This window comes from Vipera berus (assembly GCF_964194415.1).
Source record: "Vipera berus genome assembly, chromosome: 3".
Classification (NCBI taxonomy): domain Eukaryota; kingdom Metazoa; phylum Chordata; class Lepidosauria; order Squamata; family Viperidae; genus Vipera; species Vipera berus.
The window spans coordinates 114546794-114690972 of NC_138204.1; the positions used below are offsets into that span (position 1 = coordinate 114546794).

The 144179-nt window shown below is 39.4% G+C and overlaps 5 protein-coding genes across 9 annotated transcripts in view; 3 read left to right on the forward strand and 2 right to left on the reverse strand.

Annotated features, from left to right (window-relative positions):
* Positions 1-6868: 6868 nt before the first annotated feature.
* On the forward strand, positions 6869-71195 carry RC3H1 (ring finger and CCCH-type domains 1). Of its 3 annotated transcripts, XR_014025839.1 has the most exons (21): positions 6869-7068; positions 37184-37545; positions 38122-38242; positions 38727-38966; positions 40322-40497; positions 40687-40887; positions 41998-42130; positions 42819-42937; positions 43590-43702; positions 44557-44838; positions 46036-46229; positions 46478-46872; positions 49079-49237; positions 51029-51181; positions 52065-52278; positions 56546-56636; positions 56748-56877; positions 62159-62329; positions 62843-62949; positions 64627-68226; positions 68289-71195. XR_014025839.1 is itself a non-coding variant. In XM_081322946.1 (20 exons), exons 2-20 carry the CDS (start codon positions 37315-37317, stop codon positions 64775-64777), a joined length of 3381 nt encoding a protein of 1126 aa, XP_081179072.1. In that variant the 5' UTR covers positions 6869-7068; positions 37184-37314; the 3' UTR covers positions 64778-71195. The 3 variants fall into 3 exon arrangements, 2 of the variants coding, with proteins under 2 accessions (XP_081179072.1, XP_081179073.1); XM_081322946.1 differs by having other exon boundaries at positions 64627-71195; XM_081322947.1 differs by lacking the exon at positions 62159-62329 and having other exon boundaries at positions 64627-71195.
* On the reverse strand, positions 46689-120128 carry ZBTB37 (zinc finger and BTB domain containing 37). The gene is made up of 8 exons (XM_081322957.1): positions 119184-120128; positions 116432-116531; positions 113892-114442; positions 56779-56915; positions 55744-55897; positions 50935-51043; positions 50112-50198; positions 46689-46786 (listed from the first exon to the last, which is right to left on the reverse strand). The coding sequence occupies exons 1-3, from the start codon at positions 120104-120106 to the stop codon at positions 113954-113956; spliced, it is 1512 nt and encodes a 503-aa protein (XP_081179083.1). The 5' UTR covers positions 120107-120128; the 3' UTR covers positions 46689-46786; positions 50112-50198; positions 50935-51043; positions 55744-55897; positions 56779-56915; positions 113892-113953.
* Positions 78638-95479, forward strand: SERPINC1 (serpin family C member 1). 2 transcript variants are annotated; one of them, XM_081322944.1, is made up of 7 exons: positions 78779-79124; positions 83125-83491; positions 85110-85325; positions 86828-86965; positions 88854-89247; positions 91193-91257; positions 95200-95479. In XM_081322944.1, the coding sequence occupies exons 2-7, from the start codon at positions 83129-83131 to the stop codon at positions 95371-95373; spliced, it is 1350 nt and encodes a 449-aa protein (XP_081179070.1). In that variant the 5' UTR covers positions 78779-79124; positions 83125-83128; the 3' UTR covers positions 95374-95479. The 2 variants fall into 2 exon arrangements, with proteins under 2 accessions (XP_081179071.1, XP_081179070.1); XM_081322945.1 differs by lacking the exons at positions 91193-91257; positions 95200-95479 and adding an exon at positions 91315-91474 and having other exon boundaries at positions 78638-79124.
* A 4409-nt stretch (positions 120129-124537) lies between the features above and the next one.
* On the forward strand, positions 124538-135686 carry LOC308666641 (uncharacterized protein; the record flags this gene model as incomplete). Its single annotated transcript, XM_081325535.1, has 12 exons — positions 124538-124552; positions 125361-125495; positions 128972-129004; positions 129232-129270; positions 129627-129715; positions 130563-130605; positions 131679-131727; positions 132638-132665; positions 133316-133348; positions 133854-133915; positions 135135-135166; positions 135348-135686. The coding sequence occupies 5 exons, from the start codon at positions 124538-124540 to the stop codon at positions 129705-129707; spliced, it is 303 nt and encodes a 100-aa protein (XP_081181661.1). The 3' UTR covers positions 129708-129715; positions 130563-130605; positions 131679-131727; positions 132638-132665; positions 133316-133348; positions 133854-133915; positions 135135-135166; positions 135348-135686.
* A 2933-nt stretch (positions 135687-138619) lies between these two features.
* DARS2 (aspartyl-tRNA synthetase 2, mitochondrial) overlaps positions 138620-144179 on the reverse strand; it is a 35325-nt gene continuing 29765 nt past the window's right edge. Inside the window, exons 14-17 of one of the 2 annotated variants that reach the window (XM_081324377.1) lie at positions 142086-142304; positions 141624-141734; positions 140572-140647; positions 138620-139409 (exon numbers count right to left, since the gene is read on the reverse strand). In XM_081324377.1, coding sequence (XP_081180503.1) covers positions 139222-139409; positions 140572-140647; positions 141624-141734; positions 142086-142304 — 594 coding nt within the window. In that variant the 3' untranslated portion in view covers positions 138620-139221. The remainder of the gene's footprint in view (positions 139410-140571; positions 140648-141623; positions 141735-142085; positions 142305-144179) is intronic. The other variant, XR_014026004.1, reaches the window with a different exon arrangement.

Below are 144179 nucleotides of genomic sequence, written 5' to 3' on the forward strand. Positions count from 1 at the left end.
CCAGAAGATGGTAGAGGACAGGAAGGCCTGGAGGAACGTTGTCCATAGGGTCGCGATGGGTCGGACACGACTTCGCAACTAACAACAGTCTAATGGAAAGAACCACTGGGGTGTTTCAATATTTGAGGGGCTGCTACAGAGAAGAAGGGATCAAACTATTTTCCAAAGCACCAAAAGGCAAGACAAGAAACAATGGTTGGAAACTAACCAAGGAGAGATGCAATCTAGAACTAAGAAGAAATTTCCTAATGGTGAGAGAGCAACTAACCAATGGAATAGTTTGCCTTCAGAAATTGTGAGTGCTCCATCACTGAAGGCTTTCAAAAAGAGACTGGACAACCATTTGTCTGAAATGATAAATGGTCTGCTCAAGTAGGAGGTTGGGCTAGAAGATCTCAAGAGGTCCCTTCCAACTCTTATTATTCTACATTTCCTACAGTTTGCAAGTCTAAAATTGCAAGTATTCCTAACCCAGGTGAGCAATACACATCAGCCTTGTTCTACATGCCTTGCAAAATCTTTCTGGGGTTATTCCAGTGTTTCTTTTGGGCAAATTAGCTAATCCAAAGGTAATGACAGAACTCCAGGATGCCTTTTTTTTCCCTTTTGGGGTGAAAGAAAACACCTTCCTTATCTAGAGCAAGATAGACACCAAAGATTTTTTTGTATTTTTGTGCTGCCATCTAGTGGTCATCTTTTTTTTTCTTTCCTCTTTTGCGGTTCAGGTAATAACAATCCTATTTACAAAAGGCCAATTAAGGCAATTAGTTGCCTTAATTGGCCTTTTGTAAATAGGATTGTTATTACCTGAACCGCAAAAGACCCCAGTCTTCACCAGTACAGCTGAAAGGGCTCAGTGCACTCCTTCGGGAACTATCCACAAGGGGATAGAATCTATAAAATTGCTGAATGCCAAAAAGAAAACCTGATTACTTTGCAAAGGAAGGTGGAAGCTTATACTTCTGAATTCTGAATATACCACAGAAAAGAAACTCAGTGCTTGGAGAACATTTTCATGTAGCAAGTTTTTGTGACATTCTTCTGAGTTCTGTCCTGTAACCTTGGACAGAACTCTTCAGCTCAGATCTATTTTATACCCTAAACAGGCTCTTCACAAACAAATGGTGTTTGCTGATAAATTTTGTTTTCTTACAGTACTGAAACTGCCTCACCTGTTTTCTCTACTTATTTGCAGGTGCAGCTGTTAGCCCTCTGCCCATTGCAGACCCATTGTCCATCATCTTGTGGTTTAGGGTTTGTTTTGTATTGTTTTGCTATAATGCAATGGTTTCATATGGTTTAGGGACTACTGTGGTTTTGCAAAGGTGTTGTAGATGCTTCTTGGTACTAGTTACCAGTGCTTTTTTTGTAAAACAAAAAGGTGCCGGAACTCACACATGTCATACAACCCGCCTTGCCTACCCTACAAGGTTCCATCCAAAAAAGGTGCCGGAACTCCGTTCTGAGCATTCTATGAGAAAAAAAGCCCTGCTAGTTACATAGATTTTTTAAATGGCAAATCTCAAGAGATTGTCAAATCTCACAAGATTTTGACATTCTCTTTCACAATTTTGCAATATTTTAAACTAAGCATCAAATCTCATGAATTTCAGATATTTTATTTAAAAATATTTAATTTTAGTGAAACTGTTTTAAGGAATTAGAAAGCTCCACGAATTGAATAAATAAATAAATGAATCTGGGGGCCCAGTGCAATACCTGTTTTGGAAATCTACAATATCCACACTGGAGGTAAATTTGTGCAAACTGAGGTATTAAAACTATATATTCAAAACTGAATGCTAACAAAACCTAAATAAAACCTAAGTATCAACAAAACCTAAACTAAAAATTAAAGATATATCTAAAAGAATAACTTTATTGTTAGTTTGAATGTACACTAATCAGCATATATTAAAATGAAATTTCGTTGCATGCAGCTCTCAAAGGGTCACCATCTCCGATATACACTACATAAATATGACAAATATATACAGAATTATGCATATACACACATATATGACACAGAGAAACAACAGTCTAGTTCGGGTTATGTATATATGTGCATGGCAAGGAAAACGAATTTGTGAGTTTACCGGACGGATGTCATAGGGAACAAAGCTATTACAGAATTGGGTAGTCCTGCTAGAAATACTTCAAAACCTCCTCCTAGAGGGGAGCAACAGAAAGAGACCTAAAGTGGATGTGTGGGGTCACTAACAATGCTTTGAGCTCTAAGCACGTAGCGCTTATAAGCAGCATCCTGAATACCAGGAAGCGAGTTTCCTATGATCTTCTCGGCTGTCCTTACCACTCTCTGTATGGACTTTCTATCTGAGGCACTGCTGCCACCAAACCAGACAGTGATGCACTTTGTTAAAATGCTTCCAATCGTGCCTCTGTAAAAAGTGGCCAGGACAGAAGGAGAGAGATGTGCTCTTCTCATCTGATGCAGGAAATGCAGAAGCTGGTTTGCACGCTCACTAAGGATGATGTGTGGAGAGACCAATTCAGACTGTTAGTTATCTGCACCCCCAGATACTTAATACTGTTGACCACCTCTACAGCTGCATCCTTGATACTGAGTGGAATATGACTATGCCGGCTCCTTCTATAATCTATAATGATCTCCTTTGTTTTATCAACATTTAGAATCAGGTTAGTTTTATTGTACTAGTCCACCAGAGCCTTCACCTCTTCCCTATAAGTATCTTTATTGTCATCCTAGATAAGACCCACCACTGCCATGTCATCTGCATACTTTATAATATGATTCATAGCAGATTTGGCACAGCAGTCATGGGTCACCAAGGTGAACAGTAGCGGACTCAGGACACAGCCCTGTGGAGAACCTGTACTCAGGGAGATGGAATTGGAAACTTTCTTTCCAACTTGCACAGCCTGGGGCCTATCAATAAGACCTGGAGCCTATCAATAAAAGAAACATTACATACAAATCAGAGATGCTATTTATCTGATTACCATTAATCCTTTATCTCCCAACAAAAATTGCAGTCCTTTTTGTTTATCCATACTTATGTGTATCTGTGCCTATGCATGTTTGGACTGCACATTACAAAATGCAGAACATGCAGGCATCCAGAATTTTCATGAATACATACAGTATAAGCCACATACGGATTTTCATAAAAGTCACTGGTTTTTATGTCATTCTAACAACAGAGGGCATAAGTATACTACACATAATTTTGTTGATTGGATTTCTTAATTCCTTCTGAAATTATGAACTATCAATTTGCCATGCTAATAACTGTTCTATTCCACCAAAATGATGTGGACAAAATGATAAAATATGTATCATTAGCAAATGGTTATTTGATGTGAGAATTTCTTTTATCCTACAATCTTTTATCACTAGCTTTTTTCCTAATATCACTTTAAAGCTAAAATAATAATAATATAGAAAAGTTTTGCTTAGCCACAATGACTCATACAGTATTATCACAGTCTATTGTCTGAATTACTATGATTTTTGCCAGGAAACTGAATCTATTACACAGTGCAGCAGGTTTGCTGGTAATGCATACATTCATATCCATCACACTATTTCTTTTTGCATAAGCAAGATCCTGCAAGTAGGAATAAAGCTTATAAGATTTTACTTTTATATTTAGACTGCTACAACCTAATGGGAATGTCTGAACATGGACTTACAATTTTATATATATATATAAAAAACCCAAATGACCAAAGAGATTCTATCACTTGATAGAATCAAGATCAAGTGAAGTACTAATACCACTTTACAATGCTTTTGTAAGGCCACACCTGGAATACTGCATCCAGTTTTGGTCACCATGATGTAAAAAAAGATGTCGAGACTCTAGAAAGGGTACAGAGAAGAGCAACAAAGATGATTAGGGGGCTGGAGGCTAAAACATATAGGGAACGGTTGCTGGAATTGGGTATGTGTAGTTTAATGAAGAGAAGGGTGAGGGGTGACATGATAGCAGTGTTCCAATATCTCAGGGGCTACCACAAAGAAGAGGGAGTCAAGCTATTCTCCAAAGCACCTGAAAGCAGGACAAGAAGCAACGGATGGAAACTAGTCAAGGAGAGAAGCAACCTAGAACTAAGGAGAAACTTCCTGACAGTTAGAACAATTAACCAGTGGAACAACCTGCCTCCAGAGGTGGTGAATGCTCCAACACTGGAGGTTTTTAAGAAGAGACTGGACAGCCATTTGCCTGAAATGGTATAAGCTTTCCTGCCTGAGCAGGGGGTTGGACTAGATGACCTCCAAGGTCCCTTCCAACTTTAATATATATATATATATATATATATATATATATATATATATATATATATATATATATATATATATATATATATATATATATATATATGTTTTCATATATATATGGGACGCGGTGGCTCAGTGGGTTAGGACGCTGAGCTTGTCGATCAGAAGGTCGGCAGTTTGGCGGGTCGAATCCCAAGTGCCGCGTAGCAGAGTGAGCGCCTGTTACTCGTCCCAGCTTCTGCCAACCTAGCAGTTCGAAAGCACGTAAAAAATGCAAGTAGAAAAATAGGGACCACTACGGTGGGAAGGTAACAGCGTTCCGTGCGCTTTTGGCGTCTAGTCATGCCGGCCACATGACCATGGAGACGTCCTCGGACAAGCGCTGGCTCTTCGGCTTTGAAACGGAGATGAGCACCGGCCCCTAGAGTCGGAAACGACTAGCATGCATGTGCGGGGGAACCTATCTATCTACCTATATATATATATATATATATATATATATATATATATATATATATATATATATATGCATATCTGTAATGCCGTATAACCTTGGATTAGCTTGCCAGTTGCCAAGCACTTGAATGTTGATCACATGACATGGGGATGCTGCAATGGTCATAAATGTAAAAAAACAGTCATGTCACTTTTTCCAGTGCTGTTGTAACTATGAATGGTCACTAAATGAATGTTTGTAAGCTGTGGACTACCTGTATATGTAAGCTGCATAGTATAGCGTTAATTTAGGAAAAGTCTATGACGAAGTGAATAGGCTTGAATTATAGAATACATGGAGTTGAAATTTAAAATGGCAAAATGGAAGGAGAAACATGGAAATGGTAGAAACGTGTATTAAACTATCCTTTCAAACCACTTCAGTATGTGGAAGAAAAAGTTGGATGTTGTGGGAAGTCAGCCCCCCCCAAGAAGAAAATATTAAAAGGGCAGACTATTATATTTTCTCAAAGGATCTTAAAAGGGCAAAAAAGTTAATTTAATAACCCCAAGTCTACTTTCCCCAAGCAGAAACCAGCTCTGTAAAAATGCAGATGTAATAATCCATTTAGAAAGGTTGGAGCAGTCCAGCTAGAAGCTTAGGAAGAGAAAGACACCTAAAATCTACATACACCACCCAAACTCTAAGACTGGGCACAATAGGATTAACCCACGGATGCCAAAGGGGCACACTCAGACTCAGGTCAAAGTACACGACACAGGAAATAACAAAGCCTCAAACAGGAACAGGAAACAACTCTGAACAAAAGCCCAAGAGGGTATAAAAACCCACTCCCTACTACATATCCTCACTCTTTTCTTCCAGAGCCATCTTTCTGTCTGGCTCTTCTCTTCAATAAACAACCTTCTTTCTAAACCAGTTGCCATGTTGTTTATTCCTGGCTTGGACTGGACCCTGATGAAGACTTTTCCTTCAACAATGTGTTAATGGGAATGGGCTGTGAAATGTACATGGTAAAACTAGAGGAAATACGATCAAGACTGAAAAGATGCTGAATAAGTATGGACTGAAAAATGCCAGAATGAAAGAAACAAGCTAAAGTAGTTTGGTCATTATAATCTATAAGAACCAAATTAAAAATAAACAAATACATGAACGAAGAAACAACAGGTCAAGAGAAAGGGGAAGAGTGAAAAAGTTATGGTTGGATGGAGTTGGTGAAATGGGGAAGAAGAATTGAAAAGTACTACAAACGTATATTGAACAGCAGTGGTATAAAGTTGGTTTTGCTTTCTTTTCGTTTCTCACTGCCTTGATATCTCTCACTATTATTCCTGTTGTGTACTTTGTATAGCACCCGATGATGTGCGTCTTAGCATTTTGCATCAACTATATTACATAAAACCAGCAGCAATAAGGCTAACATATCTGGATTGCAAAACGCCAGATAGCAACCAAGAATTAGGAAACACTTTAATGCTAACCATAGCGGTCGCCAGGATTTTTTTTGCAAACCAGAGGCATCATCTGATTATGATGGAGTTCGTTTCTGTTGTTCAGAAATTATTTTTTCTAAGCCCGCCTGGTGACAGAAAGTTGGAAAAACATCTGAAGGCATAATGGTTACGCCGATCACATTTGCCGTATCCCGTGGTTATGCAGAGATATGAGTTAACCGTTCGATGCAATTTCTGGCTCTTGAACGCCGCACCGAGAATACAGCGAACAAGCTCAACCATAAAATGACGACCGAATTCTGCGCGGGATTATTCAAGAAGTCCCCTTCTTCTGCGGGAGGAGAAGCACCTTATATATTCAACAGGGTTTACGCTCTCGTAGGTACGGCAGGGGACGATGCTCTTAAAACACTGCCGATTCCACGTCGTTTCAAAATGCGGAAAATGGCAGACGTTTTTTTTCTGTTCAGCCAGCTACCTCAGTTAGGGCATAAAGGACTGTGCCTTTCCAGATCTAATTTCCTCCCGCTTCCCCTTTTGGGAAGGAAGGAAGGAAGGAAGGAAGGAAGCGCCAAGAGCGAGCCGGGAGGATGAGTCTGGGACTGCTCCACCCCTCCAGGAGCAGGAAGGGGAGGCCGACTGACCCAGCGAGCAATGCATTAGCAGTGACGCCTGTTTAGGCGTGGAAGGCTTTGCTGCTGAAGCAAGCAAAGAGGCACCCAAGATGGCCTCTGCTGCAGGAGCAGCCGTGGCAGCAGCGGCAGCAGAGGGCCAAAGGCTGGGGCAGGAGGCCGCGGTCGGCCGGCTCTTGATGCTGGTGAAGGAGGAGGTAGGCGCGACGGCCGTGGCCGTAGTCCGCAGCTGAGAGGAGCTGCTGCCGCCGTCGTGAGGTGAGCCCTCCTCGGGTCGGGAGACAATAGGGCGGAGGCTGCGGCCTCCTCCTTTTTTCTCGAGGAAGGAAAGAAAAGAGAGAAACGGCGATGCCTGTTTTTCTGTGAAGGGAACTCGGCTTTCTAATGCGCCTGAGAGACGAGCTCTCATTTCTCCCTTCTGCATCTCCCCTCCTCCATTTTTTCTTTCCTTTATCTGGGTCTGTAGGCCTCAGGCTTCCGCCGTTCTCTATTTCTGTCATTCGCCGCTCCGGTGCCTTCGAAGCCGAGCAGGGGAAACTGTCCGGTGTTGGAACCCTTGGGAGGGGAATGTTTTTGCACGTTTCTTTGTATTCTGGGCCGGAGGATGATCGAAACAGGTTCTTTAGGACAGCAATATATATATATATATATGATTAAGTTGATAATCCTGACCAAGTTTGCTTGGGCGTTCACCTCATGGACCTAAGCGAGAACTGCTGCTGCCATAAATCAGTTCCTTTCCTCCCTCTTCAGAAATGCAACATTACCTACGATTAGTAGGATTTATTCCTAGGATATACGTACTAGGTTGAAGCCTAACTAAAATTTGAACATAGGATCTCACTGCGTGTGTCAAGTTCCGTGCTTGGAACTAGGAGTAGCCCCTGTTACAAGAGTCAGAATTATTTTAGTATAAAGGATCGGGATTTATACCTGTACAAATTGTCATTTTGTGTAATATATATGTGTGTGTGTGTGTGTATATATATTTATATTTATTTCATTGCTGTGGGTTGGTTCGTTCCTCCATCAATCCTATTTTCCAATTTTGTTTAGTTAGTACTACAAGGAAGAATGTGGATTTACCACTGTATATTTTAAAGTTCAAATAAAGATTAATTTTGATCCATTTTCTGCTTCTCCTAAGATCTGAAACTTAGTTTTGTTAATCAACTTGCAGTACACTAAATTCTGTTTTGTTCCCCACATATTTTGAAGACACTCTGGTAGATTGAGTTTGTGTAACCAGAAAAATAAATGATGAATAAAAGTGAAATGGAATTTTAAATCTGTGGGGAAGTGCTGCTTCTTTCTATTTACCAATATGTGCTGTGGTTAAGAAAACAGAGCAAAAATATATTTACTGGAAATGAGGAATGAGAAATGAGATTTAAATAGCCTACTACTTTTACAGCAAAAACAATGTTCTTTTTAGTGGGAGAGTAGCAGGAAATGACATCTTGAGAATAGGTAGTTCACTTAAAATACTGTGCATAATGTACAACATTAAATCTGTTTTCTCTTTTTTCACTATCTTCTGAGAATGGGTTTAAATGAACATATTAAAAATCAATTTATTCTTGTATGATTTTAAAAAAATCAAAGTCTTAAAAGCTTAAGAGAGCTATATCAGTTTTCCTTCCCTGTGAAAACTATAATTAAGTTTAAAAGTATATTTTTACTCTAAAACAGGTCTGTACAAATTTGGTTTGCTCTTAATTTTTCTCCATTTTTAAAATGTGACTTATTTTTTGTCAAACTTTATATGGTCACCTCACACGAAGTGACTCTTATTTTATGAACTTGGCTGTCAAATAAAATGTTATCTATCAGTATGTCATTGAAGCGGGACATGGGGCTTTCTAGCCTGGTGCCTTAAACCACTAATTATTATATACCGGTACATAATCTAAACATTAGGATGCTATAAGATCCTTTCTAACATCTTTGGTTGGAGGTATGCTAACTCTAATTGTATATACAATTTACAAACAAATATACTAGAATTTTAATTTGAAAGGCAGACTAACCTTGATGGAAAGAAGCATCTCCTATAGCCAGTAATGTTTAAACCAGCTACTAAACCAGGTACTACAAAGAATGGTCTCAAAAAGGGAAAGGAGGTCTTGACATGCATGTTCTCAAGCACGTTCTTGGGTTCTGGTCCAAAATACTGCTCAAAGCACTTTTCAGCATTTTAGCTTCCAATTATAAAGAAAACTCCACAAATCTAATGTGTGACAGTGTATCATCTTATACGGATCTGTACATAACATTAGTCTGCCATTGTACAGTACAAGTTAAATACTAACTTGACCTTAGGTAGTTATAATATGCAGGAGATTTTAGTTTAGGGAAAATAAGTTTTATAGAAGTCAATAAATCAAAAAGTGCTTTGAATAGTTTTATACACACACAAACACATGTTAAAAATCAGGAGTTCTGGTCCCACCTTAGCCACAAAGCCAGCTGGGTGACCTTGGGCCAATTATCTCTCTCAACCCTAGGAAGAAGGCAAATAGCATATCACTTCTGAATCATCTCAAGAAAACTCTAGAACCAGTGCAGGAACTTGCCAGAAATCAGCAGTGACCTGAAGGCACAAAATCATTTTAAAATGAGTTAAAGAGAGGTTTTCAACAAGATAACCACCTTGACACACATTTTATTTAAGAAATATTCAGTTGAAACTAGGTATTTCCTGAATCTTTTGACTCTGATTCTGCATAATCTTGAATTTTTCACTCCATTTGAAGACTATAGATGTAATTTTAAGGATTTCCATGTTATCTGTAGTTATATACAGTATTTACTGATTTAAGTGTACTGTTAGAGTTAGCAAAATCAAAACCAAACTTTGTCAGGATTTTTTTGGGGGGGCTATATAAGGCAACTTTTTAAGCTTTTGGTCTTCTTGCATTTAGCTTTGCTTCTCATTGTCTTTTCAGTGTCCCTCTCTCAACTTCCTATCCAATAAAAAGTGATATCACTGAGTTTATAATTATCGTGATGACTAGCTTTCTTCCACTTACCAATTTCTTAGGTTCATACACTGATCTTTTGAACTTCCTGTAAGCTTCTGAATTTCCTAGTAAAACATTCTATAAAGAAAAAAATTATCCATTTTACCACTAAGAATGAAACACAAGATGGCTGAACAGGTAATTTACAGTGAGGAAAATTTGTCTTCCATCAATTCTTTCCCTGTCAATTGTTTATTTAAATGATCTTACTTTTACTCATCTTTCTAACTTAAAAACAAATAGTTATATAATTTGGCTGAGGGAATCTGCTCCAGATATAAGTAGATATATGCTTGTATAACAGTTAGTGCCATAGGGGCAGGAAATATTTGAGAACTGAGCATAAGATTTCTTTGGCCATGATACAAATTTTTAAACAATGTCTCTTAATTGTGAGGGTCAGTGGATACCATATAAAAGTGTCATGGGGCTCTGTTGATTTTATTTCTATTAAGTTTGACATTAGGAAAAATAGTCACTGATCCACATGTTTTTTATTATTATTATTACTGTTTATGTCTCACAGCTACTTATATTTTACAACTAGAAGATCAATGCTCTAATTGCATAACTTTGCTTCTCAATTTACATAAAATGTTAATCTACCTGATAGAAAACATGGCTTAACTTCAAGTTTTCTAAAAAGGTATTTAACAATATGATTCTTAAGCTTTATATCAGTGTAACTGTAATGCAACTTGACATGATCACAAGAATCAAAATAACTAATAATTAGCAGTGTTACATTTTTCAAAAAAAAAAAATCCCTGGTGCGTTTCCTATGAAGCTCTGTTGTAATCTCCTCCTACCTTCTGGGGACGTTCGCAGTCGGTGTTGGCAGGGGGGCAGAGGTCGACCTTGAGGCCTCTCGTTTGTGGAGTTCCTCAGGGGTCGGTCCTCTCACCTCTCCTGTTCAACATCTATATGAAGCCTCTGGGTGAGATCATTCGTGGTTTTGGAGTTGGGTATCATCAGTATGCTGATGATACCCAGCTTTTCATTTCAACCCCAAACCACCCCAGTGATGCCCTCGACGTGATGTCCCGTTGCCTGGAGGCGGTCCGGGTCTGGATGGGGAGGAACAGGCTTCGGCTCAACCCTGACAAGACTGAGTGGCTGTGCGTACTGGCATCTCGGGAAATTCAGATTGTTCCACCTCTTGCTATGCGGGGTGAGTTATTGCCCCCTGTAGATAGGGCTCGCAACTTGGGTGTCTTCCTAGATTCACAGCTCTCCTTAGAAGATCATATAGGAGCTGTGACTAGGGGGGCCTTCGCCCAGGTTCGCCTGGTGCGCCAGTTGCGGCCCTATCTGGACCGGGATGCCTTGCGTACGGTCACTCATGCGCTCGTGACCTCTCGTTTAGACTACTGCAATGCTCTCTACATGGGGCTGCCCTTGAGGACCACTCAGAGGCTTCAGCTGGCGCGGAATGCAGCCGCACGAGTTGTGTTGGGGATCTCCCGATACTCCCATGTTACACCTCTGCTCCGTGAGCTGCATTGGCTTCCAGTTGTCTTCCGGGTGAGATTCAAGGTGCTGGTGATGACCTATAAAGCCCTACATGGCATGGGTCCGGATTACCTACGGGAGCACCTGCTGCCGGCGTCAACTTCCCTTCGTCCAGTGCGCTCCCACAGAGAGGGCCTCCTCAGGGTGCCACCGGTCACAGAATGTCGACTGGTGACCCCCAGGGGGAGGGCGTTCTCTGTGGGCGCGCCGGATTTATGGAACCATCTTGCGGTTGAGCTCTGGATGGCTCCCGACCTTCGCTCCTTCCGCTGTGATCTGAAAACTTATTTATTCGAACAAGCCGGCCTGGTCTGATGGGTTTGGGGTTTTAATATTGATTTTAATTATCTATTGCATTGGGCATAATTATTTAATTTTCTTTTAACTTTTGTACCTTGTATTTTTGATATTTATTGCCCTGTACACCGCCCTGAGTTCTTTGGGAGAAGGGCGGTATATAAATCAAATAAATATAAATATAAATATAATGATGGTTACATCCATGCGTAAACCAAATTGCTTAGATTATTCTACTTTGTACTAAAGCAGTATTCTGAGCCTATGGCTCTTTCTCTGTAAGTAGCTTTATTTTGTTTGAATATAACCATGATTTAATACAGGCCTCTGATTCATTCCTCCCCAATTTGCCAGGCCTTCTAAGTCACTAGCCAATATTCTGGTTTATTTGGGAGCATTTGTCAGTACACTGCATGTACCTCCTAACTGATAGACATGGTCAACTATTACTTTGTTTGCAAGGTTGTCTCTAGGGTTAGATTTCCTATCTTAATGTAGAACAGTATTAGCCTGATTCTAATAAAACGAGTTTGATTGCTCTTTTTACAAATTGGCCAACATGCCAAACTGACCCTTGCTTTTCTTATCTTTATCAGGGAAAACTACATGTTGCATGCATATGACTCTGGCTATGATTGTCCACTTTACTAAAAATGAGCATTAGATAAATTAAAAATCATTATTTCAAAAAATGGGGTATAATAATGATGGGAAACAGAGGCCTGTATCTATTGGCCGCTCTGGTGATTGCCTTGGCCCATGGAAGATCATTAATTGAAATGTGGGCTGAGAAAAGAGTGTGAATTAACAAAAGTCAAGAAAAAAATAGACATACTGGGTTTAGAGTTACTATGAATGAAAGGGCAAATGAAAGAACCAGCAATGAATTATGTAAAAATTATGCTTTGTTTCCCAGAAGAAAAAAATACTCTGTTAGGTGAATGGTATCAGATAAGAAAGGTAATTGGGCTGTTTGACCCAATATGAATAGGAATAGTGACTGATAAGTATCTGCTTATAAAAATATCTATTACTATTACTTTCAAATACATGGTTTAAATATAAATCTATTATCATGGAAAAAGAATTAAAAAGCATAATTGGTTTGATTATGATAAAAATTGAAAAAAATAATAAAGATACAAGAGAAATGAGTTTCTGAATGTAAGATAGACCCATTTGTGATTGTTGCAATAGTTACAATGAAAAATACCCATGGGGGAAAAACAGGAAAATGTGATAGAAATAAGATTGTAAAAACAAGAAAATAACACTCCTATAAGAAAGATTGTGAATCTGAAGATAAGAGTCATGTCAGACATAATGAGATGTTAATATAAAGAAAGAAAACATGGAAACTGCTTGGAACTGACTAAAAATAATTAAATTACAAAATGCTATTGTAACATTTGAATTACATAATAGGAAATAAAAACGAAGATGCTTCTTGTGTGATAAAGAGGTTGTAGGTGGAGAAAAGTATATATAACAAAATTCTGCAAGAAACGAAAACTATATTTAATAAGTTGCAGAGAATGTAATCAAAGAGCAATAAGAATTAAAAGGGGAAGAAAAAATGCTGAGTGATTTTAATAGAAATGGAATACAGGTAGTCCTTGACTTACCACATGACTATTCAAAGTTACAATACCACTGAAAAAAGTGACTTATGACCATTTTTCACACTTATGACTGTTGCAGCATCCTCATGATCACATGATCAAAATTCAGAAGCTTGGCAACTGACTCATGAGAGTTGCAGTGTCTCAGGGTCATGTGATCCTTGTCTGCAACCTTCTGACAAGTAAAGTCAATGGAGGGAAGCCAGATTCACTTAACAACCGTGTTACTAACTTAACTTTAGTGATTTGTTTAACAACTATGACAAGAAAGGACATAAAATGGGGCAAAATTCACTTAACAAATGTTTTGCTTAGTAACAGAAATTTTGGGCTCATGATTGTAAGTTGAGGACTACCTGTATTGTTTTGGAAGTGAAAAGGCCTAACCAAAAGCTTCCAATAGTTATTTGCATTATTGGGACATGCAATTACAGAAATTATGCTGATGCATTGAAAAATGAACTTGAAACAAATACTAAAATGTAGTGTCTAAGAAGAAAAGCAATAAAAAAATCATAAATCTCGAGATATTCAGAATATTCCATCTCTTCCTATGGGGGGTGAGTTATTACCCCCCGTAGATAGGGCTCGCAACTTGGGAGTCCTCCTAGATTCACAGCTTTCTTTAGAAGACCATATAGCAAATGTGACTAGGGGGGCCTTCGCCCAGGTTTACCCGGTGCGCCAGTTGCGGCCCTATCTAGACCGGGAGGCCTTGCGCACGGTCACTCATGCGCTCGTGACCTCTCGTTTCGACTACTGCAACACTCTCTACATGGGGCTGCCCTTGAGGACCACTCGGAGGCTCCAACTGGTGTAGAATGCAGCCGCGCGAGTTGTGTTGGGAGTCTCCCGATACTCCCATGTTACACCTTTGCTCCGCGAGCTGCATTGGCTGCCAGTTGCCCTCCGGGTGAGATTCAAGGTGCTGGTAATGACCTACAAAGCCCTACATGGCTTGGGTCCGGATTACCTATGGCAGCACCTGCAGCCGGCATCAACTTCCCTCCGTCCAGTGCGCTCCCACAGAGAGGGCCTCCTCAGGGTGCCTCCGATCAGAGAATGTCGACTGGTGGCCCCCAGGGGGAGGGCGTTCTCTGTGGGCGCGCCAGACCTGTGGAACCGCTTGCCGGTTGAGTTCCGGATGGCCCCCGACCTTTGCTCCTTCCGGCGGGATCTAAAAACTTATTTATTTGAGCAATCCGGCCTGGTCTGATGGGTTTGGGGTTGGGTTTTTAATATGGTTTTAACTATTGTATAGATCGGGCATAAATTATTTAATTGTTTTTTAACCTTTGTACTTTGCTTTTTAATATTTATTGCCCTGTACACCGCCCTGAGTCCTTCGGGAGAAGGGCGGTATAAAAATTTAATTAATTAATGCTCTAGGAAAGTTGAAAAACGCTTTGTGATCTGTATATAAGGAAATCATTTATTAAGTCTCCTTGGGAAGGCATTGGGCAGAGTTCTGATTCTTAATCTTTTCAGTAAACAAAACTTGTGAAGTGCTGTACAGTTGTATGCAGTTCATGAGGTGCACAGATTAAGTCATCTTTAGCAGATATTTGAGAAATCTGTGAGAATGAAAGTTTATTGTTCATTTATTGATGTAGAAAAATTGTATGATAATGTAAATAGGACTTGAATTAGTAAACATGGAGGTGAAGGTTGTTGCCAGAGGTGGTAAGAATGGTATATGATGAAAATAAATCATATGTAACAAATTTAGTGGTTTATTATAAAGCACAGAGTTCAGTATTGAGAAGAACATTTGATTTCCCTTTGTTTAATATATTTATTGTATGAATAAATTTATAAGGAATGCTTTTAATATTAGAAATGTATTAATCAGAAATTATAAAGTTTTGTGCAGGTGATACTTTTTTTTGGCTGAAAATCTGTATAACTTGCAGCAAACTAAGCTTCTATGGTGCAACAAAGAGCATTAGTCCTACCTACATGTTCTTTGTTGGATTTAACGTGAAAAATACAGTGAACAGTTCCAAAGTTTTACACAAAAGGCAAAATGTAGTGCAGGTATGTAGATAAATTTGTTTACTTTTATTTACTGTTTGCTAAAATGAAAAAATAGATGTTGAAATGTCAAAATTTGCAAATGTTCATAGAATAGGTAACATTTCAGAGAACGAAAGTTGAAAGAGCTACAAGGAAATAAAAGTTGGTATATTGGTATGTTAAAAGGTACGTGGAGATTAGAGTTGGTATGGTAAATATGTTAAGAAAAAAAAGTAAATTGCATGCTGTGAAGGCAGTGTCAACTCTTTAATAACAACCACAAAGATTTTTTCCCCCCAAGATGATCTGTTTTGAATCTGATCCTTCAAATATTTCAGTAATGTATCTCTAGCCACTGTAATTGAGTCCATATATCTTGCTGCTGGTTGTCCTTCCTCTCTTTCCTCCCACCTTTCTTAGCATTGTAAAATTCTCTACAGCATTAGTTCTTTTCATAATGTGCCTGAAGTATGATAATTTGAACCTGCTTATTTGTGCCTTGAGTGATTTGTTTGTTTACCATTGTATTTGTTGTGTTTGTTACTTACAGTATTCATGAATATTTACTGACCCAAAGATCAAAGGTATCAATATTCTTTCTAGCCTGTCTTCAGAGTCCAATTTTTGCTTCCATAAAGTATCACCAGAGAACCATTTTCTGATCTTCGTTGATATATATATACTTTCTGACATCTGAATACTCCTTCCAAAGATTTCATAGCTACTCTACCCAGAGTCATAGTCTATGGCCGTGGTGGTGCCACAGGTGGCATGCAGAGCCTTCTCTGTGGGCACGCCCCAGTCCTTGGCCTTCAGCAGGGTTTTATAAAACCTTTCCGTTTTAGGCCTCCACCGCCATATGCAAAACAAAAGGTTCAATCAATCAATCAATTTCAACTTCTCACAGGAAAAAAAAAGATCTTGCAAAGTTGGAATTGATTGAACTTTTTAGTCCTACCCAGTCTGCTGTTACCATATCAGCCACACCCACCCAATGGGCCACACCCATCCGGCACCCAACCATACATAAGTGGGTTTTAGGTTGCAGTTTGGGCACTCGGTCTCTAAAAGGTTTGCCATCACTGGGCTATGGTGTATTTCTTTGTTGCAGGATTCTTTCCTCCTGATAATTGATCCTAAACAGCTGAAGCTATTTACTGCTTCAGTATTTTCATTATCAGTGCTAAGGCTGGTTGCTGTACCTGGTTGTCATTGGTCTGGTCTCCTTCGGGCTAAAATTTTAGTCCCATTATTTCACTGTGCTCTTTGAATTTCATTACTGTAGCTCACAAATCTTGTGCATTTTTACCCACTCTTTATTTTAGATCTCAAAGTGGCATTTTAGACAGCTACAGTTCAGACTAGAAAACAGTGCATTTCAAGTATTTGCCAGTGCAAATCCATCTACTGCTATGTGCCTTAAAATCATATTCACCTGTTTAGTGAGAGGCTAAAAGTCTTCAAGAAAAGGCTGCAGTAGCACAAGATCTGAATCAAAAGAATATAGTTTCTTAAAGGGATTGTTGGCCTGATGATCTCTGTCACCACGTAAAGCTCAGTTTTTTGAAAAGTAGTCAGAAAAGATTAATCTACGAGCTGTCTTCAGTCTTGCACAACTTATATCTAGTTTCCTTTGTTCTAAATCATCAATCTCTAATCCACATTTCTAATATCTCATACTCTGCTCCAATCACTATCTTTTATTATTTACAGTTTACATTTCTCCTTTCCTTTATGCTGGTTCTGATCAAACAAGTATAAATTGAAGAATTGAATGAAGTAGAAATTCCTTAATGGTAATCCTTGACTTACAGCTGGTTATGTAATGATGGTTCAAAGTTAAGATGTTCTTGGAAAGGGCCAGTCATTTCCAGCCATCTTAAATGTCACACATGTCCCTATCACATGACTACCGTATTTTTCGGACCATAAGACGCACCTGACCATAAGACGCACCCAGGTTTTAGAGCAGGAAAACAAGAAAAAATATATTCTGAACCAAATAGTACCGGTATAGTAAAACAGGGCTTTTCAACCTTTTCATCCATTGTACCACTTTTAGGACAAGGCAATGTCCGAGTACCACCAGTCGCCCAGCAAGGTGTCAAAAACCTGACCCCCCCCAAAGGAAAAAAACATGATAAAGTACAGGTAGTCCTTGACTTACAATGATTCACTTAGTGACTCTTCAAAGTTATGAAGGCACTGAAAAAAGTGACTTATGACTATTTTTCACACTTATGACTGTTGCAGCATCCCCAGGGTCATGTGTTTTACATTTGGATGCTTGGCAATCGATTCATATTTATGATGGTCACATTGTTCCAGGGTCATGTGATCGCCTTTTGCAACCTTCTGAGAAGCAAAGTTAGTGGGGAAACCAGATTCACTTAACAATCATGTTACTAATTTAATTTCTCTCCCTCTCTCTCCCCCTCCCTCTTTCTTTCTTTCTCTCTCCCTTTCTCTCCCTCTTCCTCTTTCTCTCCCTATTTTTCTCTTTCCCTCTATTTCTCCCTCTTTCTCTCCATTTCCCTCCCTTTCTTTCTCCTTCTCTCTCTCTCCCTCTTTCTCTCCTTCTCTATTTTTCTCTCCCTCTATTTCTCCCTCTTTCTCTCTCTCCCTCTATTTCCCTCCCTCTTTCTTCTTGTCTCTTTCTCCCTCTCTCCCTTTCTTTCTCTCCCTCTCTTTCCCTCTCCGTTTTTTTCTCTCCCTTTCTTTCTCCTTTTCTCTCTGTCCCTCTTTCTCTCCCTCCCTATTTCTTTCTCCTTCTCGCTCCCTCTTTCCCTCTCTCTTCTTACTCTTTATTTCTCTCTCCCTCCCTCTCCCATTATTCCTTCCTTCTTTCCTTCCTTCCTTTCTTCCTTCCCTCCCTCTTTGTCCTTCTCTCTCCATGTTAGAGCAGTACCCACGGAGGCAGCCCTGCGGCCCGGCTTTCTCTTGCAGAAAGCAAGCTGAAACGGAGCGAGGGAGATTGCCAGGAGCGCGAGATCAGCGTTTCTCAGCACGTGCCGATTTGTGCTCCTGGCAATCTCCCTTGCTTTCCACTTGCGGAGGTTGGGGTTGGCCATACGGATCACCTTCAGACCATAAGACGCACCCTCGTTTTCCCCCTCACTTTTGGGGGCAAAAAAGTGCATCTTATGGTCCGAAAAATACGGTACATTTCAAGCAGTTGGCAACCTGTTTGCACTTACAATTAGCTGCCAAGTGTCCTGTGATCATGTGATTTCCATTTGCAGTCTTCCACTTGCAGGGAAAATAGCAAACTATTGCCCCCTGCTGAGAGAACTTGTCATTTCTGGGTGCTCAAAGAGCTCAGCTTTAGAGAGCTCAGCCACTCTACCGGGCAGCAGAAACAGGTCTCGAATCTCAAAGGTCTGAGTTCTTTTTCTGCACCTGGCTAAGACATTCTCTTCTGAACCCATAAGGGCTCGGCTCCTCCTGGGCTGCAGAAACAGGGCTCACATCCCAAAGATCCAAGCTTCATTTCTGCAACCCATCTGAGGCATTCTCTTCAGCATGCAGAAGAATTCTGGAAAACTAGTAAAAGCTATCATTATGAAGGTGCTCACTAGCTTTACTTGACTAGGAAGGCTAGCAAATGCCACCATTCTCGTAATCATTTTGAGGGCCAGTTCTCCAAATTGTGCAATTTGGAGAAGGGGGCTTCCAAGTGATTGTGAGAATGGGGCGCACTTGCAGGATAGAATGAAGCAGCCTCAGTAGACAGGCCAACGCTCGTATTGGCTGCATGCACTTGCACCTGTTAGAAAAAGGCAAAATTAAGTTGACCTGGGTCTGGTGGGGTACATTTTTATGATCAGTCCATACTTCAAAAAAGGCACCTTGCCCCCCTCAAGGAAATGATGCCAGGTTAGCAGGACCCACCTCACCGCAAAAGTTTCCTTCTCCCAAACAGCCCACCTTTGTTCAGTGTCTGCTAATTTTTTGGCGGTGTAGGCGTAGGGTTGCAAGTCCCTTTGCAAAAGGACTGCCCCTATAGCTACATTGTTAGTGTCGGCTTGGATGATGAATTGCTCCTCAGGGTTGGGGTGTTTGAGAACAGGCTCGGCCGCAAACAGTCTCTTTCTCAAAAGCAGTTTGGCATTCTACAGACCATGGCAGGGGCTGACAGGGTCGTGGCTTCTCCCCGTTTTCCCCAGACAGTAATTGGCAAAGCAATTTCAACAAAAGTGGGGATGAATTGCCAGTAGAAATTTGCGAATCCCAAAAAACTTTAGAGTTGTTTGCAGGTCTGTGGAGGTTGCCATTCTATTACAGCTTTAACCTTGGCTGGATCCATTTCAATGCCTTCACTGGAAATTCTGTATCCTAGGTAGTCCAGACGCGTTTGATGGAATTCACATTTGAGAGCTTTGGGTAAAGTTTAGCATTCAGCAGTTTTTTGAGTACTTCACGTACTAATTTAATACGCTCTGCCATGGTCTCTGAGTAAATGAGGATGTCATCAAGGTAGACTTAAACCCCCTTGTACAGGTGATCATGCAGCACTTGATTGATCAATTGAATGAATACAGCAGGGCCCACCTGCAGACCAAACGGCATAACTGAACTGAAAACTTACTAGAAGCTGTCTTCCACTCATCTCATTTTTTGACTCGCTCAATAGTATGCCTCTCTTAGGTCTAACTTGGTAAAAAAAAACTCCTTTTGCCAAATGGGCTAACATGTCTTTCATTAAAGGGAGGGGGTACATGTTCTCCACACTGACTGTGTTTAACCCTTTAAAATCAATGCAGAGCCTCAGTGACCCATCTTCTCTTTAAAAAGTGCAAGGGCGGCTACTCGGGATTTTGCTGTCTGAATGAACCCCCTGGCCAAGTTCTTATCAATGTACTCCCTCAGCTCTCTCAGTTTGCAGGGAGTCATTGAGTACATTTTTGGTATGGGCAGCTTGGCTCCCAGAAAAATCTCAATAGCAGTCATTCTGTGGGGAGGCAGGATATCACATTCCATCTCGCTGAATGCCTCAGCTAAGTCTCGATATTTGCTTGGGATGAGTGGCATCCCAGGTAGGGAGTTTGTGACGGATTTCAGGGTCTCAAGGGACTGTCCCTGGCTTTCACTTGTGCTGCTGGCAGGTAGGAGGTAAAGGTCCAGTTGCTAATCTTAAAGTCCTCACTCTGTTTTCCCACCAGATCATGGGTTTCCACTTACCAAGCCAGGCTAATCTCAAACTTTTTGGGACTACTACAAAAGGGATGAGTTTCCAAAGCTCCCCCACCTCTAGGCATACTGGTTCGGTCAAGTGAGTGGCCGGAGCCCCTCCTATAAGAGATTCATCTGCCTGCTTGAACCTCATGGGTATGGGCAACAATTTGGCACAAATGCTTAGCTTAAGTACCATGGGGAGGTTGAACAAGCATCAGGTGCAGCCTGAGTCAATTAAAATGTGTAAATCTATTTGGGCTCCTGTCTTAGGGACTAAGAGCTTTTGCAGAAAAGGCAAAAGGTGGGACAGGCTGACTCACTATTGGGTCGTCTCCTTCATTGTCATTGTCGCAAGGGGCAGGTGTAGGCAAGCGTTCAGCCGGAATCTCATGTTTCCCCTGGGGAGGAGAGGTAACTTGTGCAGCTTGCTCCTGGCTGGCTCAATTTGACTTCTCACGCGAGAGTCGGGCTCTTCTCTTAGGTTTTGTAGAAGCAGTGGATGCACTCTTAGTTGGAGGAAAAGGGACTGGGCAGTCAGCTGCTCGGTATCCAAGTTGACCACATCTAAAGCATTTGATCGGGTGTCTGGCAGGTACTCTAGGAAAGGGCTTTTCAACCGGTGGTACACTTACCACCAGTGGGTACTTCAGCACCTGGCTGGTGGTACGGGAGCCCTAGCCAGGTGTAGCAGGGAGGGAACCAGCTAAAGCAGCGCCGCACAGACCTGGAGATCAGCTGGAGCTGCAGAGCTTGGCAGAATCCCCATGATCGGCGCACATGGCGACATGGTAATTGGAGCTTCCAGTGCATCCAGAAGAGAAAAGGAAGAGGAGGGCGGAGAAGAGAGAAGATATAAAAGGGACAGTTTTTGGAGGGAGAGAAAGAGTGAGAAGAGAAGAGGCTTAGCAAAGCAGTGAGGAGAAACAGAGCAAGCCACATGTTTTTGGGCTGAGAGTGAGTGAGCGAGCCGCATGTTTTCGGGCCGAGGGTGAGTGAGCGACGATGGATGTGGCTTTTAGTGGTCTTTTGTGGGGGGAAGAGTGGAGGCCTTTAAAATGGGGAAATAGGCTGCTAATCTCCTGGGAATGCTAATGAAGGTGCTGGGAGTCATCTCTAATTATGGACTGGTCATTTTTGTCTTGAAAAATGGACTTGTAGAAACCCTGAAAAGTTATCTGGATTCTTCAGGACCCTGTTGCCTTTCCTGTTTTATTAACTATTGCTGAGTTATTGCTAAGGCTCAGAGTTTGCTTATTGATCCAGAATTTTTTTATTTTATTGTTTTTTATTGTTGCCTTAAGATGAATTGGGAATCTCTGTCCATTCATATTTGCTGGGATATATTTCCTCTCGATCTACCCAGTATGGTCCCACCTGTGGCTGTGGTATTGGACTTCAGCAACAAGAAATCACATTAATTTGAGAGAGTTACAGCTGGCCTGTCTGTGAAAATTGATCCTCAGAGACTTCTTTTCTCTGACCAAAGCAGGGAGGGTTATGGAACCCTGAATCATCTCTATGTAAATCAGGTGGTTTTGAAGAAAGATATCCATTGTTTTCTGAAAAGTATTTAAAAAGGTGCTCTCAACTTGAATAAAATATGTAAAATTCTTCAGTACAGTTTTGTGAGTGGGAGCAGATGCTCATATGTAGCTAGGCAGCCACATCAGTAAAAGGTCTGAAGCAGCATTGCTTTAATTGAAAAATGAGCTCTGACTGCTAGGCAGCTCACTGAACACCTTGTGTGTGGAAGTTTTATTTATTTATTTTTTATTTTAATTCCATTTATATCCCGCCCTTCTCCGAAGACTCAGGGCGGCTTACAAGCTTAGCAGTAGCCTTCATTCTATGTATATGCCTGCTTATTAGGGCTTTCACACACACCCTAAGCGGCATTATTACAAAGTCAGCTTAATTGCACAACAGCTAAATTATTAGACATGAATATTTCTGTGCTAAGGTAATCATTACTAGAACAGGGATTAAGTATAAATTACTGACAAAAGTAGTCATCATTTAGTGACTGCCTCATTTAGCAACTGTTCAGAGTTAACAAATGATGGAAAAAGTAACTGGGCAACCTATCCTTGCATTTAGAATCTTTGCAGGACTTTAAAGCTGAACAGAGTTCATAAGCACAGCAGTGGCATCTCTTAGCTACTGCCATATTTAGTGACCAAGTAAGTAGTTCCAAATGTGGATGGTAATTGAGGATATCTGTATTGTCAAAACCTAAAGTGCAGCTATTTTCAGAATGAGTGACCAGGTACAGTAAATCTATCTGAAAAACTTCTCAAATGTGTGGCATCTGTTTTCAGGCAGCGAGAGCCAAGGTGGGATATGATGGGAGTTGCTCTGAAGCAACCTCCAATTCATTTACCTATCTACTGTTCTGATTCATAAGACGTGCTAAGTCCGTGTTGTGTTTTTGGGTGAATGAGCAAGCGGCCTGTTTAGTGAGTGGCCAGTTTTCGTAGGAAGGGCGAGCGGCCTGTTTTGGAGGAAGGGTGAGAGAGGAAGAAGGGCCGACCAGCCACCTGACCATCAAGGTAGTGATGCATATTAATAAATATGGAGAAATTCCTCATTCTTCATCACTGCAAAAGGAAAGTGATTCAGCAAAGGAACCACCACTGAAGAAATTAAAATCGGCACCAAATCGAAAATACAGTGAAGATTATTTGAAGTTTGGATTTTATTTCCTGGAAGAAAACGATCAGAAGCTTCCTGTTTGTGTTATCTGCAATGAAGTCTTATCCAAGCATTCCATGAAGCCTTCTTTGCTCCAGAGACATTTTACAACAAAACATAAAGAGCACCCCAAAAAGCCAGTAGCATTTTTTGTGAAGAAGAGAGATGAATTTATAAAACACCGTGCTGCTTTCGTGAAGTCCACAAACATCTCGAAAAAGTTACTGGAAGCATCTTACCAATTGTCCTTGATAGCAGCTAAATGAAATAAGCCTCACACAATTGTTGAAGAAGTAGTGGTTCCCTCCGCCATTGCAATTGCTTCAATTCTCTTTGATGGAAAAATGGCTGATGCTATTCGTCATATTCTTTTTTTTTTAATTTTAATCCCATTTATATCCCGCCCTTCTCCGAAGACTCAGGGCGGCTTACAATTTAAGCACAAACCAATGTGCTTAGCATATAACACCATCCAAAGACAAATGCAAGATATGGCCACAGATGTTATTCAACAAGTGGTGGAAAAGATCACAGCAGCAGAAAAATTTGCATTTCAATTGGATGAAAGAACTGACATTGCTGTTGAAGTGAAATTAATTGCCTTTGTGCGTGTTCCTAATTCAGACAATATACTGGAACACGTATTATTTTGCCACCCACTACCTGGCAGAATGACTGGGGAAGAAATATTCACAATAATCAACAATTTTTTTCACTGAATATGGAATACTATGGACTTGGTGTGTAGGCATTTGTTCTGATGGTGCAGCAGCTCTTACAGGAAGAACTTCAGGGGTGATAGCACGAGCTAAGCCAAGAAACAGTTCCATTGTTTCAAATCATTGCATCTTGCATAGACATGCACTTGCTTCTAAACGGATGACCCCAGTGTTACATGAGACTTTGGAGGATGCTGCAAAAATAATAAATTTCATCAAAAGCTGGCCATTGAATGGATGTTTATTCCAGTAATTATGTAAGGATTTGGATTCTGAGCACAGCATTCTTCTCTTTCATACAGAAGTACGTTGGTTGTCAAGAGGCGAAACATTATCGAGATTATTCGAGCTATGAGATGAAATGTACCTGTTCCTGACAAATGTTTCATCAACCCTAGCAGAAAAGTTTGAAAATGTCTTCTGGGTAGCCTGCCTTGCCTACTTGGCTGACATATTTAAAAAGCTAAATGAACTTAATCAGTTGCTGCAGGGCCACGTGGGGTCATAACATGTTTGTTATGGAAGACAAAGTTTGTGCCTTCCACAAAAAAATCTCCCTGTGGATAGGACAAGTAAAAAAAAAAGGAAATATTTCATCATTTACCAATATGTCAGACTTTATAGAACTAAATTCTATTGTTGACATTGAAGATACTAAAACAGACATCAAAAATTGTTTGGAAAAATTGCACACCGACTTTGCGTTGTATTTTCCATTTGTGTCAAGAGAATGTGATGCTAGAATTTGTTGGGTTGCGTCACCCTTCATTATGGACAACGTTGTCAATTCTGACCTTTGTTCTCCAGAGCAAGAAGCACTTCTGGAATTGACATCAAACTGCAATTTGAAGGAACTTTTTAAGTTCTGGAGCCAAGTTGCAAAACTGTACCCGGAAGTGGGGGGGGGAGCTGTCACAGCCTTACTGCCATTTGCTTCCATGTACTTGTGCGAGAAGGCATTTTCTTCATCAACAAGCATAAAAACTAGGGAAGGGAATTGTATTCAGCTGGAATGTGACTTAATTCTGTCAGTAAGCACTCTCCAGCCACGAGTGCAAAGATTAATGGCAGAGAAGCAGGCACAAGATTCCCATTAAAAGTGTGGTAAGTGGGTGTACTTTTATCACTTTTTTCCTTTTTTTGTCGCTAAGTTTTTTACACCTTGCTAAGTCACTGGTGGTATTCGAATATTGTCATGTCCTAAAGGTGGTACAGTCTGTGAAAAGGTTGAAAAGCCCTGCTCTAGGGAACCCAATGGCCATGGCAGATGGGGGGCGCTGGGGCACCTGACGTTTCACTTGGTCTCGCCTTGGTCTGGATCCTGATGCTGTGGGTCTTTGGTAGTGGTTCAGTTCGATGTCTACGTTTACAGCTAGGCGGTACCATTCATGAAGCTGGTCAGGAATCCCTCTGTAGGTGCACGCTAGGGATAAATCATGGTCCAAACCAGCCTTGAAGTGGTGAATCAGTGATCGCTCAGGCCACTGCCTGATCCATCCAGCCACCCTTCAGAAAGCCCTTACATAGTCTTTAGCTGGCTGAACCCTCTGCTTCAAATTGTGGATGTCCTTCTCAGCTTGTAGGGCTTGGGATTCATCTTCAAATCTGGCTTTCAGCCTGTGTGTAAACAGATTGAAGTCCCATAGCTCTGGTGCCTGCTCGTCATGCAGGCCAGTTACCCACTTGGCTGCTTCTTTTTCTAAGTTCGCCGCCACTATGTCAACCATTCTGGCCCCGTCTGGGTAAGCATGGGCATAATGTTTCATGTAAATCCACACTTGATTCAGGAAAAAGGACAGCTTCTTGGGATCCCCGTCAAATGTGGGCTTGATTTGGCGTGGGTCTACAGGATGCTGCCCCCAGTAAGCTTGCTGTATGCCTGGCCTCTGGTGCTGGGGTCGTTGAAGGTCCCATCCTTGCAAAGCCCTTGGTTGGGGTCCTGGACTGGCAGGACGTCGATAATGATCAGGGCTGGCAGGGCGCTACTAACGGTTAGGGCTGGAGTGTCGATAATGATCAGGGCTCCGCCAAACCACTGGGCTTGATATTAAAGCTGATCTAGGTAGCGGGGAGGCAGCATGAGCCATCGCTATGGGACTGGGGCTTCGCCGTGGCGGTGGATGGTCTTGGGAACACCTGTCCCCTCACCCACTGGAGATCACCTGGCGGGTAATCAGCTCCACTTCCCCCATCTCAAGTTGATCAAACTTCTCTCTCAAGCATTTGATGGAATGACTGTAGATGGCAATCAGGTACCTCCATTTCCCTGATTCATCCTAAGCAGCTGGCCGCTTCCCCTTTCTCAGCATTGGCGAACGAAATCCATGGGACGAGTTCAATGGGAACTCAGCTTCCGCAGCCTTAACAGTGCTTCTCCGTGGCAGGGCAGCATCCGACTGCAGAGTCCCTCCAATGGTCAATGCTCCTTCCTGCTGCATCAACCTCTCCAGGGGGATCTCCCGGGCTTTTGGTCTTGCTCTGGCTTCAGGGGCTGTACTCTCCACCTGGACTGTAGCCTGCATTACATCCACCGCCGTCGCACCGAGGCTAGCGGCCAATTCCCCTTCTTTTTCATCTCAGTGTCTTCCCCGACTCTTTGTCCTTCTCCCAAAAGTTTAGGTAGGTGACCAGGGCTCAGGACCCTGCATTTTAAAATGAATTGGAGTCTTGGTTTAATGTTATGGTTGTGGCAGATGAGACCAGTTAAACAGAACTTCAAGGCAAGAGGTTTCCTTAAAGAACATGTTTATTGGCTACAAAGTATCGGCACGATCAAAAGTGAAACCAAGACAGAAGTTCCCTCTCAAAAGTTACAAAGTTGAACTTCCCACCCCAGTAACATGTCACTAATCACATTTGCCAATAAACTACTTTGGCGGGCTTTGTAACGGAAAGCGCAACCCACCAAAACCCCAGCATCAATAACTTTGGTTCCCACAGGACAATTTATTGTTTTGTTTAACCTTAAAAGCACACATCCCCCCTCCCAACTGGCAACCGAAAATGAAGTTGCAGCATTGACAGCAGCTGCTTACACACACACACACACACACACACACACAGAGAGAGAGAGTTCAGAATCACACTAAGGCTATCCCCTTCACCTACCTTCAGTAAGGCTCCCCAGCCTGGTTCTTGCTCTGTGGAATATATTGCACTGGTGGACTCATAGTAGGAGTCCTAAGGCTCACTGTGAAATTTAAGAAATATTAATAGCCTGGCTTGCACACTGGCTAACCTTAATTGGACATCACAAACCTGGGTGCACTAAACTAAGCTAAGGCAGGAAGTAACCCTTGAAAATGGGCAGCCAGTGGTTACATACTGAGGCAAAATGTGGCTATGAAGAATTTTGGGGGCATGTGCTCCAGAAAACCTGACTGGAAGCTCAAAGTTACATCAAACATCTGAAAAGAATTGGCACAGAATATTGGACACTATAAATTTGTTTTCCACCTAACAACTTTTGCCCCGGCTTTAGTCCTTCATGGTTGAAAGGTTCCCCTTTTGGGAGCCACTGCAGGGATCTTTTTCTGCTGCCTCTATTAGTGCCTTCCCCTCTTTGCATTAACAGTTTAAAAGCTTGTTTATCAAGTCTCCCTGACCAGATCAATTTTTAATCTTGTGCCAGTCAAAGTGTGTCACCCACACTTATATGGCACAAAAGAGGGATTATAGGAACACACACACACACACACACACACACACACACACACACACCAGAGAAAGAAATATTTTGGGGAATATTAAAAAGGCAGATTATATTTCCCCAAAGGAATAATGGAGAAGAACCTAAAAGGCAGAAACTTCTCCCTTTCCCCCAACCAGAAACTCAGCAGGGCAGGTCTGTAGAAATGAAGATTTGATAATCCTTTCAGAAAGACTGGAGCCAGGAAGCTTGGAGCTGATGGGTTTAGAAAGATAATGATTCCTAGAACCAGCAACCCTTCACCTATCCAACACAGGACATAGACACAGCCACAGGGAAGCAGTATATGACCTTTAGGACATAATAGGATTAAACCTGAAACTCAACATTAAGAAAACCAAGATCATGGATTCCGGCCCTCTCAATTCCTGGCAAATAGATGGGGAAGAAATGGAGGTAGTGACAGATTTTATATTTCTGGGCTCCAAGATCACCACAGATGGGGACTGCAGCCAAGAAATTAAAAGATGCTTGCTCCTGGGGAGGAAAGCCATGACAAATCTAGACAGCACACTAAAAAGCAGAGACATCACCCTGCGAACAAAAGTGTGTATAGTCAAGGCCATGATTTTCCCAGTTGCAATGTATGGCAGTGAAAGTTGGACCATAAGATAGGCTGAGCGCCAAAGAATTGAGGCCTTTGAACTATGGTGCTGGAGAAGACTCCTGCGAGTCCCCTGGACTGCAAGGCGTTCAGACCGGTCAGTCCTAGAGGAGATCAACCCTGACTGCTCTTTAGAAGGCCAGATCCTGAAGTTGAAACTCAAATACTTTGGCCACCTAATGAGAAGGAAGGACTCACTGGAGAAGAGCCTAATGCTGGGGAAGATTGAGGGCAATAGAAGAAGGGGACAACAGAGAATGAAGTGGCTGGATGGAGTCACTGAAACAGTAGGTGTGAGCTTAAATGGACGTTGTCCATGGGGTTGCAATGGGTCGGACACGACTTTGCAACTAACAACAACAACAGGATTAAACCACCACCATCAGAATACAAAAAGGGCACACTGAACCTCAGGTCAAAGTTCATGCCCCAGGAACAACTCCAAATACAAAAGCCCAAGAAGGTATAAAAACCCACCACTCCCAGCTCCATGTGGTCAGCCACCCCAGAAACATGTACTGTCACTGGAGTTTCTGGCAACTAATAATAACAATAATAAAGTTGGAAGGAACCTTGGAGGTCATCTAGTCCAACCCCCTGCTCAGGCAGGAAACCCTATACCATTTCAGACAAATGACTGTCCATTCTCTTCTTAAAAACTTCCAGTGTTGAGCATTCACAGCTTCTGGAGGCAGGTTGTTCCACTAATTAATTGTTCTAACTGTCAGGAAATTTCTCCTTAGTTCTAGTTTGCTTCTCTCTTTGGTTAGTTTCCATCCATTGCTTCTTGTCCTGCCTTCAGGTGCTTTGGACAATAGCCTGACTTCCTCTTCTTTGTGGCAAACCCTGAGATACTACACCCTCGTCCTTCTCTTCATTAAACTAGATATTAAATAAACAAGAACCTTTTTTCTAAAGCAGTCTCCATGTTGTTTATTCCCACCTTGGACTGGACCCTGATGAAGATTTTTCTTCAACAATGGCTTGTCTTATTTTTTAAATGTTTTTTTTCAAAATGCTTTAAATTCACCATTAAATAGCTTCTGTGTGCTCTACATACCTCAGTTTGAGAGGAAATAGTGAAGACATTAAAAATGCAAATAACTATACAGAAAAAGGTTTTAGGGAGAGGTTATTTTTATTATGTGTATGCATGATTTAAGAATAAGAATCAACTGGAATAATATAGAAGATAGTTTACCGTAACTGATAACGTGTCAATCCAACATATCTTGCAACACATTGTTAGTGTTACTGTTATGCACATTGCATACAGCAGTAGTGGATCATAGTTAATTCATTATGAGGTGGTTAAGTTGGCCTTTGTTCTTATTGGCCAATCACCTGACTTGTATGTGGTACTTATTTGAATAGCCAGTCCTATATAAGAATACATCAAGGGACAAGAGATTGGCATTTTGAGGCAGGCAGGGAGTTTTGGTGCTTAAAGCTTAAATTCAAGCAATGGCTGCTACTACCTGGAGAAGCAAGAAAAAGAGGCAGCTATACCGGAGGCAAAGAAAAAAGGCTCAGTATAGACAGAGAAAGCCTAGGGTGGAAAAGAGAAGTGCAAGGCATGCAAAACGTGTCTATGGAAAGAAAGTCTCCAGAAAGTCTCCCAGGAAAATGCAGAAGATGAAGCTTGACAGTGTCCGAATGACCAGTGAGGCACAAAATATCTTGCATTTTTGTGTGCATGACCTCTACAAGAAAGTGTCCTTGGCAGCTGAGCGATTGAGAAAGAAGAAGCGTCATGTCTCTATTACTGTCTCAGATGTAAGGAATGCCCTGAAAAAAATCATGCCAAAGAAGTATGACAGAAAGTCTGTATCCTCCGTGTCGTGCCGTTAGAAAATAATCTCTTCCCTCTCCTGCAATAGACTTAGAAATGAAGGAATAAAAAGGAAGGGGAGAATCACCAATCTGAGATAAAATCAAATGCTTTGCCTGCCTGAAAAAACAATACCTTCAAATTTCCAAGCAATCCTGTGACCTACCGTTTGTTACTAGATCAACATCATGACTATAAGGAACTCAAGAATAAACAGAGTCTGGCAAGATGATTATCATATTGCTGTTGTACTGAATTAGAGAGAGATACCTTACCTGTTGTTGGACGAAAATTACTTCCAAAAGTTGTGGAATACCAAGGACTCTGATAAGCCATGTGGACATGTGAGAAATATCCTGAAGGGAGATGTATTCCTTTTTTCAATAAAACAGGATTTGTGCAGGATAATACATCTTAAGATGTGTCTTTTATATTGGGGTAATAATAATGGCATGTTTGTCAGGCTATGTTTGCATGTCATTCAGTCTCTAGAGCTTATAACTTTGATCTCTGGCAATGTTCTGAATGCACTCACTAAGTTGAAATTGTCTATGACTGCTGTCTTTGTAGAATTTATAGACTGCAATATAAGTCATTTTGCTGTTAAATTGATCTGTTACTATAACTTTGTCTTTTTAAATGTGGTAGAAAAGATGCTTTTATGCCATTCTGTTTGAGAGATTTGTATGTGAGTACATGTTCAGATTGATATATTCAGCAAATATATTTTAAATAGCAATCGTAATAAATGTTATTTTTGAAGTATCTGTCCCTTCTCCAGTGTTCCCACTGTATCTTCCATTAGACAAAATTACTGCAGTCCTACAATTTTGAATTTGAAGTATTTACAATTTGAATGCTTCATACGTGCTAAGCAAAATGGTTTTTTAGGTGTCATGTGTGAAAATTTGATATTAATACTTTAAATATTTATAAATTATAGATTCAACAGTGTCTGACTTAATATCTAAAAAGTATTTCAGTTCATCTCAAAGTATGACTCCAAAACAGGTTATAAACAGACAGTGTTTCTGTCCCTGAAAGGTGTACTCTTCAGTATTTTATCCTTCTCTGCTGTATGTGCATCTTTTGTTTATTTCTCATCTTTCAAAGCACAAAATAAAAAAGAGTTTGTTTCTTCTTTGGGTGACGGTAGTGGGGAGAAAAAAGCAAATAGACCGGAGGAGCTGAGAAAGACTGGAGAGGTGAAATTATAAGGAAAAGGAATAACTGAAATTTGAAAGTAGAACTTCGAAATTGCCTGATAAGTCAATTACAAATTGAAACATTGTTTTAAAAATAACCAGTTGTTAGAATGAAGCAGATTGCTTGAGAAATATGTGGAACCATATATAGAAGTGGTGGAAAAATAGCTACTTCTGAGATTCAGAAAACAGTAGCAATGGAAGGTGATGGGAAGCAATAACGACATCATGCATATGGTGAAAAAATTGAAATAATGTTTGTGTTGTGATGGTGCTGAATGACTGGTACTTACGATCGATCCCCAAAGTTCCAGCTGTCGAATAAGTGCCCGTCCGCCCACATGATCATGAATTGTGCGCCTGGCAACCAGTTTGCGCTTAACGATTATGGCAGCATCCCAGAGTCACATAATCACCATTTGCAAACTTTCCTCCCAACTTTCCACAAGTAGTTAATGAGGAAGCCAGAAGGGAAGGTTGCAAGTCAGTCTTGTAAGTCCCCTTGGCCTTCCTCCACTCACATTGGTCCTTGGCCTTCCTGTGCTCATGCTGCGTCACATCAGCCAGCCTCCGCTCCCATGCAGCCTGTACCAGCCCCCGCCCTCCCAAGCCTTCCCCCAACTCATGCACAGCTTGCAAGATCCTTCCCAGAAGAGCCTCCCCTGGCATCTCCCACCCCTCCGCAGAATTCCCCTGCGTATTCCTTATCTGGGACTTATACCACTTCCAACTTAATGACCAATACATCTTAGTTTATGAGAGCAACTGGGACTGTTGGGATTGTTGTCATTAAGTGATACAGGGACATGACATTATGCTTTACAACCACATCATTTAGTGAATGGCAGTCCTGCTCCCAATTGCCATCATAACCTGAGGACTGCCTGTATTGTTACATTATTTGCATCCCTTATCTGCTGTGTCTTAACTAAATGATCCTACTCTTCTAAATACTAGTAATGTAAATTTAAAAACCACGTGTGTTATTTGGGATTTTTTATATATATACAATACATGCTAACTTACGACTAGTCACTTAACAACTATTTGAAGTTATGACAGCTTGGAAAGGATACTTTATGGTCTGTAAAACATTTCCAGCCAACATAAAACACTGTGCCACCCTTCCCTCCCCCATAGTCACATGATCATGATGTGAGTGCTTGGCAACTTGGTCACACATAGCTGGTTGTCAAGTGCCCTCCGATCATGTGATCACCATTTACAGTCTTCTCTGCCAGGTTCCCAAAAAAGTCAGTGGGGAAGCTGGCAGGGACTACTGCGGCCTACTGAAGAATTTCCCCTTCTCATGTGTGGGGCAGGTGAAAGTGGAAATGCTTCAGGCTGCAAAAAATGAAGCTTAAATTTTTGGGATCCCTGCTTTGTTACTGTGGCCCAGCACAGGAATTGCCTTGGAGAGGATGAGGAAATCCTACACTGGGCTGGAGAAACAAAGCAGAGATTGTAAAAAAAATGGAAAAGGTTCTTACAAGCCTTAAATGTTAAGGACTTGATGTATGTCCCAGAGATGTTGAATTTGTTCCTATTCTTTAACATATACACACAATTAATGGAGGAGGTGATTCATAACTTTCATTCATACCATTCATCTACTGCTGCAGGGGTGTCAAACTGCGGGTCAGATGCGTCATGCCGAAACCGCGCCCGCCCCATTGCCGGCAATGGAGGAAAAGTCGCAATACGTCACGACACATCACATGACGTTGCAAAGTTTGACACCCCTGATCTACTCTGAGGGAACTATTGATGATGTCATTCAATAATGAGTCTAGATGAGGAGCGATGAAATGAGACTTAAGTTCTCTTGATCAGAAATCGTATTTATTTAACATGTTATGCTGCCACAAAAATTACTCTTGGCAGCTCACATAAAAATATAAGACAAACTTGTATAAAAACTGTAAATACAACATTACCAAAATGGAATAAAAGATGGCAGCAACAGCTCAAATTGGCGGAAGGCTCTGAAAAAGCTCAAGCTTCAGAATCTTGTGAAACTTGAAGTAGAGATTTTGATATGGATCGGGTTACATTTTCCTGAAGAATTAGCTCATCGTTTATATGTATTCCTCGATAGAAATAGGTTGGTCATGAAACATTGATAAGCAGTCACTTTAACCCCTTAAAAAGCCAGAATGTAAGTGATTATATTCGCCATGCTGCATGATATGTTGTATATTTGGGAATAGTCTAGTGTATTTGCATACAATCTTAAGATATAAATATTATGATAAATAGATTGAATTACTTTTTCTATTTCATTTTTTATGACAAATTAACAAAGAAAATAATAGATACAGCAACTAAATTTGGAGTACTTTTACAATACATTTTCTTTAGTAATTCATAACATTTTCCTATTATTTTCTTCTTCTACTTGGTTTGTTCTGCTAATCAGCCTGAAATGAAAATTCTCTTTCCTTTTAATTGTATGCATTATGTGGAGAACTCTGCAAAAAAAGAAACATGTCATATTTTATTATCAAAGTTGGCAGTGAGACCTCCACATCTGCTACATTAGCTATAGTATGACTATGTAGTATTCATTAACTCCATTTAGTAGCTATATTAATATTTTTGAATGACCAAAATGATAATGAAAGAACCACATATGATTTTTGCTGGACAAACATTCTCTATGATTGTAATCCAGGGGGAAAATGTTAGCAACATGATGGCTATATACAGTATAAGTCTACAAAACAATTGGTTTATCTGAAGAATGAGAGTGATAACTAAGGATTTACTTAGGAAAAAGGTTTCAGTATTTTGAGATAAATGAATGGATTTATAGATGGTGTCCATTTGTATGTACACAGAGAAAAGGGTGTAGGATACAATGTGATGTCATATTCTGAATGTGGACAGGCATTTAGCAGTGTTGTGTAAATGGGGTGGTTTCTCCTACTTTTCACTAGTCATTGGAACAAGACACTCTTGCTGTTTAATATCTTGAGTGGAACCTTTGTTTTGTGTTATTAAATAACATAGAGAGATCTAAGAAGTACACAACTCACTTCAAGATTGGTTTTGTTTAATGTTATTCGTTTGTTTATTTCTAAACTTATTTCTAAACTTCACACTATTATCTCAGTGTTGATGCAAAAGATAGATGCCATTAGCAAAATAGTAGAATGCTCTAGTCTAGTCCAAATCAGAATTAATGCTATTTGGTGAAAATTGGGTTACCTATCCATTTAAGTAATAATAATTCTGTATTTGAATCATATCCATTAAATATTTAGGTATGGATATACCAAAAGATATTTCTCAATAACATACTGTAGTATAAATAAAAGAGAGAGGCTTCTTCAGATATTGATAAATGAGAGTCATTAAACCTTTGGGAAAAGGTGAACCCCTCAAAATTAATATTATTCGCAGATTAATTTACATTCCGAGTTAAATTCCGGTATATATATCTGGAAAATATTTTCAAAAAAATAAATTCTTTGTTTAGAAAATTTCCATGGAATTCTTTGATTCTAAGAATATCTTTACCAAAAATGCAACTACCAATTAATAAGGAAAGATTTGTTTTTCCAGATCTAGAACTACATCATCACTCTTACCTATTGTTAGTTATTAAGTACTATAAGCCAACAATTGGTGTTAATCTTCCAATTGGTACAACTTTTGAATATGCACATACATCACTTTTGGCTAGATGGATAGTATTAGGATCTATATATACTAAAACTTAATGGACGCGGTGGCTCAGTGGGTTAGGACGCTGAGCTTGTCGATCAGAATGTTGGCAGTTTGGCGGGTTGAATCCCGAGTGCTGCTTAACAGAGTGAGCGCCTGTTACTCGTCCCAGCTTCTGCCCACCTAGCAGTTCAAAAGCACGTAAAAATGCAAGTAGAAAAATAGGGACCACTACGGTGGGAAGGTAACAGCGTTCCGTGCGCCTTTGGCGTCTAGTCATGCCAGCCACATGACCATGGAGACGTCCTCGGACAAGTGCTGGCTCTTCGGCTTTGAAACAGAGATGAGCACCGGCCCCTAGAGTCGGAAACGACTAGCATGCATGTGCGGGGGAAACTTTACCTTTTTATACTGAAACTACTATCTCTGGAAACAATTACATTAGTTAGAAAGTTAAGGAATATGATGGCTAATAAAAAGCAATTTGACACTCCTAACCTAGGACTGCCTCTGTTTCCCACTTAAAACCCTTTGCATGTGGAGTTATGACAGTAACCGGGATTGCCGGAATTGCTGTTACTAAATAATGCAGTCACATGACATTGTGCTTTACGACTGCATCATTTACCCAGGAAATTCTGGTCCCAATATGAAAAAAAAAGAGTGCAGTGGGATAGGGTTTGTGTAGTAAAATAAGATATAGGACCAAGAATGAATATGGACTAAATGAACACAGATTGAATACAAAAGTGAGTGACCAACATGAAAGAAATATATTGACACGGTTTGATCATATTTTACACAAAATAAATATATGAAAACAGAGTAAATATATGTAGAAGGAGGTGAAGATCAAAAAATTGGAGGTTAATTGAGATAAGAATGAAAAATTTAAAGAACCCAAAGCATTGAATAAAGAATAAGGTAAAGGTTCCCCCGCACATGCATGCTAGTTGTTTCCGACTCTAGGGGCCGGTGCTCATCTCCGTTTCAAAGCCGAAGAGCCAGCGCTTGTCCGAGGACGTCTCCGTGGTCATGTGGCCGGCATGACTAGACACCAAAGGCGCACGGAACGCTGTTACAAGCTCAGCGTCCTAACCCACTGAGCCACCGCGTCCCTGAATAAAGAATACATGGATGTAATTTCCAAAGAGTGTTTTGGAAATATAAAAAGGGTGACAATGTGTCATTTATTAATTAATGACTAAGAAATTCCCTTTAAATTTTGTTTTGTTCCAGCATAATTGCTTTATTTATTAGAATGAAAGTATCACTTTGTGTGTATTGTCGATGTACTTTAAAAATGAAATTTTATTACTAAATTGTACACTGAAAAAAGTGAATTCTGCAACTTGCATAAATTATATTGCAAGTTGTTCTTGTTTGGAGCCAGCAACTCATTTGTTAAGCAAAGAAGTTGCTAGGTGGAACCACAGCTGTGCTTACGATCTCGCTTCAATTTTCCATTCCATTTACAGACCTGCAAAAGTTGTGAATGAGGGTTAAATTTTCATTACCGTCGTAACTGCAATTGCTCACTAAATGAGGCAGTCATTAAAGAAGGTTGCACTGCACTCTGCTGCCTGTCTCATCCACAGCTAACCTTTGCAGTCTTCTGCTACTGCTGACAAGGCACATAATCAGGCCTTGCCTTTTGAGAAGCAGTTACTAGCCACATCTGATATCGGGAAGAAGGCCATGCACGGCCAGCAGCACTGGGGGCAAGAAGTCAGCCAAAGCCAGTTGGAGTTGTAGAGTACAGGGAGACAGGGCAGAGATGGGCGGGGGAGGAGGGGAAATGAGAGGATGTGAGGAGTTGAAGGGCACCCCGCACGCTCGTAAATGCAAAATTTGATAATGTGACCAAAAGGGCACCGCAACAGATACAACTTCAAGCACTGACCATGAATATTTTAGTTCAGCGCTGTTGTATCTTAGAATTAGAAAATTTTAAATAAAATTTTATTAGAAAATAAACCATTATCTGACATAGCATGTAGTTTGCATGTACTTCATTGTGGCTTAATAAGACTCAGGGAGGCAACTTTATAACTTTTCCTAAAAAAAAAAAGAGGTAATGGGATAGTTTTCTATTAAAAAGATTGAGCAACATTAAGTGAGTTATCACAATACTTTGTTGAACACAGAAAGAGTTTTGATCAATCATGAGAAAGCAATGGAAGTCACTGTACCATGTGCACCAATTCTATCTTACGTATAGAATAGATGAATTATTTTTCAGTAATATTTCACTTAAAATCTACATCAGCTAATTTTATTTTTTTCTATTTACTTTTTAGGTTATATTTCACACTATGTGCTGACTGTCTGTACTTACAGAAACTATTTAAAAACAGGTTTTTTTTCAAAATAAATTTGATTCCAGTGGAATCTGCTTTAGATTTTGTCTTGTGAAGTAACTCCTGAAGCAATGCCTGTACAAGCTCCACAATGGACGGATTTTCTCTCCTGCCCTATTTGCACACAAACATTCGACGAAACGATCCGGAAACCCATCAGTCTAGGTTGTGGCCACACCGTCTGCAAGATGTGCCTGAACAAGCTCCATCGGAAAGCATGTCCTTTCGACCAGACCACTATCAATACAGACATAGAACATCTTCCTGTGAACTCAGCTTTGCTGCAGCTTGTGGGTGCTCAAGTAAGGGAATGTTTCCTTGGTCTCCTCCTTTGGATTTGTTTATTATAACTAGTTGGCATTTTTTTCATCAAATAAGCAAGTGGTTTTTTAAAAAAAATCACAGAAAAAGTGAATAATGAAATGAACAAATGTAACAAACCATCATAACATTTTCAAACATATAAATCATCACCAGGCTACAGAAAGAATTTCCTAAAGCCCCAAAGTTTCATTGTAGGGTGCCTAGACAAACAAGTAATAGCTTTACTATGTTAACTAAAGTGTGAAACCCATATGAAAAAAGCTTGTTTAAATTGTATACTATTAATCAATCTGCTGTTGAGGATCCAGCAAGCTTGTTTTGTAGTTTTGAAAGCAGTGTGTTCTGTCTTGAATGTATTTGTGTATAAAATAGTATGGAGTCACAAATTTTTTCTTATTGTAGAAATAACTGCTTTGTCTTCTTCAAGATAGGAATAGGCAGTTAATGAAAAGTGAGGAACTGCACACAGGTTTTGCAGGCGTAGGTGGGAGAAATAAAAACTTAAAAGCAATCATTTCTTAACATATTTGTATATATTCTTACGTTTTCTACAGATGCCAGAACAGCAACCAATAACTCTACGCAGTGGTGCTGAAGATACTAAACATTATGAGGAAGCCAGGAAATGTGTGGAAGAACTAGCCTTATACCTTAAACCGCTCAGCAGTGCAAGAGGTAAATCATGCTTGTCATCCTTTTGCCGTGTTTTAGTATAACAACATGTGTAAAGAATCTCCAATTAAGAAAACAAGTGCTGAAACAGGTAATCTTGAAAAAATGTAAAACAAAAAACCCCAAAAACCTACCATACTTTCTTCCCTTCCTACCTTCCTTCAGCTTTTATGGTATTATTATGTGGTATTTATGACATTTGGTGCCCTGAAAGGAACCAGCTCACTTCCAACTGGAGCAAATGGTGTTATTGTTTCACAGCAGTTAATTTGAACATGAACAAAATTTCAAGGCAGACGAAATTGTACCTTGAAGAAATTGTGAAGAATAATGTACAGATAAAATGTTTTTCTCAGCAGATCTAAATACCATAAAATTTTTAACCCTTGCATACTATTTGATACTATTAGCCCCAGATAGATTGTATGCAACTTTTGCATTGCCCTCAAGAAATTCAGAAATAACAACTTTTTTTCTCTTTATAAAGGTGTAGGATTGAACAGCACAACTCAGAGTGTGCTTAGTCGGCCCATGCAAAGGAAGCTTGTGACATTAGTCCATTGCCAGCTGGTGGAAGAAGAAGGACGGATCCGAGCTATGCGTGCAGCACGATCTCTGGGTGAAAGAACTGTTACTGAGCTTATTCTTCAGCATCAGAATCCTCAGCAATTATCTTCAAACCTTTGGGCTGCAGTGAGGGCTAGAGGCTGTCAGTTCCTTGGACCAGGTATGTATCAGGGAAAATGGTTTTCTGTCAGTGAGATCAGCTCTGATATGAGCAGAATGCTTTACATATTTCCTATATATGAAGAATTTAAAGCATTAAAAATCCAATTTCTTTTTAATGGTAGTGTAGTTTATTTCTACTTTACATTGCACAGTTTTGACAGGTGTTACGAAAGTCTTACTAAATGTTCAGCTATACAGTAGAATGGTGTTTTATTAAATTGTTTAAAGTTTCAGCATAGGCTTCAGCAGTACCAGATAAAGTAATGCAGGAAAAAGTCTCCCAAATATAAACTAACAAAGTTCAGACTTCAGGAAAAATATAAAGTAATATTTAATAATTTTCCACTGCTTTTAATTGTAAAAATTCAGCATGACAATTCAGCACCAACTTTTGGAATTAGTTGTTACCCAAAGCTCTCCTAGTAGCCTTCCCTAGCCTGGGTATCCTTCAGACATGTGAACTTCAGTTTCAGAATGCCCCTCCAGTAATTCTGCCTTAAGGGACACAAAGTACAGTAGCACTCAAGGCTTATTTCTTAGTTGCAAGGAGCAACACAATCAACTGCTTACACTGATTTATTCATTCATTACAGAGAGTCCTCAACTTACAACCACAGTTGATCCCAATACTCCACTGCTAAGCAAGGCAGTTTTTAAGTCATTTGTGCCACGTTTTATTACTTTTTTGCCATAGTTGTTAAGTGATCACTGTAATTGTTAAGTGAATCGTGCAGTTGTTAAGCGAATCTGGCTTCCCTCATTGATTTTGTTTGTCAGAAGCTCCCTAGGAAGGTTGCAAATGACAAAATCTCAAGATCCCAGGATGATGCAACCATCATAAATACATGCCAGTTGCCAAGCACCCAAAGTTTGATCACGTGACTGTGGGGATGCTGCAACTGTGAGAATTGGTCATAAGTCATTTTTTTCAGTGCCATTGTGACTGAACAGTCATAAAATGAATGGTTGTAAGTCGAGGACTACCTGTATTAAATATTGCAATATGTATTGGACTGAAATATTCAATGGCATAATTAATCCTGTGTTAAACTATTTGCAATAAAGAATATACTTGGGGTTTTTAGTGTTTACTTCTTTTGTAGGTTTGTCTGTGCACTTGATCATTCCTGTTTTTAAAACCATGTCATAAGCAAACTAGTAACCAGAATATTGTCTAGTTCCTACTAATGCAAGTAAATTATTCTCTAGGGGAAGGACATATTTTCTACCACAATCCTGATGTAACTTGGAGATTTCTATAACTCCTAATATAGTTGCTAATTTTGTAAAATTTGTAATAACTTTAAGAAAATCCTATATTAATCCTGTGATGGCCCTCTTTTGATTTTCCAGCGATGCAGGAGGAAGCTCTGAAGTTAGTTCTTTTAGCTTTAGAAGATGGATCTGCTTTATCTCGAAAAGTTTTGGTTCTCTTTGTGGTACAGAGGTTGGAGCCACGATTTCCTCAGGCTTCTAAAACCAGCATTGGGCATGTTGTCCAGCTTCTTTACAGAGCCTCCTGTTTCAAGGTACAAAAGAACTTAAGTGCTTGTGGATCTTCTTTATCTTGTGGTTATACCCATTTATAAATTGTGTGATATAATGGCATGATGTAAAAAGTTCCACAGAATTATCATTTGCAAGAGAGAACTTAATTAGGCACACTTACTCTTTGGGGTTATTACTTTATCTTACTTTAATAGTTTTGCCTCCACCAGGTGACTAAACGTGATGAGGATTCCTCCCTAATGCAACTGAAGGAGGAATTCAGAACATATGAAGCTCTGAGACGTGAACATGATTCCCAAATTGTACAAATTGCTATGGAGGCTGGTTTGCGGATAGCTCCAGATCAGTGGTCTTCATTGCTGTATGGAGACCAGTCTCACAAATCCCACATGCAGTCCATTATTGACAAGGTAGTATCTCTTTAAATCATTATCCTTTTGTTTCTCAATCAATTTTAAAAACTGTATAAAAATTGTAAAGAGAAATTCATATTTATATGTGAAATGCACCACATTCCAATCTTTTTCATTCCAACTTTGTATAGGTAGTCCTTGACTTACAACCATTCATTTAGTGACTGAAGTTAATGGCACTGAAAAAAGTGACTTCTCTTTTTCACACTTGACAACTATGGCAGCACGCCCATGGTCACATGATCAAAATTCCTGCATTTGACAACTGACGTGTTTATGACAGTTGCAGTGACCCAGGGTCATGTGATCACCTTTTGCAACTTTGTGTCAAGCTAAGTCATTGGGGATGCCAGATTCATTAAACAACCATGTTACTAACTTAACAACTGCAGTGATTCATTTAACAGCTTGGCAAGAAAAATGTAAAATGGGGCAAAACTCACTTAACTTCTTGCTTAGCAATGGAAATTTTGAAATCAATTGTGGTCGTAGGTTGCAGACTACCTGTAGTGGAAATGCCTACCGGACATGTGATCTGCAGGGCAGGGCAGGGCTGTCTGCCTCTCCAGCGGCAGATGCGGCTGATGCATGGTGGTGGTGGAGGCCTTTTGCCATCACTTGCCCCTGGATCTGAAACAGGGGAGGCGGGTTGGGTAAGGCAACCGAGCTTCCCCTGCCCATTGTCCATAGCATGGCAGTCTGGCTCAGGTGGGGAGTGAAAGGGAAGAAACGGGAGAGCAGCCAGGTCATTGAATGGGCGGGGCAGTTCGTCGAGCAGGAAGTGGCCTGGCTGCAGGGGCCTGAGGTAGGTGGGTGCAGGGCACATAGCCAGCTCCACCACCACCTGCCTCGCCTCACTTCATGGTGGCAGCACTGGTGCAACATGCACTCTCCTGCCCTGTTGTGACTGCGAGCAACCAGATGGTGGGACAGAGTGGGCAGGTGGCTGCAAACAGACATCCCCCCAAAATAAGCTCTAATAGTCTTTTGGTCAATATATATACAAATAATTAAGGTAATGCTAACATGTATTTTCCAATGGGGTTTAATTGGGGTATCCATGTGGACAGAAAGCATTTCTAATCATTAGTATGTGAATGTGTTAAGTTGCAGACCCCAGCCTCTTTTGCACAGAGTGTTCAGGAATTAACAATTGCTCTCCAGAGGACTGGTGATCCAGCTAATTTGACCCGGCTTCGACCCCATCTTGAACTTCTTGCAAATATTGATCCCAGTCCAGGTATATTTGGAAGGATGGATGGATGGATGGATGGATGGATGGATGGATGGATGGATGAGATAGATAGATAGATGGATGGATGGATGGATGGATGGACGGATGGACGGATGGATGGATGACAGAAGCTTCTGTGGACTAGAGCCAGTTTCATCAGTTTTATGAAACTATATTTTTTTGACCAGCAGTTCCAAATTGTTCCTGTATGTTTTGTAGATCTGTGTATAAATCAAAAGTTAGTGGTGACTGCACATTCTATTTTACATAAAATTTCCATTCCCTGAAGATGATACTCTATCCTCAAAAATCGCATAAACATAATTTTAGAAAAGTAAAAATCTCATGATATTTTCAAAGGTCATGTTATTTTATTATATATTTATTTTATTGTTTTATTTCTGTATTGTATTGTATTCTTGCCAGAAAAGTCCAGTGCAGTAATATAACAAAAACATTCTAAGATAAAACAGTACGTATTTTGAAGAAGAAAGAAGTAAATAAATGGCCAGAGGATCCTGCTCTTGTCATGAAATAAAATTAATTTGCTTTTCAAAATAAAATCTTAATTCTTATGTATTATTACTTCCTTGTAAATTATATTTTCCATTTGATAAAAAAAGCCTTTTCCATAAAATTTCCCATTGCTGGGAAAAATTCAGTTTTGTTTTTTTTCTTCTTCTAAACATTGTAGATGCCCCACCACCCACATGGGAACAGCTTGAGAATGGATTAGTTGCTGTACGGACTGTGGTACATGGATTGGTTGATTACATTCAGAATCACAGCAAAAAAGGAGCTGATCAGCAACAGGTATAGTATAGGGCAGGGGTCCCCAACCCCGGGTCTGCCATCTGGTACCGGGCTACAGCCTGTTCAGAACTGGGCTGTGGAAGTGGTGGACGAGTACAGTGTGTGTTCGCACAGAAAGCTGCATTTGTGAAAGCGGTATGCATATGCACGACACCATCCCCTTTCCACCACGACCACTGCCGGTCCACCACCAGGAAGGGTTCGAGACGAGTTCATTTCTGAACTAAAACAGTTTATTCTTTCCCATTGTGTGTAAGATAGCAAATTGGCACAAGGGATAATAGATTTTAGACATTCTTTAAAGCCAAGATCTTGTCAACTACTTAGTTTTCTGTGACGTTAGGCAACTATATTATTACATCCTTCTAAAATATTCACGCTATTAAGTGATATGATTAAGTTTTCTTTTTAAATTATCTGTTGTATCAGTACATAAAGGATGATCTTGTGCATGTTTATATGAACAGAACTGGTACTTTATTTATATAGTATGATTTTGATGACAATTTCAGTCATAAATCCTATTCACTCAGTCATTCGTGCCCTTTTTAACAAAGATATCTTTCTGTATTTTTTCTTGAGATTTTTTTCCCCCGTTTATTTTGGAGAATTATTTTCCAAATAATCTTTTGTGTTCTTTTATCTAATTTAGCCACCTCAGCACAGCAAGTACAAGACATATATGTGTCGAGATATGAAGCAGAGAAGAGAATGCCCCCGTGGGGCCAGCTGCACATTTGCACACTCACAGGAAGAACTAGAAAAGTAAGTTCCATGTCTTTGTTCTACTTCTACATTAAAATATATATGGGCTCAAAGTGGGAAGCATTCAGTTCAATTTGAGTCATCCTTAGGGGATCAGAATAGTAAAACCTTTGATCTTTCAAACAAAAACTGGGAAACAGCAGTTTATAAGTCACACAGTAGCTTTTTATTAATAATATATTCATCTGGATACATCACCCTTAGCGATTTTTAAAAATTCTAATTAGGAATTGCTGGTATTATAAGCAAAAAAAGTAACTTTTTAAAGTTGACCTTTAGATACAAGAATAGGTAAGTATTACTATGGCTGTACTCTTAGAAGAAATTATAAAAAATATTTAATTGAATTTCTATTTTAATTATTAAAATATTATTAAAGGTGAATTTATTTCACAAATGAAGGCAGATATACGTATTCCAAGATAATGTTGCAGGATCCAATCAGGGTCGGTCACCGAAGCCAGAGGTTTAGTCTTCCAAGTTTTCGTACTCGTGTTGGATCCCATCCTCATGGAACTTCTCTCTCACCAGAATGTATGCTTTGGGCCATTCTATGCATAGTATAGCTAACAACTGGTGAAATTCAATTAATCATGGGAACATGGAGTGCTGGGGTTGCTGTTGCTAAGTGATGCAGTCATGTGATGCCATGTTTTACAACCACATTGTATAGCAATAGAAATTCCAATCCCAATTACCATTGTAATTCGAGACTACCTGTATTATCTGGCTGTGTGAAATCTGCATGTATTTATAATATTTGTAAATATTAGGCCTGAGTTAAAATGTATCCTGTTGCAACTATAACAGTTCTGCTTTTTTTTGTTCATTGATTGCCATATTTTTTCTTGAAGATTTCGCAAGATGAACAAACGTCTAGTTCCTCGAAGACCTTTGAGTGCCTCCTTAGGTCAGCTAAATGAAGTGGGCCTGCCAGCAGCAGCTATTATCTCAGATGAAGCAACAGTGGACTTACCCAATAGAAAACCTTCTACCTTGCCAAATGGGATTGTTTCACCGGGCAGTGCAGTGACACAACTTATCTCTCGTGGGACCGACTCCAGTTATGACTCAGTCATGAAACCTGGGAAGATGGACCACCATAGTAGCAGTGCCCCTGGATCACCTCCTGATTTGTAGGCTTCTATATTGTTTATCTCTTAGAATTTGACAATATAAATTAGCTTGCAAAAGAGTAATCCACATGTGCTTCCACATGCCAAAATTGTATGTACTCAGAGTAGATACTTCTGTATTGATTTCTCATGGCAACTTGTATATAACTTGATATATACAGCGTTTTCCGTCTGTAAGTCATTTTTTTGAGAATCAAAGCCTAGGGCAGAGTTCCCCAAGCTTTCCAGATTTGCAGACCGGTGGGGGAGGAGCTCATTTCACACGAGCGGATGGCAAATGCACACATGCGCTGCACCATTTGTGCAAGCAGAGTGCTTGTGCAACTGCTGCTCATGCAAATGGATCATGCATGCATGCATTCGCCTGCCATTCCCGCAGCCCACAGCCTATATGTATTCAACATATAAAAACTTCTTAAACTTGAATTTGATTCCTGTTGTTGTTCATCTCCTGGCAATAATGTGAAAATAATTTGCATTTGTTTTCCTTCAAAATACTTTTTTAAACTTCCCAGTTTGACCAACAACCTTAATAGTGCCAGCATAATACTCACTAGCCCTGCCCTGTTCTTGCATAGCGCAGCACCTTGTTTTTGTGCGATGCGGAGGCGGCCGTTTTTGTGTCTTGCAGTGTAGCGGCCCATTTTCACACTCCGAGTCGCAGCAGCAGCAACCCATTTTCACGGCTGAGGCGCTGCGGTGGCAGCCTGTTTTTGTGGCTGAGGCACTGTGGCGGTGGCCCATTTTTACACCCCACAGCTGCAGTGCTAGCACAAGTGAGGGGGTGTGCGCACACATGCCCGGTGGCAGGAGGCCACAACCCACTACCGGGTTGTGGCCCACAGGTTGGGGACCCCTGGTCTAGATGGACATTGATTACACTTAATATTTTCTAGGTTCATATTGGTAAGTGTCGACTTCAGCTCTATGTAGTATAGTTGAAATGTTCTACCGTTTGTTTTGTTTCTGTGAATTGAATATTTGCCAACACTTTGAGTAGGAATCCTTACAGTATTTGAAATGCAGTCCATCTTCCTGGTCAGGTTTCTGCAGCACATTCTGTTTCAGTCTCCATTAGCAATATCTGGGAGAGAAATCCTTCTACGTTTCCCACAAATAAATGGGAGCACACAGCAACGACAAAATAATATCTATACTAAGTTGTAATTGCTGCAACATTGTTTTTGTTTCATCTAGGCTGGAACCTGTTTCCAAGAGCTCTCACCCAGTGCCCCCCCGAGGACCTACAGACCTGCCGCCCATTTCAGTAGGCAAGCAGCTCCAAATAGTTCCTCGAGGCTCCCAGTTGTATCCAGCTCAGCAAACGGATGTCTTCTATCCAGATCCTCGAGGAGCAGCTCCCCCATTTGAGCCTCCACCCTATCAAGCAGGTAAATTCCATCTAAATGAAGTTTGGTCTTGAAATAAAACATTATTTTGGTTTCTTTTTTGTGATTGAATAATAAATATCGATTAATTTCTATCAGAATATGATGTTTCCACAGATCTTTTATGACAGATGTAGTTTACAAAAATGAATGTATGTCTTCAGGGGGAAAAATATTTTGTTTCATACAAACCCGGAAGTAGCTAAAACAATTCACTAAAAATTGTTCTGAATCTTGTTTCATATATTTAGGTGTATATTATCCTCCAGCTCAATCACTACAGTGTATGTCTCGATTTGTCCGACCTCCATCATCTGTTCCTGAACCAGGTCCTCCTTTTGTAGAACAACATTATGCACCCTATCTCCAAGATCGCATCATGAACTCACAATACAGCGCACAGCCACAGCAATACCCTCCAATGAGTCAACCTGTATATCCTCCCCATTATGACAGCAGACGTGTATATCCTGCTGCTCAGCCATACCAGCGGGAAGATATTATCCGAGGAAGTCCTGTTCCGATTGAAATTTCTCCACCTGCTGTATCTCCATATGTACCTGAAACAAGAGACAGATATCAACAAGTGGAGGGCTACTATCCGGTTGGACCACATCTGAATCAGATTAGACCTTCATATCATAGAGTATGATATATTTTTTAATTTTATGATTATGGGAATAGTAATCTGTCATGTATAGTTTTAATTCTTGCAGTAATTGCATGTGTCAGGCCTGCCCCAGTCTACTCTCTCAGGAAAGTAAGACTCCATTTGGTTGAAGCAGAGGAAGTTTTACTGAACGAAACTGATTGCAGCAAATTCAGGCAGAATCTGGTGTTCCCCTGCAAAATAGAAAGCTATTCTTTTCATTTCCCACTCACTCCCCCCATGACCAGTCCCCTGACCAGCCAATGCGATGGCCATAATGTGTTTTGAGAAACTCTGAGGTGCCAAACTGGTAACATTCCATTCTCAGGGCAAACGGCCTTGAAGATCCTGGTACAAGCTGGTTTAGTGGAGATCTGATCTTCTTCTATTGTCACTCCCCCCTCCCTATTCCCCATGTTTGAAGTTACAGCGATAGCACCCAATAGACCCCTTCCCTCCCCCATTCTTAATGGCAGGACACCAGCAAGGCGCAAGCCAGTAATGGTGGACCTGACAGACTGCTGTCCCATTTTGCAGGTAGACGGCTTCATTAAGGCCCCTAAATTAGCCAAGCAAGCCTAACTCAGGGCAATGTATATTCTGAGTTTAGATTTTAAAATCTTATCAAAATACAAATATTGCAAGAAAAGCCAAGTTGTGCACGTTTCATAAATGCAAATTTAAATTTATCTTTGTTTTTTATAATTAATTTTGCTTCTGAAAGGAATGAGGGAGGTTCAAGGAATTGAAAACCTATGATTGTTGTAAAAGAAGAAATGGGACAGAATTGTATTTCTTCTCTCAAATTCCAAAACAGAATTCCAGTTTGCACTAATGGCAGAAATTATTCTGTAATGACCTACGGCAGCGTTCCCCAACCTTTCTGGGTTGGCGGCCTGGTGTGGGGGGAAAGGGGATGGTTTTGTATGAGGGGAAGGTACATGCATGCACATAGCTTCATTTGTGTGAGTGGCGAATGCACACTCGCCCGCTGGTACCTGCCACTCGCACAAGTGGAGCTGCAAGCACCAGTGCCCGCTGCTCACATGAGTAGGGCCACCCAAAGTTGGAGACCCCTGACCTAAGGAATAGCCTAAGGAAATACTTCTATTTTTTGTTCTTTTAGACCACGGGTGTCAAACTTGCCACGTCACGTGAGGTGTCGCGACATATCACAACTGTTATTGTATTGCCAGCAATGGGGTGGGCGTGGCTTCGGTATGATGAAACCGGCTCGCGGGCCAGTAGTTTGACACCCCTGTTTTAGAGGATTTTTTTACAAATCTTTGCTGAAGTCATCCACTTACAGATACACAAACCAGGCAGATAGATAGTATTTCTGATGTGTAGTAATGAATAAGGACAACTATAGAGTGGTTGGCATATGTTGTTTTGGTACATTCCGGAGTTTAGAGAGGCAAACTGACTGGATATCTGAGAGGCCAGTGTGGGTTTTAAATATCTGGATAGCCAGTAGATGGAGAGCTAAATTTAAGCCGAGGTTACTGTGTTCTAATGTCTGCAGACAATGAACTGCTAATTGCTGTTGTCTCCTACCTTCCTCAAAGCCACACTGAGCAGACTATAAATACCTATTTTAGATTGCTCATATTTATGCTTTCTGATTGTATAACAGTGTTAATGAAACAAGATAGCTTCTTATACCATATATGTGGCTTTGGTGACCTTTGGTTTGTTCAGTAAGTATAATCAGGTGAAGACTCTAGTCTGAGGTTCATGGAAAACCACTATCACTCATTAGAAGGCACATTAATACATTTAGCATAATAACTTTTAACAGATTATCAGATTCCAGGCCTGGAAATGTATCATTTGGATTGTAGTAGTTTTCCATTTCTTCAGTCACAAAAAGGTGGTTAATTTGCTATGTTTATATTTCAAAATGAATAACTTAGTTATAAAATGTGATGTTTAAATCTTAACATTAATTTTGTGGAAATGTAAGGTAGCATTCCTAATTTTCTTCAAAATGTTATTGAGCAGAATAGTTTTGTCCTTTTGCCTTACGAAATTGATAATTACTCAACAGACATTAATGAATCTAAGAAACTTGTATTGAAATAATTTTGCTGCTTTGCTAGAGTACCTTATAACTTTGGGGTTGTAGACTTTAAAAGTTCATTTGTAGAATACATGAATCTTTATGTCTGCGTTTTTTTTCTTTCTTTCATTTCTTTTCCAGGAACCTTATAGTCGGGCTCCCCCTCAGCCACACCCTAGTCTAGATGAATTGCATCGAAGGCGAAAGGAGATTATGGCTCAACTGGAAGAAAGGAAGGTCATCTCCCCGCCACCATTTGCATCATCACCAACCCTGCCTCATTCTTTACACACGGATGAGGTAAGCATATGCCTAAAACAATTTAGTACAGAATATGGCACGTGTACACTGTGGTTGGAAAAAAATATGAGAAATTTGTCCTAAAAAGGAAAATGTAAATGATCGGTTTGAAGAATATTCTTCCACGATCTAAGTCCCATCATGTCATGTAAAAGAAAAAGGGTGGTCTAGTCCTACAGTGAGAGAAAAATTATTTGATCCCCTGCTGGTTTTGTACATTTGCTCACTGACGATCAGTCTATAATTTTAATGGTAAGTTTATTTTAACAGTGAGAGACAGAATAACCACCACAACAAAATATCCAGAAAAACGCATTTCAAAAAAAGATATAAATTGATTTGCATTTTAATATCACAGTTAGCATTCTTAGAATACCCTTAATGATGAATTCATGCTTATTAAGCTTAAATATATATAGTGCCAAGAAAATTTGGTGAAGCTTTTAGAAGAATCCATAATCCTTTAGACATAATGAGTAGAATTCACTGTGTTTATTGGAAAATGTATGTGAAGTCTACGTTAACCAAGGTGTAACTTAAGGTATAAGGTGAATCGGGTGTTCCAGTCACTGAGATGATCATCAGATGCTGAGTTTGAGGGGCTCTTCCCGTTAAAATATTGTTAGCAGGCAGCATCAGTCTGCATTTCATGATCAATGGTTGTGGAAATGAATCGTGTCCCATTCAAAACAGATTTCTGTAGACCTCAGAAAAAGAATTATCAATGTTCACAAGGTGGGTAAGGGCTTCAAATCCAACTGCCAAAGACTTTGGACTCATCAGTTCACACTCAGAAAGATAGTGTAGAAATAAGGAGAGTACATTCTAACAAAAAGGCTTAATCTCAATCATGAAATATGGCAGTGCAGTTTACTTTTTGGAGAGAAGAGGGCTTCTTCAGGGCCAGGATAGCTCACCCAGTCATTGAGATAAGATGTATTCTGGATTGCGCTAGCAACTCCTACAAGACAATGTTTTGGCATTACCTAAAGCAAGCAGTTCATCTAGGCAGCCCCAAAATATCAACAAATTAAAGCAGTGTGCATAGAGAATAGATCAGAATACTAGCAAACTGATATGTGGGATGGATCAAGAGAAAAAACATTGGGCTGAAGTCGTTGCTACTAAAGAGCCACAAGTTACTAAATTTACAAAGATCTGTTGGCTCAGTATATTTAATAAAGCCAACCCACAGGTTTAACCCTAACCTCTTCTTCTTCAAATAGGACTCCAGGGTAATGTAGGGTGGTGTAGATCATTTTGAAGGTCACAGTACTCTAGAATTACAGATTGTAAGTAGTCCTTGGGTTACAACCCCTCATTCAAAGTTACAAAGGTGCTGAACAAGGGGGAATTACCAGCTGTCCAAGAAGTTGCAGCCATCACAACGTCCCATAATCACATAATTGCGATCTGGGCATTTTGATGCCTGACTCATGATTATGACATTGCAGTGAGCCACAGTCATATGATCGCCACTTATGACCTTCCCTGCCAGCTTCCCACAACCACAGTTAATGGGAAAGCTGGGAAGGAAGGTTGCAGGTTGTTCTGGTAAGTCTGTCCTGCTGCTTTCCTCCTCTGGGTGAAGAAAAATAGAGTACACGAGCCCAGGGATTAGAAACTAGTTTTAAAAGTTTGAGAAATTCCAAACCTCATAGGTTGTCTCAAATTACGTGTTTAATAAATGTTCTTACCTGCAGTTAGTCTAGACGAGGTAATTCCAAATGACCGCATCATTCTTGCTTGCTTGCTTTCACTGACATCAGTGGGCTTTGTTTTTATGTGCAGTACTTGGATGAAGACCTGAAGGTAGCAGGGAAATACAAAGGAAATGATTACAGCCAATACTCTCCCTGGTCGTGTGACACTATTGGCTCCTACATTGGAACCAAAGACGCAAAACCCAAAGACATTGTGGCAGTGGGTCTTGTGGAGATGGTGGTAAGCATGCTGAAAAAAAACCCAGCAAGGTACTCTTGGTAATTGGTAAGTTGCCAGATGACCAGATTATACAAAGGTTTCCAACAGACATTCTCCAGACATTTGTAGCTGATAATGGCAACAGCTGACAAGTTTAAGGACCCGTGCTAACACGGTACAGATAGTTCTCATTTAACAACGCTAATTGGGACTGGAAACTCAAGTCATTCAAGGACATGGTCATAAGTCCAAAGGCCACATGATTGCACCCTTTGGTGATTGTAGTTCTGGCAGTCCCAGTTGCCATTGTTAAACAAGAATTGTGTGGGTTGTTAAGCAAGGAGCTCAAATGACTGTGACTTTCAACTTCCTACTGGCTTCGCCACTGACTGCTTGTTCCAGACTTTCTCTCTCCTAATTGTCTGTCCGTACTGAGTTAGAATTTATCTCTTCCCCATCCCTGTTTATAATTTCATATATATAAAGTAAAATTGAGGAGAGAACTTTGAAAGCTTGAAGTATGGATAATTTTTTCTCCAGCTCTGTTCCACTCATATAAAGTTATACATTATAAATTTTCCTCAAAGTCCATAAAGGCCTGGTAATACAGTGTTTTTCGAGAGAAGGGAATAATGTCCCATGGATAAAGCAATTTTTTATTGTACTTAAACCTCCAAAGGCCTTTGCTTGATTTGCATATTACACTACTAAATATTTAGCCTGTAAAGAATAGTCTGAATGCTGTTAATATTATTTGCTTACAAATTTGAAACATTACTGTTGTGCAAGTCTCTCCAATCAGGCCCCTTCCCACCATACTTGTGAAATGGAAACATCTGAGAAATACGTTGGCTAAAAAGGAGAAGTTTGCTTGTAATTCTGATCATTTAATCTGTCACTCCAGAATGTGGACAGCAAGGGAATGCGAGATCAACGGTTGGATTTACAAAGGAGAGCAGCAGAGACTGGTGATGATGATCTTATTCCCTTTGGAGATAGGCCTACAGTGTCAAGGTTTGGTGCCATCTCACGTACCTCCAAAGCAATGTACCAGAATCCAGGTCCCATGCAAGCCATGACAGTTCAAGGGGCTTCTGCAAAACCAGTCAGTGTTTCAGGTATAAAGATTTATTTTCCTGTTGTTTTTTTGTTTTGTTTTGGTAGTAGCTTTGAATCAGTACTGTGGCTTGGTTAGGGAAATGGATCTAGACATAGGTTGGCAGATGACATTAAAATCGAAAGAAAGCTCAAATAATACTGCTCCTCATGAATAGGGGAGTACAAGTAGTCCTCAATTTATAACTGATTGTTTAATGACTATTCAAAGTTAAAGCACTTCTGGCCATCACAAAAAGTCTCTCTCTCTCCCCCCCCATCATGTGACCCCTCTTTTCAGTGGGGAAGCTGGTGGGAAATTTGCAAGCAGAGGAGAAATACCAGGAGAAAATATAGACAATGCTGCGACAGATCCAAATGATAATTGTTTCAAACTATGATGAGATTAGAAATACATTTGACAATATAAACGAACTTATTTCTTAAACCTACAACTAAACATTCAAAAAATGACAACAAAGAATGAACAGACAAATCAGACAACAGAACATAAATGAAAGTGACTTAAATAGAAAAGCTACAAATGAAGGTAACTACAATTTAATACCAAAAAAAACCCTGTAATACCTCACTATAATAAAGAAGACAAAAAGATGCTTTATCCTCCAGGACCTCAAAACAAATTTGAGGATAAAAAAGAACTAATAAAATTAGTTCTGTCAGAACTGTCAGAAAAATCATCAAAACGTAGGAGACAAAAAACTGATACTTTACTTAATTTGTCTTTTTTGTCCCCAACAACACTCACAAAAATACAACCTGGCATGCCAAACTTACTGATTTGGAAAGTGACCTGGCAAAAGAAGATTAGAGTTGGAGTCAAGAGTCGTGATTCAGCCTATCAGATGGAATATTATATTATATATATTTAAAACTAGAAACAAGGATCACCAAGACTAAAAATTTATTAAAACTGAGCTTTCGTCAGCGCCTGCTGACATCATCAGAGTGTAAGCCAGATTTGGGAAACAAGTTCTTATAGTCTCTGTGAAGCCAGCAGTTTAGCCAACGAGCGTGTTATGGGTCTGGCCACCACCCTCCCATAATCAATTGCATCGTTTTTATTTCCGTCGGACTCCCTGACGTCTGTTTGAGTTTTGGCGCTCTGCCTCCCTCCGCTCGCCCCGCCTGCCGGGAGTGTTTGTCCTGCCCTGTGCAGTCATCTCACTGCTCGTCTGACATTTCTGTATGCGCTGCTGCCATCTCAGCCGGTCGTTCCTCTCTGGTGCTGGCATCGCTATCCCCATTGGTCAAATGTACTCTCCTGGTGTCCATAGGCTTAGTCTGCCTTCTCATTAACTCTTCTGTACCAATGCATCCATTGATGACAGATTACAATCCTCTATTCCCTTGTGTGTGTGGGGGGGAGGTGGTCATTGGTTCATCCCTTCAGTCATCCTGCATGATGATTCATACCGGCGTAGCATCTGGTAAGCTGGAAATAGCTCAGTGTGCCAGTTCACGGAATAGTGGTTGGATAACCAAGCCTCTTTTAACAAGCGGCTGACCTTTGTTGAGTCATGAGCAATGACTCTGGCCTCTGTGAAGTTGAAAGTGTGGTGTGGTGTGAGCCCACACCTGGGATCCTTTTTCTTGACATTTGATGGCCAGTTCATGCTCATGGAGCCTTGTCCAGAGGCGCTTTGTGGTCTCCCCGACATAATTACATGGACAATCATTGCAGTTAATTTGGTAGACCACTGATGACATTTCGCCCGCAGATAGGGGCTCTTTGGGGCACATTATTTGTGTGCGAAGGATCTGATTAGTTCTGTGTGCCACTCTGATGTTATGAGCAATATTCGTGCCGCTGTTTCCAAAACGCCGTGGATATAGGGGAGTGAGGCCCAGGTGATGGTAGTTGTTCTGTTATCCACAGCCTGTGGTGCCCGTTGTGGGTGGCAATGTCAGATGAAATCAGTGGGATACCCATTTTGTATGCATACTTGATAAAGGTATGCATGCTCCTTAGATTTTTCCATTGCTATGCTGCAATGTGTGTTGATTCTGTATGCAGCTGATTTTGTGGGCGGTGGGGTGATTGCTGTCATTGTGGAGTATGCTATTGGTGTGTGTGGCTTTGCGATGAACGCTGGTGATAAGCGTGTCATTATGCTCACAACAAATCAGTATTACTGTAACGCTCTCTACATGGGGCTGCCCTTGAAGTACACCCGGAGGCTTCAGCTGGTGCAAAATGCGTCCGCTTGGGTACTTATGGGAGTTCCTCGATACTCCCATGTTATTCCACTCCTGCGCGAGCTTCATTGGCTTCTGGTTGTCCTCCGGGTGCAATTCAAGGTGCTAGTAATTACCTTTAAAGCCCTACATGGCTTAGGCCCGGGGTATTTGCGAGACCACTTGCTGCCATTGTCAACCTCCCATCGCCCGGTTTGCTCCCACAGAGTTGGCCTCCTCAGAGTTCCGTCGGTTAAGCAATGCCGCCTGGTGACCCCTAGGGGGAGAGCCTTCTCTGTGGGCGCGCCGACCCTCTGGAATGAGCTGCCTCCAGAGCTGCGGATGGCCCCCGACCTTCGGTCCTTTCGCCGTGACCTGAAGACATGGATGTTTCAACAATCGGGCCTGGACTGACTATGGTTTTAAATTTGGTTTTATGGGGTTAAATTACTATGTATTGAACATATCTACTGTTTAATTCTTTTTTAAATTTTGTATTTTCATGTTCTTTTTTAGTTTTTATTGTTTGTGAGCCGCCCTGAGTCCTTAGGGAGAAGGGCGGCATATAAATATAATCAATCAATCAGTATGTCTAGGAAGGGTAGGATATTGTTCACTTCTTCCTCTGCCACAAATTGGATATCAGGGTAGATGGAGTTGAGCTTTTCCATGGTGCTTGATGATGACAAACGTGTCGTCCACATACCTAGCCCTAAATTTGGGCTTGTAGTCGCTCATCGCCATAAGTTCTAAATGCTGCAAAACCATCTCGATAATTATTCCCGAGATGGGAGATCCCATTGGTGTGCCCTTAATCTGTTCGTATGCGGTGGCTCAGTGGGTTAGGATGCTGAGCTTGTCGATCAGAAGGTTGGCAGTTTGGCGGGTCGAATCCTGAGTGCCGCATAACAGAGTGAGCGCCTGTTACTCGTCCAAGCTTCTGCTAACCTAGCAGTTCAAACACGTAAAAATGCAAGTAGAAAAATAGGGACCACTACAGTGGGAAGGTAACAGCGTTCCGTGCGCCTTTAGCGTCTAGTCATGCCGGCCACATGACCATGGAGACGTCCTCGGACAAGCGCTGGCTCTTCGGCTTTGAAACGGAGATGAGCACCGGCCCCTAGAGTCGGAAACGACTAGCACGCATGTGCGGGGGAAACTACCTTTTTATACTAAAACTACTATCTCTGGAAACAATTACATTAGTTAGAAAGTTAAGGAATATGATGGCTAATAAAAAGCAATTTGACACTCCTAACCTAGGACTGCCTCTGTTTCCCACTTAAAACCCTTATGTAATCTTCTGAGTTCAGTGAACCGGAAACTGGTTCCTCATCCTGCAGCAATTCTCATGACCGATACGGCCAGATCTTGGGGAATGGATGTGAACAATGATATCACGTCGAACGACACGTCGAATGACCTCATCATCCTCTATCGAGGCTGTTTTCCATCATTTGGATTAGAGAACATGATTAGAGAACAAACGAAAGTATACGATATCATCAAGAGAGTAAAATAATTGGAAATGGAAATGGGCTGGTACCATAGCAAGTAGAACTGACCAAGGCAGCCATAGAATGGATCCCACTTGATAAAAAGCATCCATTAAAGAGACGTAAAACAAGATGGAATGACGATATATTAAAAAGAGAGAGAATTTATTTATTTATTTTATTTATTTAATTTATATACCGCCCTATTCCCGTAAGACTCAGGGCGGTTTACAAGGCAGTTAAAACCATAAAATACAAAAATTAAAATCAATTAAAACAATTAATTAATTGTTCATTAATATATATAATTAAATGTTAATTTTTATATATATATATATATATATATATATATATATATATATATATATATATATATATATATATATATATATATATATATATATATATATATATATATATATATATATATATATATATATATATATATATAAATAAATGGTGACACATAGTGATCTGTTGTAAATGCAGTCTTTACAGCATAGAAGGCTGATTTGGAAATTGAGTTAATTACTAGCATTCTGTTATGATAATTCTAATGAATAATTTTTATATAGGATTTTTCTGTTCTTTATAGATTACAGCCCATATGGAACACACAGTGCATGGGGAGGTTCACCATATTCACCTCATCAAACTGTACCTTCTCAGGGCCGGCTTGGTGACAGGTAGGGGATTTGAATTTGCATGTGCTATACAGATTTTAAGTTCAATTAAACTGAGAAGCAAGAACAACAACAAAACTTTTTCCCCTTCCAAACAATTATCTATCCCAAAAGGGAGAGATTATCTATGACAGATATTGCTAACCATGGAAAACCTTTGCCATCGTCTGAGAGAGAACAGCAGCTTCGTCTTGAACTGCAGCAGTTAAACCATCAGATAAGTCAGCAGACACGAGGACTTGAGGTATGTATTCTTAGCTCTGTAGTTTTTCTTAGAAAGAACTAGAGAAATGAAAAGGAGAGAGAGAGGCAGAGAGCTGTAAATAGATTTTTATATTGCATTCAAATGATTCAGAATGAAGAACTCACCACTGTTCAGTCATTTTGAATGTGATTTTAAAATGACAGTAGTAAGAACTTCTGTATTCATTTGCGTATAATATTTGTTCTTCTCCATACCCTTCCACACATGTTCACAAACTTGAGATCCATAAATCCTATGTAATGGAAATCAGTATTATTGCTCTCTTTTACTTACTTTATAGCGTTCTTTTTTTCCCTAGATAGCAAACCACATGATAGCTTTACATAATTTATTGAGAACTTACGTAAAAAGTTTACTTCTTGAGTTGAAAATTTAAATTTATGATAGCATAATGGACAGTAGTGTTGACTATAACCTATATACATACCAGAATATCTGTGTTTTCACAAAAGACAACATGAGCTAGATTATGGTGAATAACTTTACTAAAGAACACCTAGAATTGTACCTGGAAGCCAACTGGTAGCCTGTGGAGCAGTGGGTATCAATGCACATACCACAACATACCCATTATTGCCTAGGTTGCTGCATTCTGAACCAACTCTAGCTTATGGGTGGTCTTCAAGTGCAGCCCTGTGTAGAATGCAGTGCAGTCATTTATTTACAAAGTGTCTAGGTCATGAGTAACCATCTGGAGATTTTAAATTCTTGTGTTGTTGTTGAAGACAACACAAGTCGTGCTTAATTTGTGCATGCTGTGTTTGCTGGTGCTTAATGGAGGAGTATTGGTTGGCTTGAAAATACCCACCTTGATATTAGTCTTCTTTATTATCATTAATTTTTTCTTTTAAAAATATATTTCAATTCATCTTATAAAAAAGGAGGAAAGCGCAAAACACTAACAACTACATTATAGCTCTAATGCACTAATCAAAACCAGTCTTATATATCTATTCATCATATAGTTGTTAATTTTTAATCAAATTACTTGTTATAAGAGAATTATTTATTATATTTCCTATTCCTTAACCATCCATCTTCCTCAGTGAAACACATTGCCATCTCTAGGTCACTTCAATAGTTCTTTCTCTAAGAACTTGATGCTGTCATGCAAAGTCAAGGAAAGATGTGAGCCCACTGCTCAAGCAAATGAGGACGTGCGCCTGCCGTTTCCACAGCCCAATTGCAAACAGCTCAAGGCCCACTAGTGGGCCTTGGCTCGATGGTTGCAGACCCCTGTATTACAGAGAAGGGAAAAATATCTGATCCCCTGCTGATTTTCTACGTTTGCCCACTGACAAAGAAATGATCAGTCTATAATTGTAATGGTAGGTTTATTTTAACAGTGAGAGACAGAATAACAACAAAAAACCCAGAAAAACGCATTTCAAAAAAGTTATAAATTGATTTGCATTTTAATGAATGAAGTAAGTATTTGATCCCCTATCAATCTGCAAGATTTCTGGCTCCCAGGTGTCTTTTATACAGGTAACAAGCTGAGATTAGGAGCGCTCTCTTAAAGGGAGTGCTACTAATCTCAGCTTGTTAACTGTATAAAGACACCTGTCCACAGGAGCAATCAATCAATCAGATTCCAAATTCTCCACCATGGCCAAGACCAAAGATCTGTCCAAGGATGTCAGGGACAAGATTGTAGACCTACACAAGGCTGGAATGACAATCGCCAAGCAGCTTGATGAGAAGGTGACAACAGTTGGTGCAATTATTCGCAAATGGAAGAAACACAAAATAACTCTCAATCTCCCTCTGTCTGGGGCTCCATGCAAGATCTCACCTCATGGAATTTCAATGATCATGAGAATGGTGAGGAATCAGCCCAGAACTACACGGGAGGATCTTGTCAATGATCTCAAGGCAGCTGGGACCATAGTCACCAAGAAAATAATTGGTAACACATTGCGCCATGAAGGACTGAAATCCTGCAGCGCCTGCAAGGTCCCCCTGCTCAAGAAAGCACATGTACAGGCCTGTCTGAAGTTTGTCAATGAACATCTGAATAAATGGAGAAAGCAGAACTATTTAACTTGTTTTTTGCATCCGTCTTTACACAAAGGGAAAAAACAGCCCAACCTATAAAAAACAGTACTGTAAAAAACAGATTAGAAACATGTTAAGATAGACAAGAAAAAGATAAGTGAGCACCTGTCCACCCTAGATGAGTTCAAATCACTAGGACCAGATGGACTACACCTCAAGGTTCTGAAGGAACTGGCAGATGTGATCTCTGAACCACTGAACTATATCTTTCAAAGATCTTGGAGCACTGGGGAACTATTGGAGCATTGGAAAAGAGATGATGTAGTTCCCTTCTTCAAATAAGGAGAAAAAAAATGGATCCAGGAAATTACATACCTATCAGCCTGACCTCAATACCTGGGAAGATTCTGGAAAAGATAAACAATGAATCAGCAAACACCTAGAGGCAAAGTCATTACCAAAAGCCAACTGTCAAAAACAGATCATGCCAGACAAATCTTACCGCGTTCTTTGACCAAGTGACAAAATTAGTGGACCAGAGGAATGCCGTAGATATAATTTACTTGGACTTCAGTAAGGCATTTGATAAAGTAGATGACAACCTACTACTTGATAAGATAGAAAAATGTGGGTTAGACAGCATCACCACAGATGGATACGTAGATGGCTGACCAGCCGTACTCAATGTAGATGTACTCCGTGTAGATGTAGTTCCTCAATGGAACTGCATCTACATGGAGGGAACTGAGTAGTGGGGTGCCCCCGGACTCTGCTCTAGGCCCAGTGCTCTTCAACATCTTGAAGGGGTGATGTGAAAGCAGTGTTCCAATATCTCAGGCTGCCACAAAGAAGAGAGAGTCAAGCTATTCTCCAAAGCATCTGAAGGCAAGACAGGAAACAAGGAATGGAAACTAACCAAAGGAAAAAAACAACCTAGAACTAAGGAGAAATTTCCTGACAGAACAATTAATCATTGGAACAGCCTGCCTCCAGAAGCTCTGAATGTTCCAACACTGGAGGTTTTTAAGAAAAGACTGGACAGGCATTTGCCTGAAATGGTATAGGGTTTCTTGCCTGAGCAGGGAGTTGGACTAGATGAACTCCAAGGTCCCTTCCAACTTTGTTGTTGTTGTTGTTGTTAACTGGGTGAAAGTGTTGTGGTCAGATGAGACCAGAATCGAGCTCTTTGGCATCAACTCAACTCACTGTGTTTGGAGGAGGAGGAATGCTGTCTATGACCCCAAGAACACCATCCCCTCCATCAAACATGGAGGTGGAAACATTATGCTTTGGGGGTGTTTTTCTGCTAGGGGACAGGACAACCTCACCTCATCAAAAGGGACGATGGACGGGCCATGTACCGTCAAATCGTGGGTGAGAACTTCCTTCCCTCAGCCAGGACATTGAAAATGAGTCATGGATGGGTATTCCAGCATGGGAATGACCCAAAACACACAGCCAAGGCAACAAAGGAGTGGCTTAAGAAGAAGCACATTAAGGTCCTGAAGTGGCCTAGCCATTCTCCAGCCTTTAATCCCATGGAAAATCTGTGGAGGGAGCTGAAGGTTCGAGCTGCCAAACGTCAGCCTCAAAACCTTAATGACTTGAAGAGGATCTAGAAAGAGGAGTGGGACAAAATCCCTTGAGATGTGTGCAAACCTGGGGGCCAGCTACAAGAAACGCCTGACCTCTGTGATTGCCAAGAAGGGTTTTGCCACTAAGTATTAAGTCATGTTTTGCAAAGGGGTCAAATACTTATTTCATTCATTAAAATGAAAATCAATTTATAACTTTATTGAAATGTGTTTTTCTGGATTTTTTTGTTATTCTGTCTCTCATTGTTAAAATAAACCTACCATTAAAATTATAGAGTGATCATTTCTTTGTCAGGGGGCAAAGAAATCAGCAGGGGATCAAATAATTTTTCCCTCGCTGTATATTATAATTATTTAGGTAAAACCTTCCGTACTAACAGGATTTTGAAAATGAAATATTTAAACTATTTTTCACTTATACAGTGATAACTATACAGGTGGTCCTCATTTAACAACCACTCATTCCACAACCATTTGAACTTAAAATGGCATTGAACAAGTGGTAGTTATAACTATAACTCCTACTTACAGTTGTCGCAATGACCCTGCAGTCATCTGATTATGATCTGGGTGCTTCGGGCTGGTTCTGATTATCATGTTGCAGCGTCCCTCAGTCATGTGTTCACAATTTGTGACCTTGCCAGTTTCTGACAAGCAAAGTCAATGAGGAAGCTGGCAGGAAGTCACTAGTTGTGATCACATAGGTCCTTGCTTAATGATAGTTACTGGGACTGCACAAACTCCTATGGCTATGTGGACAAGATAAATCCTTACAGTACTCTATAATTCAATTCTGCAGATATCTTTATATCAGTGTTTTCACATTTTGGATTTAAGTAGAACTCTTTAGGGACACGGTGGCTCAGTGGGTTAAGACGCTGAGCTTGTCAATCAGAAGGTCGGCAGTTTGGCAGATCGAATCCCGAGTGCCACATAGCAGAGTGAGCGCCTGTTACTCGTCCCAACTTCTGCCAACCTAGCAGTTCAAAAGCACGTAAAAATGCAAATAGAAAAATAGGGACCACTACGGTGGGAAGGTAACAGCGTTCCGTGCGCCTTTGGCGTCTAGTCATGCCAGCTCTTCGGCTTAGAAACGGAGATGAGCACCGGCCCCTAGAGTTGGAAACGATTAGCACGCATGTGCGGGGGAACCTTTACCTTTTAGAACTCTTTATCAGATCAAGAAATACATCCTAGGATGCAGTCAGTTTGCAGTCAGCACTGGCCAAGTTATTGGTTTTTTCATTGGCCTGCTTAAAACTGAATATACTTAAGAAGATAAACTTTAATTCCACATTGTAAAGAAGAAAAAGAAGTTGTCTCTCATGGAAGCTGGATGATTGTAGTTTTATCACTGATGAATTCCTAAACTTCAAAAGAATTCCAAAATTCATTAGGAAATTCCTCTATAATAAAAAGTACATACTTTAGCCACTATATTTCTAACTAGTTTGTCTTCATCTATCTTACCTTATGCGTTACATTTTTTGACCATGTCTATAAAAGCAGCACAGAAAGCATAAATAAATCAGCCATTTTTTTAATGGCATTAAAAAATTAGGAGTATTAGGAGCCAAGCAATACTCCTGCATTTTGGCCTGATTCCCATGTCTGCATGGTATATTTTGTGTGCTCAGTTGTGTATGTGCTTGGCTTTGTGCATTTAGGCGGTTAGTAACAGGCTGCTGTTGCAGAGGGAAGCGACCCCTTTGGCAGGCCAACCACAGCCCCCACCGCCACCTCCTAAGTGGCCTGGAATGATCTCAAGTGAACAGCTGAGCTTGGAGCTACACCAGGTGGAGAGGGAAATCGGGAAGAGAACCCGGGAACTAAGCATGGTGAGTGTTTTGTAAGGTGGGCAGAGAAGCTGCTGCTGCTGCTGCTTGGTGAGTTGCAGCATTAACTGCTCTCACAGAGTCATTTATTTTGAATATTCGGTGCTGGTACCTTACAGGTTTTTGTTTTTCCACAAATTTAAATGTTGCAACCTACCACAGTGGAACGTTGGCAGACGCTCAAATTTACATCAAATAATCCATCCTCTTTAAGTATCTGATGCGCGCTGTATTATAATGTGCACGCAGTACTTTTTTAAATGGTATTTGAAAAGGGGACAAGTGGTTTTTCCAGCCCATGGAAAAGACTTCCCGGTCTCTGCTGCTTGCACATGTGTTGGAAAGCTTTCTAGCCTGGTAAAATAAAACAGCTTGGCCTAGGATTGTGTTCCTTTGTTTGTAGCTTTTGTGTGAGTATGGATGTAGAGCTTGGCTTGGTGCTTCACAATTGCTTCTCACTTTTAAAGCAAGCTTACAGTGCATTGTGAACCATGAATTTGTCTTTCCTTTCCCAAGGAGAGCCAGTCTTCACTGGATGTGAAAAGCAAAGCAAATGCTAGCAAACAGACTGAAAATGGACAGCAAGGCAAAGTACCACCTGAGGATCTTTCTCTAACATTCAGGTAATAGAATTATTTTTACTGGTAATTTAATTCAGACTTAAATATTACCTTGGGCACAGTTGTTTTCGTTTTATGTATTGACATTGGTTTACTTTATTTGCCAGTATTTAAAATTCAGTGTTTTCAGAATGGCAGTAAGTCAGGACATAACAACACACGTCTGACATTTTCAGGAGGCGTTACTTTCAGTGATAGGTAGCGCTTGTTCCTTCCAAAGACATTCTCCAAAACCGATGCTGTTTGTCAACCAGCACAGCAATCTTAGAATATTACTGTCTTTAGTACTTTTGACAGTGCAATCATCTAGAACTGGCTTAATTTTTACAGAGTTTCTAGATTGAGCCAAAAAAGCTTGATACACATCAGAACATGCTCATCGTGCCAATTTTGATAAACACTTTTTCTGCAGTGGTGGGAAGGAAATTAAAAAAAAAATTCCTGAGGTAACAATGTGTCAAAGGTAATATCAGTCAGTCTTTATTACAGCCACAGACCAGCAAATAAAAGCATTAAAACAATAATAATAGTAAAAAAATAAAAATAAATGACAAGCAGAATAATATATTGCGATTGGTGGTGGATTAACAATGAGCAATTAGTTTGTCCAGTTTTACATACAGCACAGCAGAATTTGGCCACATTCAGAGAAACTGCTTTATACTGATATGATAACAGTATTTGCCTGTAAAAAAAGATCAGTATTTCCTGGATATTTTATTAGGTAAGGTATTATAAATTGAGGCTGTGTGTCTTTATAGAAAATGCACTATAGCAGGATGTGAGTTATAGTTTCAGTGGCGCCTTGTCTCACCTCCTTTGGTATATTTTGTATCAGCCCTCCAAAACTTCTGTGGGAAGTGTGTTGCAGCATGCTAGGGTTAATGCCTTCAGTTTTTTGGAATAGTTATTTGATATAAATATCTCGCTGCTTTAAATGAGGCAGTTTGACAGCTCAGAAAACATTCTTGAAAAGAGCAGTCTGATCTTGTTGGATTTCCAGATCTTTAACATGTTGTTTAAGTGCGCTAAGTGCACACTTCATACCCCATCGGTCAAAGGTATATATTATATTTCCTTGGCCCAATTATTGCTTCTGTTCATGCTTACTAGGATAAGACAGAGTTCTAACAAACTATCCTATTTATACTTGTGGGATGCCCCAAATGGTGATGAGGATGTCCAAGTACTGTAGGTGCAACTTTTTGTGGTTAATGAAGAATGTGAATTTAAATAAGCAAACCCACAAACTACAAGCAGAACCCTTTGAGCATATATTCTCTATCTATATATCTTCTCAGTTTTGATGGCTTATTATTCTCCAGACACATAAACTTGTTTCATGGTCCAAACAGCCAGGCCTGGAGGAAAAATTAGAAATTATAGATTAGCAGTTTAGAATTGATCTGAAGATGGAGATAATAGACTGAGTGAATAAAGCATAGGCAGGTATTATGAACATTAGATTATTTCTAGCGGAGTGCAGAAATAAAGTGATTTCTTTTAAATATTAGTAACATTAGAGATGAATTTTTGCTTCATACTGAAGCTGCTATGTACCCATTCAGAGAGCCATCTGAAATAGCATAGTTATATTCAGTGTCTTTGCTCAATGTTAATCTTTTTTTTCTTCTACTCCTTCATTGTCTCTTTCCCTGTTTGACACTTATTACTCAATAGTGATCTTCCAAATGGATCTGCCCCAACCCAAGAACTTATAGGCCTTCTGTCAAACAAAACTACAGCTCTGAACTTGTCAGAGGACACCGACGCAGGAGCAGGTGACCAGGATACCCAGAGAACTGGAGCAACACCCACCTCTGCTCCTTGAAGGAACAAGACTATCCCTCCACTTCTGTCGGGGGTCACCTTTTCCCATCCTTGGATTGATGAAAGACGCTGAGCAAAGGTCTTCAACAATAGCAAGTCTGAGACAATGTGCACAACACCACTACTAGGAACAAACCCTGCACATAGTTCACATTAACACATTTTTTAATTAAAAAAAAATGAAAATTAGCAGTATCTGCAAACAACTCAAATTAAATTTGTTTTTGTTCTGTGAATGAACTTTATTTTAATAACTTTGGATGCCTTGAATGCCAGGGCTTTAAAAGAAACAGATATTATATATATATATATATGTATGTATATATATATATATATGTACACACACACACGCACGCACACACACACACACACAAACATTTTACACACAGAGACACACATATTTGTATTTGATTAATTGTATGATCTAATGAGATAGGCTTTCTGTTTTATTTTGGTATTATTACATACCCAGTGTATCTTAACCTTTCTAGATATTGTTCATTCTCCCGCCAGAACAAGCTCATTCACCATTTCTTTTTGTGAGTTTTAAAAGTAAGGAATTGAGATGGAGGAGAAAACTCTAAACTGTCGCAAATCTGTACCTCTCTTACAGACGCTGTCGTAACTTTTGTTAATTTAAGATTGTGAAGGATTTACCATTGCATTAGAAATCAAACTTTTTATTGGACACTGAAAAGTTCAAGGAGTAGTGAATAGAAATGTGCTGTCCTGCATTCATTATAAACTGGCTAAGAAGCCTTGATTATGGCATTTGTGACATAGAGCATAAGTGTTTCATTTGCATAAGTAAGCTTTAAAAAACCCCTCAGAACTGGATTAAAGCAGAATCTGGAAATTGGTACAAAATGACTTCAGATGGGATAAAGGTGCAAAGATTAGTATCGTAAATATGGGTCTTCCAGTTTCTTTCACATGTCTGAACTACAATTTCTGTATTATCCTATATCCTTGGGGGGCAGGCAGGTACATTAGATAATTCTCTGACGTAAGAGAATTTTGGAAATCTGCCTGAGGTGCAAGGTGATAAATTCTATTTTAAACATGATGGGGAAACATAAAATTGGTTGTAACAATATTCTCCTTTCTGTTTATTTTGCATCCAAAGTGAGTAATACCATGATTGGTCAGCATTGTCTTTCATGGCATAACTGAGTGTTTGAAACTCAAGAGTTTTGACTTTAACAAAAAAAAAATGGTTCCAAAGAAATTAAATCATGTTAATTTCAGCAAGTCCATTACAGAAGCAGCACCCTTTCAAGTGTGTATGAAATCAAAAGACTGCCTAGCTCTGCAAATGCAAATTCATTTATCACATTTCTTAAAATGCACAGATGTGGTCATATTCACACTGTGTGCAAATTTGACTTTTGTCCTCCTCTCTCCATTTTACTGGCATTGAGTAAGATGCATAAGTGGAAAATCTGAAAGAAAATTCTTGCATCCTTTCTCTGTAAATTAATTTTAAAATTTCAGAATGCACTGGATATGTAATAAGTTGAAGCATTGCTTTGGTTGGGTAAAAGCAAATGTTTATTAATCTTGTTTTAGATTACTTTTCAAAACATCTTTTTATGTCCATTTTATTCTTAAATAAAAACATTGTGAGCATACAGGCCCCCTGTTGCCTACCAGTAGGAAGAGTCAAAATAGAGACATTTACAAGTACTGATTATTTAATATAGTTACCAAGTCAAGGTGTTGCTTTTTTACATTATTTCACAACCTGGCTGGCTAAAAAACGAATGTCCGTATTTCCTTGGGATTTGAGCATTCATTTAAAGAAAAAACTAAATTATGTACATGTGTGTATGCTTAGATATAAGCACATGCATACACACATTCATATTTGTGTCTGTGTGTGTATGGTATTTAAGGATATTTTCTCATGATTACAGCTATTTTATAACATCCAGGACTTGGAAGCATTCTATGTGTGGTGTGTCTTTGTGTATGTATGTATGTACGTACACACACACACACACACACACATACACCCCTCTCCCTCTCTCTTTTAAAAGACATTTTAATTTTCTTTTCTTTGATTTATTTAATTCAGTATCAAAAATCACTCTTGGTATCATACCGAACTTTCTCTTCTCTTCATATTTTCACCCAGTCTTTCACTTAGAATAAAGTGGAAGAAAAACTCTGCTTTTCTTTAGGTTCTCACTTAATGTTCCTTATGTACTCTGTTATATATTTCCTGTCTTTCTTTCTGAAGTAAACTAATGTCATGGCATAATTAAAGAAAGTTTGCCTATATAAATTATTTTTCTTGCCATGTCTCCAATATAAAAAGTCTTTTTAGTGAATCAGGTACACTATTCCCAATATAAGGCCATTCTTAAATGTGTTTTCTTCCAAAGAAATCCAACTTGGAATAACAGAAAAATTGGCTTCCATCTAGATATGCCAAGCAGACTTGTTTCGTACAGGATATTTTCTGGCTAAAGAGATGGAAGACTGAACATTTTTCATACATTTAACTAATATATGTATGGAAGAGTTGGGCTTGTAATGACAAAAACATCCCCTCTTACATTGATGCACTCTTTAGACCATTAATAGCACATCTGTGCCTCTAGATATTGCATATGCATAGGCCCATATTTTGTACACATGCATATTCTTCATGTTGTACATATGATTATTTTACATATGTACATGTACATATGTTCATAAAGCAGTAGGCAAAAAAGTGTGTGGAAGATGCTGTTGTTAACAATGAGAAATCTCCGCTATAAAATTAAATGCTTTGAATCTGAGCTAACAAGACCTTCCATTATTTTCCTTCACTTGTACTTTGTGCACAGTGCCCTATCTAGGTTAATGCCCTTTATGCATAAGCAAATAGTTTCTGTTTAACCTTTGCAGAGCACTTTGATCTTGGCTTAGTTTCCTGTTTTCTTTTTCAGGGTTTAGAGGACAAGTTAAAGCGATGAGCACGTAAAGAACTGTCTGACTTTCATACAGAAGAATGTATAATACTGTATTCTCAGGTGTCTTTTTTTTTTTAAAAAAAAAAACCTAGCTTTTTCAAATCCATGTTAAAACACCGTAAAATTTCTATTTGGGAGCAGAATTCAGGTTGATGTGGAAACAATGACACATTGGGCTTCTAAAGCCATCCATATGAACTTTGGCATTAGCTTTACATTCTAGATTTTGACTTTTTGCAGGCATGAAAAATATTTGCCTTCTGTCCGCTAGAAAAGAGGAAACAAGCCAAATACGTATGCATGGCCGTGTTATGATCATAACTGAACTCTTAAATATTCTCCATCTTCATTTAGACTGCTTGTGGAGCTATAATACATTTTTTTCTGAGAATTGTTGAATGAGATTCATGGTTATGATCAATTATCTTCTTTCAATAAAATATCAGTATCACTCTCATCCAGCTATGCTGTACATAATAAAGAGCAGTATGTTATTTTTAAAACATATTTTATTTTAAACTTGACTGGAATACACTGAGTTGTATGAAATAGGTTGTTTTTTATACTAGGATGCTTTGGCATCATAAGCAAAACTTACATTGTGTACTTAAATAAAAAGAAGTATTTGAGAGATACTAAAATATTTAACCCCAAGCAAGTTTTATGAAGGATTTAGGTCATTTTTTTTAAAAAATAAAGCAAAAGCCCAGGTTTCAGAATATCAATATTCAGTAATACTTAATTCAGTGCATGCAACTCAGACATCTAGATTAAATGTGTTTGGCTAATTAGGTCCTGCTTTCTTAATTTCTGCTTCTTGTCTTTACATCTCTCCTTTGTATGTTCCCATCATCCTCCCTTTTTCATGCACCAGGTAACAGCATGTTGCCTCAAAATAGAGCATTCAGATGAATTTGAGTACCCAATAACTTCTATGAAGTTGCATTTCCTTATGGCGTTATTACTCAGTGATGCATAAATGTGGTATTGCCCCTACTTGTAGGCAAATGAGGGGTCTGTATAAATATGGAAAATACCCTTTTCACTTAAGGAGAGCCAAAGACTTGTGCTTTACTCTTGGTTTGGTTGTTGTTGTTGTTGTTGTTGTTGTTTTGTTTTGTTTTTTCTATTCTATTCATTTTACTACAATAGCCAGTTTGGACTGAAAATCTTTTTATGTTTTCAAACCTAACCAGTGGTAAATAGATATAAAAATTCATGACTGACAAGTCTTACAAAATGCATTCTATGATGATGACTTATTTCAGAAGTGCTCTGTTAAGGATGGTTACATTTACAGCCATTTACCTTAATTACTTTACCTTTTAAAAAGATGTGTGAATGTTATCCCAACACACTTAGATTTATAATGTACAAAAAGTGTTTTTAAAAGAAACATTGTTTATTTTCACTGTTTCTGCTTGAAATTTTCTATTGAACTGTAAAGTATAAGGAAACTTGAAAGAAACTGGAGAGAGATTCTGAAATAGCATCATCAATCTAAATATGTTTGCGTAGTAAAGTTATGTAAGCTGTTTACATTTGGCTTGGGAAATGCGTTGCGCTGTTGCTTGGAAACACAACAGATAGTAGCCTATTGCCTGCTTTTCCAAACCTATACAGAAATTTCTCTGTATAGGAATCACAAAATACATCCACCATCTCAACAACATAATGTAATAGAAAAGCATTCTTTTTTCCTAATTCTGTCCACTTGGTAAGCAAATACTCCCGTAGAGAGCCTTCTCCATTTATACTTCCTGCTTCCAATGTTACATTAATTATGATCAAGTCTTGAATTATATTTGCCAGGATGTCATTTGACATTTTAGCTCTAGCCTCAGAGCTCTCATCTGCTTTCAGATCTTGCTGTTATTTTGAACAAGACATCTGCTTTACTGTACAGCAATGGGGGGAGTGGGGAGACAAGCAGTTGAAGAACTGAGTTGGAAGTCATGCAGCTGCCTACTACTAATCCATTTCAAAATACTAAAAAGGATGGACAAAAATTTCTCCAGGTTATAAAGACAATCCTATCCATTTACTTTGTGTGTTTTGCTATCACACCTTATGACATCATTTACTAGTATGAGTGAGAATTTTAATAGAATTTTCTTTAAAAATTCTCACTAATACTGTTGTCAATAACATGGATTCATACTACTTACGGTATCCAGTCTCTGGACTGATTTGGGCGGAAAAAGAGACTTGATATAAACAGGGGAGCACTTGAAGGTGTTGTCATCAGTATTTGACAAAAAACAACAACAACCCACTAAGCTGTAATTTGCTCTGATTAGAATGAGCCACTGTGAACACTGAGCATTTATGTTTCCCCTAGAATAGCTAAGAGTTCACAATCTTTTGTTTCTGCTTTAGATTTAGTACAAATTACCATGTCATCTAAACCTAGATAATTTTTTTTTGTATTAAGTTCAAAATAATCCATATAGTTGATTTGTTTCATTGATAAGATAAAGTTTAAACCACTTACCCATCTAATCAAACAATATGGGGAATCAAATGTAGAAGTAATCTTATTTCATGTCCGGAAGAGAAATGAAATGTATTTAATGAAAACATAGTTGAAGTTCATTCTCATAGCACTAAATCATGGTTTCACATTAAATATAGTCATTCAAATGATAATACTGGAGTTCCCTTGTCCAGACAAGTGTGGTACATACCACAAGTAAATAACACACAGTTGTTTCCTAATAATACACACAATAAAAAACGGCAGTTATAAAGTTGCAGATTGCCTTAGCTTAAACCTATTCCTATGTCATCAAATAGTTATGATGCAATTATGGGACATGAATAAGAATTACTTATATCTTTTTGTGAAATGATTTTTTTTTGCTACAGAACAGATATCCCCCCAAAATTATAGCAGTCTGAAGTAACAGTTTGAAGATTACTTTACACAAATTCTCAACCATGAGAAAAAATAGCTCCATATTTTCTCAGATATTAGACAGTGTCCTTTTTCATCAAAACAGCCCAAAGATTGGTATCTGTATCACAAGAGTAAATTAATAAGGCTATGTAGGTAGGCTCAATATAACACCAAGAAGTGCCATTCTCCTTTTATAAAAATTGCAGTGAGATTTCTATATTGTGTTGGATACAGTAGTGAATGCCCAGAATGAAATGTTATGGCCGGGACAATTGCATTTTGACACCTGTATGAAATTTAAAATTTGGAACACTAAACTTTCAATTGTGTTGATAGTATCTTGAATAACTATAGTTACCATTCAGTGGCTGCAGAGCTTCCATTCTGGTATCTGGTAGCTTCCATTCTGGTATATTACTTGCCTGCATGTTACATATGGCTGCCTGATGCTTTTTTCACATATAAAAAAGTATCTTGTCTGAAGATATAACATACTGAAGGGCGGAGTCTAAAAGAACACACGAAAGTGCAGCCTTCTCTCTGAAAATTAAAAGTACTAGGTATGCTAATGTTAAATGTAATGTATGTTAAATGTATACATTATATATATATATATATATATATATATATATATATATATATATATATATATATATATATATATATATATATATATATATATATATATATATATATATATATATATATATATATATATATATATATATATATATATATATGTATGCACAAAATCCTGTGGCATATTTGATGTTTGCTGTAAACAAAATTTGTTTGCTTTTGTGTATGTTAAAAGTGACTTCAGGCACAATTGTAGTGGGAATGTCTTCCACACAAATCCTTCCAAATGTGTGGGATGTGTGCAAGAAGACCACCTCTGTGCTCTCTTGTTGTTAATGTTAGTTTGTTGTAGCAGACAATACTCACAAGTCTTTGGCATCCAAAACCAGATTGTGTAACTGGATCAGAATCCCACAGCTGGATTTGCATAAGGCACTCTTTCCAAGTTAGCCATTCAAAGGGAGGGACAGAGGCGGAGAGCAGGATAGGCAGACCTAATGAAAATTGTCTGTTTGGCCAGCTGTTTTGGCAGCCCTTAGTTCTAATCCTGCACCCTAAAGGGTTTCTCTTCTGTCTGTTGTGATTTACAATTGCCTTGCAGTCTCTGCTTGCTATGTAAGCAGCCTTGTTGCTAACCATGAACCCTTTTCCTTGAAGGCAACTTTACTTTTTTTTAAATTAGTTTTCAAGGATTGGCTGTCAGCAATCTGGATTTTGCTCCTTGTTTTTATTGACATACATTATTCTCCCTCCTCCAAAATCTCCTGGTCATTTCCAGTTGTGGGATTTCTCTCTCTGTATGTGCATTCTTTATGGTTGGGAGGGGGGGGAGGTTAAGCCAAGTTTCCTTTGGTCTTTTTAGGATTGTACCAGTCTCCCCGAGACATTCTTAAGTCATTATCACCTTTTTGGGTGGAGTTCATTTTTTTTAATAACTTTTTTGACATTTTGGTGCATTTATGCTTGGGATAGAGCTCATGTAATTTACCAATCGTATTGATTGTATGTGATTGTGCCCTGCGGAGGTATATTTAACAAAAAAAAAGAAAAGAAAAAAAGAATTAGTCTAGGGTGATGCTGATGATAATAAAGATTCCAAGATACTAAGTAAAAAGTGTGAGTAATTTTGTGTGAATTTGCTTAGATTTTTCTGTTGATTGGTATTATAAAATGTTTATTCCTTTTCTCTGGCCTTTGCCTTCCTTCTGCTTCGTATTTTTTTTAATCCCATTTATATCCCGCCCTTCTCCGAAGACTCAGGGCGGCTTACAATCTAAGCACAAATCAAATGTGCTTAGCAATATTTAATGTTGCTCTCAGTATATATGTGCAATGGCTGCTCCAGGTGTGGAAGGGTGCGCTAGTGTGGTATGAGCATGGCTGGGCAAATGTGCTCTACAGAGTGCAGGCAGGGAGGTGCTGGGCTGGGCACACGATGGAGACTACAGGATCCCCGAGATCTCTTACTTCGTAGCTGGACTTCTCAAGAGAAAAAGCGGCAGAAGCCACTGAGAGAGAGAAGCAACTTGGAACTTTCCTTGCCAGCTTCCCTACTGACTTTGCTTATGGGAAACTGGCAGAAAAGTTTGCAAATGATGATCATGTGACCACAGGACACTGCAGCCATTGTAAGGACAAGCCAGTTGCCAAGAACCAAATTGCAATCGCACGACCATGGGGGTATTGAGACAATCAGAACTTAAAGGACCGTACCACTTGTTCCGCACCAGAAAATTTTGAAGGGTTGAATGAGTGATCATTAACTGACTTCTACTTACACTCCTTTCCTAAAAAAAAAAAGGAAAAAAAGAGGTTTTTCACCGGAACAGGTAAAGATCATAGATTTTCTAGCTTTTTACTTGTTTTACACTTAGTGTACCCAGTACTATCAGGCTGAGAGCCACTAATATGAGTTTTAAAGCAGGAAAGGTAATAGGGCTAGGACAACTAAGGGAAAAGGGAGAGCAAAATTTGACTTTAAAACAATTACTGTGATAGATTATAAAATGTTTTCTTGCTCCTGCTTCCTTTTTGGAACCGCTTCAGCCTCTTAGCTCCTATATCTAGTTTCAAGTAGGTATCCAAAAGAAAAAGAGTTCTAATAATCCTTTCACTTTTTGATACTGACTGGATTGACTGTTAGATAACTAATGGATAGAAGTTGAATAGAGTTAGACTTTGGGCAATGTACAACGGTAAAAACAAACCAAAACGCTAATAATAGTTTAAAACATAAAAACGGAAACAGATGCTTGGAAGAGCCCAACGTGCCAATCAGCTGGAACCAAAAGCTCATAGAAACAAATGTTTATAGAGTCTTTTTGCATACAAGAATAGGATGTTTTCTGAGCCTTTGGATAACATACTCCATAATATAGGTAACTGTAGAAAAGATTGAGAGGAGCTTTGTCCAAATCCTATGAGCTTGTGCAAGAAGAGATTCTGCCCAGAGTTTACTGCGGCAAAGTACTACCTATTCATGGTAATAGGAAGTCTGTATGATAAACATAGTGATGGGCCAGACAGTCTGGCACTCACATTCTGGATTAATTGAAGTTTCCAATTCTTCTCCAAAGGCTGCCCCTCATAGAGCGCCCTGCAGTAGTTAAACCACGTGCTAAGCAGATGGGTTGCTGTCGTTGGGGCTTCCTGATCAAGGTAGGGCAACATTGGCATGCCATTTAATGCTGGACAAAAAGTTTTCTGACTATGGCTTCCACCTGTTTAAGTTGCAGATGACAATTGGTGGTAGCACGGCTCTTATTTCAGGAGAGCCTTGATGTTTATTGACTTTTTAAAAAAAAACTTGATCTTGGAAGTATTTCATGAGTCTATTTTTATCCATCCAGATCCCAATGGCCTCTACACACTTTCAGGCAGTCCTTAGCTTCTCCAGCTCAGCCTGGGTGTTGATGCAATTTTGGGCGTGATTACTGTACTTCAGGTCCTTTGCCCCAGATCAACGGATGATCTCGCCCAGCAGCTTCATATAGATGTTAAATAACAGGAGAGTACTAAGACGTGCAGCACCGCATGTTGGAATCGCTACAAACAAACACTTTCGTATGATTACTAAGCAGACCTGCGCAGTGGTTTGAAGTGGAACTACATAGAATCATAGCATTGGAATGGACCTTAGAGGCCCTCTGTTTAATGAAGGATCCACAGCATCTTTGACAAATTATCATCCAGCCTTTGAAGACTCTTTAACAATACATGATGTGATAGCTGGCCTACAATGACACAATCAAGTTCTTCCTCAAGTCAAACCTAAACTTATTTCCTTGGAATTTTAACCAGCTGATCCTGTTCCTGTTAAAATACTCTTGAACCTTAAATAAAAGCCCACTCTCTCTCTGGTGTGACAACCCTTCAGATATTTGAAGATTGCTATTCTATTTCCTATTACCTCTCTTGTAGGATAAACAAGTCCACATGCTCTCTTTCTCAAAAAGCCTCATTATTTTTATTTATTTATTTATTTTTATTTATTTTTATTACATTTATATCCCGCCCTTCTCCGAAGACTCAGGGCGGCTTACAAGCTTAGCAGTAGCCTTCATTCTATGTATATGCCTGCTTGTTAGGGCTTTCACACACACCCCAAGCGGCATTATTACAAAGTCAGCTTAATTGCCCCCAACAATCTGGGTCCTCATTTTACCTACCTCGGAAGGATGGAAGGCTGAGTCAACCTTGAGCCTGGTGGGATGCGAACCTGCACTAATTGCAGGCAGCTGGTGTTACTTAAGGAGGCATTGGCCCTCTGCTCCACCAAACAGACCAAGTCACTAGTATATAAATATGGACCAAACGCCACTCTCTCCCACCACTGATGACGCTACACAGTAGGGCACTGAAACGTCCAGACGAAAACAACCAAGCTCAGAGAGCACCAAGGACCCCAAAGTGTACAGTACTTCTTAGCAACAACTTACACAGACTCCGCATATGTACACCTGTGTGCATTGTGGCCAAGATTGTTTGCAACAAGCCCATGTTTGCCTCTTCATATTACATAGGGATTACATAATCCAAAAGCAGAAGCCTCAGAAATTCCACAGCATTGGCCCTGTGATGATATCCAAGAGCTTGTGAACAGCCTACAGGAGGGGAGCAACATTCCAAAATGCCATGGAAGGGCTCATATACCATTTCCTGAAATGTCCCTTAACCTTGACTGGTTTGAAGCTTCACAGTAGTGGCTTTCCTCATGCAGAATTTAGCCTCGTGTTCTTGCCAATGCAAGGGCTTGTGAAAACCACTTTCAGATGTTCCTCGTCCCATTTTCCTCTTGGTAAGGTAACTCTGGGAAAGGGGAGGGAACGATATGCAGTAATAGGGGTTCTCCTGTATCTCTTTCTCCTTTTAATAGTTGCCTGCATCATGCTGAAGCTTCCCGGAACATCAATGTAGCCTTCACTGAGTAGTATTATGTGATAGTTATGCCAAGAGATAGAGAAGAGGGATGTATAAAGGCATCAAAGATGGCTATAAAAGGGACACTGTCACAGTTGGCTAAGAGCCCTGGCAACCCCAAAGAGTGTCCTGTGATGCCGCGTGCTTTGGGCAAAGCAGTGGGATTCTAGGAGCTAGAAATCAGGATCTGCCAGTAACTTAAGGGACTCTGGGCAGAGGGAATAGCATAAATGAGCCTTTCTTGAGGGCCTAAAACTACCATCTAATTCAAACATTCTCCAGAGATGCACTCTTGTATTAAATGCAGCATATACAAAAATTACATTGGTTTGTAGTCATACAAGGAAAGATGCACTTGTGGAATACACAGCTGGTGGCAGATTCTAACTCAGCCCCCCTTCGAGTCATAAATTTTAGAGGAAATGCCTGATAATAAAAATCACAAGTAGGTCAAATAGAATAGAATAACAGAGTTGGAAGGGACCTTGGAGGTCTTCTAGTCCAACCCCCTGCAGTTACATACTAAACTGCTCCTTTTGCAATTGACCATAGTAATGAATGGAGGAGTGGAGTGGAAAGGAACAGAACAGAACAGAACATAATAGAATAGAATAATCAGAATTGGAAGGGACCTTGGAGGTCTTCTAGTCCAACCCCCCTGCTCAGGCAGGAAACCCTATACCATTTTAGACAAATGATTGTTCAATCTCTTCCTAAAAACCTCCAGTGTTGGAGCATTCACAACTTCTGGAGGCAAGCTGTTCCATTGGTTAACTGTTGTAATTGTCAGGAAATTTTTCCTTAGTTTTAGATTGCTTCTCTCCTTGATTAGTTTCCATTCATTGCCTCTTGTCCTGCCCTCAGATGCTTTGGAAAATAGCTTGACTCTTCTTTGTGGCAACCCCTGAGCTATTGGAACATTGCTATCATGTCACCCCTAGTCCTTCTTTTCATTAAATTAAACATAGCCAATTCCAGCAACCGTTCTTTACATGTTTTAGCCTCCAGTCCCCCAATCATTGTTGCTCTTCTCTGCACTGTTTCTAGAGTCTCAACATCTTTTTTACATCGTGGTGACCAAAACTGGGTGCAGTATTGCAAGTGTGGCCTTACCAAGGCACTGTAAAGTGGTACTAACACTTCACATGATCTTGATTCTATCCCTCTGTTAATGCATCCTAGCACTGTGTTGGCTTTTTTGGTAGCTGCAGCACACTGCTGGCTCATATTTTAAGTGATTGTCCACTAGGACTCCCAAGATCCCTCTCATAGTTACTACTACTGAGCAAGGTACCACCTTTACCATACCTGTGCATTTGGTTTTTCTTGCCTAAATGTAGAACCTTACTTTGTTCATCACTTAAATTTTTTTTTTAAATTCCATTTATATCCCGCCCTTCTCCGAAGACTCAGGGCGGCTTACAAGCTTAGCAGTAGCCTTCATTCTATGTATATGCCTGCTTATTAGGGCTTTCACACACCCCCAAGCGGCATTATTACAAAGTCAGCTTAATTGCCCCCAACAATCTGGGTCCTCATTTTACCTACCTCGGAAGGATGGAAGGCTGAGTCAACCTTGAGCCTGGTGGGACTCGAACCTGCACTAATTGCAGGCAGCTGGTGTTACTTAAGGAGGCATTAGCCCACTGCTCCACCAAGGCTCTGTTTGGGCACTATCTAACAAAATTTCATTTTGTTAGATAGTGCCCAATGTTCAATCTGTCCAGATCCTCTTGTATCTTAAGTCTATCTTCTGGAGTGTTGGCTAATCCTGCCAGCTTGGTGTCATCTGGAAATTTGATGAGTTCCCCATCTATCCCCTCATCCAGTTCATTGATGATGTTGAAGAGTACTGGGCCTAAAACAAAGCTTTGGAGTACCCCACTGCATACTTTGCTTCAGGTATTGTAGACCCTCAGGTCTTCTTCAGTAAAACTACCTTTCCTCTTGTCCCAAAGGTGCTTTTTTCACGAGGCAACTGGACTTTCTTGTTTTTCTCTGAAGACATTTCGCTTCTCATCTAAGAAGCTTCTTCAGAGCCGAAGAAGAGCTGAAGAAGCTTCTTGGATGAGAAGCGAAACATTTCTTTGGGATAAGTATCTTCCACCACCACCACCACCCAAAAAAACCCACCTGAATTTAATTTAATTTAAAGTTTTGAGTTTTTGCTTGCTTGCTTTATCAAGGGAAAAAATCATGCAGTATCTAGCTATACATAGAAGAAAAAAGAAGCTAAAGGGGAGTGGGGTGGGCTGTATTTTCTGCTCAGCTGTGAATCATTTAGCAACCAGGCATTTTGTTTATGCTTGACTGTAACCATGGCTGTTTGTGGCTGGAAAAGCAGAGTGAGAGAAGCAATCGGAGGCTTTTCTCATCTTGCGGAGTCTGGTAACTCTTCTGGGTGCAGTCACCAAGCAGAGTTGGGTGAAATTGACCAGAGTCTGGCTGGGGGCTTTTTTTTTCTTTCCAGAGTCATATAGAGGAGCCAGAAAGCTGCTTGGTAGGTATTGGCTGGTTTTTCTTACCAAAGAGTCTTAAAATGGACGTTCCCCAAAGATACACTCCAAACGGTAGAGGATATGGAGAGATAATCGTGGCTGCCCTTCTTCAGGAGACGGTGGAAAGCTGGTGGGAAACTGGGCTTAGTAGCTCAATATTTTGCAAAAGGAAGTTTTAGCTGTGCTTGGGACTACCAGATCTGGGCTGCAACAACCATGACAACCAATAAATGGTAGCAACGTGCTGCAGATCTAGTAGCAATAAGCATCTTGGAGGTTTCAGTACACTGGGGTGGGGGGTGGGGGGAACAAACAGGAGCACATTTCAAACTTCTGTCAATCTAGCACGCTATCCTTCTGTGGAACTACCCATGGTTAAAATCCTTGAAAGATACAATGGGATCCTGCACTAAAGTCTCCCTTCCCCTCCTATCCAGTCATACTTCCCCATTGTTCTTGGCACTGCTTGTTATCTGCAGGCTCTGACCTCACCATGGTGTACTTTAGTCACTGTTTCTGGCAAAGGGCTGCAGTTCTATCTCCAGCACTCCTCAAAAGGAGCCCTTTGGAAAGCTCCATTGTTTGTCTCTGGTCTAACAGGAGCAAGTCTTAAAATCTCTCTCGGTTGTCCAATGAAGATTATGCGCAGCAAGGAAGGTAACTCTTTTCTCATTGGGTTGGGTCTCTGCCATATGTGTGGCATGTGTCCTCATGTTGAACATTAAAGCTGCTCTCAGAATAAACATTGCTTTGCTCCACTGTTTGTTTAACTTGCATTTTGAGATCGGTGGCCTTTGACCTTCATGGCTTTCCCACCCCCTTTCCTCTTCTCTCCTTCTCTTCTTTTGGAGCTGGTTGAGAAGAGTACGACCAGGCAAGGCAATAAACGTCCTTCAGGAATATTCTTACCGACTTGAAATGGTTTTTTGCCTAAATTAACAATTCAGCCCTTTGATCATCCTACTCTACTGGAGAGAATAACCCAAGAAAGAGGTAAGAGATTTCAGATATTTATTATGCAAAGAAAACATAGAACACAATGGTAGAAATATATGATTTACTTTCACTAGACAAGTAGGGATGTGGTTAACAGAATTTGAAAAAAGAATGTAATTGTCCATATTCTTGCCACAAAGTTTATTGTGTTTCATCCAGCAATAAAGATTTTCAATGAGAAATCTCAGTGTCCTCCTATGTGGGACCAATCCCGACTGAGGTTGCCTTGGGGAACATGGTCATGAGTGGTCAGTTATCTAGCTCAGTATTACATTTTTCTCCAGAATCATTTAAATGTCCAGCCTTTGGGGATTTTTTTCAAAAAAGAAGGGATGAATTAGAGTGGCTAAAATAAAAAAAATAAAAATTATACATAATCATTAAAATTTAAGTAAGATACAGCAGAATTGATGGGAGGTAAAGGTACAGCGTTCCGTGCACCTCTGGCGTCTAGTCATGCCATCCACATGACCACGGAGACGTCCTCGGACAAGCGCTGGCTCTTCGGCTTTGAAATGGAGATGAGCACCGGCCCCTAGAGTTGGAAACGACTAGCACGCATGTGCGGGGGAACCTTTACCTTTACCTTTACCTTTAAAGGTACTAGTCTAGAAACCAAGAGATGGTGAGTTCTAGTGCCACCTTAGGCATGAAAGTCACTCTCAGCCCAAACCACCTCACAGGGTTGTTATTGTAGGAAGAATAGGAGGAGGAAGGAGTATTAGGTATGTTCGTCACCTTCAGTTACTTATAAATTAATAAAGGCAGGATAAAAAAGTTTAAATCTTAACATTTTCTTTTGATAGTTCTAGAACTCAAGACAGTTTAATGGAATTTGATAAGGTAAATAACGGTAGTCAAATGTCTTTCTTCATAGGCATCAACTTTAATGGTTTTTCAAGTAAGATAGATAAATATATACAAATTAGGCTCTAAATCTTGATAGTCACAATGAGATAGACTACAAGTTGCTGAGGAAACAATGGCAGAAGATGGTTGTTGTTTGGTTGTATATAGCTAACCAAATATGTAACAAATGCATCTCACCCCAAAATATCCTCTTATAAGAGTTGAACATCCAATAAAAATCAAAGATCCCATTTTATGTGAAAATCCCATTCTTGGACTTCCACTTTGCCATCACGGCTGCTGTGGATGCTGGAAGGCGAGCTCCGTCTTCCGCATTCGATTTCGCACCGCTGGGAGACCCTGGAAAGGGTCAAAAGTCACCCTGTAGGGGCAACCAGCAAGGAGGGGATCCCCGCTTGATCTCGGGAGAGTGATAGCCCTTCCACTTGATCCAGGGCAGCCCTCCAAACCGGCAGACGAAAGACTGGCCATAGAAATATGGCTCATCACTAGGCTACAGACAGCCAAAGTCAAACTTACCACCAGGCACTCCAAAGCAGCACGGATGATTCTGGATGAGATCTCTCTTTAATCCCAAGTATTTTTTTTTCTCCTGCAAAAGCTGCCCAAAATATCTTCCCCCCTGTGAGGAGAGAAGGAAGGGAACTTTTATCCCACCCTCTAAAAATAGCGGCAACTGACTATCCAGGGGAGTTAAAAGACTAAAAGAATAACCTGACTGGATTTATATGCTTATAGAATTTGGGGGCCAAAAGATTTCTTATCCTTATTGAAGACCTTGATTTTTATTTAAAAAAAAAAGAAAATTGGAAAAAGGATTATAAAAATTTTGGACTTAAAAAACCTTAAATGTCATTGGTGACATCTTGTGGCTAAATTTGATATTACAACTTGTTATTGTCTGAAGGAAACTTGACTGGAAGCCCAGACTACAGATAAGACTTCTTCAGCCTTGACAATTATCAGCTGTGAGAAGCTCAGCTGTGTTCTATACTCAGTTATAAAATTTTCATTCTCTGACTTTAAAGCTGTTAATTTAACACACTACTAAGAGAATATGAATGAAGACCAGAAACAGATTCTCCTTATGTTAAAAGCAATATATCAAACCATTCTTTCAGCTTATGATGAAATAAGATGCTACAGAAAAGAACAAGTTGTCAGCCTAGATATACGCAGGGCTTTTTTTCTCATAGAACGCCCAGAACGGAGTTCCGGCACCTTTTTTTGGATGGAACCTTGTAGGATAGGAAAGGTGGGTTGTATGACATGTGTAAGTTCCGGCACCTTTTTCTGTTACAAAAAAAGCGCTGGATATACGAACTCAAATTTTGACAACAACTAAAGAATCAACTACCCAAAACATAATAGAAGTAGTGGAACAATTAAATACTATGGCAAAGGATTCAACTGACCAACAAATACAGTCAATGGAAAGTCCAGAAAAGGGATTGACAACATTGAAAATGGAAAAGACTTTCTATATAAACCAGCAGAAACTTGAAGATCAAGAAGAAGAACAGACTGAAGGGAAGATTAACATACCAGGACAATATGAAGATCTGGAATAATAGAGAGACGATTTGTTAGCCCTTCCAAAAAAAATGGCAACTGGATGGTCTCTTTTATTTCAAATAATATATATAATAACAGAGGGAGATCTATTTGATGACCTAAAAGCACTGACCTGGAGGGCGAGATGGCAAAGGAAAAAAGCTAGAATAAGGCTGAAGAAAATTGGGGTTTTGATTTAGCGAGGATTTTATATTACTAATTAAAATAGAATATACTTAAATAGACAAGATGTGTACTTTGAATACCAGATTTTGTTATGAATTGAGATAAAGAAAACTTTGGTCATTTAAAACTTGGAAGTATAAATACTAAGAGTTGAATTTGAATATTGATGTGAAATTAAAAATTGGGGGAAACAAATAGGATATTGATTGTTTATAAAGATTGAATGTAAAAGTAATTAAGATATGTAATAAGCTAAAAATTTATTGATAAATGTAATAAATATGTTTTTATTTAATTGAGATAATTAGAACCATATTAGCTTAAATATGAGATAGTAGATATCAAGAGAAAAAGAGAGGAAATATTTGATGTTGAAATAGGGGAAATTTTGGTCATTAAATTTAAGACATTTGGAAACTAGTTGAAAATAAATGTCATATTGTATTATTAATTAATGATGTAAGATGGTGGGAAATAGAATTACTCAAATAGATAAGATTTGTATTTTGAATATTAGCCTTTGTTAAGAAGTGATAAAGGAAACTTTGGTTACCAAAAATTTGGAAATTATAAATATCAAATATTATTGACGGGAAAATAAAAATTGGGAAAAACTAACTACAGGACATTGACTGTTTATAAAGATTGAATGTTAAAGTAACTAGGATATGTATAAGCTAAAAATTTATTGATAAATGTAACAATGCTATCTTTACTTAATGGATACAATAAGAATTGCATTAGTTTAAATATGAGACAGTAGATATTAAGTGAAAAGGAAAGGCAATATTTGATGTGGTTGTTTGAGATTTGTACTAAAAAGTTTTGTATGTTATTGAATAACCCAGCCGCCACATTGCTTTTTAAATACTTAAATGTAAAATGAGAAAATCAATAAAATATTACAAGAAAAAGAAAAGAAAATCCCATCCTTAAGTTCCAGGTTAAAATCACATGTAGATATATGCTAATTTTCCTTTTAGATCTGCTAGCCGAGGTAGTTTTTGAGTTTTCTTTTTCTGTTTCAAAGTAGACAAGCAAAAGTCCATTTATATGAAGAGATTGACATACTTTGGTCAAGACTGTGGGCTATGGTTCCACATACCCAACTCAAAGTAAAAAGGAAATGTCTGAATCTGTTGTAACCAACCCATCATCTCTTCCTATTTCTCAAAACAATCCCTAGGAAAACCAAATGTCAGTCAGGAATCTATGAGTATGTCTCTTGACTTTGGGTGCTTCCATGAAGAGTGGCCTTAGTTTTGTGTCAACCATTCAAACCACTTCTCCAAATGGTTCACACCGCTCTTGGATGTAAAATGATATTGATTTGAAAAAAAAAGTGTTGTAATATACAGTCCAAAATGTTACTTTCTCTTGATTACAGGAAGATGCAGTTCCTGATACTCTTTCTCTTCTGTTTGTGGTCTACTGGCATCACAAAATCCCACTCAGTACAAGATATATGTACTGCCAAGCCAAAGGATATCCCTGTAAATCCAATCTGCATTTATCGTAACCCCGAGAAAAAGTTGCAAGAGGAGGCAGATCAAGAGAGAATCCCAACTTCTACCAACCCTCGTGTCTGGGAGTTGTCCAATGCCAATTCCCGTTTTGCTGTCCTCTTATACAAAAACATAACCAATGACAGGAATGAAAATGAGAACTTTTTTATGTCACCAATCAGTATTTCCACCGCTTTTGCCATGACCAAGTTGGGTGCCTGTGGCAGAACTCTTCAGCAGCTAATGACGGTAAATGTCAGGATAGGACTGTGGTCAGGTTCCTTGGTTATTGGGCTGGATTTAGTTACTCCTGCTATCAACAGACCATTCACCTCTCATTTTATATCCACAGCCTTAACAGATTTTTTTTAAAGAAAAATAGATGTCATTATCAGGGAAGCATATTACAGAGCAGTGTATTAAATATACTTTCTTGCAATCTATCATCTCCTTAAAATCCATGCATACTAAAATAGTTATGCGCTAACTGGGTCAACCAGACTATTCCATCTCTAACGATGGGGGGTGAGGTGTTACCCCCCGTTGATAGGGCTCGCAACTTGGGCATCCTCCTGGATTCACGGCTCAATTTTGAAGATCATATAGGAGCCGTGACCAGGGGGGCTTTTGCCCAGGTTCGCCTGGTGCGCCAGTTGCGACCCTACCTGGACCGAGATGCCCTACACACAGTCACTCATGCGCTCGTGACCTCCCGTTTAGACTACTGCAACGCTCTCTACATGGGGCTGCCCTTGAGGACCACCCGGAGGCTTCAGCTGCTGCAGAATGTGGCCGCACGAGTCATGATGGAGGTCCCCCGATACTCCCATGTAACACCTCTACTCCGCGAGCTGCATTGGCTTCCGGTTGCCCTTTGGGTGAGATTCAAGGTGCTGGTGATGACCTATAAAGCCCTAAATGGCGAGGGTCCGGGATATCTGAGGGAACACCTGCTGCCAGCATCAAGCTCCCTTCATCCAACGCGCTCCGACAGAGAGGGTCTTAGGGTGCCGCTGGTTAAAGATTGCCGGCGGGTAACACCCAGGGATAGGGCCTTCTCAGTGGGCGCGCCTGCCCTTTGGAACCAGCTTCCCGCGGAGCTTAGGACTGCCCCCGGCCTCCGTTCATTCCGCCGGGACCTGAAGACCTGGCTCTTCGAGCTCTCTGGCCCAGGCTGAGAATTTTTAATTTTAACTGGGGTTTTTATTTTCTCTCAGGGTTTCATTTAATCTTTTTAAATTGTTTTAACTTTTGTTTGGATTTTCTTTTAAATACCCTGTAAACCGCCCTGAGTCCTTCGGGAAAGGGCGGTATATAAATCTAAATAAATAAATAAAAAATAAATGTGTATGTACCCATTCAGATTCTAAAAATCTGAATTAAAGACTCTTAATTAACCAGAATGAAGGCAGTTTCTTCCTTCAATGCTGTAGATCAGCCTAGCATACTAAATTTTGAAGCCTGATAAGAGCCATGTTTTCTATGTACTTCGCACTGAAAACATCTGTGAATGAGGGTGCCTGCCATACATTCAGGTATTTTGAGGGACTGATATTTCAAAGTCAAATGAAAAATGGTTATTTAGCGTAAATGTGATCACAATTAATTTTCTAGGCTTTTAAAATAATGTGCCAACAGCTTCTGAGGCTTGGTAAATTTTCCTATATACCTATATATACCTATATAAATTTCCTCTGTCCCTCAAATATGCCTCAAACGTGCCATGTTAATCTGGCATCACACTCTTTTTCAATTCCAATGTCCCAACTGAAATTGGGCAGGCTGCCAAGTGGCATTTCTAGGCAAAGCTTTTCTTCTACTAGCTGAACTGTTTTCGAATTCTTTTCTCCTTGGTCTCTTTTTAAAGGTTTTTCAGTTTGACACAATTTCAGAAAAAACATCTGATCAAATCCACTTCTTCTTTGCCAAACTGAACTGTCGACTGTACAAGAAAGTCAACAAATCCTCCGAGTTGGTATCAGCCAATCGCCTTTTTGGGGAAAAGTCTCTCAAATTCAATGAAACTTATCAGAACGTTAGCGAGGTGGTTTATGGAGCTAAACTTTGGCCTTTGAACTTCAAGGTGAGCTGTGCATACGGTATAAAGGGGTAACGCTGCTCTATTTGCAAGTAACTGAATATCATCTGTAAGTCTCAGGATCCCGTATGTTCCTGAAAACCTTGGTGTGGCTCTATGATTTTTTTGAAAATTGGATATTCCTATCCAAAGCACCCTTGATGGCTGACTGAATGCTGCTGTGGGTGAATACAAAGTAACATTTTCTGTTGTGCTTTGGCTTTTGGCCTGGTGATGCCCCAGCCTTTGAATCCTATTGATTTCCCTGTCTTTGTCTTACCCCACACTTTGCTTGGGTTCTCCTTGGTTTACCACCCAGACAGAAAAAAGGTTCCAAATAATTCAAACCTTCATACACTCTGTTGCGATGTTTTTGTTGTCCCAACAAAATGTTGCCTTTGTATGTGCAAATTTTTGTATAGTCAGCATGGCTAATTTTATTACTTTTCTCCCAATCCATATACTGTATGTTTCTTGGATACACATTTCTTCAAATGCTAACTCAAATAATATATTAAAGTTATAACCAGTGTGGCATACATGACATTACCTCCTCTGGTTTTTTCACAAGAAGAACCCCTTGACTTGCCAAAAATTGCCCAGTAATATTTGAATTAGAATCTTTCCAGTGATGGTCCAACAGTGTAAATGCTATACCATCCTGTCTTGCAGATGGACTAGCACTCCAATAATTCTGTGTTTATCTGCTTTAAGAGGAGAACAAAATTTGGGGTGGGACAAATCTGTTCCAGGTTGCCAGGGGGATGAATAATTGCAGTTCCTGGACTAGTTGAGAAAAAGTAAGAAAGAAAATAAAAAACTAGTTTGGCCAGTTTTGATGCTGCCCTATTCCATTCAAGGAGGCAATTGTTCTTGCTGTGATCCCACTGATCTTGGCATCCAAGTATAGCCTTGTTGCTTAGTTTACTGCACTATAAACTTCTGCTTTTTAATTTGCAAGGTCAGCCATGAGGTATTATTGAGATAGCTTTGATTTCAATTATCTGTAAGTTTAAAATAGTTTAATTCATTCTTTACTGCCATGTAAGGCAGTATTTCCCATCCTTGGAAACTTTAAGATGTGTAAACCTCAACCCTTAGAATTCCCCACCTGGCATTCTGGCTAGAGAATTCTGGGATCCAGGTTCACATATCTTAAAAGTTCCCAAGGTTGAGGAATGAGCTAATAATAACATGGAGAAGTCAATTCAGAGGAGAGATTCTCCAAACGGTCACAGTATTTTATATTAATAACATTCAATAGCTTTCATTGTATCTTGTATTCATTGTATTCCTTGTGGATCCAATCACACTTGGCCAATATTCTATTCTATTCTGTCCTGTTCTGTTCTGTTCTGTTTCTATTATTTTTATTTTTATAAATATTTCATGGATGTTTTAGTTTTATATATAATAATTTGCCTAGAGTCATTGGAGTAGAGTGCATCCAAATGGATGTACAATATACAAAACAAAAAAGCTACCTTTCTCCATGTTATCCCTTTCAGGAGAAGCCAGAATTATCCAGAGCAACCATCAATGATTGGGTGGCAAATAAAACTGAGAAACGTATAACAAATGTGATCCCAGAAGGAGCCATCAATGAATTCACTGTTATGATACTAGTCAACACAATTTACTTCAAGGTATGGAAAATAATGCACCAGCAGGAAAAATGGAAAATGAATGAAATCTATATAAATAATCATTCGGGGGGGGGAAATGGAGGTGTCATTATATAAATTCTAAAATTGAAACTTAGAGATTTTTCTGAAAAACTCCACTTAAAGTAATTTGGCTAACTATGACTTCAGTGCAAGTCACATTTTTTTCAAGTTAAGACAGGCAAGAAGAATGAAGACTACTTGATTTCATCTAAGCACAATCTTCAGACCACTTTACAAATTTCTAACAGACCTTGCTCCTTCAATAATAGGCCTTGCTGTTAATGAAAAAAGGAGGAAGCTTGACTGAAGTCTTCAGCTTATGGAAATGCCTTTGTTTCAGCTCCTTATTCCTGGGTTGTATTTACAACCAAATCTTACAGGAGTTGACACACGTTTATAGCGACTGTGTACAGATGATTGTTGGCGCAATACTTTTTTTGTAGAATATAGCAAATTCTTTCATTACTTACTTTTGAATTCTAAATTTATCAGAATTACATTTTACATCAGATTCTTCTTTTATCATCCTCCCTTCAGAATGTGATAAGGTGGAAGTGCTGCGGGTCAGTCTGCCATCATCAGGTCCAGGACCCCTGATGACCACAGTCCTAAGGCCTCTTGCGCAATTACAGTAATGCTTCTTATATAGGGCTTTTTCTGAATCTGGAGGAATTTGAGGAATCGCAGTCTTAAGACAGCATGTAACGGAAGGAAGCACAATCACGTCTGCTTCTCAGTGTGCAGCAGGGGTGTCAAACTGCCGGCCCTGAAGCTGCACCCACCCCATTGCCGGCAATGCAAAAAGAGTCGCCATACATCACGACACATCACGTGATGTGGCGAGTTTGACACCCGTGGTCTACAGGTTTTAGAACATCCTCAAACTCAGTTCTTCAGGGATGCCTTGCCAACAGCTACTGACTAGGATATTAGAACATACTAATAGGATTTCCTATTGGTTCCAGCAAATGTTGCCAGATTTTGTATTGTGGAGGGAAACAAGCTGGCACCAGTATTCTCAAGCCTAGCTTCAAATTTAAAGTTAACCTTTCCCCCTTTCCATATCAAAATATTTGCAACCTACTAAACTTCTAAAAGGGATGCGGTGGCTCAGTGGGTTAGGGTGCTGAGCTTGTCGATCAGAAGGTCGGCAGTTTGGCGGGTCAAATCCCGAGTGCCGCATAGCAGAGTGAGCGTCTGTTACTCGTCCCAGCTTCTGCCAACCTAGCAGTTCGAAAGCATGTAAAAATGCAAGTAGAAAAATAGGGACCACTACGGTGGGAAGGTAACAGTGTTCTGTGTGCCTTTGGCGTCTAGTCATGCTGGCCACATGACCACGGAGACGTCTTCGGACAAGCGCTGGCTCTTCGGCTTTGAAACAGAGATGAGCACCGGCCCCTAGAGTCGTAAACGACTAGCACGCATGTGCGGGGGAACCTTTACCTTTTACTTAAACTTATATCTCTCAAACACCAATCAAGTGTGCCGACTTAGGCCTTGCTTCTAAGCTTCTCCTTGGGGCTTTCCTCCTTCCCTATTTTACTGTATGTCAAGGAAGGAGCTTGGCTCCAGGTCGTGAAATGACGTGGAGCTGTTTCTGCTTCTCCTCTTCTCCAATGTCCAAGTTTACAGATGAATTTGTGGGTTTAAATCGTTTACCTTGTGAACATTTTTCTAGAGATGTGTGCTCAATGTGTCCAACATGGATTAGGCTGTGTAATTCCCTTTCCTATCCTCATACTGGAATGGGTTTTCCTTATAAATTTGCAATTGATTTTGTGGAGATCTGGATCCATTGTAAGAAAACAAATGCAGAGTTTCAATTTCTGGCTGATGGCTTCTGTTTTCTGTCACTGTGTCGATCTAGGGTCACTGGAAATCCAAGTTCCCGCTTGAAAACACAAAGGTGGAGCCCTTTTTTAGAGCCACTGCTGAGCCTTGCCAGGTGCCCACAATGTATCAGGAAATGACATTCCGTTATGCTTCCATCGCAAACTCCAAAGTCCAGGTGTTGGAGCTTCCTTACCAAGGCGACGATATTACAATGGTCTTTATCCTACCCTATCTGAACACACCTTTGGCCCAAGTGGAGCAGCAGCTAACCGCAGAGAAGCTGGAAAGCTGGTTCCGTGCTTTGAAAGAGGTCTCTCTCTCAGTGCATTTGCCCCGTTTCAAGATTGAAAGCAGCTTCAGTCTGAAGGAGAAACTCCAAGAAATGGGATTAAGGGATCTTTTCAGCCCCGAACGGGCCAGTTTGCCAGGTCAGTTGGGATGTGCTTCAGTGGGGAGCAATGATTATTTTGATGAATTTAGTGTGCATATATATATACATATATATATATATACATATATATATATATGTATATATATATATGTATATATATATATACACATATATATATATACATATATATATATATATATATATACATATATATATATATAAATATACAAACAAAACATAAATATACATATACATATACATATACATATACATATACATATACATATACATATACATATACATATACATATACATATACATATACATATACATATACATATACATATATATATATATATATATATATATATATATATATATTTGTTTTCTGAGGTTTTCGCGGGTGTTTGTATCTTTGGTCATTCAGGTTTTTTTCCCGATGGGATTCTGTCGAAACGTTGCTCCTACACCTTCAATTCTACGCGGGAAAAACCCCGAATGACCAAAGATCCATATGCACACACACATACATATAATGCAGTCCCTCTCATCTATGGACCAGAATTATCTCCTCCAGATACTATCACGTGCATTGTGGAAAAAAGGCTTTCCATTTTAGTTCAAATAACCTTTCTGAAATAGCACTATAGCCAGGTATAGTGGTGCCTGGTAGGAGTCTGGTAACGTGATTTCTGATTAACCTGTTTTATCTAAAAAAATTCATGAACAGTAGCTGACTTCATCAGATGTCTAGGAAATGAAACCATATGCCTTTTTAGGTGTTAGTCAGAAAATGTGCTACAGATTCCTAATTTAATACTCCAGATAGTTCAGAATTTTTATGCTATTTTCTTTAGCATCTTGAAGAAGACTCAGGATGAAAAAAAAATGTTTTGGACGGTTGTAGTAAGGATATCACCAATTCCTGGGCCAGAGACCCATGGTTAGTTCCTCTTCCCTGCATATGCATAACAAACCGAACTGGTGGTTATTTTTAAGAATATCACAGAAATGTACACAAATTTGTCCGTCAGACTTTAACTATCATTTTAGCACATACCTATTTTAGGACGCTGAGCTTGTCGATCAGAAGGTCGGCAGTTTGGTGGGTCGAATCCCGAGTGCGACATAACAGAGTGAGCGCCTGTTACTCGTCCCAGCTTGTGCCAACCTAGCAGTTGGAAAGCACGTAAAAATGCAAGTAGAAAAATAGGGACCACTACGGTGGGAAGGTAACAGCGTTCCGTGCGCCTTTGGCGTCTAGTCATGCCGGCCACATGACCACGGAGACGTCCTCAGACAAGTGCTGGCTCTTCGGCTTTGAAACAGAGATGAGCACCGGCCCCTAGAGTCGGAAATGACTAGCACGCATGTGTGGGGGAACCTTTACCTTTACCTTATTTTCTGATTTTAGGTAAAGGGTAAGAAATGTTGACTTCTAGATATTGCTGAATTATAACCCCCAGTGTTCCTCACTCTAGTCCAAGCTGGTTGGTGCTGTTGAGAATTGTAATTCAGCAATTCCTAAAAACAAAAAACCAAAGATCTCCCCGCTAGCTATCCACTTGCAGTACGAACTGCAAACCCCTTCTCTTGTAAAATGATTTTCCTGATTACCTTCCACAAACTCTTCACAGCCAGAAAAAACAGTGCAGCAAATATAGAAAAAGCCATTTACGGTAATCACGAAACCTCATGGCACTTAGAGCTGTGCTCTCTCCCCCAAGAGCCAAGCAAAGAGAAGGTGCATTCACTATGCAGCACTCCAGAAAGGTTTAACTCTGGGTTCCTGGCATTGGGTGAGGCAGAGTACCTAAAAAACATTTGCAGAGTCTTTGGTTCCAAATAAGATGACCGATTTCTGCAGAGCATCAGCGTTAGAACCCCCCCCCCCCAGATCATGATTAACTTCTGTGCCTTTTTGGTTTCTCCCACAAGAACATTCACTTTTTCCCCCTTTTCCCCCCTATTGTCTTCCTCAGGCATAGTTGAAGATCCTCAAGCGGGCCTCTATGTTTCTGAAGCATTTCACAAAGCCTTCCTTGAGGTGAGTCAGCTTTCCTTCGTTGTTTACACTCTACTGTATTCTCTTTCCTAAATTAAGTTTCAGCTATTGAACAGAATCTACGTTAGCTGAACCGAAAAGGCAAGGCACTCTGGATCACCATCGCACCACAGAAGAAATTGGTACAAGGCAGGACCTTTTTGAAGGAAATGAAATATTTCAAAGGAGATTATTTTATAAATGTTACCCTTTTAAAGAGCTTGCGTTGTTTTTCTTCATACAACACTGTGAGGAATGTCGGGCGGAGAGAACGATTTTGGGTGGGTTTCATGATTGAATCGCATTTAAATCTGGATCTCCTTTCAGATGAAAGATCTCCAAGTCTGCTCCTTTTAGGCGTACCAAGAGCCAGTTTGATTTAGTGGTTAAGGCACCAGGCTAATGGAAACCGTGAGTTCTAGTCCTGCTTTAGCCGTGAAAGTCAGCTGGATGTTCTTGGGCCAGACCCTCTCCCTCAGCCAAACTCACCTCACAGGGTTGTTGTTGTGGGGAAAATAGGAGGAAGGTGTGTTGGGTATGTTTGCTGCCTTGAGTTATTTGTAAAAATAACAAAGGCAGGAAACAAATAAAGCCTGCTCATCTAACTGTTGCCACTTGTTTAGATGGATGGGAAACCTTGATGGAAAAAACAATCTTGTTAGTGTCCAGCTACAGCCTATTTGGTTCCATCCACACTCGGAGATTGTGCCTCAAAATATTGGCTCCCCTCACTTAGCAGCTTCATATAGATATTAAAGATGAGGTGAGAGAGGATGGATCCCTGGGGGGGGGGGCTCCACAAAGCATCACAACACCACTGTGCTGATCTCTTCTCCATCATTCCCATTTGACTGAAAGCTCTGAAGCCTTACAGGACTTAAAAAGAACAAGATAAAAGGATGAATATCATGCTCTGCTGGATGAAAGGAAAGAACAGCTCTCTCACTGATCTTTCAGTAGAAACACTTTGAAATGGGATTGATTAATATCTACTCATGTGAATTAAATGATTAAAATAGGGATGTGTTGGGAACGGGGAAGGAAGTGGCAGTACTGTTTGCATTATAACATGCAATCCAATTCCACTGCTTTCATATTTGCATTGGACATTGTGACACAAAGATAAAAGGGTGCAGCTTGGGTTGTGATGTTGTGATGCATAATTTGTCATTTTAATATCATTGTAGAGACTAAACTGATAATTGGAGGAAATTTTTAAAAAGATCAAATGACTCTGATGCATTTGTAGTCTTCTGGAGCAATTATTTTTGATCTTAGGTGTTTGGCAAACCTTTAGCTCTTCTGCTTGTTTTAGAACAGGATAGCAAAAGAACCTTAGAAGACGCAATGACAAAATTGAATTAGAATAACAGAGTTGGAAGGGACCTTGGGGGTCATCTAGTCCAACCCTCCCCCAAGCAGGAGACCCTACACCATTTCTGACAGATGGCAGTCCAATCTCTTCCTGAAAGCTTCCAGTGATGAAGCTCCCACAACATCTGAAGGTTGATTGTTCTCACTGTCAGAAAATTTCTCCTTAGTTCTAGGTTGAATCTCTCCTTGATCAGTTTCCATCTGTTATTGCTTGTCTGGCCTTCAGGTGCTTTGGAAAATAGTTCAATCCCCTCCTCTCTGTGACAGGCCCACTGCTATTCTGTCTCCCCTGGTCCTTCTCATCACTAGACTAGCCATGCGCAGTTCCTGTAACCGTTCTTCATATGTTTTAGCCTCCAGTCCCCCAGTCATCTTTGTTGTTCTTCTCTGCACTTTTTCTAGAGTCTCAATATCTTTTTTATAGTGTGGAGACCAAAACTGGTTGCATATTCTAGATGTGATCTTACTAAAACTTTATAGAGTGGTATTAGTACCTCATGTGTCTTGATTGAATCCCTCTGTTAATGCAATTTAGGATTGCATTGGCTTTTTTGGCTGCTGCCGCACACTGTTGGCTCATACTTAATTGATTGTCCAAGAAGATTCCAAGATCCCTCTTACAGTTACTGCTATTAAGTCTGGTTTCACCCAATCTATATGTATACTTTGGGTTTTTCTTGCCTAAGTGTAAGACTACTTTTCTCTACATCAGACATGTCAAACACAAGGCCCGGGGGGCCGGATACGTCCCGCGAAGTGGTTTCATGTGGCCCGTGAAGCCATCCTGGAAACAGTGAGGGAACGGCCCCCACTGCCCTGGCCCTGAGACCCTCCTCCTGCCAGAGACCCTCAGATCTGTCCCACTCCTGCCCAGGCCCCCATAGGCACCCTTGATGCGAACGATGTAGAGCTGGCCACGCCCACCCAGTAGGCCATATGCACTCTAGCCACGCCCACCCAGTAGGCCACGCCCACCCTGGCTATACCCACCCGGCCCCCTGAGGGCAACTGCAATGCTGATGCCGCCCTCAATGAAATTGAGTTTGACACCCCTGCTCTACATTGAATTTCATTTTGTTAAATAGTGTTCAAGTCTGTCAAGATCCATCTGGATCTTGAGCCTGTCTTCTGGAGTGTTGGCTATTCCTGCCAGCTTAGTATCATCTGCAAATTTGATAAGTTCCCCTTCTATTCCTAAGTATTAGTAAAGCTTTATAAAACCCTAGTAAGACCATACCTGGAATACTGCAGCCAATTTTTTTCACCATATCACAAAACAGATGTTGAGAGTTTGGAAAAAATTCAGAGAAGAGCAACTAAGATGATCAAAGGCCTGGAGACTAAAACATACGAAGAACGGCTGCAGGACTTGGGTTTGGCTAGTGTCTAAAGAAAAGAAGAAATAGGGGAGACATGATAGCAGTGTTCCAGTATTTGAGGGACTGCCACAAAGAAGAGGGGGTCACGTTATTCTCCAAAGCACCAGAGGGCAAGACAAAAAACAATGGTTGGAAACTAACCAAAGAGAGAAGCAATCTGGAATTAAGGAGAAACTTCCTAACAGTGAGGACAGTTAACCAGTGGAAGAGCTGCCTCCAGAAATCGTGGGTGTTCCATCACTGGAGGTTTTTAAGAAGAGACTGGACAGTCACTTGTCTGAAGTGGTATAGGTTATCCTGCTTGAGCAGGGGGCTGAACTAGAAGACCTCCAAGGTCCCTTCCAGTTTCTATTCTATTCTATTCTATTCTACTCTACTCTACTCTACTCTACTCTACTCTACTCTACTCTACTCTATTCCCTCATCTAAGTCATTTATGAAGATATTGAAGAGTACTGGGCCTAAGACAGAACCTTGTGGTACCCCACTGCTTACTTCCCTCCATGTAGACATAGTACCATTAAGGACTTTTAGCTTTTATTTCTGAAGTCTTTGATAACAAATAACTATCCCAGGCATAGTCTCAAACACCAATTGAGAAGATCAGTGCTGTGTTAAGATAGGTGAAGAGCACTGCTTCATATAGTAAATCAGAAAACATAATATACACAAATTGTATCCCATTTTCCACATCTTTGTCTGGTTAATCTTAATTTGGCAGTAAATTCCTCTTCCCTTTCTAAGGCTGTATGGTTCAAATGAAAAAGAGGAAAAATACAGGGCTGACTCTGAAATATATATATATAAACCGATCAGATGATTTTGTTGTATGACTGATTTCTTTAGTTCAATCAGTCAAGCTTGCTTAAACTAGCATAAGGTTAAAAGATACCTTTTGAAATAAAATACATATTTTTAGACCTTGCATGCATATATTGCAGCAGCATTTGAGGGAAGAAGCCTTCCTATCCTATGGGTGAAAAGGAAATATCTACAGCTTTGATGTATGTATGTCTGTGGCACAGTAAAGTAGGGATACCTATAGTCATTCATCTTAACTATGAAGTATTGCAGCCCTAATGAAGTTCTTAGAGAGAAAAATATTGTCAAAGGGGAAAAAATTCCCCACAACTGTTTCTGTTTGGTCTCTGAGGAATGTTCCTAATTCAGCATGCACATTTTATTTCATCAGGTAAATGAAAAAGGCAGTGAGGCAGCCGCTTCCACCACAGTTGTAATTTCCGGTCGCTCATTCCCTTTGAACAAAATTGTCTTCAATGCCAACAGACCTTTTATAGTACTCATTAGGGAAGTGGCTATAAATGCCCTCCTTTTCTTAGGCAAAGTGGCTGATCCCTGTTCCTAAAACCTCTGGTTTGTGATGCTCCTCTTCTTCAACCAACATCCACTTCTGTGTTTCTGTTGCATTGTAACAAGCTCAGTGCATGCAGCCAAATAAATGTAACCTTTCAAAGAGAGCCCCCCGGTTTGTGATTTACTTGAACAGCCTGTCCTACAGTGCAGCCTTGCTCCAATAGGGCCCTGGGAAGTGGTTGATTCAGCAAAATCCAGCTTTCACTTGCAAACAAGGTCACTATCTACATAGTTTACTGTGACTCTCTTCTTTGTGTTGTTTCCCTTTCTACCCAGTATTTGTTTTCTTCGTTAATCCAACTTGGAATCAGAGTTAGTTAATTCAGTACATGCATGTCAGAAATATATCTACTTACAAGAAGCAGAGAGACTCCAGAGCATTTTCTCAATAAATCACACTGTCTCAAGAGTTCTTATCTGAGATGGTAGATATTTAGAACAGTGTAGCATTAGAAATTATACAAATATATGGTTGACCCTCTAAATCAGACATGTCAAACAGAAGGCCCGGGGGCCAGATCCGGCCCGCGAAGTGGTTTCATGTGGCCCGCGAAGCCATCCTGGAAACAGTGAGGGAACGGCCCCCACTGCCTTGGCCCTGGCCCAGAGACCCTCCTTCTGCCAGAGACCCTCAGATCTGTCCCACTCCTGCCCAGGCCCCCATAGGCACCCTTGATGCGAACAATGTAGAGCTGGCCACGCCCACCCAGTAGGCCATACACACTTTAGCCACGCCCACCCAGTAGGCCATGCCCACCCAGGCCACACCCACCCGGCTCCCTGAGGGCAACCGCAATGCTGATGCAGCCCTCAATGAAATTGAGTTTGACACCCCTGCTCTAAATGAAGTCTTTGACTTAGTGACCATTTGAAGTTACAACAGCACTTAAAAAGTGACTTATGACTGGTTTTCACACATAAGACTGTTGCAGCATCCCCAGGGTCATGTGATCAAAATTAGGGTGCTTGGCAACTGGCATGTATTTATGACAGTTGCAAGGTCCCAGGGTCATGTGATCACCAGATTTAATCTTCCCAGCCGGCTTCCAGCAAGCAAAGTCAAGGAGGGAAGCCAGATTTGTTTAACGACTGCATGATTCACTTAACAACACACAATGATTTGCTTAAGAACTGTGGCAAAAAAGACTTAAGATGGGGCAAAACTCAACTGCCTTGCTTAGCAACAAAAATTGGGGGCTGAATTGTGGTTGTGAGTTGAGGCTACTTGTACAATTAATATTTCCTACCCCATTCTGAGGGCTGAATCACGAAAGATATACAGGTAGTTCTCAACTTACAACAGTTCATTTAATGACCGTTTGAAGTTACAATGGCACTGAAAAAGTGACTTATGACCATTTTGTACACTTATGACCATTGCAGCATCCCCAGGATCATGTGATTAAAACTTTGGACACTTGGCAACTGACTGATACAGTATCTATGATGGTTGTGGTGTCCCTGGGGACGTGTGATCTCATGCAGCCTTCTGACAAGCAAAGTCATTTGGGAAACCAGATTCATTTAACAACTATTTAACTTCACAACTGTAGTGATTCACTTAACTGTGACAAGAAATGTCGTAAAATGGAGCAAAGCTCACTTAACCACAGAAACTTTGGGCTCAGTTGTGGTCGTAAGTCAAGGACTACCTGTATATGCTACTTATAATCTTGTTGTAAAATGTTTTGTAATTAATATGCCCACTTATTTTCAGTGTAGAGCTGTAGTCTTAAAGAGAAGAAACTAATTCTTATGATTCCAAAGAATGGTTGTGTTGTACAAATTCTGGTTTGTTCCATGGCTGGGTAAATGAGCACAGGACACCTGCTTGAAGTGAGGTAGAGATTCTTCGACAACAAATCAAAACATGTACAATTCAGCAGAAGAAGGTAGCCTGCAAAGTTAGAACGTTGAGAGTGATAGTACTTATGGTAATAATAGACTTTGATGTGAAGTCTGTTAGATATGTCAATTGAAGTGTTCCTGCCTTGAGGACTTCTAAAGGAGGGTAATTTCTTGCCCCATGGAATGTGTTGATCTTAAGATATGTAAATCTCCCAATTTTATGTGAGGCCCAGCATCAAAAATTTCCCTTATCTTGAAGGGTTTCCATTTCCTAGAGAGACATGCTTAATCAATTGCAGCCCAAGTGTCCAATGCGGGGGTAAAAAGATTAAGCAGTTTCTTTGTATCTTTATTTTGAGGTTACCAATAGATTAGAAGAGGTTGGGGTTGATGTATGACCTCCCCTGGGGTTGGGGGGGTGGTGGTTTTGTCCTAGGGGCTTTTGTCTTCCAACAGAATGGAAGAACCTCATACATGGATAGGCAACCCAGAAATCTGGGTTGCTAACTGCATGGACTGTGATAAATGTAGTGATAACTTCCTGAGCACTCTCCCAGTCAGCTGATTAGAGAACTGCCAGAAGTGCGCTAATATGCTAGAAGACTTCCCAGGAGACAGTATTTACTATCCCCACTACAGAGGGAAACAGGATGAAGCTGTTTGCAACACAGATTTCTATGGATATGCAGTGCTCTTCTCGCACCCTTTTGGGGTTGGGGGTGGGGTTGAGGAGATCACATAAATAAATGTGAAGTGAACGGCAAAAAAATTCCCATTTTGTTCAATGCCTTTTGCTTCTTTCTAAGTGATACAGCTTTGGAGTAGTACTATAACTATAGAAAGCTATGGCACTGCCAAGGAAAAGGATGGAAGCTGCTACCACAGGGGTCCTTTATCATTCATCATATTCCATAAGAAACCGAACAGCTTCTCTGACAATCAAGACATCTACAACTTCTGACAAAGGCAGACATCACTCTGCAGTTATTTGGGGTTAATCTTCCTATTCTGATAGTCAACCATCAGAAAAAAAGATTATTCTAAGTGACATACGATTGCATTTTATTTATTTTTTATTTAATCCCATTTATATCCCGTCCTTCTCCGAAGACTCAGGGCGGCTTACAATCTAAGCACAAATCAATGTGCTTAGCAATAGCCTTCATTCTATGTATATGCCTGCTTATTAGGCCTTTCACCTCCCCCAAGCGGCATTTTTACAAAGTCAGCTTATTGCCCCCAACAATCTGGGTCCTCATTTTACCTACCTCGGAAGGATGGAAGGCTGAGTCAACCTTGAGCCTGGTGGGATGCGAACCTGCACTAATTGCAGACAGCTGGTGTTACTTAAGTAGGCATTAGCCCACTGCTCCACCAAGGCTCTTACTCGTACCTCATACTCGTAAGGATGAGCATGTAGCTCATCCTTACGAGTATGAGGCATTACCATCTTCTGACTATAAAACGAGGATAGAAACAGGCCAGAAGGTTTACTGCCTGGGAAAAAGAACAGTAGGGAACTTCTATGAATGAAAAATAAATCTTTGGCAGAATGTTCAAGGTGTATTTTCTGTGTTAAATGCAGCATGTAAAACTGCAGGCAAATAAAAATACTCCACTTTTGAGTATTAAATCATTTATTTCTCAAACCACTCACATGCATAACATTTCTTTTATACAGTGTTAAAAGAGGAAAAATGCATTTGTTTTAAAATACAAACAGAAGTTCAAGTATACACTTATAGACTTTTTCAGAATTCTAGCCAAGTTACTAACTTCTCATTCACATTTTAAAGCTGTATGATAAGAGCTTTTTTGTTGCTAAACTGCTTTAAAAGAAGTTTTATGCAAGCCTTTATCTTCGCTATTATATTTCATCTTCTTCTACCTACATCAAAAGGAACACCTACAAAATCATTAACCTCTAGCTTCCCTTTTATTCTCCCTCTATGTGCTTAAGGATCAGCGGGACAATAAAAGGGTGCACGGGCCTGGAAAATGAGGATTAAAAATAAATTGGGCAGTTCTGCTACCAATCATTTGCAAACAGCTGGATCACTTTTCAGCCTGCTGCAAAATAATACATTGTTCTCGGTAATTCAAAGCAATGAAAAGCAACCCAAAAGAATATACAAAAAGTCTCAATATTTCAACAGAAAAGGAAATATTATCCATCTATTTCAGGTTCACAGAATGTATTCTTAAATTCTTACAAATCTCATTAAAACCAGGAAAATTACCTAGTACTGTAGCTGTGCAATCAGACCATTCCACTTTTGTTTTCCATTTGATGCGGCCAAAAGATAGAATATCTCTACAACGCAGGTGGTCAGGTTAGCAGGGCAACTGAACTTATACTACCCAATACAGGCCCAGCTTTCCATCTGCCACCACGACAGCCCCATTCTCCCACCCCAAAACAGTACAAGGTGAACTTATTTGAGGCAGAGATATTTACAAGAAAATTTAAAACTGACATTGTTTCAATACAATTTGATCTCATGAAATTTCAGCCCACTTTATTGCTGCAGTTCTGTATATCTGACAAACCTTAGTAGCGTCAGTTGCATCTTCTTGTGGCTCTGTAGCTTTCTAAAAACTTGATTTGATGCAGAAACACAGCCCATTTCAATAGGCAAAAGCTATCCTATTTCACAAGCAACCTTGCATGCCAACTTTCCAAATATTATATATCTGAATTAAAACGTGGGATGCAAACATAGCATTTTGTTTTCATAGTCTTGAGGAGTGCAGAAGTGCCAGTAAAGAAAAGTGAGCATATATAATACTCTCACCTCCTGGGATGCAGAAAGTACTAGAGCCATCCAAAGTGTTAAAAAATGTTTCTTCAACATGCACACTTATGCAAATTAAACACCTCTCTTGAAAGCTGTTCCCACTTGTCTGCCTATGCAAAAATATGCACAAGCAACACTTGGTTGGGACTCCCAGTGAAGTGGTTCTGCATGCTCACAAACACAGAGAGCTTGGACAGCTTTACAAGAGATGCAGCTGCTCAAACATCCAAGGAGAAGCGTCTTCGTCTCGTTTGTGCTAGTCTGGGCTGCCAAAAACTTCCTCTAATCACTCTGCACCATGGTAATCAGTACTATCTATTTTCTACCTAAGACAACTCTCCTGTATATAATAGCTAACAATATCCATAGAATTTAAAGTGCTTGTGGGGAAAAGAAGGGAAAAGAAGAAGTTAAAATAACATACTTAAAGTGCCATACTACATATAAAAGCTGGCTTGCAGGAAATAATAGCAAAAAAAAGTGTAATAATTAAATGGATTCTTGAAATAATGCAGACAATGCCTTATGTCACACAAGTCAAGTGTACAATGCTTTCTTTCCCTTTGTATATGCACGAGCTAATCTGCCAGCAGGCTCCCCAAAGACCTTGGGAGTCAGTTTCACAGTGAGAGCAGCGATTGCAAGTTTCACCCACATAGCATCTGGCCTTGCTCGCTGAGCACGTTTCTTATGCCTCGCCGCAGTGATTTTTCCTCAAAATGTTCAGATTAATTACTTAGTTTACAGTCTGAAGCCTCATAAGATCACCCTCATCCTGGAAACCCTGGCCCAAATACCCTCGGGCATGGGAAGAAGAATTGGTATTTGTCAAGAGCCACAAGAGAGGGGGAGGCAAAAAAAATTCATTCTCAAATGTTGCAAAACATGCCTTCTCCACAAAGCACTGACAATCTCTCCATGGTGCATTTTATACTGTATATAAAACTCATAAAATGCCAAGATATTTGTAGATACTTAATTCAACATATAGAGATTTTCAATCAAGCTATTAAAAAAAGCATTGTTCTTGGAAATCTATATTAGGTATGCACGGTCAAGAGCTATAAACAATAATGTAGTTATATATAAACCAAGTGGTAAAATAAATAGCACCAGAGAAAGAGGCACAGAAATCTATGCTGAAATTGCACAGCATTCTCTTCCTGAGCAGACTACAGTTCCAATACCCAGTGGCTGCAAGAGGAACAACACTAATTTCAACGTTCTTTCAAGTTACGTTTCCTGAGGGTAGTAGATGTTATTCAAAATAGGCCACTGACACACAATCCAGTACTGCCACTGCTCCCCAGTTATTCATAGTTAAAGAGATCAATTTCATCTTCCTCTATAACAGTCTCTCCCATGTGTCATTGCTATTAAAAGGTGACTCCATGTATATTTCATTATTATGGATTATGGGACAAAAATAACTACAAGTCACTGATCTGATGGGAACAGAATGAGTTATAAATCATTCGTACACACACACACGCATACACACACACACACAAAATGTATCAGTTTTCAACATAAAGAAAATAACTTTTTCATGATCCCCATATAGTATAAGTAGTCATAAGTAGTCCTTATTTATCTATTTCTTTGGGGCTTCTATAGGAGAACTTTCCACGCAGCTACCCTGTGCTTCTCTATTTACTTTGAAGACCTTCCCATTGTTTTATCTCGATTGTCATTTGTGATTATTATTGATTTAGCAAACAGAATGCCATCTCTAAAATTTAGTTCTATTAACATAAAAAATGATTCTTTGTTTCTATTATCTCTCAGAAAACACCATCACTACGTGCTGTAGTTTGTTCTAGTACATGTAGGTTTGAATCATCATTCTTGAGATACATAACTGATATTTTTCTAATAACAAAGTAAAAACACACGGTGGCCTTTGAGTCTATTTCCCGACAAGCATATCTCTATAATTCCCTTGGCATCATTATAGAAGTAGTTATAATTCCCTTGGCATCATTATAGAAGTAGTTTGTCACTACCTTCTTCCCAGTCTGTTCCACAGCTTTAGGAATCTCCCATCCAAGCACTAACTGGATTTCTTTCAAAACTGATTCTGCTTGGCTTTTTCAATATCTGCTAAGTGACTAAGTTCTGCCACAGGCTGAGAGGAGGCTGATAATAAAAAGAATTGCATTTGATGTTTTTCAATAAAGAAATAACATTGTTGCCAGTAAATCCATTCACAAGCTCAGTCAGAGAAAAGGAATGCAATTTCTGCCATGTTTAATTTGATGGGAGGAAGCCAGCAGGAGCAAAATAATCCTCAGCCTAATTTCCTAGCACAATAAGGTAACATATACTCTCTCTTTCCTATTTAAACAGATCTGCCATATTATTTTGACTACAATCACACAATTCCATTCAAGTACAGCATGAGAAAAGGAACTCTGTAGAGCTTGCTCATCAATTAAAGCAGGGGTGTCAAAACTGCCGGCCCACGGGCCAGTTGCATCGCACAGAGGCCGCGCCCACCCCAGCTCTGGCAATGCAAAAAAAGTCACGATACGTCGTGACACGTCACTTGATGTGGTGAGTTTTGACACCCGTGAATTAAAGCATCTGTTTTCCTAGCCTCAATTTCAGGTACTTCATTAATCTAAAAGGCTGGGGGCTTCCAACAAACATGATGATTCACATTACGTTTCCCCACTTTTCTCTACTAGAATGTTAATGGAATGAATAAGGGCAAGGCAGCTATTTTACATTATAGCTAATGTGGATCATTCAACTGATGCACAAGTACAAGAAGCATAACTTCGTATTTTAAAGACGCTTAAAACGATGGTTTTCAATTTTTCCCCCCCTCAAGGATCCCTTTTGAAGCCAACTTGCTTGCCACAGATATTGGAGTTTTCCTCATGAAAATTACAGAACAGAAATCCAGATTGGGAGCACAACAGGAGAAACGTTCCTTCCCACAACCTGGATTCAGACTATACTTCTCCATAGCCTCCACAATCTTTTGCCTTTATAGAATTTGGCAACTAATGAAAACATGATTAATGTCTGTTTGAGAGAAAATCTGTAAGTGCATACAAAAAATGTATGAAAGAATATGCATTGCCAACTGTATTTCAATACGAGAAAAGCCTCCCTCCATCGATGACACAGCAAAGGGAACAAAAGCTACACCTGTATTCAGCATGCCTTTGTCGTCTTGACAAGTTTGCTTTTGCTTTCGATGAATGCGAATATAAGAATGCATGGAGATCAGGTAAAGGTAAAGGTTCCCCCGCACATGCATGCTAGTCGTTTCCAACTCTAGGGGCCGGTGCTCATCTCTGTTTCAAAGCCAAAGAGCAAGCACTTGTCCAAGGATGTCTCCGTGGTCATGTGGCCGGCATGACTAGACGCCAAAGGCGCATGGAACGCTGTTACCTTCCCACCGTAGTGGTTCCTATTTTTCTACTTGCATTTTTACGTGCTTTCAAACTGCTAGGTTGGCAGAAGCTGGGACGAGTAACAGGCGCTCACTCTGTTACGCGACACTCGGGATTCGACCCGCCAAACTGCCGATCTTCTGATCGACAAGCTCAGCGTCCTAACCACTGAGCCACCACATCCCTTTTGGAGATCAGGTACTGATGTTCAAATGCCCAGAGTAACTGGGAACATAAAAACCAATCCTATGCTAAGTCAGTTGGTCCACCTTGTCTAGTAAAGCAACTCTCCATGCTCTTCAGTACAGGTCATTTAGTAAGTTTTTCTACTGGAGACTGACTGCAAGCAAAGCATTTATGAAATATGAACTTGACCTCTCAAGATACAAGACTCTTACAGGAAAAGTAGGCATAACTGTGACAAAATGAACCAGTTCCCTTCTGCATTAAAAAAAAGTTGCAGCATCTACGGAAGGGAAAGAATTTTCAGTGTGCTTTTAATATTCCTGAAGCAATTGTATGTTTATTTTTAAAAATAAAATTGAATAGTTTTTCAACAAGAAAAGTATCCACGTTTCAGCTCAAAAGATCTTATTTCATATATCTGTTTTCTGCAAAAGAGAAAATCACTTTATTGTCAGAAATTTATTTTTCACAGTGAAAAAAATGGAGTATTGCAAATTCACCAATACACATGCTGTTGTATCAGACCCAGTGTTCAGTTTCCAAATTATACAGCATCTTCTACCTTAAACTATTAAACTGTGGAATCAAGGGCAGATTACGTAAGGAAGCAAAAACTGAAGAAGAATGTTTTATAAAAAGTAACACTGCAATTTTAAATGCCCATCATTCAAATTTCTCAGCTTTTCATCAACAGTTAGAAAACAGTAAATTTCTGCCCCAGCAATCATTTGGCAGCATTAATTACATTAATTCTGGGGAACAGACAAGGTCACTAAAGGCTCTGTAATCAGCACCAATTCTCTCACTTAAAACAACCATTCACAGCAATAATTTATTAGCAGTCAGACCAAAAACTCTTAGATTACATCTGCCTCTGTTTTCTGCAAAAAGCTTATACCTACCAAACAAATGGTGTTAGCACTTCAGTTATTGAATTAAAGCTTCTTTATGCGGTAAGTGAAGGATTACAGCTTCTGTTTCCTTTAAATGGAAACATTTAGCATGGTCCGATCAGCATAAATGCAGGAACGATGGATCTAAAAATTCACTGCAGCTTTCTAAACAGCACAGTTAGATGTATGCCTACATGAATATATTGGTGCAAAAAGTTCAAACAAGAATGGATGCCTCTCGCCGGGGTATGCAGCAAACATAGCTTATATCACTGAAATAGAAGATTCAGTTAAAATGAGAAATAGATGGAGAAAACCCAAGTAGATTAAATATGCATTAAGCAACTCATTTTATCCAAGGAACAGGTTTTTTTTCATATGCAGCTGGAACATTTCTGCTAATGTTGAAACAGTTCGATGAGTGCTGCATTCAGTATTTTTTGTGCCAATTTCAGTAAGGATCTATTTGCAGCGGTAGAAGCAAAAAGAAGCAATTTCTTTTAATTCTGCTATTGTTCAGAACAGAACTGAGTGACTCTCACTGAAAGAACCCATAACTATTTACCGGTACTTTCTCAGCCTCTTTACAAAGGAGGGCTGGGGAGATTAAGGTATATAGAAGACCTCTATTACACTGCTCTTAGAAACAGGGCTTAACTAAACATAATATGGTAAGTTAAATAAATAAATATAAATAAATAAACAAAAGAAGGTGTTACTTGCTAAATGGAATCTCAGTTCTATCTTGTTGGTATAATACAAAAAGGATATATATATATACAGAATCAGGATTTGGGAAGCTGTGCAAGAATTGGCTATGAAGAAGTCCTTTTTGTAGAGACAGCTGACCCAGTCTTGAAGAAGAAAACTCATTAATGTTTAAGAAAAAAATTAAACACAATTTTTGCAACTGGAGGCAGTATTTGTGAGAAAAAAACCCCTAATCTTAGACATCAATGGCAACATTTTAAAACCGTATACAAAACCTTTAATACAAATTATATAGAAGTAGTATTAAAACATCTGAGCCTGTTTTTAAATAGCAGTACTGATATGACTTGTCAATTTCTGGACATTTGTCAATAAATACGTTACCAGACTTATTTGACAGAGAACAGAGGAAGATCAAGGTCTGATTCCGGAATCACTCTGACTGGCTTTAGATTTTATGGCATTTGATGAGCAGTGGTGTCAAAAGGGGAACATATAAATAAAAAAAAGCTGTATATTGAGAATAATTCCATAGGCTTTTGGGTCACATTCACTTGCAAATCTGAGTTTGCTTTTTTTTTCAGCAGAACCCCAAATTTATTCCAGTCTACCGTGTTTCCCCAAAAGTAAGGCCTACCCTGAAAAAAAGCCCTAGCTTGATTTGGGGGGATAGGCCTAATATAAACCCTACCCCAAAAATAAGCTCGAGTTTTGGAGCGAGGTAGACACCTAAAAATCAAGCGAGGGGGGTGGAGCTGCCCCACGCACCCGCTTACCTTGCAGCCAAGCTTCTCCTCGCAGGCCCACTTCTTCTGCAGTGTCTTCTGCAGCCAGGCCTGCATTTCTCAGTCACAGGTCTGAGAGAACCAAGCTGCAGAGGCCTTCCAGAAAGGCCTGACTGCCAAAAGCAGGCCGGAATGCGGCTGCTCTTTTGGCCGCAGAAGAAGTAGACCGGCTGGGGGGGGGGCTGTCAGTGCCAGAAGTGAGTAAGACATCCCTTGAAAATAAGACCTGGCGCCTCTTTTGGAGGCCAAAAAAAAAAAAAGGCCTGGTCTTATTTTCAGGGAAACACGGTAGTTCGTACAGTAAGGCAAAAGGTATTTTCAAACTCTGCTAGTGGTTTAAGCCATAGAAAAGTAATCTAGGCCACAAAAGCTGGAGGTCTAGTAGTAGTTTTCATTCTCAGAACAAAACATCCAAACAAATGGAAAAAAAAAGTCATGAACAATTAAGGAAATCAATGCCACGTGAGGCAAGAATGGGGAACATGTCAGATCAAGACATATAGCAAGCCCTGTATTCCTGGAGCAAAAAGACATCAGATATTATGGGCCTCTACAGATTTTATAAAGAAAAGCACCTGCAGAAGAGATAAAAATATAAACCCTGTGCTGAAGAAATGGCTTCACAGGAGAGAAGGAGAAAGTGGAAGGCACTGGTTAAAAGTTTTAATCTGAGATTTACAAATGGGGAATTTGTAAAGGACCAACAAATGTTCAGAAATAAATCTGTAAATGCAGTATACCAGGATGGCCTATTTTTTTTAAAAAAACAACACTGATCAAACCTGGCAGGCAAAATAGGGCAGGCTTTGCTTTCTCCTTTATCTTGCTCCAGGACAAGCAGGGGCAAGTTCTGACAGCACACCCAAGTTCCCTGCACATGTAATGTCCACCTCCTCTAGCTCTTCGCTACCAAAATGAATCACTGGTTTGATCATGAGAATCGTCTTAGTGCTTTATGCTGGAATGTATCTTGCTTGACAAAATTAAATGAAAATTTGAACTTTAAGCAAAGTAAAGTTTTAATTAAACTGTCACTTAATTCAGGGATTTATTTATTTATTTATTTTGGTATTACTTCTCACAGCCCCAGATGCTTTCTAACAGGTTTTGTAAAGATGACAGAGGTAGTCCTTGATTTACGACAGCAATTGGGATCGGAATTTCTGTCACTAAGCCACAAGGTCATAAAATACAACCACATCCATTAGTGACAATAATCGCTTGCACTTCTAGTTGCCATTGTAAATCAAATCTCACAGTCCTTAGGGAAGGAAACTTCCTGCTGGCTTCCTAAGATCAAGTCCGTGGTGAAACTGACAGGACATGGCTCTCCAGCAAGTCAGCAGATAAATGAGTGGCTGCTGCCGGATGGGGGAGGGCGTGAGGGCAGTGAGGCTTGGTGACAGAGTGCAAGGGTGCACGGGGGATGTGAAATGTGGTGAGGTTCAGTGAAGGTATGAAAGAATTGGGGACAGTGTGCATGTGACTAGCGTGGCGCAAGCACAGAGGGGCTGTGGAAGGGTGCATGGTTGGGCAGTGATTGGCGATCATCCCTGCCAGCTTTCCCGTTGACTTTCTGGGGAAACCAGCAGGGAAGGTAGCAAACGGTGATCATGTGATCGTGGAGCACCGCAACCAGTCATAAGTGCGAACCAGCTGCCAAGTGTCCAGATCAGGATCATGTGACCGGGGAGGGTATTGGAATGGCAGGAAATCTGAGGACTGGTCATAACCATCATTCAATCAATGACATTTTAACTTTGAATGGTCATTTCATTAAATGTATGAGACTACCTGTATATGGAAAACATGACTTAAATGGCAACTAATGGCGTAAGTAAATAGATTTTCCATAAGGATATGCCTACAGAATATAAAATGACACATAATCTTAGAATATTGAGCCTATTTTTGTTCCCTGGTTGTGACATTCTCCAATCTGTTTTATGTAGTAACTTTTCCTATAATTGAGATACAGAATTCCATATCACAATATGCAGAGACAAACATGAACAGACTTATTTAAAAGGATTAAGCAAATTAAATGGAATGTATCTGCCAATACAGAACCGATTTGCCAACACATCTCAATGAAACATGACCTTGCACATACAGAGGCAGCCCCACCTACAAATCAGAAGTGCTAAAAAGGACATCCCCAAAACATCAGTCTGCTATTGCAAGAAACAACATGCTGAATTCTCAAAATCTTTTGCCTGATCCAACAAGTGTCAAAGTTATATACTTGATCTTCAATACTCAATTTGCAATTCCAAAATTGGCTTCCAGAAACATATATTACACCTGTCCACCTCCAACTAAGCATCTTTAGCCATCTTTGGTGAACTTGCCCATTGGAAAGGAAACAGAAGCATCAGATTTTACTCATTCAAAATATTTATATCAGATAAAATATACCCTTCAAAATTCTGGAGCACAGAACTCACAATCAGAATGGTAGAGATAATTTATTATCTACTAAGAAATTTTTAAAAATGCTATATTTAATTTTAACTCCTCCTCTCAAAGACCAATGTTTTGCAAACAACTGACAAATAATCTAACTTTTAAAAGAGCTAATAATGTTACAAACATTCTTAGAAAATAGATTTACCTAATCTGCCTATAACCTATCGGCAAAACTATGCAAGATCTCATCCTTTCAACCAAAACAGAATCCTTTAGGTCTAATCCTGGGTCTCTTCCAACAGACAATAACTATAGTTCAATATATAGCATCTGATCGTTTAATAGTCCAGGACTATAAAACTCCCAAAAACAATTTATGAGATTCATTCAAAAAATGTGGCATAAGCAGCAATTTCCAATAAGATTAGAATTTAATTCATTTGCATTTGGATATTTTTGCTAGTATGTAAAATTCTGGTATATTTACAGATCTTATACAGTATTAATAAGTAGATGAATCTTTTACTAAAAAGAGTTTACTTATAATAATAAAAAAACTGATACCTTTATATCATGAAATAATGGAGCCATATTTAAATTCTGAGCAGCTGATTGGTTCTCTTGTTGATTGGTCGTTTGAATGGTCTGGTTTCTTACATATTCATATGCTTCATCAATATAATCAGCTGCTCAGAATTTAAATATAGCTCCAAACAAACAACCAATCATACGACCAACTGACCACACTGGCACACAAAACATTTATAAGCTAAGGAGACTGGAATAAGAAAATCCTGCTAATGATGTTACCTAGTTTGGTAACGAAACGTTCAGAAACTATATTGAAACAAGCTTGGAGAGCACACAATTGCCAAAATCTTTATGTTTTTTCCAATTATAATCATATTTCCAAAGTCCACTTTTCAGGCTCATTGTATTATATTTTTTAAAAACTGTGCCATTAAACAGCAAAAGAGGATTTTCTACAGCAATTCTGTGTCAAATCAAGGGGAAGGGTTTTTTTTAAACAAAATGAAAGAACAAGTAAAGCTTATCAAATATACAACTCAGTTCAATTTAGAAGAACCAGACATTAGAAATTGAATACATCAGAAGTAAAACTCATAAAATCTTAAGATTCTTAGCAAGAAATGTTTTCAAATTCAGAGATTAGGCTCTCTTCTGACAAAAAAACTGTATTTTTTTAAAAAAATACAGCTTACTGATCACCAACCTTTTCAGACACCGAAGACATGACAAAGTTGCATCCTGAGTTCATGTGGATCTCTAAATATAAGTTGGAGTCTCACAAATATTTGGAAAAAGCATCTCTCATTCTCAAGCAAAAAAGCAATACAATTGTTTAGATCCTTTTTCCTTTTTTTGTTCTACGTTTGTTTATACTAGCTATTTTAAAGCAAATCAGGCAATTCAGACATGCAGTGCAATGATGTGTGTAAGAATTATATTAATTTTACTCTATTGCTTTTGGTAAGATTAATGCATAGCAGCAGACGCAGGAAGATAATGGCAAATTTCACATTGAGGATTCATTTTGCAAGTGCAGGGCAATGAAATTATCCTTTCCTCCTAATGCTCTGTCATTCTTTGAAAGAAAAGAGGTAAATCTAAGTCCAACCTACCAAGTCTCATTAAAAATGAGATAAATTACTCACTACAATTTTTTTGAAGTTAGACATTAGGTAATGAGGTATAATATTAAAGAGTTTTTACTTCCCTTTTGAGTCACATTATGAATCAATTTAGCACATGTGAAAATGTCCAGATGCACTGAATAAAAAAAATAGGTTACCAACACATCTACGCTATAGAATCTAGAGAATAATGGATGGCAATATAACCAATGCCTAATGTCTCCAACAATAACTTCAAGAACCTCATTACCAGACTTGCCTTTAAGGTTAAAGCACTGAATACAAAAATTCCAGCACAAGTAAATGTTTTACTGCAGAACAAAAAAAGGAAGCATCACCACAGGTTTGCTTCAGTTCTGTCTAATACAAACACTTTTATCTGCCACTTTCGTTCAAACACTACTAGCATTTATTAAAATGAATACTTTCCATTTTGCTACACAAAGCATAATAGCCTGAAACAAGTTTAAGTATTGAAACACGCCTTGCGAATTTATGCGCCATCAGCTCATAACTTATTTGTATAAATAGCACGTTGTTTAGAATAACTTAAGAAAAGGAACAATCAAGGTAGAATGTGGGGGGGAAAGTAAGATCTCAAGACAGAATCAAACAGTGCAACAGGTTTTTTTCAGCTCCAGCCGCATCAACACCATGGGTTTCCACATAAATGGTCAAATGAAGTTAGATTTTTTGCTAAGTGGTCCACTGCCCATTCTAACAATTATATTCTGCCACCTGGCAGGGACAGAACAGTTGTCAACAGATACAATGCCTTAATATTTGGCATGATTTGGATTATACAAATCATAACAACCTGCATGTTTTCCTGCAAGGCTTCTAACTCTTTAAAGAGTGTCAGGCTCTTCAAGAACAGAAGAAAATCCACCCTTCTATCTAGCTTTCCCAGTAATACATGTTTACAAGGATTTCTTGTTTACACTAGAAATGTACTGTCTGAATAAACCCACAAAGCTCAGGGTATTTTGGCAGCTCTTACATTTTATCAAGCCGCAGATCAAGGTCATTTTCTGCATGTACGCACACTTGTACCTTCACATAGACACACAAACAAAATATTGAATCCTGGTCTCATTTGACACCATGACTGCATCCAGAGGTAATATTACCTGAACATAAACCCAAAGTTAACTGTAATTATAGCCTGCTGAAATAAATCACCTTCACAAAATGTGATTTGACTTTGTCTGCTTCAATGAATCACACCTAAGGTTCATTCACATTTGTCTGGGTCCAGCTTTCAAAATAAACTGCGTTGCTTATAAAAGGAAATAAGTGTTTCCCAACTCCTCCAGGCATATTGAAAGAAGAGACTGGGTAGATTGGTGGCACAAGCCTCTTACAGGCTTTTTCTCATAAATGTAGCCTTCCGTATGAATAAGCTGATTGGACAACTAAAGCTATAAACCCAGTTCAAAAGAAGAATGGGCAAGAATATTGGCTCATTTGCACGCAAGTAAAAATGACATCTTTCAATGGCTGCAAGTAAAAGCGCATTTCACAAGCTTTATTTTTCTTTTAAAATGAAGCCTGGGCTAAGAGGCAAGAAATGCCCAATGATTCTGGCCAGGCTAAATAAAGAGGAGTCTACCAGCAAGCAGGTAATAACCGATGACACAATTCTGGATTACTTGGTCCCTCCTCTGTTCACAGTATCAGTTCAAAAAGAACTTACAGCTCTGTAAATGCCACATTCAACAATCCATTATAACTCTTTGCCCCCTTAATATGTATGGATTTTTGCTGCATTCTGCTTTGGAGGAAACTCTTATATAGAAATACTACACTGTCATCAATTCAGCAAAGAAATATTCCCATTATAATTATATATTTATATATATTTATATATATATATATATACATATATATATATCTCATACGTGTAGATAAATAAATGTATGCCTTACAAGCGTGGTAACATTTTTAAAATTCTATTCTTAAATGCTTAAAAATTTTGTTATAAACTAACTAGAAATATTTTCCAATTCTCTTTTAATGTAAATTGTCTCTTTTTGGTAGATTTGAAAGTTATGATTAAAGCAGCATATAGATAAGATATATTCCCATCTATTATTCCTCCCTACTTCATTCAAAAGAAAAGTGTGTGTGTGTGTGTGGGGGGGTGTTTGGGAGAATCAGAATTAACCTTTTCAATGAGTTTTGAATCGTTATCTCTGTGATCACACAGAAAAATCACTGCTTGCTTTATCATGAATTGGGGGAAATGGAACAAATTCCTCGGTTAACATAAAAAAAGAAATGCGCACATAGGGAGGAAAGGGGAAAGCATCAAACAATTTTCATTCTTCCTGCGAGCATAATTAAGAGTTTCATTCTTAGAAGCAAGAAATGTGTGGAGTAAGAAGGCAAGACTGGCGAAATATTAATATTATACAAACCTAAGCACGTTTACCAAGAAGCCGTTTCTTTACCATAAAATCGTACAATAATTCCTCTCTCCATTCATTTCACGACTCCACCACATCTCAAGCTTTCTCCTATAACTTTTGCTTCAGCCATTTTAGTTCCATGTAATCTATAATATTAGCATTATGCCAACTCTTCTCCTTTGTTCTACAGTATTGCTACTAAAATACCAACACAGAACTTAATTTGCAAATTTAAGACACTTATTTGAAATATTTGCTGTCCTGCACATGTATCCTTTCAGTTATAAACAGAATATTAAGAAACACAAGATGCATATTTCCTGGATTTGGCAGAGAGAAAAAAGAGAGAGATCGAGATATCCCTACTTTATATGTGAAATATTATAGAGGTGTAAAGGAAAAGTTGTCATTGCTTACAGGAAATGGGAGCTTTTACCCTACTGAATTGTAGGAGTCTTTTTTTTTTGCATGTTTTTCATATAAAAATACCAAACAGGGAAACAAAGACAAACCAGGATTTCTTCTCCCACTGAGATCCATCTATTTTGATATACAAATATTGCTGTTTCATTAGATCAAGTTCAGGGGAGGCAAAGGATGACCTTTGGAGAGAAAAAAAGCCACTGTTTTAAAAATTCATCATAACTAGAAATCTACTTTTCAGTTTTTTGCAGCACACATAGAATAAGCAAGAATCGTGACGTGTTCTGCACTACCGATATTTCACAACTGAAAATATCATTCAAACATGGCAGACCCTCATAGTTACTGCCTTCTTCTTCAGTAGCTTAATTATTTAAATATTGTGTCATCTTTAAAATACTGCTCAAAAAATTGCTAGCCTTATAACAAACAGGCAAGGCCACACATGTTGAAATGGTAAGCCCCCTCCCCCCTAATAAAAGCCCTTAGGTAATGGGTCAATTTTTTTTAAAAAAAAGATACATCAAAACAAAATAAGATAAAACACACTCAGCCGTTCTTCTCAAAAAAGAATTACCTGGGAAATAAGAGTGGGGCACAAAACAACAAAAACCAATGCCTGACCCCATGTATCTTGTGGAGGTATAATGATTTTGATAAATACAGACGCTGATGCTCTGCATACACATAGCTCGAACTCTGCAGCCCATAGGACCACAGGATCTGTTGCTAAGAAATAAGAAAAATCTATTTCTCCTTGCTCGCTACTGAAAAAAAGAAAAAGCCCACCCCCTCCGAAGTTGTTAATCCCTGAATCAGAGGTTAGTTAACCCAGTTTTTGTTTTCTCCTTTCCAAAGAGATGGGAGAAAAATAAGGGAAACCATAAGCACTTTGTTACAGCACTGTCTCTTTTTTGTTTTGGCAACCTCTCAGGAGTGTCTCCGTCCAGTGGCAACATTGCACAACCAACTACAGGAGCTCACCGTCCTCCCAGTGGGTTTTGCTTATCCTACAGAAGATCCCCTGATCCACTGGGCTTCTGGCCTCAATCTGGCCCAGTAGTCGATACGGATCCCTGTGCCGTTTCCCCAGCCAGACCAGCTTCTTCCTGAAGAGGAGACCCTTCCTCGGCTTGCCCTCTGGAGGTGACGGTGGTCTCTGGAGAGATGCTGTGCGATCCCTCCAGAGGCATACAGCCAGGGTGATTCTTACGAAAGTGCTGGTTGAGGATAGCCTGGAAGGGGAAGCTCTTCCCACAGACGTGGCAGTGAAAAGGCTTGTTGCCTGTATGTTTCCGGATATGATACTCCAGCTGATCCTTGCGGGTGTACTTTTTGCCACACATCCGGCAAACAAAAGGGGTGATGCCCATATGAAGCCGCATGTGGCGGTCCAGACTACCCTTCTGGTTGAAGGATTTGGCACAGTAGATGCAAGTCAGGCGTGGGTTGTAACGAAACCACCGCTCAGATACTTCCTGTTCACGGAGGTATTCCACATAGCCACTGACTCCAACAATAGCTGACTCCTCCACCTAGAACAGAAACATTATGAGGAAAAATAAAAGTTGGCTAAATATTATGGTGGACATTAACAAGAAGGCTTAGACATCTTTACGGCTGATGAGCAACATCCAGATTTAGAAGCGTTATTTCTCAAGAGTATTAAAGACTAAGACACAACAACAAAGAGCGTTAGGTTTATGCCTTGCCTGAAACTTCCTGGAATCATATGGTGATCACTGCAAAAAAACAAGATATTTTTTTAAAAAAAATCAAATAAAAAATATCTGGTATATGTATTTTTAAACTACATGTAGAGTAATAAAAATTAAAACTTTCCATGGTACATTAATATTCATACCAATTAATGGTTTGATTGGCATGAATGTGAATGTACCATGCAAAGTTTTAATTTTTAATACTCTACATGTAGTTTAAATAAGGACGCGGTGGCTCAGTGGGTTAGGACGCTGAGCTTGTCGATCAGAAGGTCGGCAGTTTGGCGGGTCAAATCCCGAGTGCCATGTAACAGAGTGAGCACCTGTTACTCGTCCCAGCTTCTGCCAACCTAGCAGTTCGAAAGCACGTAAAAATGCAAGTAGAAAAATAGGGACCACTCCGGTGGGAAGGTAACAGTGTTCCGTGCGCCTTTGGCGTCCAGTCATGCCAGCCACATGACCACGGATACGTCCTCGGACAAGCGCTGGCTCTTCGGCTTTGAAACGGAGATGAGCACCGGCCCCTAGAGTCGGAAACGACTAGCACGCATGTGCGGGGGAACCTTTACCTTTACCTATGTAGTTTAAAAATACATATACTGGATTTTTTTAAAAAAAATTAATCAAGCTTTATGTGGGATTGTCCTTGAAGTCTTCCACTTAAGCAAATTAAACAACCCCAGCAATTTTTTTTTAGCACAGAGGGGAAAGTACTCTGAAGTCTGTAAGAGCCTTGCATATTCATCTGCTGGACAAAATTAAAAATGTTTAGTTTGATACACAACAATGAGGGACAGCCATGTTTCACTAAACTGTCCTGGGCTCATCATCCAAATCCATAAGATGAAATAAAAACATTTTGCGTATCCAAATGCAGAGGGTTTTCTTATGACCCTGGGATGACTAAGGTTACACTTCTAAAATGCAATACCTATGTTATAGTTTTGCTTTTAACATACTTCTGTGTGCATCCTGAGCAGACAGGGTTAGGAAACAAGATAAAATTCTGAAACATAAAGAGGGTTTATGGCTTTCAGATACATTAGCAGAATTCTGCTTGTTAGTTCACTGATTAATAGTGTTTAGATACATATAAAAAGCACATTTCTTCACATTCCTTCCTATTTTCTGAAGTACTCATACTCTTATTATAATTAATAATAGAGCATTTCTCTCTTCCATTCTGGGCCAGTCTTTCCAATTCTGCCTTACTCTACACTCTCAACACACAATATCCATTTTCAAATTATTCACTGATATTTTTACAGTCTTACAAATATACAGACACCTTCTCTCTTTTCTCACTTTCATTTGCTTATCCTGCCATCTACTCCAATTTTTTTGTTGTAATAACTCCAATAAAATCTTCTTCCTGCTTATGCCATTGCCTGATTCAGGAAATTGAATTACCAACCTTCTTGTCTAATTCACCACTAGCCCACCACATAACACAGTAGCAGAGTGTGTCCGTGCATGCTTGTGTGTTTGTGTGGATTACGCACACATTGCAGTGAACTACAGGTCAGTAGATAGTAACTTTTGACTTCCCAATCTAGGACTGATAAATGACTGACTAAAGTCACTCAACTAGGCTTCCATATGTAAGGAAAGACCAGAACCTGGGTCTTGCCATTCTTAGCACAGCACCTTAATACTTGTTCTCTCTCTCTCTCAGTCTCACACACATACACACACAACCCAATAACACATAAAGACACCAACGGTGAAGTGCCTCTCTACAGCTACTCTTATGAAACATCAGCATCATGATTATCATCACAGAGCTCACCATGAGTCACCTACCTGGGAACTGGGCTGCTTGGGTTCCTCCATCCGCCATGGAGATTCACTTTTTGACCTGTACCGATCATTTACAGTAACCACACTACCTGAAGGGCTAAATCTGCAGATGGAAAATGAGATTAAGAGCTATTTGTGTAATATACAAATGCTCTGAAAAAATAAGAAAAAATGGAGATTCTGCTCCATCACTAACTGATAATAGGGAGAACGGCTTGGATAAAATATAAAGCAAACAGAAATAAATTAAGAAAACCCTAAAGCTATAAATGGTAGCTTTAAGATTTATGAAGCAATTTAATTTCTCAAGTCAGGAAATAAATTAATATAAGAAAAGATGGCTTTGCCTGAAACAAATTTGTCAAAATGGAAACATGAAATTTATTATTTGTACACTGCCTGCATATGAAGTACTAAGTTTTTTTTAGTTTTTAGAGTTTTTACAGACTACTAAGTCTGCACTCTTAACTTCCAAAAGCAGTTGCATAAAATGTTAAACAAAAAATTAGCATATCAAAACGTAATAAAAGCAGGGCACACAGTATCTGACACATAAGCCACAGATACCCCCTTATATACAAGACCAGGCATGGGTACTTCTTTAATATTACCTATTAGAGTTAAGAAAGAAGATTCTCCAAACAAAACAGCCTAATTCAGATTAAACTATCCTTAATCACTAAGGTGACTATAAAATGTTTTAATAAATCAAGATTAGTTTTCCAAATCATGGTTTGTAGTAACTATTGGTTGGAATTTAATAAATAAATAAATATAATATCTGAACTGGCAAGTAAGTTATAGCCATTTCTCCAGAGGCTTAGGTATGGTTATGCTAAAAAAAATAAATACAACAAACCTGCTCAAACAAAACAAAAGCAGAAAAATCCACTGATTTTTCAGGAATCAATTGAAAGAAAAGGTTACAATTTAGACAGACCAAGCTAGAGACTGCAAATTTTCCTCATGATGATTTGCAAGCATGCAATTTTCTGTTTTTAAATAGAGAAAAATTCTGACTATCTTTCCAAAGTATCTTGCATTTTTTTGTCTATTAGTAAATTTTCAGTTTTTTATGTGTGTGTGTGTGTGTGTGTGTGTGTGTGTGTGTGTGTGTGTGTTAGATGTTTGTTAAGCATTCAGGATACACTTGCTTGGTCCCAGACATGGGACAAATCTTATTTCCTGTTTCAGCCTAGCCCAAGGCCATCTACAGGCAGTAGCCACAGCAGTGGCCGCTCATATTTGTGTAAAATTTTTTTTGGAGCTAAAACTCAAATACTTTGGCCACCTAATGAGAAGGAAGGACTCACTGGAGAAGAGCCTAATGCTGGGAAAGATTGAGGGCAAGAGAAGAAAGGGACGACAGAGAATGAGGTGGCTGGATGGAGTCACTGAAGCAGTAGGCATGAGCTTAAATGGACTCCAGAAGATGGTAGAGGACAGGAAGGCCTGGAGGAACGTTGTCCATAGGGTCGCGATGGGATGGACACAACTAACAACAAATATATATATATATATATATATATATATATATATATATATATATATATATATATAAGGGACGCGGTGGCTCAGTAGGTTAGGACGCTGAGCTTGTCGATCGGAAGGTCGGCAGTTTGGCGGGTCGAATCCCGAGTGCTGCGTAGCAGAGTGAGCGCCTGTTACTCGTCCCAGCTTCTGCCAACCTAGCAGTTCGAAAGCACGTAAAAATGCAAGTAGGAAAATAGGGACCACTGCGGTGGGAAGGTAACAGCGTTCCGTGCGCCTTTGGCGTCTAGTCATGCCGGCCACATGACCACGGAGACGTCCTCGGACAAGCGCTGGCTCTTCGGCTTTGAAACGGAGATGAGCACCGGCCCCTAGAGTCGGAAACGACTAGCATGCATGTGCGGGGGAACCTTTACCTTTACCTATATATATATATATATATATATATATATATATATATATATATGTATATATATGTGATATATATATGTGATATATATATGTGATATATATATGTGATATATATATATATATATATATATATATATATATGTATATATGTGATACATATATATATGTGATACATATATATATATCAGATTTATTCTGAGTAAATTAAAATTAGTATTTTAAGTTCCAGAGTGCAGACTACACATTTCTTAGAATTAAATTGAAAACAAAACTTAGTTTTAGACCAATACAGCAAAGTAATAAATAATTCTTGGTGGTAGAAAGCCAGAAAAGAAGCCAGTGTGTTGGTATTGGGACTAGCAGTTAGAAGTCTTAAGTCCGGCCTTAATCACAGAGGTTCACTGGGTGATTTTAGATCAGTCACCCTCCCCCACTCCGCCAGGACTGTTGTGAGAAAAATAGAGAGGCAGCAATGCCATGTATGGTGTCTTGAGTTCTTGAATGAAAGGTGGAATAGAAATCAATGTTAAATAATAATAAAGCTAGAAATATACTAACCTGCTTTTATAAGATGTTATAAGGCGTATTATAGAAAACATCCTGAAAAATCATGAACTCTATGATACTCTTAATTGGCTCTTTGTCCAGTTCACCATTTCTTCACTTTCTGAAGTTACTCTGCAGATTGCCTCCAATCAACTTATTTAATGTGTTTTGTTCCACTTTGATGTTTTTAGATTACGAGCTTTACACTGCAAGAATAGTGCCTGCAATATTCTAACATTTTTACAGCACTTTTGACATGGCATGAGGTGTATTATTCTTAAAAAGCACTAATAACGTTCAGTCTTACCTGTCTGTTTCAGTGCTGGTTGGCCTGGCTACTTTTGTTCCTGATGAGCCCAAACTGTAATTTTCCTGTCCCACTGATCCATGGCCTGTCGTGTCAATCACCATAGCAGTGACTTCCTCAGCACTGCTCCCATCTTCTCCAGATGGCTGATTCTCTGTCCCCAGCCACTCCTCCAGGTTTTCTGTCTTGATTCGCACTGCTCCAAGGACTTTAACATCATCATCACCCTGCCCACCATTGTCTGCCACTCCAGTTTCTACATACCATTGACCTGCCCTATTAATCCTCAGTATGGGTTCCCGGCTCTCCACATCTGAGCTCTGTTCAATTATTTGAGGACTTGTAGACTCCTCAGGAGGACTAAGTTCCCGAATGTCCAGAATTGTGCTAACCTGGCCCATACGACTTCCTTTTGGAGTGCTATGATGAGGACTCAGCGATCGATTTAGAGACGGGGAAGCTCGATGAGATTCTGGAGGCCTTTCTTGATGCTTCATTCTTGTTTGGCTCAATTCCATTTCCACTTCAGCCACATTAATTTTGAAATGAATTCCCTCCAGGATTTGTGTACATTTATCTATAATATGTTGCATTTGTAGAAAACTAGCTGCTGTCAGGTAACTTATTATATCGGCAAGCTGGAGGCATATTCTCCCGGTGTAGCAAAAAGAAAGGAGCTGCTCAAACACGGTGGGATTCTTGATAACAGAGATGGAGACTGTGCTCATTTCATTGAGTGACATATGATCTCGAAAATAAGGCGAGCTAGCAGCCAGCACTACCTTGTGTGCCCTAAAAGCTTGGCCTTGCACATTAACCACAATGTCACACAGCCGGCCCTGCATGCGAAGCTGGTTAAGATGGCTCAAAACAGAATTGCTGAAATCAGGAATCTCCAACTGAATGTTCCCACTTTTCTCCATGACGGCTCCAGTTGCAGGTGGAGCAACCCTAACAATGGAAAAATATACCGCTGAATTAGAAAGAGCTTCTCCGTTTCTATATGTTTTGTAATGCATGACATTTTAAATTTTTTTCCCCTATGATCCAATTTGTTTGTGATTTGTGTGAATATAACACATAAAATGCTATTTCTTTGTTAAAGAGCCATATAGAAAAAACACAGAAAGTTGGCGATTGAGTAGTAAATGCTTTTTTCTCAACTGATTCTCTTAACAATATTGCCATTGCTCAACATTCTAAGGGTAATTATGCTAGCTGACTAACAAACAATGTTACCGATAAAGGTAATGTTGCATTATAAGATAATGTTACTTTTTTCATGAATTACACTGGGATTTTCATCTAGTCTTTCAGTAATTGATGGGAAGATAATAATAAATGTTTTAATAAGCCTTCTGAAGGGCAGAGCAATAAAATTATGCAAATCCTCTGGCCTAACTTACAGTATGCTTAACGAAAACAAGTACAATGTATATACATTCTTTCCAACACTTTATACATAGGATTTGACTTCTGCCATCCCCCTTGATAATCAAAAGGTCAAAATAAGATGGAAATTCCATTAAAGGTTTTAGGGCAAATGTAAACAATTTGGTTTATAATGTTGATAAAGGGGCCTCTCCAACTTATGCAATGCTCTGAGGCATCTAAGCAAGGATTCAAGCTTCGATATAGCAAATTCCTAATTTTCTTTACCATTATGTCATTGTGGCCAATAATGGTAACATACCTTTCACCCACTAATACACACAGAATTGATATTAATAAATAGACATTCATTGAAAATAAAACTATATTTATTTCATATTGAAGAACAATAAAAATTTCCCTTGCAGTAAACGCTGTATTCAGCTTATATATTACTTAAGGTGATAGTTAACATAAGTATGGTATACTGTATATGTCCATGTGCTCAATATGTTTTTCAAAGTTACATAGTAACATCACCCATAAAAACTGTATCTTCCATATGCAAATAGATTCTTTAGTTTCCAACCAGGTAATGATATTCCTGGTAGTTATAATAATTCAGAAAAATATTCAGAAGACATCAGAATGGGTTTCTTTAAGAATATTGCAAGGATGTAATGGATATGAAAACATGTTATGCTTACAAAACATTATGAATGTAGCAACAAGTGATGTACAAGAATAAGTCTTACAAATTAAGAGTTTAGGTAAGAACGCTTATTTGCCAACTTCAAAACAAAAAGCATCAATTCATCTATATCTATATAATATTTTTATTATATTTTATAATATTTTTCAGACAGAAAGTTTCCTTAGATTCACTCTTATTTAACTAATGTATGCAGACTGCCCTTCCAAAAATTTCTTCTGCAATGAACAAACACAATTGGAATTCTACTTTCATCCATGACAAGAGGGGTTTTGGTATGCTCAATGCATGAAAAAAGGGGTAGAAAACATCAGATACTACATTACCTTTTCTATTAACAATGAGCAATTATTAGCAATTAATAATTATTTCAATTATTAAGAACAAATATGATTTATGTTCTTTTATTTAGTAGTATTCTCCATCTGCTTCTATTTTTCAATAGTTCTTTTCCATCTCTTATGAAAGAAAAAAGTGATTGCAGTACAGTACCATTAATTTTGTTTATTTATTTAGTGTATGGCAACATTAATCTTGGATTGGTATCCAGTCTTAAACCCAAACCTTTTATTGAAGTGACACAGGATACTCAGTATTCACTTTTAATTATTTTGCCTTATTGTAAGGTTTAGAAATTATAGTAAAATATCCCATAATTTGAAATTAGATTTATTAGCTTTGAATATGGACTTTTAGACTTACACAGAATTAACAGAGCTTGATAAATACTTTAGAATTCTTTATTTCTATAGTACTACAAAAAGGCACATCCATTTGCTGTTTTTTTTTTGCATTAGTCTATAGCAGGGATGTCAAAACCACGCCCACCCCATTGCCGGCAATGGCAAAAAAGGTGCGATACATCGTGACACATCATGTGACATTGCGAGTTTGATACCCCTAGTCTACAGTATTGCAGGTTCACAATAGTGAACATTTTTAGAATTACCAATAATAAAGTAGTAAAATAAGTAAACTTCAATCTAAAAGGCAGATAGATATCAGCAATAATTACATGCAGACTACTATGCACAAATTTAGAAACACAATGAAAATTAACAAGATGCATAAAGACCTCATGAATCCATTGTAGGAATAGATGTTGTATAGATTCTTCTGAGCAAAGACTTTAAAATGTATTGATTAGCTTTGTCCATGTTGCTCTATGTATATAATCTACTGGTATGAAGCCATAGACTTTTTTAAAAAATTGAAATTTTTTATCATAAAATAAGTGAAGTGATAAAGCATATTATGTGGCTTTCTAATTTTAGGAAACTAGTTGAAATATATTCAAAATTCAAATGTTTAAAAAAGGAAATTTAAAATTCATGAAGGCAATAAGGTGATGCTTCACAGTCATTATTCAATAGCATTTACACTATTTTACATTTGTTAAAATTGTTAAGTTTCTGTATGAACATTTTACTTATAAATTCCATTTCAGCTATTTTAAGCAATTAATTGCATATTAATTTATTTTATTCACATGCATAATTATTATTCTGGCTTGTCCTAAACCTTCTGATAATCTAGAACTTTGGTGGGCTCTCTTAATTAAACAGGAAAAAATAATTTCCAACGTTACAAACAATTTTCAGCTTTTTCAAAAGAAATCAGATGATCCCACTTTCTCCACACCACACATAATTTTAATGAAGTTCTATAACATCTCTTCACACAAACAAGATACATGCAGATTGAAGAATGGCTGCAAGACTCGGCTTTGGCTAGTCTAAAGAACAGAAGAAATAGGGGAGACATGATAGCAGTATTCCAGTATTTGAGGGGCTGCCGCAAAGAAGAGGGGGTCACGTTATTCTCCAAAGCACCAGAGGGCAGGACAAGAAACAATGGTTGGAAACTGACCAAAGAGAGAAGCAACCTGGAATTAAGGAGAAAGTTCCTGACAGTGAGGACAATTAACCAGTGGAACAGCTTGCTTTCAGAAATCGTGGGTGCTCCATCACTGGGTTTTTAAGAAGAGACTAGATCAGGGGTAGGCAACCTCGGCTCTTTTATGACTCATGGACGTCAACTCCCAGAATTCCTGAGCCAGCCAAGCTGGCTCAGGAATTCTGGGAGTTGAAGTCCATGAGTCATAAAAGAGCCGAGGTTGCCTACCCCTGGCCTAGTTCCAAATTCTGCCTCCTATTTTATTTTATTTATTTTTTATTTTAATTCCATTTATATCCTGCCCTTCTCCGAAGACTCAGGGCGGCTTACAAGCTTATTTATTTATTTAAATTTATATACTGCCCTATTCCCGTAGGACTCAGGGTGGTTTACAGGGAAAATTAAAATACATAGCATACAAAATTAAAATCAATTAAAACTATTAATTAAATTACAGTCCCTGAAGTTAAACTAAAACCCTCAGGAATTCTGGGAGTTGAAGTCCATGAGTCATAAAACAGCCGAGGTTGCCTACCCCTGGCCTAGTTCCAAATTCTGCCTCCTATTTATTTATTTATTAATTATTTAAATTTATATACCGCCCTATTCCCGTAGGACTCAGGGCGGTTTACAGGGAAAATTAAAATACATAGCATACAAAATAAAAATCAATTAAAACTATTAATTAAATTACAGTCCCTGAAGTTAAACTAAAACCCTCAGGAATTCTGGGAGTTGAAGTCCATGAGTCATAAAAGAGCCGAGGTTGCCTACCCCTGGACTAAGATAGTCACTTGTCTGAAATAGTATAGGTTCTCCTGCTTGAACAGGGGGGGGGACTAGAAGACCTCCAAGTTCCCTTCCAGCCCCATTCTATTTTATTCTATTCATTTTGAAGTATTTCCAAAGAGGCAAGCAGGCGAGCAGACTACAAGAAAGGCAATTAATCCTCCTTTCAACTTTCTGCTTTCTAAATCTTTCCCACCACAAGACCCCGCTTCCTTAGATCCAAATGCTCCCAAGAACCCGAGCAAATTTGCAAAGAAACCAAACGCTTCGTACGTAAAGAAAAAGTACCTAAAGAGGACAGTTAATTAAAAAAATAATAATAATAACAAAACCGAGGCAGGAACGTACGGGTGAACCAAAAGGTAAGTACAGTGAACTGCAAAGTGCCAAATTTCAACGGATTTTGGGGGGTGGGTGGGAAGGTGCAAAAAGATCAAGGAAGAGGCGCACAGGCAACCTTGCCCCCAGAAATCTCTTTTAGGAGGAGCAAACTCGGTTGCTAAGAGACAGAGAAGGGGAGAAGTGAGGCTAGAAATTCGGGGGGCACGCAGAATCCACGCCGTCCTTTTGGGGGAAGCCCCGCAGAATGACTGTCCTGAGGGTGGGAAGAAAGGAGAAGACAGCGGCTCTCCCGAGCTCCTTCCCTATCCCGAGGGGACCGAAATACATCGCCTACGTACCTCCAAGGGGGGGGTGGGACGAGCCCGAACACCCTTCCGGAAGCGAACCCCCCAAGAAGAGAAACGCCCCGGAAGCACATATTCTCTCCCTCCCCCCCCCCTCCCGCCGCCCCGCTTCGTCTTTGTTGATTGACTTGCTTTCCCCCCCCCCCTGAAACAATCTTCGCGTCAGGTAGCCACACCCCCAGGAACGAGCCCACCACGGAGAGGGGGGACCCTGCGCCGGGCGGACGGCCTCGGTTTACTTGTGGCGCTGAAGTGGGGGGGGGGAGGGGGGACTGTTATGCGTAGGAATCGTGTTTCCCCCCCCCCCCCCAGGGCAGGAGTAGGCAACCTCCATCACTGGGTTTTTAAGAAGAGACTAGATCAGGGGTAGGCAACCTCGGCTCTTTTATGACTCATGGACTTCAACTCCCAGAATTCCTGAGCCAGCCAAGCCAAGCTGGCTCAGGAATTCTGGGAGTTGAAGTCCATGAGTCATAAAAGAGCCGAGGTTGCCTACCCCTGCCCTCTAGGGAGCGGTAACAGGAGGAGGAGCTATGCAAAGACGCGTGCCCGTCACGTGACGCCCCCCTCCCGAGAGCTACGCAGCGTCTATAAAAAGAGCGGCTGCGGCCCGCGCTTTCTCTTTTGGAAGCCTGAGCTGGCTCAGGAATTCTGGGAGTTGAAGTCCATGAGTCATAAAAGAGCCGAGGTTGCCTACCCCTGCCCTCTAGGGAGCGGTAACAGGAGGAGGAGCTATGCAAAGACGCGCGCCCGTCACGTGACGCCCCCTCCTCCCAAGAGCTACGCAGCGTCTATAAAAAGAGCGGCTGCGGCCCGCGCTTTCTCTTTTGGAAGCCTGCGTTGGGTTTGTGCGGCTGGGTGAGTATGGTGAATCTTTCCTTCCTTCCCCCCCCCCCTCTCCTCCCAGCCTCGTGTTGCTTTGCTGCTTTCTATAGAGGAGTTGGGTCTTTCAAAGGCCGCGTTGCTCGTGGATGGCTTGGGGGAGGCCCGGATGGCGTTGGATTAATAGCGGGCTTTCCGTTTCTTAGCCGTATTTTGAAAAAAAATGCTGGGCGCGGAGCATAAGATGGCGCTGCAAAAAAAGAAAAAAACGGCCCGAAAGAGAGCAGCCTTTCCAGATGGGCCTCGTGGTCGAGGAAAGCCATAAGACTGATCGTGAATTCCGCACGGGGGAATACTAACAGCTCCCCGTTACTAAATCGGCACGCAAGCTTTTGCGCTAAGTAGAAGGTAGGCCACAATTCAAAAAAGAGAACTAGCAGAAGCCTTTAATGTACTGAGATACTGAGCCCCAGCCCTTCTTCGCCGTGATCTTTATTATTTTAGATGGATCCGAAGTGCGTGAGGTCGGTAGTGATCTCTGATAAACCAATTAAAGATAGATATAGATATATACACACATATATACATATATATGTATCTATGTATATATATATATGTATTTGTTTTCGTAGATTATATATATTATATATTATATATATGTATGTATATGTATTATATATATTATATATTATATATATGTATGTATATGTATCTATGTATCTATGTGTATATATCTATGTATTTATGTATATATATATATATATCTGTGTGTGTATATATATATATATATATATATATATATATATATATATATATATATATATGCAAATTATTCAAATTGCTAATAAAGAATTTTGGGAGGCTGAGATGATCATTTCGAACTCTTTATGTTCTCACCAGTCAGTCATACCCTTTATCATGCCCTATGACTGACTGATGAAAACATAAAGAGTTCGAAATGATCATCTCAGCCTCCCAAAATTCTTTTTTAGCAATTTGAATAATTTGCACAAATAATGAGCTGTCATAAGTTGACTATATCCTGTGGATAAGCCTTGAGTCAGGCCAAAACAGGAATGAAAGTTAATTAGCAAGGTGCATTCAAAAAGCATTGACAAATAAATGATTTGCTGTGTTCGCTGCAAAGCGTGGATTTAATTTCATTGCAAAACGTAGAGAGAGGAGGGGAACCTTCGGAGTAACACCCTGAAAAAAAATAAAACTTTTCCTTAACCTGCAAATGACGATAAATTATGTTGGTAGGGACATCTGAGAGCGTGATGAATGCCAACATTTCTGAGCAGGATTAGGACCTCAATTTAGGTATAGGGATGATTACTCATTTCCAATTGTGGGATTCGTTGCCTGGTTGAAATAAAATTCACAAGCCAAAACTTCCAAGAGAAAACAGTGGTAATTTGTTTGTACTCCTTTGCAAAGAGGGTGCTCCTTGTGCATGCAAAGCATACAGTGGACACACTCCCATATCTACAATATTTATATTCTCCATTGCCATTGCAAATTTTCCTCCCACCTTTTCTTCATTGGCTTAGTAATCATACAGTAATCACGTCACACTCTATCCAGAGTTTCTAAAGTGAATAGTTATCTCAGCTCCTGATTACTTCTCTCACTACTATTAATTTACGGTTGAGCTCCGGATGGCTCCTGACCTTAGCTCTTTCCTCCGTGACCTGAAAACTCACCTATTTGAACAAGCCGGCCTGGCCTGATGGGTTTGGGGTATTTTAATTGTAATTTTAATTAACTTTTTATTGTAATTGGGCTATTCTATTTAATTCTCATTTTAACTTTTATATATTGTATTTTTATTGCATCTTATTGCCCTGTACACCGCCCTGAGTCCTTCGGGAGAAGGGCGGTATATAAATCAAATTAATAAATAAAATAAAATAATTGTATCATCCCTTGCCCTTATTTACAAATTTCCTTTTATGGTTGTTAGTTCCTCAGGGTTGTTGCTATCATACCAGTAAATTCTGGTTAGGGCCGGTTTTCAGCACAGCAGAGACCTTCCTATATACAATTCTCAAGCTTCGCTCATGAGATTAAAATATATACAATGTATTTGCCTCACAGGCTAGCACAGGGGTAGGCAACCTCAGCTCTTTTAATGACTCCTGGACTTCAACTCCCAGAATTCCTGAGTCAGCATAGCTGAAGTCCACAAGTCATAAAAGAGCCGAGGTTGCCTACCCCTGGCTAGCATGTCTTCTCAGTTCTGTAAAAACACTTTTCCCCACAATCCCCCCTTTTTCTCTTCACAATATTGATTTTTACACTTACATTTCTCAAATTGTCTCAACATTCTTTTAACCTCTTCACACACATCTTTCATTTTTTCCATCGACCAAGCAGTCTTTACAACACATTGTCCAAACTGCATATAACAACAAACCCATCATTCCAGTTATCAATATTAAAATTCCCAACATTATCAATTGTTTTACCCATCCAGCCAAGATAAGGATCCAATCACTGAGTCCTTTCAAGGGATTCCCATCCCTCTTGTAATTAACTTGTTCATGATGTTTCTCAATTAGTTCAGGATAATCAGATACTTCTTCACTAGTATTATGTATCCAAGTGCAACAGCTATAATCAAATCGCTCTGTGCGTAGTCCCCTCATAGCAGCTGCTAAACTATTTCTTCCTGCTATCTTAATGTAGTCCTTAATATTTTTAATTCTTCACTTAGTAACATCTGAGTTGCGTTATTTCATCCTTAGTATTGGTGTAATCTTTTCATCATTTTACATCCCCATCCTGTAAACGAAGCAGCTAAAGTCCACCATCTGTCTTCAGTTTCAAACAAATTATCTTTTTTCTTTCTATTTAACAAATACCTGGGATGTTCTGAGGATGTATGACTGAGGTTGCCTAAAAAGCATCAAAATATGTTGGATCAGTTGGCAGAGAAAGGAACATGGATAAAGTAGATGAGGGAAAACTCATGTTCCAATTATGTATTTCATAATTCATAACAAAAGCAAGCAGCATACATGATCTGAGACATGACTCACCAAATAACTGCACATTGAGAATCCTGTTTATTAAAAGATTTAACGGTACAACTGCAAATTTGGAATGTTTTCACCTTTGTCTTTTGGAAGTGTTGGTGAGATGGCTTATTTCTGTCCTGATAATGTAATTTGCATTAATAGTGCAAGTCAAAAATAATGCGGTGGCTAAGAACAAATGCAGTAATATTTGTGGCATCCATCCACCTTCTAATTTAAGTGAGAGGAACTTGCTGCTTTTGCTTGAAAGTTGTAGGCTAAGCTGAGAAAGATTTATAAAGCAGACCTTATTCCCTCCTAAAAGAGGAAATGAAGAGTCCTCATTGTTGGCAGTAAAATCAGTGTTAAGGCTGCAGGTCAAAAGTGAGTCTCGATTCCTAAAGATTACCAATCAAAATACTACCAATCCTTATTAGGTCTGTTTTGTTTTAAAAATAGTTCTTGTCTAATAAACGCCCATTTCCTTTGTAGGTACAAAATCTCAAGCCAATGCTGTCTGTAAAGGTATGTTTCTGTTCTTGTGGTACATGCAGAATGCTAAGTAGATAAAAACTACCTTTGGTTGTGCCTTTGTGCCATAATGATGATGCTTATTTGCTACTCTTGAGAAAATAATGATGAGACTGCTTAACCACCTTTGTTTCAAACTGAGGCACAATCTATGCTCTTTAAAAAAATCTTCATCCCTTTTGTAATTTGAAACATTGAAACATTTGCTGTTTTCTTTGCAGGGTTTTGCAAACGATTCTGTGATCATGGAACAAGGATTGGTAAGTTGTAAGGTTTAAATAGTCTGTTAGGTTATTTTGTCCAAGGAGAGATGCGTGTGATGAAAACATAGTTCAGCAGATAATCTGTGATGAGCACATGTCTTTCGCTCCTATCTGATGCATCCTCTAAAGCTGGTCTGATCCTGGATTGTTCCTGATACAGATAAGCCTACTTCAAGTAATTGTTCATTAAAAAAACTCTGACCTCAACAGTAACTTGGTTGCTTATTAAAATCTTTTCATCGTGTTCACTTAACTATATCTGAATTTAGTTTAAAATATCCAAACCTTCCTGCCACGATACTACATTCATGTTGTAAGTCCTAACAACTACTGAACTGAACATCTCTTAACAGATTCTGTGTTCGCAAATATTGGAATGCTACCCATTGATGTGCTGGCCTTTGGGTTCTCTAATATGGATCAGCTTTAGATGATCAAACATGTAAGTTGTTAAGAACAAAATACTTAATAGTGGTCCTTTATTTACAACAAGATCGTAGTTGCATTTTTCTACAGTTACACTGTGTGAGCATCCTAGTTTTGTTAAATCTTTGTTAAGTATTATTTAATAAACTTGCACATTGCCAGACTCCTAGTGACTTTGGGTGATTTATAAATGTAAATCAGGAAAACAATAGTAAAAACAAGGAACAAATAAAACCAGGCAGCAACAAAAATGCCCATTCTTATAATAAGGGTGTGTACTCCATCTTAAAGACCTAGGGTAAAGAGCCAAGTCTTTAAGGCTAACAGGATGAGTGCCACTTGTACCCTTTGTGTCTGCTGGTTTTTCTGTGGTTATTACATTTTGGGTTTGGAATTCATTCAACTTGCCAAACAAATGGAAAAACAATTTATTGAACCATGGTTCTCAGTTGAAGAATGATCTTGCACGCTTTGGATCTATTCATTTTCTGTGACTTGCTGTGATTTATACATATTGCATCTTCTGCCTTTTTAAAATTGTGTTGGATTCTATTTGATAATTGTTTTGCTGTTCTTAGGACATTTCAGCTTTGTTGCTTAGGAATGTAATGTAAAATGCTGATGCAAGCATTTTAATTATGCCCATCTATAATTTATATGCAACAGTTAATGTTTAAACAATTGGATTTGGAATGAAAAGGACAAACTAATCTACTGTATATGATGCTGAATCAGGTCGCTGATACATGTGAGGATAAACTGAATATACACTGATACAGTAGATCACAGCAAGGTTTGGAAGAAAAATGATGCTGTGTGGGGGAAAACACGCTAGTGGCCTAAGAAAATATTTCTCTTTATAGGTCATAATGATTGAGCTGTGTTTCTGAAGAACCTCAAGAAAAGGCAAGTTGAAATACAGAAAGTTGATTGGCTGAGTGATATTATAAAACCTTAAGAATATACCTTTTAATGACTTTTAGGTGCATTTTAGTTCAATTTAGTTCAAATTCTCTATAAATTTCTGTCAAAAATTCATCCTATAAATTCTCAGTATGCCTGTAAGAAATTCTACTGTACTGCATGTTCTCATTAAAACTAAAGCAGGCAGCTGCAACCAGCATTTCTCCTAAGGACTCTTAGCCTAGGGAAGATTGAAGAGGAGCAGGCAAGCACGTTGGGGATATCCTGTGAATTTAAACTTGCTGCCTGCCAGATATGCAAATTAAAGGGAGGTAGGCAAACAAAAGCAAGATATGTATGTCAGCAGTAGTAGGGTAAGTTACAAATAGTGGTTAAATTTCTGTATAAAGTAAATACTAAAATCACCTAACAAAAGCTGGGAAAAGGAATATTTACAGAACATTGAATTGGAATCAAACATTTCGGAAACAATTTAGGAGATCTTCTCTCACTTGTCAGAAAGGCTTTTGACAAAGGGCTAATTTCCCTTCCAAAGAGCTTCATCTGCCATAGCAAGGTTTGTAACAGGAGCAATTGTTTCTTTGATAGGTCTTATTTAAGCCATCTGGACTAGCTCTAATAAAGGTCCTAACCATCTGTAGGTTTTAATTTTAATTGCTATTTTTATAATCTTATGAGTAACCATAAAAATGATGGATACCAACATAAATTGTGATGAGTAGAATAATAAAGTAACACTGAGCCATTTTTCCATTTTGATCTTGTCTATTTCTGTAGCAAATTATAAATATTGCAAACTGTTGAAAAAATACATGAATTTCTCTAGTCTCCTGAGGAAAATTAGAATATATGTGGCATATTGTTCTCATGTGTTAATTAAAATATACTTGATATTTGAATATTTAATGCTGTCAGCCTGCATGATGAGAAGCTAATAAAACTGACTTTAAAGATGGAGTTCTGTGATTAGCTCTACCTGACTGGGCACCTACCTGGATCTTCTGTGACTAATAAAATCATTTTCTTGGCTATTATCAACCTTTCTTTATCTTTAGGACTTGGAATAACATGAAGAATTGTTTAAGAGCAAAACTATTGACAGTGGTAAGCTACTACTGATATCAACTTAACCCTCTGAACTTCCCTGCAAGCAGTTACAGTGTTTTGCAAACATTAAAAATGTAAACTTTAATAATGCTATATCAATGCAAAAATGCCTGTTTGACTGTATACCCTAAAGATGAGTTCAGGTGTTCATTCTACACAGAGCTCTGAAAACATCCAACAGCATATCTGTCATGGTGGCCATTCTGCTAGCATGGCTTTGTATACTGTTATACTGTCCCCTGACATTTTTGCAACGGGAGGGAGGTGAATGGAATGTGGGAGGACAAAGGGGGTGTCCGGGAACCAAACCGTGCCGGTCTGGTACAATAAGAATAAGGGAGACACACCAATCCAGCCCAAGGTCTCCTAAAACAATGTTGCAAAGAAGCAGGTGTGCAGAGAAGGGTCTGTTACCCAGACAACCTGAAACTTTTCATTTCGTGAAAGACTGATAATGGAGGAAGGTTGGGGAAAAAGAAAGTTAAGTATATTGTTTCCTTGCCAGTTTAGCAGATTCTGCTTTGCTGCTTCTGTAATGACTTTTGCTTCAGTAAAGTATAACTCTTGGTCAAAAGAATGGTCCAGGGGTCTTTCTTTCCTAACTTGAGTGGAATGGATGACAGCATCCTTCCTTTATTCTCTCTTGGATTATTGTTTAACTTTTCTGAGTTTGGCTGCCTAATCCTGTCAGAAAAAGCTTTATTGAAGACCTAGAAACATTAGGAATCTATTCCAAGGAATTCTGTCTTCAAGATTGATCTGTTAAAACCTTAGAATAAAACTAGCAAAGTTTAAAAAGGTATTGAAATACCTGAACTGCAATTGGAATGTGGGTGAAAAAACAGCATTGTTATTTAGGTTTTGTAATAGTAAACTTCCAATGTTTTGTGTTTGCATATCTAACTAGGTTTTGAAGATGGAATTAATAGCTTGAGGTAAGAGTTTTTTTTTTCATTTATTCCATGGTTTGTTCAAAGCTTTTTATCAGTTGTTCCACTTTTCACTGAGGTTACATTGTTCAGCCTACGATTAGGCATTCAGAGAAAATAATTGCTTTCCCAAGTTCTCACTTGAACTTACTGATGTATATTTAAAGTATCTACCTTTTTCATCTTCCTTAAGAACAGGGGTGTCAAACTCAATTTCGTTGAGGGCCGCATCAGCATTGCGGTTGCCCTCAGGGGGCCAGGTGGGTGTGGCCTACTGGGTGGGCGTGGCTACAGTGCGTATGGCCTACTGGGTGGGCGTGGCCAGCTCAAGGGTGCCTATGGGGGCCTGGGCGTGGGACAGATCTGAGGGTCTCTGGCAGAAGGAGGGTCTCTGGGCCAGGGCCAAGGCAGTGGGGGCCGTTCCCTCACTGTTTCCAGGATGGCTTCGCGGGCCACATGAAAGCACTTCGCGGGCCGGATCCGGGCCCCGGGCATCTATAGCTAGTCAGCATGTTTTAAGTTTGGTTATTTTCCATCAGGAAGTAGATTTCCTTACCCAGTGTTGAAGCAAAAATTAGAAAAAAAATTAACTGAAAATATTTTTTGACTCTTAATGCAATTTTGTTTTTGTTTTTTCATTTCTCCAAAATTGTTAGCTGTTTACTGTTTTATGGGATCTCTTGAACAAGGTCAGTATATTATTTTTATAATCTAATTATTCAGTCTTGAAAGTTGATGCTTAAATTATGGGCGAATGACTTGCCGGCTGACTGTATTACGCTCCTTTTATATGACTAATATCTCCTACGAATTTCACCACGTCAGATTTCATTACAGTGTTAAAGATGGAATAAAAATTGACTAAAACTAGATGGGATGCTTTCGATTTTGTGAGCTGTAGTGGGAATGGGTAATAACTTTTGCTGCCTGTTTTGTTTCCTGACTTCTGAAATAAAACATACCAACCAAAATTAGTTTGATATTGCTGGAAAAGCCAATGATGTTTTAAGAGTAGTGGACAGAAAGTTTTCTGAGAACTGAAAACACTGAGGCTTTATGTTGCTGATATTTAGTGATAGGCCAAGGTATCATAATTTACCCCAAAACCTGGGATCAAGTGAATTGCTAGTGGAATAGTATTTGTTTTGCACAACTACATAAACTGATGGCTTGTAATATTTTTTTTAATTTCAGATTAGTTTAAAAACAGTGGCAGTTGATTGATAGAAGAAGAATTTTGACTTCACAATGTAATGGTAAGTTCATATTTTAAAGAGATGTAAGGGTGCATTAGATTTCCAAATGAAGCTGCTTATGTTCTTTGACCCCGTTTCATATTAAAATAAACGTGTTTCCTTTGTACTGTTAATGATGAAATTGTGAAAAAGACAATGGGAATCTCTCTGAAAAGTAGTGAAGATACAATTTTACTGAGACGGTACAAATGATGTCTGCTACATAATTATTATGTAGTGTTGCATTATAATATATAAAATCAGCATAAATCTTGCCTGGTTGTTTGGGTAACGCTGTATGTTCCAGTTTGAAACTTTAAAAAGCACCAAGCATCACCATATGTGATCCTGGCATGAAGCATAAATGTTGTATTTTAAATTATTAGGAACTGAGCTGTCTAGCAAAAAAAAAGTACTTAGGCAGAGAATTTATAAGAATTACAGCAAATGCCGTAGTTTGTTCCTATCTGTATCTGCCTATATGACTCGGTAGCTGAATTTCATTTCATCTGTTCTGCCATAAGTGATAAATTTTAAGAGGACGGAGTTGAGTTGACATGCATAATAGTTTTGATGTTAAATAAACATTTGCAGAATGGCCTATCACAAGTGCAAAATGGGATTTTCAAGTATTCTGAAAGTTGAATTTGGAATTTCCAATGCTTTGAGCCATAAGCTGACCTCTTTAATTCCGGGGTTCTCAACCAGGGGTGCGAGACAATATTCCAGGGGGTGCGCAAACTTGGGTTTTGAACATTGTAATGTATTTGCATAATTCGTTGCTGTTATTTTTAATCAGGGGTGTGAGAATATATCAGAAGCGTTCTAGGGGTGCGGGGTATAGAAAAGGTTGAGAGCCGCTGTCTTAATTGAAACAGCTTCAGTTTCACAGGAACTTAACATTTGCGATATCTGGATGAAAATAAACATATTGCCATATTTCTAATAGACAGTAGCTTTGTTTAGCTTTTCCAACAGGATTGCTCCTTGTTTTTAGTAAAATAATAGCTATTAGGAGACTTGAAGTTTTGTGGGACTGTAATAAATTTGCTTCAACCAGACATGGAAGAAATCTGCAGGTGAAAAGTCAATTCTGTGCAATAGTTAGAAGTGGAAAATTAAAAATTCAGGAGCTAGCCCACAAAACTGTAAAACTTGTCTTGAATCATAATTTGGCTCTATTCTCTGCTTAGGTGGTTTCTCCTACTAGATACATTAATGTCTGTATCTGATTTCCTAGGTAGTTGATGAACTGACATTTGGCTTTTCAAGGTATGTATACTCTGCATTAATATGCTTGTTTTCTTGAGAATGGTGAAATGATGATACCCCAATCTTGAACTCTCTCTCTGAATATGTGATGGAATATCCAAAATCTGACCCATTCACATTTTATATTGTTTTGTATCTCTAAATGAGGAATATATTGACTTGATTCTTTTTCCCTTTTCAGATCTGAGAACCTGTAGCATGTTTCCTGAGTCCATATTGAAGTACATATTCTGCATGTCTGTTTTGGATGGCAAATCTCAGACAGGGACTGCAAAGGATGTGTACAGAGTGGGCTTGAGATAGCATGCAAGAAACAAGATCTTAAATTAGGAAGATAAGCTTATGGAATGCAGGAAACTGGATCGTATATTAATCCTTGTGTTAATTGAAAGGGATAAGCAATAGATAAGGAAAAACAACCAATTTCGGGATGGCATGTAAACTGTTAATGTTTAACTGCTAAAGCTATTGTTTATACATATATGAGTGAATGTTAACCAATAAACACACAGCTGCTCAAGATTCGTGTGAGTCTCCTTTCATACTACAAGAACCTGTCCAGAGATTAATTACAAATATATTGGAAGATATTTTGGAGTCTAGATGTCATCAGAGATGTCATCAGATTTTTTTAAAACAAAACACTGGACAATAAAGATTTTGCACTTTACTAATTTTCATTTGCATTATGAGATGCTTTGTGTAATTTATGTGTGTCCAGGCGTGCATTTGGGATATCATAACATTTGTGGAACTTGGGCATAGGTATGCTTAGGCTGAATGGATGCTGCCTGGAAAGACTATAAAAGCAGCTCACATGCGTGAATGCTACTCATTTTGTTCTATAATTGACTTGTTCATACAAATTACACCATACGCAGTCAATGCTATGCTTTGAAACAATCACATCAAAATTATGAATAAATGCTGTAGGGGAACAAGTGGTAATTGGGGGCGAGTTGTTATGCATCCAATCCTTGTACTTAATATTGGCAGGCACGATGGAAAGGTTTTGGGAATTTTGGGTTGAAACATGGATTTTTCATTCATTCAACAAAAATGTTATCCACAAATCCTTCAGTGCTAGTGTAAAAAAAAACCCAATACTCAGAATGCAAGGCAACTCAGAATAGTATTAAAGTCAAGGAGAGCTTATTTCAAGATGAGGGAAATTTTCTTGCCTCAGACTTTCACCTTAGCCCATTTTGAACTGCTTCATAAGCTGTAATCGCAACTGGTGATTTTGCTTGCACTTGTATTTATTTTTAGAAGCATTGAGCTAAGGATGACTTGTAACTCACACTCCAAGACCATCCTTTGTTAGTAACTCACCAAGATTCGGGCTCCATCTTGTCTATCAACCTCGATATGATCTCCGTTACATACATATCATGTATGGTGATATTTTATCAGTCAAGGTAACCAGATCTATTAGACGTTTGGCAGCTATATGGGTTCTTGTTAATTCCCTCCGACTGTCAATGTCTCCAATGTTCTTGAGAAATGGCTTGCTGTGGGAGGCACCGTTTAGGCATTTAGAAGAATGATAGAAGAGTTACAATATGGGAAGTCTTCATGCTTGCTCAAAGTTTCATTTTGAACAACAGATTGGCAATACAGTAGTAGGGTTTATGAATGAATTTGGTCAGCATCTTAATGGGAAACCATTTGACTTTGCAAATCAACTAATTGCTTTTCACAATAAAGTTGACTGCAGGAGAGAATGGTCCCACTTCCCCATTTTCCTCTATTTTGAATCTGTAGAATGATTGGTTTAGCTGTAACTGATATGATTTATTTGTCTTTCAATGCTTCCTGGAAGAGGGAACTTGCTTTGCACACCCCTGGATGTAAGTTTAGATCTCATTGCTTATTCCACACACAATGGGTTTCAAATTAGGATCCACCTTTGCCACTATTGTCTGCTTTTGATTCACAATTGCCTCTGCGTGAGCTTGTTTTAGCTGACTCAGCAGCAGTACTTGGATGACTACAAGCTTAAGAGGTCCCTTAGCATGCCTACTTTGTTAACTGGTCAGAACTCACAAAATTGTCCTCAGTAGGGTTTATCAGGTTAAGGAGTCAGTAACATTTTTTAGTTCATCCCATTGTTGGATAAGCCTTGTAGCAGCTGGATAAATGGCTGTGATCTGAAAAGGGAAGCTTTTGGGGGGATAGACGGTATGTAGTATCCCAAACAATCCTGTGGACCCTGCACAAGCATGGCTTATGTGCTTGTATCATGAAATGTAGGAAGAGTTTGTTACGGCAAGAGGCTGTTTATTTTTTGGATATACATTGACTTTAAACTGTTGAGCAGGCTTGAGTGAAGTCTGAGGATGTGAGTGCTGCCTCTTTCTCCCTCCTGCCCATGCAGCAGTTTGTGAGGCATTGTGTGAGGCATTGTGACACAAGGCAAGGCGAGGCCAGTGGAGCCCATAAGAGCCAGCAACCAGAGTACTGCTAGTCATCTGTTGTAAGCTAGTTTGCCTGCCACTGCACCAAGGATAGGCACACAAGTGCTAAACACAATGAATTAGTAATTTAGGCTGTCAGATCTTCATTGTCTTAATATTTGTAGATTTCCCTGACATTTTATGCCATATGCTAAATAAATTCCTTTTCCCAGTAGGAGAAATAATAAAAATACCAGTCTTCAATAAAAACAGTAAAAATATTGGTTTCCAGCAGAAAAGAAAGTAGTAATAGAAAAACGTTAATTAATTTTTTTTTAAGGCTAATATATCATCCATCCTCTGCACCCAAAACCATGAAGTGTCACTGAAGTTTTTTTTTTCTGCATTCGCACCTGAAGTGCTGCCAATGACAAACATCTTGAAAGTTTTCACCAGGACATTGCCACAGTGGAAAAACTGTCAGGGCAATTGAGATCCATGAATGTTGGCTAACTTGCTGGACACTGCACCAAAATGCATTGCACACGGAGTCAAATGAAATTCAGCAAAACACTTTTAGCCCCATGACGAATGTAGGAAATGTGATTAAATACATATATATCTGTTCAGTTTGAAGGGGGTCTATAATAATTGTCAAACGTTTTTCAGGAACCACAACTTGGAAAAAAAAAGTCCAGTTTCATTGGTACCTTATTAAACTTTATTGGATAATAAATAAGTTGTACCTATAACTTTTGTTTTGTACAGTCAGGCAAAGATGAGTAACAGAACAGTTATAAAAATAGAGATGCCCCTGTTCCCAAAGAGAGGTATATATAGACACACTGTTCTGATGTGGAGGGAGTGTATCGAACATTATTAGGGAGGATAAATCATTGTACCTCTTAATTTTCAAAAATTGCAGCTGCTTTCTAGAGGTCCTCCCAGAAGTGATTATTTCCGTGAGACCTGTAGGAACTAGGGGCCTTGTGGAAACAGAAAAGCAATAGTTTTGTTGTTTTGTTTGGAAACTTGGCAATTAGGCAACACAACAGTGGAAAGCACAAATGTTTATTGCAGACCTTCAACAAAACTATGTAAGTAATAGCTGTTCAAATGTGAATTTTTGAAAAATATATAATTAGAGAAATTAGCCATTTTTGCTATCTGATCAAGTTTAATAAACTGGGGGGAAATGCTTCCATAACTGGCTATACTGTATTTGTACTTTAAAACCCTGAAGAATAACTCCCCCAGTTAGGTTTCAAATAACCACTGTTTTTAAAATAAAACTGATTTTCACATCAAAAATCTGTAGAGTAGTTTCAATACCTCCCAGTATGGCCAAATCACTATGGTTATCTAGTAATGATCTCTGCAACATCTACATATACTTTGAAGATCCTCCATACATAAAGGCAAGACAACAAAATGTCAAGACTGCATCTGACTATATCACTATGTAACAATAGTAATAGGACATGCTGTCTTTTGAACATATGATTAGAACAAAGGCTATACAAAAGAAATTTCTCTGGTATAATGAAGGATGCCCTTGATTCTTTCAGCAGTTCACTTTTTCCACAAATAGTATGGATAATCTGTCAATTAGTGACAAATTTAGTGTCTTTGCTAAGATTTCCCAAGAATAGATACTTCTCAGTTAGTCCTTGCTTTGGCTTCTGTCAAAGGCCATGTAACCTGCACATGATATGGCTCAAGTTCTTGTGGGTCAACATAATCTGGAGCATTGCTCATTAAATCTCTTCCCTTGAAAGATTTAGGGAAAGCAATGACATCTCGAATACTCGAACCTCCAACTAGAAGGCAGATTAGTCTGTCAAGCCCTGAAAAAGAAGTGTACCAGATATTAATAGTGCTATAAACAGATTTTGGAAAAAGGATCCTACAGTTGTCAATGAAGCTGTAAGAAGTATATCAGTATTCCTCCATTAATAAAATATATTGTATAGGTAAAATAAGTATAAGACTTATTTCAGGAAAAAGCTGTGGGTACTCTAATACTTTTAGATTATAAAACGGACGAAGTCTGTGAAGGGTGAAACGACATGTATGTAGAATGTAAGAGCTTCTTATTCGATACACTCGCTGCTTTTTACTTGTTACTTCTCTTGCTATCTTTTCCATGCTGAGAATTTTTCTGGAATGAAAGAATTGTAACATATCTTTCATTACTTTGAATAACCTCTCTGCTTATGTCAGTTGGGAAAACTATGCTGGTTAGCAAAGTGCCTTTAATTGGTTGTGGTGCAATTGAGAAATATATTAGAGAGATAAGTATTCAAGTGCTGAATCGATAAAGCTATATAACGTTTTTACTGAGTATGTTGCCTTTTTGATGACTGGGGACCCAAATAGAAAAGCTTCCATTTCTCTTTCAAAAATAACCAATTTACAAACCATTATTGTTCTGCTTCTAGCTCCACTGAGATAAAAATAAGTCAGAATAAAGAATAAGTGTCTGACAAACATGACTGATAAATGAAGTATCTGTGTATAGTATTACATACTTGTTTAATGAGCCAAAGGATTTACAAAGGAGATTTTTTTCTGGCTTAGCTATAACAATGCCTTCAAAAAAAATTTTTTTTATGTTGGGAAACGTTTGAATTATCTTTGCTCTATCATCAAGGTACCAGTTTTTTGTAAAATGCATGTCAAAAACATTGGACGTTTTTGCCTTGACAATGCACAGTTTTGAGAAAAAATTGTAGTGTTTTATTTGTGAGAGCACAGATTGCTCAGTACACTTCAGACTACAATAGGAAAAAAAACCCTTGAAATAGATTTTTACTTAGAAAAATGTGTGGGTTTCTAAATAGGAATAATTTCATTCAGGAAAAAATGAACTGACTTTCTATCTCACACTGATGTCAGTGTACTTACTATTTATTCACAAAATTACAGAGCTGGAAGGGACCATAAAAGTAAAGTAGTCTAATTTCTTGTATGTGGCAAAATCAATTTTTTTTAAAAAAGGATACTGACCTAATGCAATTCCTCCATGTGGGGGTGCACCACACTCCAGTGCTTCAAGGAGGTGAAAAAGCAGCTCAGTGTCCTCCTACGAATGTAAGAAGTAGATCAAACAGGCTTTTTATTCATAGAATGACCAAACAGTTACTTAGGGAAATCCACAGGCAGAACCAGACTGCAAATGTAGCTTTCCTGTATATTCATTCTTTTTTAAAAGAATGTTAAAATTTCTAACAATAGTAAAAGGTAATGCAAAATAAAATTGCACTGACAAACACTGCATATTTCTTCTGATACAAGAATAAAACAGCTATCACAATCAATAGGTATTAAATTCAATGGAAAACTAACTTGGATATAGTTTGCTTCTTGATCATTGGTCTAGACTCTAGTATTAATCTTGGTGTTTATCTCTGCTCATCTGGGTATTGTTGAGTGTTTTGCTCTTTTTGTTTCCTTTTTGGCTTTTTGTTGGTCTCCTTTGAATGACACGTAGATAATGTTTATCTCTATGTGCCTGATGATGGCTGATTTCAGGAATTCTCTGTTTTTGGACTTGAATTAATCTAGGATGCTCACAGTTTCCCAGTTGAAACTATGTTTGAAACTATGGTTAGGGAGTCCTGATGGCACAGTGGTTAGAATGCATATTGCAGGCAAACTCTGCCCACAGCCTAGAATTCGATGCCAAACAGCTCAAGGCTGACTCAGCTTTCCATTCTTCTAAGATCAGTAAAATGAGGACCCGGATTGTTGAGAGCAATATGCTGACATTTGTAAACCACCCAGAGAGTGCTATAAAGCATTATGTGGCAATAAGTGCTATTGCTAAGTCTATGTATTATGAAATTTGCTGATTTCAAATTAAATGCACAAGACTTTTTGTTGTTGTTGTTAGCTGCGAAGTCGTGTCCTACCCATCGCGACCCTATGGACAAGGTTCCTCCAGGCCTTCCTGTCCTCTACCATCTTCTGGAGTCCATTTAAGCTCACGCCTACTGCTTCAGTGACTCCATCCAGCCACCTCATTCTCTGCACAAGACTATTTCAGTACAAATAATTACCTTCAAAACTGTCTCAAGTATGAAACGCTGCTGCTTTGCATTATGGATTCGAATAGAGCCACCTCCAATCTCATTACCATTCAATACCAGATCATAATGCTGACCTCTAATCTAGCGAGTAAAAAGAAGGAAACAATGTAATTTGTATTGTAATATATATCTGCTAAAATCCTTGTGAAACAGCAAATCCCACCCAATAATGCTTTTGGAACTAATGGAAACTACACAACGGAAGTTGACAGAAATACAATGAACAAGATAATCAGAGGCCAAGAAAACCATAATGTGTATAATCCTTTTTTTTCTCTGGTTCTGATTTTGTAGGACATCTCCTTCAGATAAGGTAGATTTCTTTTCCTAGGATTAAATTGCTAATTACAAAAAATCTTTTGCTTTTCTCAACTTGTCCAACTCTTTGTCTGCAGTGTCCTGGTGTGTATATTAAAAAAAACATAAAAGCACCTGTCTGGGATCTGAGTAGAGGAGATGCTCATCCAAAGGATGGGGAGCAGTGAAAGGATGATGAGCAGCTTCTAATTCTTCAGGATTTTCTTCTTTGGGAAGGAAAAGTGGGAATTCTACCACCCAGAGGAAGTGAAAGGCAGAAGGGTCACGAAGTAACAGACCTTTGGCTTCCAGAAGTTCAGCACTCCTCAAGCGTAGCTTTCCTAATGCAGAGCACTGAGAACAAATGAGAGAACAAAAGGGGAAAAAAAGGTGGACAAGGTGCTGAGGCCTCAAAGAAAGACCCAACACTTGCACTTCTAACTCCAAGCAGTGTATTACAGGTAGTCCTTGAGTTACAAGTGTAATGTAGCCTGCCCATTCCACTCGTAACTTGAAAACTCATAGAGTGAATCTTGTTCGAGGTACGAAATCACTCCCTTGCTCGTTAAAATGGTCACAGCTTGTTAAGTGAACATGAGGTATCTCAGGATGGGGAAGGCCATGGAGGGCCTAGTGCTGGAACAGGCCCTGAAGGCCTTCCCGACTCATTAAGATATTGCATACTTCCCCCTCCCTTCCTGCAGTGCCGGACTCACCTGGAAAAGATCAGTCTCCTCTTTGCCGCGGTTCCTGCTACCGCCCGGATTTGAAGCCAGGCAACGGTTCTGTGCACCCCCTGCGGCACAATCTGGGCTCCGGAGGCCTTTTCCAGGCAGCTGCCACCCAGATTTGAGGCCGGGCAACACTTCCGTGCATCCCCCGCAGCCTGATCCAGGCTCTGGAGGCCTTTTCCAGGTCACTGCTGCCTGGATTTGAAGCTGGGGAATGCTTCTATGAGCCCTCTCCCCCCACCCCACAGTAGGCAGGAGCGTTCCCCGGCCTCAAATCCAGGTGGCAGAGGCCTGGAAAAGGCCTCCAAAGCCCAGACTAGGGTGCACGGAAGTGTTCCCTGGCCTGAAATCTGGATGGTAGCAGCCTAGAAAATGCTTCTGGAGCCCGGATCAGGCCGCGGGTGTGTGTGTGTGTCATAGAAGTGTTCCCCAGCCTCAAATCTGGGCAGCAGCTGCCTGGAAAAGGCCTCAGATGTCCCGATCCAGCCTCCAGAGACACGTGAAAGCATCCCCCAGCTTCGGTTCTGTTCTCTGCTGCAGAGAACTGAGGCCTAAAGTACCATGATATCACGTGAGATCAGTAGAGTGAGATCTTGCTCCACTGATCTTGTGTCATCTTGCGTTACTTTAGGCCAGGGCTTTTCAACCAGTGGTACGGGTACCACATGTGGTACATTGGCACCTGGCAGGTGGTACGCGACCATCCTAGAAAAGTGGTAGCGGGGGAGAGGAATGAGCTGAACCGGTGGCAGCACCACACAAGCCTGAGCAAGAGATGACTGGAGCTGCAGGGCTGTCAGGGCTCAGCGGAAGCACCAGGATCAGTGCCAAGCTCCAGCTGGAGCTCGGCACTGATCCTGGCGCTTCTGCTGAGCCCAGAAGAAGCGCCGATCAGCTGGAATGTTGCAGCATCTCCAGGGTCTTGTGATTTACATTCAGATGCTTGGCAACTGATTCATATTTATGACGGTCACAGTGTCCCAGGGTCATGTGATGTGACTAAAACCTGCTGCAACCACCCAGCAGACGAGGGGAATAAAAAACAAACATCCCCCACCCCACCCCCACTGACAATCCTCAACAGAAATGCTCACAACAATGAAAACCTTGACACCTTGCTAGGCGACTGGTGGTACTCGGATGTTGCCATATCCTAAAAGTGGTACAATGGGTGAAAGGGTTGAAAAGCCCTGCTTTAGGCCTCCATTCTCTGCGAACGCACCAAAGGCCTGGAGCAGCCAAGAAAGCGAAGGATCTCTATCTTCAAAGGGTGAGTATTGAAGGTCTGGTGCCTAGAGAGACCCAGGGCGGGGGTGGGGAGGGAGGGAATAATCAGGGTGAATGTTGCAGAGCTACTGCGGTCGCTCGTAAGGGTAAACGACTGCTGTGGTGCTGCAATATTAGTAACTTTGGGACTTGCTCATAAGCACTAAGGGGCGCTCATCATGTAACTTTGAACAAGCATTAAGTGAACGCTCGTAACTTGGGGATTACCTGT

Coding starts and splice junctions, on each gene's coding strand:
- RC3H1 (XM_081322946.1), top strand. CDS start 37,315: ATGCCTGTACAAGCTCCACAATGGACGGATTTTCTCTCCTGCCCTATT. Junction 46,230..46,477: donor GCCTCCACCCTATCAAGCAG/GTAAATTCCATC, acceptor TCATATATTTAG/GTGTATATTATCCTCCAGCT. Junction 62,330..62,842: donor GAACCCGGGAACTAAGCATG/GTGAGTGTTTTG, acceptor TCCTTTCCCAAG/GAGAGCCAGTCTTCACTGGA.
- SERPINC1 (XM_081322944.1), top strand. CDS start 83,129: ATGCAGTTCCTGATACTCTTTCTCTTCTGTTTGTGGTCTACTGGCATC. Junction 85,326..86,827: donor TTTGGCCTTTGAACTTCAAG/GTGAGCTGTGCA, acceptor TATCCCTTTCAG/GAGAAGCCAGAATTATCCAG. Junction 86,966..88,853: donor TCAACACAATTTACTTCAAG/GTATGGAAAATA, acceptor GTGTCGATCTAG/GGTCACTGGAAATCCAAGTT.
- ZBTB37 (XM_081322957.1), bottom strand. CDS start 120,106: ATGGAGAAAAGTGGGAACATTCAGTTGGAGATTCCTGATTTCAGCAAT. Junction 116,532..119,183: donor ACCAGCACTGAAACAGACAG/GTAAGACTGAAC, acceptor TTCCATCTGCAG/ATTTAGCCCTTCAGGTAGTG. Junction 114,443..116,431: donor CCAAGCAGCCCAGTTCCCAG/GTAGGTGACTCA, acceptor TTTCTGTTCTAG/GTGGAGGAGTCAGCTATTGT.